The sequence below is a fragment of the Rutidosis leptorrhynchoides genome, chromosome 1, assembly GCF_046630445.1.
Source record: "Rutidosis leptorrhynchoides isolate AG116_Rl617_1_P2 chromosome 1, CSIRO_AGI_Rlap_v1, whole genome shotgun sequence".
Classification (NCBI taxonomy): Eukaryota; Viridiplantae; Streptophyta; class Magnoliopsida; order Asterales; family Asteraceae; genus Rutidosis; species Rutidosis leptorrhynchoides.
In genome coordinates this window covers 562,662,214-562,806,392 of record NC_092333.1, presented here as the reverse complement: position 1 = coordinate 562,806,392, position 144,179 = coordinate 562,662,214, and the positions used below count along the sequence as shown (strand labels likewise).

The 144,179-nt window shown below is 33.4% G+C and overlaps 9 protein-coding genes and 1 pseudogene across 10 annotated transcripts; 3 read left to right on the top strand and 7 right to left on the bottom strand.

Moving 5' to 3' along the window:
* Positions 1–18,969: 18,969 nt before the first annotated feature.
* On the top strand, positions 18,970–20,821 carry LOC139881269 (UPF0664 stress-induced protein C29B12.11c-like). Its single transcript, XM_071865777.1, has 5 exons — positions 18,970–19,162; positions 19,531–19,642; positions 19,956–20,027; positions 20,098–20,321; positions 20,504–20,821. The coding sequence occupies exons 1-5, from the start codon at positions 19,053–19,055 to the stop codon at positions 20,598–20,600; spliced, it is 615 nt and encodes a 204-aa protein (XP_071721878.1). The 5' UTR covers positions 18,970–19,052; the 3' UTR covers positions 20,601–20,821.
* Positions 20,822–21,940: 1,119 nt separating this feature from the next.
* Positions 21,941–22,378, bottom strand: LOC139844332 (uncharacterized). The gene has a single exon (XM_071834555.1). It carries the CDS (start codon positions 22,376–22,378, stop codon positions 21,941–21,943), a length of 438 nt encoding a protein of 145 aa, XP_071690656.1.
* Positions 22,379–81,386: 59,008 nt separating this feature from the next.
* On the bottom strand, positions 81,387–89,596 carry LOC139881260 (sorting nexin 2B-like). The gene is made up of 5 exons (XM_071865768.1): positions 88,461–89,596; positions 88,017–88,226; positions 87,603–87,863; positions 83,186–83,272; positions 81,387–81,805 (listed from the first exon to the last, which is right to left on the bottom strand). The coding sequence occupies exons 1-5, from the start codon at positions 89,532–89,534 to the stop codon at positions 81,725–81,727; spliced, it is 1,713 nt and encodes a 570-aa protein (XP_071721869.1). The 5' UTR covers positions 89,535–89,596; the 3' UTR covers positions 81,387–81,724.
* A 2,847-nt stretch (positions 89,597–92,443) lies between these two features.
* Positions 92,444–94,193, bottom strand: LOC139881247 (SWR1 complex subunit 6). 2 transcript variants are annotated; one of them, XM_071865755.1, is made up of 5 exons: positions 94,068–94,193; positions 93,875–93,983; positions 93,209–93,265; positions 92,908–93,011; positions 92,444–92,793 (listed from the first exon to the last, which is right to left on the bottom strand). In XM_071865755.1, the coding sequence occupies exons 1-5, from the start codon at positions 94,170–94,172 to the stop codon at positions 92,590–92,592; spliced, it is 579 nt and encodes a 192-aa protein (XP_071721856.1). In that variant the 5' UTR covers positions 94,173–94,193; the 3' UTR covers positions 92,444–92,589. The 2 variants fall into 2 exon arrangements, with proteins under 2 accessions (XP_071721856.1, XP_071721859.1); XM_071865758.1 differs by lacking the exon at positions 93,209–93,265.
* Positions 94,194–96,268: 2,075 nt separating this feature from the next.
* On the bottom strand, positions 96,269–99,252 carry LOC139844323 (cation/H(+) antiporter 24). The gene is made up of 3 exons (XM_071834547.1): positions 99,004–99,252; positions 97,917–98,921; positions 96,269–97,462 (listed from the first exon to the last, which is right to left on the bottom strand). The coding sequence occupies exons 1-3, from the start codon at positions 99,250–99,252 to the stop codon at positions 96,269–96,271; spliced, it is 2,448 nt and encodes an 815-aa protein (XP_071690648.1).
* Positions 99,253–102,571: 3,319 nt separating this feature from the next.
* LOC139844316 (uncharacterized) lies at positions 102,572–103,318 on the top strand. Its single transcript, XM_071834543.1, has one exon. It carries the CDS (start codon positions 102,572–102,574, stop codon positions 103,316–103,318), a length of 747 nt encoding a protein of 248 aa, XP_071690644.1.
* A 1,443-nt stretch (positions 103,319–104,761) lies between these two features.
* On the bottom strand, positions 104,762–105,492 carry LOC139881238 (uncharacterized). The gene is made up of 2 exons (XM_071865748.1): positions 105,386–105,492; positions 104,762–105,301 (listed from the first exon to the last, which is right to left on the bottom strand). The coding sequence occupies exons 1-2, from the start codon at positions 105,426–105,428 to the stop codon at positions 104,856–104,858; spliced, it is 489 nt and encodes a 162-aa protein (XP_071721849.1). The 5' UTR covers positions 105,429–105,492; the 3' UTR covers positions 104,762–104,855.
* A 588-nt stretch (positions 105,493–106,080) lies between these two features.
* On the bottom strand, positions 106,081–112,107 carry LOC139881206 (LRR repeats and ubiquitin-like domain-containing protein At2g30105). The gene is made up of 10 exons (XM_071865725.1): positions 111,968–112,107; positions 111,767–111,864; positions 111,227–111,382; positions 110,922–111,032; positions 110,736–110,836; positions 110,287–110,424; positions 110,005–110,053; positions 106,854–106,919; positions 106,607–106,726; positions 106,081–106,537 (listed from the first exon to the last, which is right to left on the bottom strand). The coding sequence occupies exons 1-10, from the start codon at positions 112,101–112,103 to the stop codon at positions 106,427–106,429; spliced, it is 1,086 nt and encodes a 361-aa protein (XP_071721826.1). The 5' UTR covers positions 112,104–112,107; the 3' UTR covers positions 106,081–106,426.
* Positions 112,108–112,563: 456 nt separating this feature from the next.
* On the top strand, positions 112,564–141,553 carry LOC139881216 (tryptophan--tRNA ligase, cytoplasmic-like; annotated as a pseudogene).
* Positions 119,122–120,560, bottom strand: LOC139881227 (LRR repeats and ubiquitin-like domain-containing protein At2g30105). Its single transcript, XM_071865741.1, has 5 exons — positions 120,367–120,560; positions 120,166–120,263; positions 119,626–119,781; positions 119,321–119,431; positions 119,122–119,235 (listed from the first exon to the last, which is right to left on the bottom strand). Exons 1-5 carry the CDS (start codon positions 120,533–120,535, stop codon positions 119,131–119,133), a joined length of 639 nt encoding a protein of 212 aa, XP_071721842.1. The 5' UTR covers positions 120,536–120,560; the 3' UTR covers positions 119,122–119,130.
* Positions 141,554–144,179: the final 2,626 nt, after the last annotated feature.

The window sequence follows — 144,179 nt, the reverse complement described above, 5'->3', positions numbered from 1 at the left end:
ATTAAAACACTACATGTATATACATTTTAACTGAGTCGTTAAGTCATCGTTAGTCGTTACATGTAAGTGTTGTTTTGAAACCTTTAGGTTAACGATCTTGTTTAATGTTGTTAACCCAATGTTTAAAATATCAAATGAGATTTTAAATTATTATATTATCATGTATGAATATCTCTTAATATGATATATATACATTAAATGTCTTTACAACGATAATCATTACATATATGTCTCGTTTAAAAATCATTAAGTTAGTAGTCTTGTTTTTACATATGTAGTTCATTGTTAATATACTTAATGATATGTTTACTTATCATAGTATCATGTTAACTATATATATATCCATATATATGTCATCATATAGTTTTTACAAGTTTTAACGTTCGTGAATCACCGGTCAACTTGGGTGGTCAATTGTCTATATGAAACATATTTCAATTAATAAAGTCTTAACAAGTTTGATTGCTTAACATGTTGGAAACATTTAATCATGTAAATATCAATCTCAATTAATATATATAAACATGGAAAAGTTCGGGTCACTACAGTATCTACCCGTTAAATAAATTTCGTCCCGAAATTTTAAGCTGTTGAAGGTATTGACGAATCTTCTGGAAATAGATGCGGGTATTTCTTCTTCATCTGATCTTCACGCTCCCAGGTGAACTCGGGTCCTCTACGAGCATTCCATCGAACCTTAACAATCGGTATCTTGTTTTGTTTAAGTCTGTTAACCTCACGATCCATTATTTTGACGGGTTCTTCAATGAATTGAAGTTTTTCATTGATTTGGATTTCGTCCAAAGGGATAGTGAGATCTTCTTTAGCAAAATATTTCTTCAAATTTGAGACGTGGAAAGTGTTATGTACAGCCGCGAGTTGTTGAGGTAGCTCCAGTTGGTAAGCTACTAGTCCGACACGATCTATAATCTTGAATGGTCCAATGTACCTTGGATTTAGTTTTCCCCGTTTACCAAATCGAACAACGCCTTTCCAAGGTGAAACCTTAAGCATGACCATTTCTCCAATTTCAAACTCTATATCTTTTATTTTACTGTCCGCGTAGCTCTTTTGTCGACTCTGGGCGGTTTTCAATCTTTGTTGAATTTGGATGATTTTCTCGGTAGTTTCTTGTATTATCTCCAGACCCGTAATCTGTTTATCCCCCACTTCACTCCAAAAAATCGGAGACCTGCACTTTCTACCATAAAGTGCTTCAAACGGCGCCATCTCAATGCTTGAATGGTAGCTGTTGTTGTAGGAAAATTCTGCTAACGGTAGATGTCGATCCCAACTGTTTTCAAAATCAATAACACAAGCTCGTAGCATGTCTTCAAGCGTTTGTATTGTCCTTTCGCTCTGCCCATCAGTTTGTGGATGATAGGCAGTACTCATGTCTAGACGAGTTCCCAATGCTTGCTGTAATGTCTGCCAGAATCTTGAAATAAATCTGCCATCCCTATCAGAGATAATAGAGATTGGTATTCCATGTCTGGAGACGACTTCCTTCAAATACAGTCGTGCTAACTTCTCCATCTTGTCATCTTCTCTTATTGGCAGGAAGTGTGCTGATTTGGTGAGACGATCAACTATTACCCAAATAGTATCAAAACCACTTGCAGTCCTTGGCAATTTAGTGATGAAATCCATGGTAATGTTTTCCCATTTCCATTCCGGGATTTCGGGTTGTTGAAGTAGACCTGATGGTTTCTGATGCTCAGCTTTGACCTTAGAACACGTCAAACATTCTCCTACGTATTTAGCAACATCGGCTTTCATACCCGACCACCAAAAATGTTTCTTGAGATCCTTGTACATCTTCCCCGTTCCAGGATGTATTGAGTATCTGGTTTTATGAGCTTCTCTAAGTACCATTTCTCTCATATCTCCAAATTTTGGTACCCAAATCCTTTCAGCCCTATACCGGGTTCCGTCTTCCCGAATATTAAGATGCTTCTCCGATCCTTTGGGTATTTCATCCTTTAAATTTCCCTTTTTTAAAACTCCTTGTTGCGCCTCCTTTATTTGAGTAGTAAGGTTATTATGAATCATTATATTCATAGATTTTACTCGAATGGGTTCTCTGTCCTTCCTGCTCAAGGCATCGGCTACCACATTTGCCTTCCCCGGGTGGTAACGAATCTCAAAGTCGTAATCATTCAATAATTCAATCCACCTACGCTGCCTCATATTCAGTTGTTTCTGATTAAATATGTGTTGAAGACTTTTGTGGTCGGTATATATAATACTTTTGACCCCATATAAGTAGTGCCTCCAAGTCTTTAATGCAAAAACAACCGCGCCTAATTCTAAATCATGCGTCGTATAATTTTGCTCGTGAATCTTCAATTGTCTAGACGCATAAGCAATCACCTTCGTTCTTTGCATTAATACACAACTGAGACCTTGCTTTGATGCGTCACAATAAATCACAAAATCATCATTCCCTTCAGGCAATGACAATATAGGTGCCGTAGTTAGCTTTTTCTTCAATAACTGAAACGCTTTCTCTTGTTCATCCTTCCATTCAAATTTCTTCCCTTTATGCGTTAATGCAGTCAAGGGTTTTGCTATTCTGGAAAAATCTTGGATGAACCTTCTGTAGTAACCAGCTAGTCCTAAAAACTGGCGTATGTGTTTCAGAGTTTTCGGGGTTTCCCACTTTTCAACAGTTTCTATCTTTGCCGGATCCACCTTAATACCTTCTTTGTTCACTATGTGACCGAGGAATTGAACTTCTTCCAACCAAAATGTACACTTTGAAAACTTAGCGTACAATTCTTCCTTCCTCAATACTTCTAACACCTTTCTCAAATGTTCACCGTGTTCTTGGTCATTCTTTGAGTAAATAAGTATGTCATCAATGAAAACAATGACAAACTTGTCAAGGTATGGTCCACACATTCGGTTCATAAGGTCCATGAACACAGCTGGTGCATTAGTTAAACCAAACGGCATGACCATAAACTCGTAATGACCGTAACGTGTTCTGAAAGCAGTCTTTGGAATATCATCTTCTTTCACCCGCATTTGATGATACCCGGAACGTAAGTCAATCTTTGAATAAACAGACGAGCCTTGTAGTTGATCAAATAAGTCGTCGATTCTCGGTAGTGGGTAGCGGTTCTTGATGGTAAGTTTGTTCAACTCTCGGTAGTCGATACACAACCTGAATGTACCATCTTTCTTCTTGACAAATAAAACAGGAGCTCCCCACGGTGATGTGCTTGGTCGAATGAAACCACGCTCTAAAAGTTCTTGTAATTGGCTTTGCAGTTCTTTCATCTCGCTGGGTGCGAGTCTGTAAGGAGCACGAGCTATTGGTGCAGCTCCTGGTACAAGATCTATTTGAAATTCAACGGATCGATGTGGGGGTAATCCCGGTAATTCTTTCGGAAATACATCGGGAAATTCTTTTGCAATGGGAACATCATTGATGCTCTTTTTTTCAGTTTGTACTTTCTCAACGTGTGCTAGAACAGCATAGCAACCTTTTCTTATTAGTTTTTGTGCCTTCAAACTACTAATAAGATGTAGCTTCGTGTTGCCCTTTTCTCCGTACACCATTAAGGGTTTTCCTTTTTCTCGTATAATGCGAATTGCATTTTTGTAACAAACGATCTCTGCTTTCACTTCTTTCAACCAGTCCATACCGATTATCACATCAAAACTCCCTAACTCTACTGGTATCAAATCAATCTTAAATGTTTCGCTAATCAGTTTAATTTCTCGATTTCGACATATATTATCTGCTGAAATTAATTTACCATTTGCTAATTCGAGTAAAAATTTACTATCCAAAGGCGTCAATGGACAACTTAATTTAGCACAAAAATCTCTACTCATATAGCTTCTATCCGCACCCGAATCAAATAAAACGTAAGCAGATTTATTGTCAATAAGAAACGTACCCGTAATAAGCTCTGGGTCTTCCTGTGCCTCTGCCGCATTAATATTGAAAACTCTTCCGCGGCCTTGTCCATTCGTGTTCTCCTGGTTCGGGCAATTTCTAATAATGTGGCCCGGTTTTCCACATTTATAACAAACTACATTGGCATAACTTGCTCCGACACTACTTGCTCCGCCATTACTCGTTCCGACACCATTTGTTCCTTTCGTTCTATTAACCCCTTGTCCGTAGACCTCACACTTCGCCGCGCTATGACCATTTCTTTTACACTTGTTGCAAAATTTGGTGCAGAACCCCGAGTGATACTTTTCACACCTTTGGCATAGCTGCTTCTGATTGTTGTTGTTGTTGCGGTTATTATTGTTGTTGGGATGATTGTTGTAGTTGCTGTTTTTGTTGTTGTTGTTGTTGTTGGGCCGTTTGTTATAGTTGCGATTGATGTTGCGATTGTTGGGATAATTGTTGCGATTATTGTTGTAATTGCTGTTGTTGTTGTATTGGTGATTCTTATCACCGTTTTCCTCCCACTTTCTTTTGACTTGCTTCACATTGGCCTCTTCAGCAGTCTGTTCTTTAATTCTTTCTTCAATCTGGTTCACTAGTTTATGAGCCATTCTACATGCCTGTTGTATGGAGGCGGGCTCGTGTGAACTTATATCTTCTTGGATTCTTTCCGGTAATCCTTTCACAAACGCGTCGATCTTCTCTTCCTCATCTTCGAATGCTCCCGGACACAATAAGCACAATTCTGTGAATCGTCTTTCGTACGTGGTAATATCAAATCCTTGGGTTCGTAATCCTCTAAGTTCTGTCTTGAGCTTATTGACCTCGATTCTGGGACGGTACTTCTCGTTCATCAAGTGCTTGAATGCTGACCACGGTAGTACGTACGCATCGTCTTGTCCCACTTGCTCTAGATAGGTATTCCACCATGTTAACGCAGAACCTGTGAAGGTATGCGTAGCGTACTTCACTTTGTCCTCTTCAGTACACTTACTTATGGCAAACACCGATTCGACCTTCTCGGTCCACCATTTCAATCCGATCGGTCCTTCGGTTCCATCAAATTCCAAAGGTTTGCAGGCAGTGAATTCTTTGTAGGTGCATCCTACACGATTTCCTGTACTGCTAGATCCAAGGTTATTGTTGGTATGTAGCGCAGCCTGTACTGCGGCTATGTTTGAAGCTAGAAAAGTACGGAATTCCTCTTCATTCATATTCACGGTGTGTCGAGTAGTCGGTGCCATTTCCTTCAAAATAGTCAAATGGAACAAGTTAATCATACAGAATATTAAGAGTAGTTAATAGTATTTCGTAGCATAATATGAACTCATTTATAAAAGCTTTTTCTTCATATTAGCGTTTTATAAGTTTAAATTCGGGTAGTACCTACCCGTTAAGTTCATACTTAGTAGTTAATATACAATTCAACTACTACAATTCTATATGAAAAACTGATTATAATAATATTTCGCGTTCAAACTTTTACACAATATTTTACAAACTTACAATACCGCTTATTTTACATATAGCATGAAATATAGCACACAATAAATTTGATACATGATGGTTGTGAAGATAATTCTAGCTAGTACACAAGTCGTTCAGCAAAGGCAATAAAGACACGTAATTCATACGTCCAGAAACAAGTCATGCATTCTGGTTTTACTAGGATTACTTCCCATCCTTGGTCTCGTGGAACATAACCGTTATGGCCGTTGATAAGACAGCGTGTTGTAACGTCGTCAAAGGGACGAGGGTTACGTAATGTCCAACAGTCCCGTAACAATCTAAAAACCTCATTTCTTACCCCAATTACCGACTCCGTCACTTGTGGGAACATTTTGTTTAATAGTTGTAGCCCGATGTTCTTGTTCTCACTTTGGTGAGAAGCGAACATTACTAATCTGTAAGCATAACATGCTTCTTTATGTTGCATGTTAGCCGCTTTTTCTAAATCACGAAGTCCAATATTCAGATATATTGAGTCAAAATAATTTCTTAACCCATTGCGTAAAAAAGCATTTGGGTTCCCCGCAATATATGCGTCAAAGTAAACACATCGTAACTTATGGATTTCCCAATGTGATATCCCCCATCTTTCGAACGAAAGCCTTTTATAAACCAAGGCATTCTTGGAACGTTCTTCGAATGTCTTACAAACTGATCTCGCCTTAAATAGTTGTGCCGAAGAATTCTGACCGACTCTAGACAAGATTTCATCAATCATGTCTCCGGGTAGGTCTCTTAAAATATTGGGTTGTCTATCCATTTTGTGTTTTTATACTGTAAAATAGACAAGAGTTAGATTCATAAAAAAAATACTTATTAATACAAGCAATTTTTACATATATCATAAAGCATAAGCACACTATATTACATATATTACACCACACAAATACAACTATCTTATTCCGACTCGCTTGTTTCTTCTTCTTCGGTTTTGGTTCGTTTTGCCAAGTTTCTAGGGATATATGATGTTCCCCTAATACGAGCCGTCGTTTTCCACATTGGTTTAGAAAAACCTGGTGGTTTAGAGGTTCCCGGGTCATTGTTACAACTTAAGGACTTCGGGGGTTGACGATACATATAAAGTTCATCGGGGTTGGAATTAGATTTCTCTATTTTTATGCCCTTTCCCTTATTATTTTCTTTTGCCTTTTTAAATTCAGTTGGGGTAATTTCTATAACATCATCGGAATTCTCGTCGGAATCCGATTCATCGGAGAATTGGTAATCCTCCCAATATTTTGCTTCCTTGGCGGAAACACCAATGACCATAATTAACCTTGGTCGGTTGGTTGAGGATTTTCTTTTACTTAACCGTTTTATTATTTCCCCCACCGGTTCAATTTCTTCATCCGGTTCCGATTCTTCTTCCGGTTCCGATTCTTCTTCCGGTTCCGACTCTTCTTCCGGTTCCTCTTCGGGAACTTGTGAATCAGTCCACGAATCATTCCAATTTACATTTGACTCTTCATTATTATTAGATGAGTCAATGGGACTTGTTCTAGAGGTAGACATCTATCACATAATATCAAACGTGTTAAGAGATTAATATATCACATAATATTTACATGTTAAAAATATATAGTTTCCAACAAAATTTGTTAAGCAATCATTTTTCAAGTAAACACGGTCGAAGTCCAGACTCACTAATGCATCCTAACAAACTCGATAAGACACACTAATGCAAAATTCTGGTTCTCTAAGACCAACGCTCTGATACCAACTGAAATGTCCCGTTCTTATTTATTAAAAACGTTCCATATTAATTGATTTCGTTGCGAGGTTTTGACCTCTATATTAGACATTTTTCAAAGACTGCATTCATTTTAAAACAAACCATAACCTTTATTTCATCAATAAAGGTTTAAAAAACTTTACGTAGATTATCAAATAATGATAATCTAAAATATCATGTTTACACACGACCATTACATAATGGTTTACAATACAAATATGTTACAACAAAATAAGTTTCTTGAATGCAGTTTTTACACAATATCATACAAGCATGGACTCCAAATCTCGTCCTTATTTAAGTATGCGACAGCGGAAGCTCTTAATAATCACCTGAGAATAAACATGCTTAAAATGTCAACAAAAATGTTGGTGAGTTATAGGTTTAACCTATATATATCAAATCATAATAATAGACTACAAGATTTCATATTTCAATACACATCCCATACATAGAGATAAAAATCATTAATATGGTGAACACCTGGTAACCGACATTAACAAGATGCATATATAAGAATATCCCCATCATTCCGGGACACCCTTCGGATATGATATAAATTTCGAAGTACTAAAGCATCCGGTACTTTGGATGGGGTTTGTTAGGCCCAATAGATCTATCTTTAGGATTCGCGTCAATTAGGGTGTCTGTTCCCTAATTCTTAGATTACCAGACTTAATAAAAAGGGGCATATTCGATTTCGATAATTCAACCATAGAATGTAGTTTCACGTACTTGTGTCTATTTTGTAAATCATTTATAAAACCTGCATGTATTCTCATCCCAAAAATATTAGATTTTAAAAGTGGGACTATAACTCACTTTCACAGATTTTTACTTCGTCGGGAAGTAAGACTTGGCCACTGGTTGATTCACGAACCTATAACAATATATACATATATATTAAAGTATGTTCAAAATATATTTACAACACTTTTAATATATTTTGATGTTTTAAGTTTATTAAGTCAGCTGTCCTCGTTAGTAACCTACAACTAGTTGTCCACAGTTAGATGTACAGAAATAAATCGATAAATATTATCTTGAATCAATCCACGACCCAGTGTATACGTATCTCAGTATTGATCACAACTCAAACTATATATATTTTGGAATCGACCTCAACCCTGTATAGCTAACTCCAACATTCACATATAGAGTGTCTATGGTTGTTCCGAAATATATATAGATGTGTCGACATGATAGGTCGAAACATTGTATACGTGTCTATGGTATCTCAAGATTACATAATATACAATACAAGTTGATTAAGTTATGGTTGGAATAGATTTGTTACCAATTTTCACGTAGCTAAAATGAGAAAAATTATCCAATCTTGTTTTACCCATAACTTCTTCATTTTAAATCCGTTTTGAGTGAATCAAATTGCTATGGTTTCATATTGAACTCTATTTTATGAATATAAACAGAAAAAGTATAGGTTTATAGTCGGAAAAATAAGTTACAAGTCATTTTTGTAACGGTAGTCATTTCAGTCGAAAGAACGACGTCTAGATGACCATTTTAGAAAACATACTTCCACTTTGAGTTTAACCATAATTTTTGGATATAGTTTCATGTTCATAATAAAAATCATTTTCTCAGAATAACAACTTTTAAATCAAAGTTTATCATAGTTTTTAATTAACTAACCCAAAACAGCCCGCGGTGTTACTACGACGGCGTAAATCCGGTTTTACGGTGTTTTTCGTGTTTCCAGGTTTTAAATCATTAAGTTAGCATATCATATAGATATAGAACATGTGTTTAGTTGATTTTAAAAGTCAAGTTAGAAGGATTAACTTTTGTTTGCGAACAAGTTTAGAATTAACTAAACTATGTTCTAGTGATTACAAGTTTAAACCTTCGAATAAGATAGCTTTATATGTATGAATTGAATGATGTTATGAACATCATTACTACCTTAAGTTCCTTGGATAAACCTACTGGAAAAGAGAAAAATGGATGTAGCTTCAACGGATCCTTGGATGCCTCGAAGTCTTGAAGCAGAATCATGACATGAAAACAAGTTCAAGTAAGATCATCACTTGAAATAAGATTGTTATAGTTATAGAAATTGAACCAAAGTTTGAATATGATTATTACCTTGTATTAGAATGATAACCTACTGTAAGAAACAAAGATTTCTTGAGGTTGGATGATCACCTTACAAGATTGGAAGTGAGCTAGCAAACTTGAAAGTATTCTTGATTTTATGTAACTAGAACTTGTAGAATATATGAAGAACACTTAGAACTTGAAGATAGAACTTGATAGAGATCAATTAGATGAAGAAAATTGAAGAATGAAAGTGTTTGTAGGTGTTTTTGGTCGTTGGTGTATGGATTAGATATAAAAGATATGTAATTTTGTTTTCATGTAAATAAGTCATGAATGATTACTCATATTTTTGTAATTTTATGAGATATTTCATGCTAGTTTCCAAATGATGGTTCCTACATGTGTTAGGTGACTCACATGGGCTGCTAAGAGCTGATCATTGGAGTGTATATACCAATAGTACATACATCTAAAAGCTGTGTATTGTACGAGTACAAATACGGGTGCATACGAGTAGAATTGTTGATGAAACTGAACGAGGATGTAATTGTAAGCATTTTTGTTAAGTAGAAGTATTTTGATAAGTTCATTGAAGTCTTTCAAAAGTGTATAAATACATATTAAAACACTACATGTATATACATTTTAACTGAGTCGTTAAGTCATCGTTAGTCGTTACATGTAAGTGTTGTTTTGAAACCTTTAGGTTAACGATCTTGTTTAATGTTGTTAACCCAATGTTTATAATATCAAATGAGATTTTAAATTATTATATTATCATGATATTATCATGTATGAATATCTCTTAATATGATATATATACATTAAATGTCTTTACAACGATAATCGTTACATATATGTCTCGTTTAAAAATCATTAAGTTAGTAGTCTTGTTTTTACATATGTAGTTCATTGTTAATATACTTAATGATATGTTTACTTATCATAGTATCATGTTAACTATATATATATATATCCATATATATGTCATCATATAGTTTTTACAAGTTTTAACCTTCGTGAATCACCGGTCAACTTGGGTGGTCAATTGTCTATATGAAACATATTTCAATTAATCAAGTCTTAACAAGTTTGATTGCTTAACATGTTGAAAACATTTAATCATGTAAATATCAATCTCAATTAATATATATAAACATGGAAAAGTTCGGGTCACTACAACGTAGGACCCTTTGAAATCACAGAAAGAATTGGAGCAGTTGCTTATCGATTAAAGCTACTGCAAGAACTTAGTAGTGTTCACGACACATTTCACGTGTCAAATTTAAAGAAATATTTAGCTGAAGAGGATGTCGTAATTCCTCTTGACGAAATACGAATCAATGATAAACTCCATTTTATCGAAGAACCTGTTGAAATCATGGACCGTGAAATCAAACAATTAAAACAAAGCAAAATACCGATAGTTAGAGTTCGTTGGAGCGTTGGACGAGGACTCGAGTTTACTTGGGAACGTGAAGATCAAATGAAGCAAAAATATTCACATTTGTTCACTGATATCGCATATAAAACAGGTACTACTCAAAATTTCGGGACGAAATTTTCTTTAACGGGGAGGTACTGTGATGACCCAGAAAATTTCATATTAATAAATTAATTACAGGATAAATATGTCTGACACGATAAGCGAACCTATTATGTTGAGTCTTAAAACTTTTTGAACTAGTTTACACATTCATGTACCTTTCGACTTTTTTTTTACTTGTGATAATTATAAAAACACTATTTGCTACAGTGAAACCGACTTTGCTACAGTAAAACACTATTTACTACAGTGAAACCGACTTTGTTACAGTAAAACACTATTTTCTACAGTGAAACCGACTTGCTACAGTAAACACTATTTGATGTCGACGAACTAGAAAACAAAGCAGAAATGAGATGTTCAGCCTAGCCATGCGATCGCATGGCAAAAGCACTGAAAACCCATGCGATCGCATGGGGACCAAATTCAGGAAATGTGCCTATAAAAGGCCAGTTTGTTCGACGAAGTATTACACACTTTATTTTTCTCTAATCAATATTTATATTTATAATTATAATTATAATTATAATTTAAGTTTAATAATAATAAGGTATATACGAGGGTGTTTTAATTCGGGTTTCAAACCGTTTTAAACTAAGGAAATATTGGGTATTGATCGGGGTATTGTTCTTGAATCCAAGGCCAACCATACAGTCGTCTACCATCATTACATCTACGCAATTTGCCTACAATATTGAGTCTCAATATTGAACCGTGAGTTTATAGTCTCCCTTTTTAAATACTTTAAATATTTTTGGGCTGAGAATACATGCAATTTATTTTAAACGCAATAAGACACAAGTACATACTAAATTCTACACTGAGTTAAACCAAAAATCCCTTAGCTTTGGTAACTAGTAGCTGCCAGTACATAGGATATGGACTGGTGGGCGTGAATAATTGTATATGGATCCATAGGACTTGACATCCCCGTCCGAGCTAGAGCGCTAGCCTTTTAACGGACGTATGTTATTTGAGTTTATGACACGTTGGTTTGCATGTATTAAAACGAATAGGGTAATTATCATTATAGCATTAAGTTTAGTTACCAGGGTGCTCTGTTACGTAGAATCTATTAATAAACTTTTGATAAAATCTTGTGGTCTATCTTTATATATATTTATGACTCGAGCAATTAAACCTATAACTCACCAACATTCGTGTTGACTTTTTAGCATATTTTATTCTCAGGTCCTTAGACTGCTTCCGCTGTGATGTGCTTGTTGCCTGCATGGAGTCTCTCATGCTTTGTATAAAGTTTATTGCATTCGAAATAAAACTGCGTTGTGTAATAAATAATTGGACTGTGATGTCAACCTGTATGATAAAAACTTATGTATTTTGAGGATTTGCTTATACCTAAGCACTCGCCTACATGCTTATAACTTTCTATGTTTAGAAAGTCACTTATTTTAATGAATGCAATATTTTGTCAAAACGTATCATATAGAGGTCAAAACCTCACTGTGGAATCAATGATTAACGTGCCGCGTCAATAGCGATTTTGACGGGTTGTTACACTGCTGCATTTCAAGTTGTTGTTCTTGGATCGTGATCATGCATATTTTAACCGAGGGGTCTTAACATGCTTGCTCAACGTAAAGGAGGGGTTTAAGGATCTTAGAACGTGGCTCTTCGGTCCGGCTACCGTGAATAACCCTGGCCGACATGATGATGTCGGCGGGGTGGCCAAGTGATTAAGTCCACCTTCGATGACGTCCGTCGATCAGAAGGCCCCAAGCAAGGTTGTAGGTACCAGTTAATAAAGAACTAACCTGTTAACCTTTAGAAGATGATAGAGGATGTAAGTTACGTAGGATGTGTGGTAGAAGATGGCTACGTAACGTGGTATGTTGCTAACGACGATTAGGGTTTGTATTTATAGGCAAACTCTAATTCTAGAACCGTCATAGGATAGTGATAATCGTTTCCATAACCATCTCCCCCGAATCACGGATATAATTATGGAAAAGATATTTGCTTGTTAGCTAAGCAACCGCCGTAAAGGGACCAGATACGGATCCGCATGCCGCATGACGCATGAGAGCACCCCGCATACGCACCATAGCGCATGCCCGTGTGTATGTTACATGCGCATGCGGGCTGCGGTATCATTAGATCGGTTCTTCTCGTGGTTCAGGTTGTGGTTCATTGCTCTTTCCCCAGAGAAAACAAAAGAGTCCCATCAAAATTATTACATATCCTAGTACCGTGCCAATATGTAGATTCTGATGCATACAAGTATATTAACTAATTAATGGAGCACACTCTCTTTAATAACATAGAAAAAAAAAGTAATTAAAGGCTTCTTTTTTTCCTCCCCATTTACATTATACTAGAAATAAAATGAGAGGTTCTTTCTTCATTCTTCCCACGTATTTGCATCAAAGTAAAAAAATAGATTGCGTAGTCAAGTCCGCTACCATAAGTGGCCGTTGAGATACATGTACTTGCATCTCTTGACTTAGTTAACTAGTCCAAATATTCATTATCATCTAAAGAAGTGGTAACAGATCAATATCTAATCGAAAATAAGGGAAATTACATATAGAATCGAATAACTCGAATTTCTTCATCGCAACAACAATTATTATTGTATGTTACAGTAGAATAATAAAGTCATTCATTTTAATCCGCTAATTTTTAGATGTAAAGTATATCAAACAATAATATTGTTAATTTCCATTCATTTTCATTTATTTTCCTTTGGTTTTTTATTATTTCCTTTCGACATCATTTGTTTTCCTATCATATCCTTCTTAAAAGGGAATGACAAATGTAATACTTTTTTTCCCCTTTAAATAAAACCTCATAATGAATTATTAGGACTCAAATATATGATGTATGTTGTAGTTAGTGTTAGCGATGGAAGTGGTGATGAGATGAAATATAAATACCATCACCAAACTTATATTTTCTTAACCCTTCTGTCACAAGTCATAGACAAAAAGTCGTTAATTTTAATCTAACCCAATAACACTTTATAAAATGGTAGGTTAGTTTATTTTTTTGTTAGTAGTAGGGACCTTTTAACTTTTATTCTGTATTGAAGAGTGTGCAACTATACTTTTCATTTCCTTTTTCTGATCATCTTTTACGTTTAGACCGAACAACACATCTTCAATAATTTCATCTATTAAAGTCCTTGTTTTGTATTTTTTAGGTGATTACTTTTCCTCCCGCCATTGACATCTTGTCAGTGTGATTCTTTTCTTCGTTATTTCGTGTTTTTCTCCTCCCCTCCTTTCCTCTTCATTTCTTCGGCGAGTTGAGGTGTTCTTTGAACATTTTTGTTTCTCTTCTCGTGTTGCTTTGTGAAACTGGTTTTGTTATTAAGCTTCTCTTCATGTTCTATTTCTTTTGGATTTTTCGACGTCTTTTTCCGCGATTTGTGACGTTCTCCGATTGTAAATGCCTCTTTGCACCACCTTTTCGTGTTTGGGGTCGTTTTTGTAGTTTTTTTCTCAGCTTCTCATCGGATTGGGTGTTTTCAGGCCTTCTAGTTCCACCAGAGTTTCCTTTTGGCGACGGCTTATGGTGGTTATCACGACCCTATTGTAAGTGTTCCTCCATTTATTATGTCGGTAATGGCGACATGTCTTGGTGGTGACCTAGGTGTCGTTTTGCTTTTTAGCTCACCACCTTGTGCTTTCTCGCCAAACTCCTCATTTTCTGCTCTCATCTTCCGGTTGAACCAGTCAACAATCTCCGTGTTAGAGATCTGGTTTTAGTGTTGATGGTTGTAGGCTGGTGTTTTGCGGTTGTGGTTTCGTTTTTATGGTGGCTTTTGAAGGTAAGTGGTAGCTGATGTTCACAATTTTCGGTGGATACAACTGATGTGCTAGATCAGGTTATAAAAATTAACTCAAGATAATATCAAAATTAACTAACACATAACTATAGGCAAGTGTATCTAATCATGCAATAGTATAAAAATAATAAATCCATGTTTCGTTCATATCGACATTAATTAACAATTAATCCTAGTGATCAATTACATGCAGATTCAAATTTAACATAAAATAGTAAATCAAGGGGCTTATCGTTTAGTGACCGAAATGTCATAATAATGATTTAACTAAATATGCTTCAAAATAAAAGCAAACGAATAATTCAGAACAAACAACCAGATTCAACCAAATAAGATTAGTTAGGCACTTTTCACTTCATATGTTGGGATTTTAGGAAAAGATTGACAATTTCATATCATGTGTGTGATCAACGATCTACTCATGTATTCCAGACGCAACTACAATAATAAGCATGAAAAGTGCCACTCAATCTTATGCTAATCAATGTCACAGACCGTCCATACACTTTAAATTGTTTTTAAACTGAATTATTAACCTAGAACATGGTGATGTACGGTTGCAGTCACCAATAATTGCGCAAAATGGTCGTTACAACAATTCACACTTGGTAGTTTCTCTAATTGATCTGTCTCAGCTAATTGTCAGATAGCATGCATAACCCTACTGTCACTTTGTTATGAACTATTAACTATATCCTATGAGTTGTCAATTCAATATGATAAAATCAATAATCAGACATTACAATCAAATAATACTTCACAAAAGTTTATCTTTACTAAGAAATATGTTATCACACAATTATATCAATTATCATAAACATAAAATCATCTCAACATAATCAGTATTTGGTCTAAGTAAACATTACAAACTTAGCCAACAATTATGATAAAATCAATAAAACATATGTCTAAAATAGAATCCATAATAAGAATATAACCTAAAAAGAAAGTGTGTATGAAATCAAACAATGTTACTAGCTTCTCCTTGAAGATTAAACCGCGTTCCTAAGCTCCAAATTGCTTCAAAACCAGCCAAAAATCACTCAGGAACTGGTCTGGTATGTAGTCTCTCTCAAAATATGGATGCAGCTCCAAAACCTCAAGGTTCGTATTTATAGTTTTCCAAAACCGACAAAGGCAAGCGCGGCTTCAGAGGCCCAAACGTCGCTTTCGCGAAGAAACTCCTAACAAACCCTAGCAATAAGCCGCTCTTCACTAGCGCTTTCATCAATCCATGCGGCACATCATTATTCATGCGGCGCCTTGTTCTTCATCTTCATACTTCGAACAACAATCTAGGCGGCGCTTTGTGTCCAAGCGGCGCCTTCATTTGATTCCAGTACCAACTGCCAAGAAATCTAAGAGGCGCTTTCTCTCTAAGCGAAGCCTCTTATCTGATACTCTTCCCCCTGCTCCACAACATAAGCGACACTTCAATAAAGAAGGCAGCGCTTTCTCCCATTTTCCAGCAGCTTAGATTTCTCTTATCTTCTCACCCAACTTCCTCCAGTCCATTTCTTCAAACTTCACCAAAATCCTTGTTTTTACCCGAAATCAACTATAAATCATTAAGTACCAAAAGTTCATATAATTGATTCAAAATATAAACAAAACAACCATGATATTGTATCAAAATGTATATGTAAAACATGTATAAAATATGCAATATCAACGACTGTCCCAGTATTCTCTCTACGACTCGATGTGTTCGTCGGTAATTATTTGGTACCTCCGGCCAAGGTTGGAGAATTCGGATCTCGGGGAGATCTCGTTTGGACTTTTTTAGGGAGATCTCGGCATCTCGAAATAATCCCGGGGAGATCTCGGACGTTGACTTACGTTGACTTTATAGATTTTTTAATAAAAATATACATAAAAGCATAAATATATGTATATTTATATATGCTTTTACGAGATTTTACAAAAATATCATAGAAATGAGCGAGAAAATCTTAGAAATTACGAATTTTACAAGAAAATCTCAAGAAAATCCGAGAAATCGTGGCTTTGACTAAGTTTGACCTCATTGACCGAGAAATCTCGGGAGATGAACATCTCGTCTCGGTTTCCTTCTAAAAACGAGATCTCGGGGGAGATCTCGGGGGAGATCTCGGGAGATTTACAACACTGCCTCCGGCACTTCAGGTTCTTTTACATGTAGTGTTGGTCGATGTTACACTTGCCTTGTTAACTTTATTCCCACCACGTTGGTGTTTTTTGTTTGGTTAGTTTTATTAGGAATTAAGAATACAGAGGTACGATTCTATTAAATAAATCATGTTCATGTAAGGTCATTTGGTTTGGTTAGTTTTATTTGATGCTTTGTTGTATGTTGTGGTTGTTAATTAGATATAGTATGTTTCTGTTGTATCGGGTAGTACGATGTTGATTTTTGGATCCGTTTTATATTATTATTATTATTATTATTATTATTATTATTATTATTATTATTATTATTATTATTATTATTATTATTATTTATTATTATTATCCTCTTATTATTATAAACTTAAAAGTATTAAAACTTACAAAAAATTAGTGGGGAGCCTAGAGACAATATGGGCCCCCACACCTCTAGCAATAGCAAAACCTATTCTAGTAAAAATATGAGCAGCAGCACCGGCACCAATATCTTGCGCCATCGAACTCTTCTGAACCCGCTTTAGCAAAGAAACAGCATCATTTTCTAATTTCCCAACGGAAGAAAATGAGAAAGGAATGAAACCATAACCAATCGTCTGACAGCTAGATTCGTACTTGACCCGCTTCCGACGAGCCGCATCAACCACAGCACGTCCAGGGACAAAGTCAGAAAGCCCAGACTGTGTCAAAGGAGAAGACCCTGTCAAGTCAACACAAACATCGCGACCACAATCCCAGGAATAAAGTAACACATCTGCAGGTCTGAGGGCCCTGTCGTTCCCTCCAGACAACCCACTGTCAACCTCCTTTCTCGCTGAAATCCCAGATCGATAACAAACATCAACAAGGGAATCCCGAACAACATTATGTCGATGCTTAATACCCACCATACCAGCACAAGACACCGCGTGATCCCCGAAAATATCCCCAGTAAAAACCCTTGAACAGGCAGAGCATGCCGTCGAGATAGAGAACAATGGAACACCCAACCGGTAGCACAACACACATCGGTAAGTCTTTGCGTTCATCGTCTGACCCAACCCCAAAATAGGGACTGCCCTTAGCCAAGCAGAGGTGTGATCACCATGCTGCGATTTCCATAAGGCCGATTGTCGGGGAGATAATGAAAAAGTGGATTCTGCAGAAGCGGTAACCTTTGTGAAATAAACATCTGCCAATTTCTTCATGAGTATGGGGGCAGCGACCTCACTCTGATTACCTAAAATATCAAACCCAACCTTTTTATTAAACAGACCCAATGCATCTTCAAAAGCACGACCAAGACCAACAATACCCGCATGACGTAGGAGCTTGGTCTGCAACCCAGCAGACTGTAATCGAAAAGCCAGAAAAGCATAATGACGAACATCTTCCGCAGAATAAACACCAAGCCCTCCAAATGCAAATGGCAAGGTGGCAAGCCGCCACTGCCAATCACCAAACCCAGGCCCTGAAGCAGTAACAATACGCTCCAAGGAAGATCGAAGGGCTCCATCGAAAGCGCGTTGAGCCGCCTCAAATATACTAGGAGGACAAGTACGCAAGGTAAAGTAGAGTTTAGAAACTCCCGTACATGCCCTAAGCAACAACAACTCACACTGAGGATCATCAAGCTTAGCAACCTTATCCATAAGCGCAATGGACTTGGTCACCCTTTGCATCACCAGTTCACTACTAAAACCAAGATCGGAACTTGCGGGGGCCCCAAGCAACTTAACACCATTTAAAGGTCGAGCAATATTAGGAGGAAAGACACCTACTTGCCTGCTGCGAGGGTCCTCCGTAGGCCAGAAAATTTCTGTTTTTTCAACGTTGAGATGTAGCCCAAAACGAGGCCCATCCCCCATAATCAAATGCAAAACCTTCCCCACCACCAAAGTGTCCCCAATAATAGTGCCATCATCCAAATACCACGCCTGAAGACAAACCTCAAAATTATCTGTGATTTTAGAAACCAAGGGTTATAAGACCAAAGCAAAAAGCAGCGGACCAAGGGGATCACCCTGTTGCACACCCTCTGAGAAGACCATAGGGTGTGGTTCCTTATTATTATTATTATTATTATTATTATTATTATTATTATTATTATTGCTTGCTTTTTTTATTATTTATTTATTTATTTATGTATTTTTAGAAAAAGAACTTAAGTTTTCTGTTTGGCAATCTTGTTAACCCCTTTCGTGGTAACGTCTGGAATATTGTAGTTGTAGATATTGTAGATATCAATATCAAAATCAAAGGCCTTATATATCAAAATAATACAGAAAATAAACAACCGACACTAGAAATCTGATCAAACTAAAAATCGAAATAAAAGATCGTGCTGAAATATTCGGTTATGGCGCTTAACCCTAATTTGTACGGAAACGGGATGCCCGTAGCATTCGTCAACGAGATGTTCGTCTTGATCAGAGACGGTGTCGAATTTGAGGTCGACAAAATCCCTGGGTAATTTCATTAATTAATTTATCCATCAAAATTTTTTTTTTTTTTTTTCAATATATCAATCAACCTAGTAGTTTATCCTTCTTTCTGTATATGATTGAATGATTTTGGGAGGATGAACACATGATACAATTGTTTACGTGAAATTAGGGTTTATGATATCAATTTGTGAGACTTAGTTTGTGAAGTAAGCTATCGTATTTGTCAAACTAATTTTGATTATTATGACTGTGATTAGTGCTATATGATCCCCGATCAACTATATAAATTCATTGGTATGTATAAATTGTATGAAGTTGTATGCTTATATGTGTATATAGGATCCTCTGCTTAGTCAGTTTGACCTAACTGTTGTGGTTTGCTCTGTTTAGGGCCAATGGAGGAGTTGCTAAAGCAAAGGGGAAAATATATCTGTCGAATGTTCGCATGGTTTTTGTTGCTGATAAACCTAAAGACAATTTCGTTGCTTTTGATATGCCCCTGGTGAGCAATGTTTAAGTTTTTTGTTGAATGGTAGGAGTTATTAGTATGCCTTTGTAAATTAGTGCAGTTCAAGCGATAAACCTTTGCATAGGCCCCTTTTGATATGCCGTTGTTACTGATAAACTAGTTCCTTACATGTTTCAAGTTACTTAAAATGTTCATTTCATAATATGTTTTATAATCAAAGTAATTGGACTAGTCATCAATCATTATAACAGACTATTAACACTTCTGATTATCCAGCTTCTGTTAGCTACCCTGGGCGTAGTCTTATTTATGCAGAATCAGTTATTTGACTTTGTTTTTCTTGCAGCTTTATGTGCATGGAGAAAAGTTTAACCAGCCAATATTTCACTGCAACAATATATCTGGATTTGTGGAACCTGTAAGTAGATTGTGATATATTTACTTGTGAAATATAGCCAGTTATCTTACATAATGATCTCCAATTGTAGGTAGTCCCAGATGACCAACACAGGGCGTTATACTCTACTCACTCATTCAAGATTTTGTTCAAGGAAGGAGGCTGTGGAACATTCGTGCCCTTATTTTTCAACCTGATCAAATCTGTGAGACAATATAATCAACAATTTAGTGCTGCTGCTGCTGCTGCTGAGCCTCGTCCTGCTGATCCTTTAAGAGCAGCAGAAACACCTGTTGATGAAATGATGAGATGCGCGTAAGTAATCTCTTATCTGCAAGTCAAGTAACTGGTTAATTTAGGTTTTGGGTCAAAATGGTTAGGTATTGACCTAAAAGGCAGGGTTGGGTTCAAATGACCACCTATGGTGTTTCTCAATCAACTTGAATATGTGCAAGCATATACATAACTGCATATAACACTCTTTATTGTGTGTGTAGATATGTTGATCCTAATGATCCAACAAGGATCTTTCTGCAGCAACCCAATTCAGATTCACAGCTCAGACGCCGTACATATCATCCACAACCTGAATAATGCTGATCATCAAGCTTCTTTCATCTGAAAGATCATCAGACATTATCATTATTATCATTATGTTAAAAACACATATATGTCTACCGAAAGACTTTCTTCAGTTATGTATGTGATGATTACATGAAAAGTTCTGTACATGAGAACTAAATATGTTTGTATTGATATGTTTTAAACTGTTGCTACTTTAACTGAAAGCCTTTTGTTGTTATTTGAATCAATTTGGTGACATGTTTGATCAAATTTGAACCAGTTACTGCCAACATTGTAGAACAGTGATCTTTGTTCAAGACACAAATCAGGAATCGAAGTAGCCTTCAAATTTGGAGTACGATCGACTTATAAGCTAGAACAGATGTCACCTAATGTAGGATCGACTTATAAGCTAGAACAGATGTCACTTAATGTGGTTTTTGAAATGTGGAATTTACAACACTATCTCACCAGCTTAAATTAACTTTAAAACAGAGCGGTAGATTTGAGTTAGATCATCATTTGAAAAGTTATCTTTTATTGTTAGGAGAAAACATTTATATAGTTGACGTGAAGACAAGCCAGTTACATTTTGAAAGTAGAAATATTTCAATTTCTTCTAAAAATTGTTAATTTGTTAAAATCAATAAGTAGTAAAAGAATAAGTATGTGTGGAATTGGGTATTGTTGTTGTATATCTCATTGTATTTTGTTGGTAAAAGAAGCATGCCTCGAATATGTAAACTCAATAATGATATATATGAATGCATTCTTAAGCTTTAATTACAAAAATACAATAATAAATATATCTTCTTATTTGTTTAAATTTTAAAATTTCTTATACATTCAGGACCTGGTGGCCTTTTAAATAGCATGCAACTTGAACGATGGTGCATGGTTTCTTCTATATTTTATTCATATATAATAAAATTAGGAAACAGATTTCTTGTTTCAGGAGAAAAAACATAAAACAGATAGGAGTAATATTTACAAACTATGGATCTTACACATAAAAAAATAAAAATAATAATAAAAAAACTGGAACAATACTACAATAGAACTGAAGATATACAGTGCTTATAATAAACCCATAAAGATTTTCTTTATAAAGGAAATATTCATATTTATTTTACACCTTGAGGATTTAAACTATATGTTCTTAGGTACACTTTCCTTCTTTCCTCTTATTTCTCAAAAAAATTGAAATATTTCTATAGGAAAGAAGGATCACATCCCATTGATCATGCAATGCATCCCAATATTGTTATCCAAATCCTAATAATTAGACTTACATCTAACACATACATAAAATAAAATAAATGAAATAAAATAAACTTAATTAGACAATGAGAAGTTGCTCTTATAATTAATTATTCTTCATAGATACTTTCAAGAATAGGCCTCCAATCTCCACCATGTACAGAACGCCGAGCTCTACGATGACCACCTTTCTTCGTCGACAAGACCATAACATCAGATGACACATCAGCACAAGTCATAGGGACGACAACAGGCTTGATTTTTCGACATTGTTTTTGTTTTTTTTCAGGGATAGAGGACGAAGGTATCAAGAAATAAATATTACCCCTTTTTAGTTGAGACGAGTTTGAGATAATGAGTATTCGTCGTACAACTCCTTGCGAAAAAGATTTCGTTAAGACATGATTATGGTGATTCTTGAGGAAATCACCGGCCGTGATTGGTCCAGTGATCTCTTCGACGTGGCCGTTTAAATGAATTACACGGATTAAATCGAGTGCACCACAGGGAAGAACACATGACAAACAACATTGTAGACCGTTTCCCATGTTAAAATGTTGAAATGTTTTGAGGGTGGTAATGAAAATGTTGTGTTGGGAGTATGCATATGTAGAAGGAGACCGAACAGGTTGGTGATCATGGTCTTGCGCGTTTTGGAGGTGAATTATTAATTAATATCCACTTGCCAAGTGACAAATTTGTATTCTTCATGATATTAATTTGTGAAGATAATCCACATATGTAGGAATATATCTTTAAGAAAATTTCTAGAGGTATATATAACATTACTATGTGTTTGGAAAATCATGTGTACTTTTACCAAATCCGATTAACGCAGCGGATAGTTAAAATAATAATCTTTTATTATTTCATAAAACTTTTACAAGATTAAAAGTTCATATATTTAAATTTAATAAAATATGCACATGATTAACGATCCCAAAGATCCAGTTACACTACAAATAATTGTCAAAATATGTAATTCACAAAGTGAGTAAACGATATACCTTTCTTGAAGAAATCGATGGAAGGAGAGAAACCTACGATCAAAAATATGACCGTCTCTTAGGATAGTCCACACTACACTTCAAACCACCGTCAATGGATGTTAGTCCAAACCCAAATAACTTATTATAATAATCAAATTATTATAATAAAACAATATATAATACTCCGTATAACTCTTCGATAAGAAACCAAAAAAACAATGTAAGTTTCTTTGGTCTTATGCATAAACAATAAAGAAAAATTAAGTTTTCTTTTCTTTTGTTACTTTGGAACACGAAATCAGAGAAAGACACTTGTGGGATTTCTTTTATTTTGTTTTGTATATCCTCTTCATCTCATAACCCAACGAATATATCATATATTCATATATATATATATATATATATATATATATATATGAATATATGATATACTCCGTTTGTTTGGCAGCAAAAAGCAAAGCAAAAGAATATTTTGTTTTCGATTTTTTTGTCTGTAACATTTTAAAAAGTCGTATTTCTCAAATACTTTAGGGGTATGTTATGTAACTTATAATTAATTATTTCTATCATGTCGCTTTCATGTGAATAGTAAATTAATTAATTTCGTTTCATTTACTATTCATATGAATAGTAAATGAATTAATTTCAATTCGCTATTTTGTTACTTGAGTAATATATATACATCATATCTCTTTTATCCTTAATTAGAAAACAATTATGATGACATTTTTTTTTTTGCTAAAAGGACACTTGTCAAAATACCACCCATTAGATGAGAACCCAAAATTAAATCTAAACCCTTTAAATTCGTGATGGCGTCATTTAGGTTTGTGAGCGGCAGTTAAGGATTTTAATTACAAAAGTGCCCATGATTATAGGCAGTTACAAGTAACCTTCAAACTTCTCCTTCACGCATACACTTTATTTATACGGAGTATAATTTTAGGGCTGATTTAGAACAAATATCCTCAACATTATCAATTTGCGTAGTGGGATCGATACTCTTAGATGCAATGATGAAGAAAAGGAGAAATACAATTCGATCTATGGCGATGTTGAAGACGTTATGAAACATCGATTGTGAAACATCCATTACGATTCGCTAGGGTTTGCCAAGTGTAACTGCAGATCGATACTCTTGGATGCAGTGATGAAGAAAAGGGGAAATACAATACTTAATAAATCTGCTTCAATTTTCGCTTTAGACTCGCTTGTCGGTTGGTATTGTTCTTTGATTATTTGAACTATAAGTTTATTGGTAACGTAACTTATTGTTGTGTTGATTTAGGGAAAAGTGCTTATCCGATGATTTCTTGCAATGTTGTTGTTTTAATATCTATGCGATTATTCGGGTTTTTTCGATAATGATTTTATGCAATTGTGAACTAACCACTGTGAATGAGAAATTCTGATTAATATTTAGGAGTATGCGAATTAAGGGTTTTTGTTAACTGAATTAGCTTTTTTGGTGTAAAGGGTTTTTGTTACCTGAATTATCTTTTTTTATTTTGGTGTTTTGTTGGTGATACTATAAAGAGTAATCTTTGTTATTGGATGTTTTTGTTAAGATCTTATTCCCTCATAGTTCTTTCCTTGAGCCACATAATATAATGAAACACACTTTATGTTTGTTTTGTAATGTTGTTCTTCTAAATTTGTTTCAGATTCTTGATCATTGTGGATTAAAGATGGGGTTAGTGCATTTTATTAAAAAAATTTCCTATCTCATTATTTTCATATGTTCTGGATATAATTTTTTTTTTCTTTTGATTTGTCTTCACTGGAAGTAGAAAGTTGGAGCAATTTTATAGAAGAGTTAATGACGTGCTACACATGAAAAATCAACTCAGATCATCGGGGATGTTATTTCAACCTAAGGTAGATAGTTCAAGTTGCTACTTAAAATTTTATGCTTTTATGCATTTGACAATAAAAATTTAGTAGTTAATCACTCTTCAAGTGACGGTTATTTTGATGTCAGATTTGATATTGGTTGGTTTAAACACGCCCACTATGTTGTAATAAGTGTGTTGGCAAGTAACACATTTAGAATATGATTTTGACCCGTTTGTGTAATTTTCAACTTCGAAGTAACACATTTAGAATTTGATTTCGAAATGTAGGATGAGTCTGGTCACTCGGGTCAGCTGGATAAGGAAACAAGTCGTCAACCCATTTCATGTCATTTTGGGGGGAAAATGTCAAAATGACTCCCGGACAAAATTTTGCGGGCTCGAAAGTTAAAAAGGGTAAAGTCTATGAAAACTAATTATTGTGTTAGAAAGTAGATCCGATGATTTTCAAATTGATATGTGATATGTTTGAGTTTATAGAGTCTAAACGGGTTTTAAACTTTCGTCCAAATGGGTCATTGCATTTGCTGAAATGCTGATGCTCTAACAACATGTGCAGTGTTTTTTATCGCTGGGATGATCATTAGCATAAATTTATTTATGCTCAAGTGATAGATCATTTTTTCTGATAAATAAATGAACTTGTAACTAAAAATAAAAAATGTCCAGCTGACTATGGAACGGGTGAAGCGACCCGTCCTAATTCATAAGGACGAATACAATAACATATGGTTACATCACGAGGCAATTTGACCTCTACATGATAAATTTTACAAACATTGCATTCGTTTTTAAAAGACAACATTTCATTACATTGAAAGTTGACAGGCATGCATACCATTTCATAATATGTCTCAATCTATAAATGACTTAATCTGTTATCTTCTTAATAATAATCTTTATTGAACTCAATGACTTGAATGCAACGTCTTTTGAAATATGCCATGAATGACTCCAAGTACTATCTCTAAATGAGCAAATGCACAGCAGAAGATTTCCTTAATACCTGAGAATAAACATGCTTTAAAGTGTCAACCAACAGGTTGGTGAGTTCATTAGTTTATCGTAATCAATCATTTCCATAATATTAATAGACCACAAGATTTCCTTTATTCAATAATCATACACTCGCAAGTTTTTAAAAATCATTCATATGGATTGAACACCTGGTAACCGACATTAACATCATGCATATAGAATATCCCCAAAACAGAAATACATCTGTATAATATAAACTCGAAGTACTGAAGCATACCATTTTCCAGTATGGGGGGTGTTAGTGCCCGTAGATCTACCTTTAGGATTCGCGTCAATTAGGGTGTCTGTTCCCTAATTCTTAGGCTACCTGTGATGACCCGGGAATTTCCGACCAAATTTAAACTTTAATCTTTATATGATTCCGACACGATAAGCAAAGTCTGTAATGTTGAGTCTTAAAAATGTTGGAACAGTGTTCATATATTCAATTACCCTTTGACCGTGCTCACCGATTCACGAACATTTAATTGTAAATAGATATGTGTGTATGTGTATATATAATAATTCGAAAAATAATTTGAAGTATTATATGTTGTTAAAAATTAATAAAATAAAAATAAGATATTATAATAATTATTATTTAAAATATATCTCTATATATAAATAAAGTATATTAAAAATAAATATTAGATGATTGTAATACTCGTTTGATGTTCCGATTAATATTAAGCAAATCTAAAATGAACTTATATGATTTTAAAATAAACGGTGATCCGAAAATGAGTTCTATAAATTTTAGGCTTACTAAAAATGTATTTAGGACCTAGCCATTAAATTTTAACACTTTTTATATTTTACCCACAAATGAGAGGGACAGTTGATGTAATTTTATGTAGCAAATTAATGACCGAATTTTATACCATAATGACCAAAATAAATAAATAAAGTTAATTTAAAAATATGGGATTTTTTTTTCTGAAATTTTTTATCCGCCACTGATTAACAACGGAGTACCAAATACTATCCCTAAACTGTCGGTAGAAATTAAATCTTGTTATTGCACGTTGTCAAATGGCATTTGTTATATGTATTATTATTATTATTATATTTATTATATTTAGTAATATATCTAAATTTATTCTATATTTATATATGTTTAGATTGTGGAATCAAACACACACACAAATACAATCACCAACTACCAAATCCATCTATCTAACTTTATTTCATTTCATCCTAACTTTTCACTATAGCTAATTGAAAGACATCTTCACCAAACCACCACTAAACAATTTCCGTTTCTTTTCAAATCAACTCTTCAATTCAACATATGATAATTATTAATTAGATTAATTATATATATATATATATATATATATATATATATATATATATATATATATATATACATATAAGGTGATTTACATATACATCCACATTTTTCTCATCCACACCTATCACCATTCACGACACCTCCCACCACCCAAAACCATCACCGGACTAACACGTTGGATCACCATTGACCACCCATCAACATCCTTCAATCAAGAACCGCCATCTCTCTATTTCTCTCTTTCTCCTCTCTTTTCCTTTTTCCTCTTCGTAAATCATCAACCATAACCGTTACCTACAACCACATCACCACCATGATTATTTCTTCCCTCTCTCTCTATATCTCACTCATCTTCTCTTACCCATTTTCTGTTAGTAAACGAACACCATCACCACCAGCAACCGTTTATTATTTCTGTTACTGGGTCACTATGAATTACTTCTGTTTGAAGAAGGAAACAACCATGGTCACCACTGCAGTTGTAGCTGCTTTGATACTCGTTTCTATTTCGATTTATTCAAACCCACTTCTTGCTACTACACGTTATTTTTCTGTTTCTTTGTTCAATTAAAACCACCGAACAACTACCACCCATTTAACCACCACCTCGGACCACTACAATCACCGTTAAAGATTTAAAGTTTCCGTTTCTAATCAAATGAACCGAATACCATTGTTACCGCTCTTTTTCTTGTTTCATTCGTGAAGTACTCACACAACCAATTCACCTCCATTAAACCATCATCACTACTAAACCGTCACCATGAATGTTCTTCTACTATTCTCAGTCATTCGATCACTGTAAATGCAGCTGCTATTTTATGTATCTGTTACCATCGAAACCCACGTGATGAAGATGATGAACCGTGACGGAGGAAAATGATGACGACCGTATTAGCGTATAACTACGATGATCATGATGTTACGGATGTGATGATGATGCAGTAATAATCGAAAATGATGATGTTTCATGACGATGATGATGATATAATGATCTAATGGTGATGATAATAATAATTGATAAATAAAGAAGAAGCAGAAACAGAAAGGTAATAAAATTTAGATGGGATAGAAATCAGGAAAACATAAATGGATGTATGGTTAAGAGTGTTTGGGTGTAACGAATGGTCAGGGGTTCAATCTCATCTTACTGCAAAAATTTTTGTTATTTAATCTATACATGGGCACGTATTATAATAGCCTTTGGGCCGTAGGAATGTTGGGCCGTTATAACTTGCATTTCATGTTGGGCCGAAATGGAACAGAAACAAGTTAAATATATTTGGCTATGGTATTATTACAGAAAAACTGAATTGGTCAAATGGTTTAAGGTGGTTACGGTTAAACGAGAGGTCATGAGTTCGAGCGTGGTCGTGGGCATTTCTTTTTAGAACGATTCTTTTTAAAAGGGTATACATTCTTTTTCTTTCTAATTATTATTATTATTATTATTATTATTATTATTATTATTATTATTATTATTATTATTATTATTATTATTATTTGTTGTTAATATTAATTATTATTATGCTAATTATTAGTAAAGTTGTTATCATTATCATTATTATTAATATTCTAATTATTGTTATTATTAGTGATTGTTATTAATACAAGTATTATAGTTATTATTATTATTATTATTACTAAAATAAGTATTAGTTACCATTTATTATTTATAAATAGAATTACAAATATGATTATTAGTATTTTTATTACTAATATTATTATCATTTCCAGTATTATTATTAAGTAGTAATGTTATTAATATTATCTTAGTATTATCATAAGTATTACTAAAAACATAATTATTACCATTTTAGTATTATTATCAGAATTATGATTATGATTGTTATTAGTATGAAAATAATACGAATTACTATTATTTTCGTAAATATTAGCATTTGTATCTTTCTATAAATAATAGAATTGTTAATATTAACATAAGTATTATTATTTGTATTATCACGAGTATTATTATTATGTAATTACTAAAATCAGTAACATAGCTATCATTAACAGTAAAATTAATATTTTACAATTATAATTATCAATATCACTATAATTATCATTAATAAGATTATTAATATTATTATCTCATTAGTAATATTAAGTATTATAATTACTATCATTTTTTACCGATATTAATATTATTTTGGATTTATTATAACTACTATTATTAATAAACAAATATATATGTTAAAAATATATTTAATACATATAACATAACAAAAATTACTAACAAAATTATTAAAAGTATATATCTAATAAATTTATATATATTGTTCGGTTACAACTATGTATATTAATAAATATACAAATGTTATAGGTTCGTGAATCCGAGGCCAACCCTGCATCGGTCAATATCGTTATATGTATTTTTACTACAAAATACAGTATTGTGAGTTTCATTTACCTTTTTACCCTTTATATTTTTGGGCTGAGAATACATGCGTAAAATTTTTATAAATATTTTTACGAAATAGACACAAGTAATCAAAACTACATTATATGGATGAATGATCAAAATCGAATATGCCCCTTTTTATTAAGTCTGGTAATCTAAGAATTAGGGAACAGAAACCCTAATTGACGCGAACTCTAAAGATAGATCTATCGGGCCCAACAAGCCCCATCCAAAGTACCGGATGCTTTAGTACTTCGAAATTTATATCATGTCCGATGGAGGATCCCGGAATGATGGGGATATTCTTATATGTATATTGTGAATGTCGGTTACCAGGTGTTCAATCCATATGAATGATTTTTGTCTCTATGCATGGGACGTATGTTTATGGAAAATGGAAATATGAAATCTTGTGGTCTATTAAAATTATGAAATGATTATTTATGTTAAACTAATGAACTCACCAACCTTTTGGTTGACACTTGAAAGCATGTTTATTCTCAGGTATGCAATAAATCTTCCGCTGTGCATTTGCTCATTTTAGAGATATTACTTGGAGTCATTCATGACATATTTCAAAAGACGTTGCATTCGAGTCATTGAGTTCATCAAGATTATTATCAAGTCATTCATAGTTGGATATATTAGGAAATGGTATGCATGCCGTCAACTTTTGATGTAATGAAAGTTTGTCTTTTAAAAACGAATGCAATGTTTGTAAAATGTATCATATAGAGGTCAAGTACCTCGCGATGTAACCAAATGTAATGTATTCGTCCGGATGGATTAGGACGGGTCCTTTCAGTTGGTATCAGAGCGGTGGTCGTAGCGAACCAGGTCTTGCATTAGTGTGTCTAACTAGTAGTCGTTAGGATGCATTAGTGAGTCTGGACTTCGACCTAGTCTGCATGTCAAAAAAAAAAAATTTGCTTATCATTTTGTGTCGAAAATTATCTGCTTATCATTCTTAGTCTAGACACATCTTGCTGCATTGATTGCATGAATAGTGTATAGACAAGATTCATATCTTAGCGTATTTGTTACTGTAAACCTTACCTGGCGTATCCCGTAAATTCTTCCGTAATCTACGAAACCTTTTGATCTATATATATGGATATTCTATGTAATTAAGAATACCATCCGTTAGTCAGAAAATCATTTCATATTTAAAAAAAAAAAAAAAATTCTTTATTCAATCGTACGAAATGGAATTCGTCATTAGTTCAAGTCACTCGGATTCCGAAATGGAATCCCACTCAAGCTCCGAAAGCAGTGTGACCGGAATGGATCAACCAATCAGTCATCATCTATTCTGGATGAATTGGGGATGGGTTCGCAGCCTCCTCAATCATTGGAGACAAGAAGAAGGTGATCCTTTCCATCCACCACATTGCCCTATTGGCGAAGAACCAGAAGCACTTACCGGTGAACCTGTTCGAAACACCATTTTTTCTCTCATTTCCAGAGTATCTCGCCATGATTATATACTATACCAAATTCTAGATTATATTTATCCGCTAGTCCGAACCGAAAATCACCCCGGTGTAATAGAAGAAATCAACGAACTTCGCGCTCGGGTAGTGGCTTTAGAGAATATGGTGCGAAGGTTACAAACACCAGCAGCAGCACCAGCAGCATAACCAGTACCACCACCAATGTCAACAGTACCATCACCACCACCAACATCAACATCCGCATCCCACACCTCAACATCTTAATCTATACCTCGAACATCAACATCATACGCACCATGGATACCAAGGAGTACCAACAACAACAACATCATCACACGTCTCAACCTCGCAATCTATACCTCAAGCATAATCATCGTTCTACAAATCGTTTTACGAATCGACCTACATAAACTATCTTTGTCCTTCAGGGTGATTATGTAATCTCTAATATTTTAGAGAATATGTACTCTAGTTCTAGCCATAAATCTGATGAGTTTAATATCACATTGACTCATTAAATCCATAATTACGTCCGAAGAAAATATATATGTATATATGTTTTCATAAAGATTGTAATTAAAATTTTTACTGTACAAACTGTTAATGGTGAAAATATTTTAACGGGTAGGTAATACCCGAGGAATATTTAGATTTCGCATTAATAAGTTACACTGTACATTCTTCGAATATAATTCAACAGTCCTTTACTATTCTACTTGCAACCACAGCTATACGAATCCGTTCATCACAGAATAACCATTTTCATTCAATTTCATATTTGGATTTTGATTTATCAGAATCCAACAAGTGGCATAACGAAGAAAATAATTGACACAATAAAATTTGTTAGAAACAAATAAATTAACTATGAGGAATTTTGTTAAGAATCCACGCTAACTGTTCCTAGCTAATTTTTCCTAGCTAACTGATTATATTTTATTTTATCGCAATTTAATTATCGCAATTTACATTCTCGCAATTTTATTTATCGTCATTTAATTTCTGTTATTTACTTTACGCACCTTATTTATCGTCATTTAATTTCTGTTATTTATTTTTACGCACTTTAAATATCGGGACACGAATACAAGGTTTTGACATATCATATCGACGCATCTATATATATTATTTGGAATCACCATAGACACTCTATATGCAGTAATGATCGAGTTCTCTATACAGGGTTGAGGTTGATTCTACAATAATATATATAGTTTGAGTTGTGATCGAGTCTGAGACAGGTACACGGGTCACGATACGAATTAATTAATTCGTATATTATATATTAAACTGTATATGAATTATTGGACTATCAACTGTGGACTATCGACTGTGGACTAATATGATTGGACAATTAAAATAAATTAAAATATTGATTATAACATATGAACCTAAACAATTCTTCAAGTTTGTCACTTGATTTCATCTCAAATCTCATTGTATCTTGACGATTACAATCTGCGTTCAAACTTCTCATGATTCTTGAAAACACCTCAATCGAGAGGATGAACCAACCGCCTTCATCTACGGAAGGAAAGATTTATGCATATAGTATGCACCTGAAAAATTCTCAAAAACTGAGTAAACGTTTAACACGTAGCTGTGCTAATTCCTTTAGCGTTATTATTATCGAAAATAACTTTGCAATCTCTTTCCAAATTAGTCAATTTTGTCACAGCTCCAGCAAATCAACTTCGATTTTTGTTCAAAACAATCTTATTATAACCTTGATATATATGCGTACTCTTTTATTGTACCGGGGAACCTTTTATATTCCATCATATTACCGGCAGACGTACCAGTAACCTCGTTGCTCCTTAGTTTAAATCCCTCCTACAAATCACTATATTTATCTATTGAAGTCTCGTCATGTACTCATCCGCATCTTGTAACGAGAACTGCCATAACAATTACAGTAATTAGCAATCAGTACTTTGAAAACTCACAGCATATCTACATCAACAGTTATATGTATGACATTTATCTCTTAGAATTATGATCTCTCATTCTGAAATTTCTGAAAAGCACTCAGTCACAAATCAATACTCTGAATGTTGAAAAATCTGAATGAAGCAACCGAAACCATAGACAACCGTAAACGACCTTAATCATCGAAAGTTTGATGATAAAGAATAGTATGTTGGAAAAACTCAGAAAAGTTAGAACTGAAAAACGGATTGAGCTAACCACGAAGGAGACCAAGGACAAATACAAGTACCATACCATATATTCAAAGAATCCAGGTAATTCTGGATCCGATGAAACCTTCAACGAATATCTTGCTCCGTACTCCTGTTAAAATCTTGCGGAAAATCTTCCTCATCAACCATCGAACTTAGAAATTCCAAAAAAATATCATCATCAATATCTTTGATATTTCTGAGGATATTTTCATAAATATTCTCGTTCAAAATTATATACCTCTTCGTGTTTCCTGTGTATCATTATATTGGAAACATTCAATAGAAAATTTAGTACCGAAAAGCAGATTATACGAAACTATGAAGAAAGCAGTGGACAAATCACAAAGAATAAGTTTGACTTCAAAGAATCCAAATAATTCAATACCTGCTAAAGTCTTTAGTGAATATCTTGCTTCTGACTCCAAACTCTTGTGGACAAATTTTCTTCACCATCCTTCGACATTAGAAATTCCAAGATATCATCGTATCTTTCATTATAAATATCCTCCATATTTCTGAAGATATTTTTATAACTATTCTTATCTGAAATCATTAATCTCTTCGTGTCATCAGTGTTACATCATATAGAAACTGTTAGTTTCTATATTATGTAAAACTTTCGAGTTTAAAATATGAATGTTATTGAAGTAATGTTGGAAACTGATGCATGAGTTAGTATAATATAATGACACTTGATCAACGTGATTATATTACAGTAAGTCATGCTGAGTTTCTAATGGGACATGATGATTCACAGATTATAACATAATCATGTACCATGTTACACGACTCTTATATTTTATCTGATATATAGACATATCAAGAACATATTTTTTTGATAGTTCTATCTTTCCCGGATATTCTGGTAATTTGACAAATCAAATCGTGCTAATACCTTCTTTCTTATTTAGAACATGATGTTTATCCGAAATTCCATACTTACGAATTCTGGACCATTACTCGCTTTACTAGAGGTCGGGATAATATATATATAAAAAAAAAGAGAAAATATAAAGCCCAACAACCACACCGAAATTACAAACCGTGGATATCAGCGCGTATAGAAATATAAAGACACGGGAGGATTATAAATACAATAATCCCTAAAGCATAGTAGAAATAAATGGATTCCTCCAGTGGAAGTTGAAAAAGGAGAATGATTGTTGCGATAATCAGGATAAGGACAAGGATCAGAACTGGATTAAGCATTTCACGATCTTTTGAATTTGGGAATTGAGTATTGTAGTGGTGAAGATTAATGGAACGGAAAAGGTAATATTTATAATGAAAATATCAGACAGAGGAATCGAGGCAGATCACCGCATTTAATTATAGAAATCTAAATTTTCTTATTCGCAGAAGAATCAAATCTTTTAGATTTCGAAGATTTTCTTCAAATCCCTTAAATTCCGGAATTCAACTAAAACAACGTCAAAAGTTAAGACGCATCCTGTTTTCTAAATTCAATCGTGACTACGTCAAAAGTTAAGATGCATCTTACTTTCAAAATTCAACCCTGACTCTGTCAAAAGTTACAACGAATCTTTACTTATCCTATTTCAATCTTTTGTGATAATTTCACTCGTACGCTTCGAATAATTGAGTTGTTTTTATTCAAATCACCTGATGGTGATAAAACTTTAATTATTGACTCATATTCGTCATGAAAACATTTTTATTGTTAGCCATGACAACCACACTCAAAGTTCGGGACGAAATTTCTTTAACGGGTAGGTACGGTGATAACTCGGGAATTTCCGACCAAATTTAAACTTTAATCTTTATATGATTCCGACACGATAAGCAAAGTCTGTAATGTTGAGTCTTAAAAATGTTGGAACAGTGTTCATATATTCAATTACCCTTTGACCGTGCTCACCGATTCACGAACATTAATTGTAAATAGATATGTGTGTATGTGTATATATATAATAATTCGAAAAATAAATTGAAGTATTATATGTTGTTAAAAATTAATAAAATAAAAATAAGATATTATAATAATTATTATTTAAAATATATCTCTATATATAAATAAAGTATATTAAAAATAAATATTAGATGATTGTAATACTCGTTTGATGTTCCGATTAATATTAAGTAAATCTAAAATGAACTTATATGATTTTAAAATAAACGGTGATCCGAAAATGAGTTCTATAAATTTTAGGCTTACTAAAAATGTATTTAGGACCTAGCCATTAAATTTTAACACTTTTTATATTTTACCCACAAATGAGAGGGACAGTTGATGTAATTTTATGTAGCAAATTAATGACCGAATTTTATACCATAATGACCAAAATAAATAAATAAAGTTAATTTAAAAATATGGGATTTTTTTTCTGAGAATTTTTATCTGCCACTGATTAACAACGGAGTACCAAATATTATCCCTAAACTGTCGGTAGAAATTAAATCTTGTTATTGCACGTTGTCAAATGGCATTTGTTATATGTATTATTATTATATTTATATTTATTATATTTAGTAATATATCTAAATTTATTCTATATTTATATATGTTTAGATTGTGGAATCAAACACACACACAAATACAATCACCAACTACCAAATCCATCTATCTAACTTTATTTCATTTCATCCTAACTTTTCACTATAGCTAATTGAAAGACATCTTCACCAAACCACCACTAAACAATTTCCGTTTCTTTTCAAATCAACTCTTCAATTCAACATATGATAATTATTAATTAGATTAATTTTAATTATATTTATATATATATATATACACACACACACACACACACACACACACATACACACATACATACATACATATAAGGTGATTTACATATACATCCACATTTTTCTCATCCACACCTATCACCATTCACGACACCTCCCACCACCCAAAACCATCGCCGGACCAACACGTTGGATCACCATTGACCATCCATCAACACCCTTCAATCAAGAACCGCCATCTCTCTATTTCTCTCTTTCTCCTCTCTTTTCCTTTTTCCTCTTCGTAAATCATCAACCATAACCGTTACCTACAACCACATCACCACCATGATTATTTCTTCCCCCTCTCTCTATATCTCACTCGTCTTCTCTTACCCATTTTCTGTTAGTAAACGAACACCATCACCACCAGCAACCGTTTATTATTTCTGTTACTGGGTCACTATGAATTACTTCTGTTTGAAGAAGGAAACAACCATGGTCACCACTGCAGTTGCAGCTTATTTGATACTCGTTTCTGTTTCGATTTATTCAAACCCACTTCTTGCTACTACATGTTATTTTTTTGTTTCTTTGTTCAATTAAAACCACCGAACAACTACCACCCATTTAACCACCACCTCGGACCACTACAATCACCGTTAAAGATTTAATGTTTCCGTTTCTAATCAAATGAACCGAATACCATTGTTACCGCTCTTTTTCTTGTTTCATTCGTGAAGTACTCACACAACCAATTCACCTCCATTAAACCATCATCACTACTAAACCGTCACCATGAATGTTCTTCTACTATTCTCAGTCATTCGATCACTATAAATGCTGCTGCTATTTTATGTATCGGTTACCATCGAAACCCACGTGATGAAGATGATGAACCGTGACGGAGGAAAATGATGACCACCGTATTAGCGTATAACTACGATGATCATGATGTTACGGATGTGATGATGATGCAGTAATAATCGAAAATGATGATGTTTCATGACGATGATGATGATATAATGATCTAATGGTGATAATAATAATAATTGATAAATAAAGAAGAAGCAGAAACAGAAAGGGATTTAATAAAATTTAGATGGGATAGAAATCAGGAAAACATAAATGGATGTATGGTTAAGAGTGTTTGGGTGTAATGAAAGGTCAGGGGTTCATTCCCATCTTACTGCAAAATTTTTTGTTATTTAATCTATACATGGGCACGTATTATAATAGCCTTTGGGCCGTAGGAATGTTGGGCCGTTATAACTTGCATTTCATGTTGGGCCGAAATGGAACAGAAACAAGTTAAATATATTTGGCTATGGTATTATTACAGAAAAACTGAATTGGTCAAATGGTTTAAGGTGGTTACGGTTAAACGAGAGGTCATGAGTTCGAGCGTGGTCGTGGGCATTTCTTTTTAGAACGATTCTTTTTAAAAGGGTATACATTCTTTTTCTTTCTAATTATTATTATTATTATTATTATTATTATTATTATTATTATTATTATTATTATTATTATTATTATTATTATTATTATTATTATTATTATTATTATTATTATTATTATGCTAATTATTAGTAAAGTTGTTATCATTATCATTATTTTTAATATTCTAATTATTGTTATTATTAGTGATTGTTATTAATACAAGTATTATAGTTATTATTATTATTATTATTACTAAAATAAGTATTAGTTACCATTTATTATTTATAAATAGAATTACAAATATGATTATTAGTATTTTTATTACTAATATTATTATCATTTCCAGTATTATTATTAAGTAGTAATGTTATTAATATTATCATAGTATTATTATAAGTATTACTAAAAACATAATTATTACCATTTTAGTATTATTATCAGAATTATGATTATGATTGTTATTAGTATGAAAATAATACGAATTACTATTATTTTCGTAAATATTAGCATTTGTATCTTTCTATAAATAATAGAATTGTTAATATTAACATAAGTATTATTATTTGTATTATCACGAGTATTATTATTATGTAATTACTAAAATCAGTAACATAGCTATCATTAACAGTAAAATTAATATTTTACAATTATAATTATCAATATCACTATAATTATCATTAATAAGATTATTAATATTATTATCTCATTAGTAATATTAAGTATTATAATTACTATCATTTTTTACCGATATTAATATTATTTTGGATTTATTATAACTACTATTATTAATAAACAAATATATATGTTAAAAATATATTTAATACATATAACATAACAAAAATTACTAACAAAATGAATATATGAAACATATATATATATATATATATATATATATATATATATATATATATATATATATATATATATATATATATATATATATATATTATTAAAAGTATATATCTAATAAATTTATATATATTGTTCGGTTACAACTATGTATATTAATAAATATACAAATGTTATAGGTTCGTGAATCCGAGGCCAACCCTGCATCGTTCAATATCGTCATATGTATTTTTACTACAAAATACAGTATTGTGAGTTTCATTTACCTTTTTACCCTTTATATTTTTGGGCTGAGAATACATGCGCAAAATTTTTATAAATGTTTTTACGAAATAGACACAAGTAATCAAAACTACATTATATGAATGAATGATCAAAATCGAATATGCCCCTTTTTATTAAGTCTGGTAATCTAAGAATTAGGGAACAGAAACCCTAATTGACGCGAACTCTAAAGATAGATCTATCGGGCCCAACAAGCCCCATCCAAAGTACCGGATGCTTTAGTACTTCGAAATTTATATCATGTCCGATGGAGGATCCCGGAATGATGGGGATATTCTTATATGTATATTGTGAATGTCGGTTACCAGGTGTTCAATCCATATGAATGATTTTTGTCTCTATGCATGGGACGTATGTTTATGGAAAATGGAAATATGAAATCTTGTGGTCTATTAAAATTATGAAATGATTATTTATGTTAAACTAATGAACTCACCAACCTTTTGGTTGACACTTGAAAGCATGTTTATTCTCAGGTATGCAATAAATCTTTCGATGTGCATTTGCTCATTTTAGAGATATTACTTGGAGTCATTCATGACATATTTCAAAAGACGTTGCATTCGAGTCATTGAGTTCATCAAGATTATTATCAAGTCATTCATAGTTGGATATATTAGGAAATGGTATGCATGCCGTCAACTTTTGATGTAATGAAAGTTTGTCTTTTAAAAACGAATGCAATGTTTGTAAAATGTATCATATAGAGGTCAAGTACCTCGCGATGTGACCAAATGTAATGTATTCGTCCGGATGGATTAGGACGGGTCCTTTCACTACCAAGCTAAAAGGGGTGATATTCGATTCGATAATCCAACCATAGAATGTAGTTTCGATTACTTGTGTCTATTCCGTAAAACATTTATAAAAGCAGTGCATGTATTCTCAGTCCCAAAAATATATATTGCAAAAACATTTAAAAAATGAGCAAATAAAACTCACAATACTGTATTTCGTAGTAAAAATACATATGACGGCATTGAACAAGTGCAAGGTTGGCCTCGGATTCACGGACCTATATTAAGTATATATATATATATATATATATATATATATATATATATATATATATTAATAGATTGATCAATATCTGTCTAACAATTTAGGTCAGGTCATAGTGTATCACAATCCTAATGCTCGAGACTAATATGCAAAAGTCAACAAAAGTCAACTTGACTCAAAATGACTTTCAAAATCTATGCAGGATTATTATATAACTTAAATATAGTCATTTTATATATTTAAATATATTTAACAGATTTTTATTAAAGTAAATAATATAAATCATTTATTAATAAATAAAACTTTATATTAAAGTTTATATATAATAAAAATATAGTTTTATATATCTTAAGTAATAAAGAAAGAAAAAGAGCGCGTCGAAAAACGTCGAAAAATAAAAGGTCGAAAAATAAAAATAAGAAAGAAAAATGTCGAAACTTAAAAGTCTAAAAACTAAATCTAAAAAGTTGCGCCTAAAGATATTAAAGCTTAAAAGGAAATCTATATCCAAAACGGCAATAACTTAAAAGGCACTAAAATATATAAACGGCGTCGTAAAATTCTAAAGTGCCTAAATCTTAATCTAAAGAAAAAGCACTTAAGGGATTTTACGGCAAAATCTTAAAATCTAGAAATAAAAATTAACTACGGCAAAATACTAAGTTTAAAACTAGTTACGAACGATAAATATACAAATTACGAAATAAACGATTAAAATATACAATTTATAAAAAGATATAAAAATAATAAAATTACATATTTTTATAAAAATATTATTTTTATATTATTATTTTATAAAAGTATTAATTTATATATTAATAAAACTAATTATAACTTAAAAATACAAAATAAATAAAACTAAAACTAATTAATATAAGAATTAACCCTAATTAGGGTTTAATAATAATAATAATTAAAATTATTAACCCTAATCCGTACCAGCAGAGGGATCAGACCTGTCAGATAGGCTCATGCGATCGCATGAGTTCTACGTTTATGGGCCATGCGATCGCATGGATTCGGATACCAGGCCAAATTTGGGCTGCTACAGTACGCCCCGAATTCTATTATATATTTATTTTTATTTTTTCTGTTTTTAATTTATTTATATAAAATAAATAAAAACTTAATTTTTAAAAACTAAAATAGAAATAGAAAAACTTTATATTTTAAACAAACTCTTAAAAATATATATATTTCGTTTTTCTTTTTATATTTTTGTATTTTTAATATTTAAAACATATTTTTACAAAAAAGAAATTAAAACTTTAATAAAAATCTTTTTTTTATAGCGTTTCGCTTCGGCGTCCCCGGCAGCGGCGCCAAAAACTTGATGTGTGCGAGGTGTAGTACGAAATAGTATTATTTTTATTACGAAATACAATACAATTTACACAAGTTTTATTTATTTATATAGATGAGATATACTTAAACCTTGCTACAACACTTATAGGCAGTGTACCTAATCGTAGAGTAGTGTAGTTTTTAGTAAGTCCGGTTAATTCCACAAGGAGCTAGCTGAGTTTAACGCTATATTTTTAAACAATTATATTTGTATATATATATATATATATATATATATATATATATATATATATATATATATATATATATAAATATATATATATATATATATATATATATAAGTCGTATTATTATTATTATTATTATAAAAAGGGGGTTTTTTACCGTTTAATGACCGGTTTGTCGATTTTAAATAAAGCGTAAAGATAAATGACGATGACAGAATTTAAATTGCGATAAAGTAAATTGCAGTAATTAAAATGACAGTAAATAAAGGTACGATAAAATATAAAATAAAAATATTATGCTTATTTAAACTTCCGTAATCATGATGTTTGACGTTTTAATTTTAATTAATTGTTACCCGGGTTAATTGTCCTTTGTCCTGGATTATTTGATACCTATTTGGTTTTTGTCTATAATAGTCCATCGGTCATAATTATAAAATGCTCGTCAAATTAACCTTATTCCCGAAGTCAAATATTCTAACTAATTAGGGATTCGAACTGTAACAAGGTCTTAATACATTGTTTAATAATTACACCAGGATATCGACTGCGTGTAACCCAAGGTTTTAATACTTTGTTAACAATTACGCCAAGTGTCCTTGTACATATTTCACCCCTGTTTTAATGAGTCCATTGACTATTAATCCATTCCCGTGTCCGGTCAAATGAACGATTATTAGTACTTATAAATATCTCGCCCATCGTGTCCGATCGAGTGTATGTGGTTATTTATAATTACGTCAAATTGTAAATCTTTATATTAAATTAATGAACTATCATTCAGTTAAACAAATATAAAGCCCATTAATAGCCCATAGTCCAATTTCCACAAGTGTCGGTCTTTTGTCCAAACCCCAATTATGGTACAAAATCCAATACCCTCGTCTTAATATTTAGTCTAACATCACAATTACTTCGGCTCAAATAAGTGATAATGCTAAAAACGAACATATATTTCATAGCATTATTCCTCAAGAAAGACAAGCTTTTAGTTGCAATTGTTCTATTTACAAGTGATATTCGTTTAAATAATAAAAGGTGAAGACAAAAGACAGATTCGACGAATTGAAGACGCAAACGACCAAAAAGCTCAAAAGTACAAAAGACAATAAAAAAGGTTCCAATTATTGATAAGAAACGTCTCGAAAACACAAGAGTACAAGATTCAAAACGCAAAGTACAAAATATAAAATTGTACGCAAGGACGTTCGAAAATCCAGAACCGAGACCAGAGTCAACTCTTAACGCTCGACGCAACGGATTAAAAATTACAAGTTAACTATGTATATAAATATAATATAATATATAATTAATTATATTAATTATATATATATTATATATATATATTAAAAACCGTCGGCAGAGAAAACTCCAAGGACTGAGCTGTAAATACATCCTCCGCGACTCGCGGAGTTTAAAGGGGTTTTTGCCGCGAGTCGCGGAGCCCCAAAATTCAACTCTGGCTATAAAGCAAACCGAATTCTGATCAAATTTCATATCTTATTTCTCTCATCTCTCAATATATACGATATATATATATAATTTATATTTTAATTTTAATTTTAATTATAATTCTAATAATAAGGGTATGTTAGCGAATGTTGTAAGGGTGTAAGTCGAAATTCTGTCCGTGTAACGCTACGCTATTTTTAATCATTGTAAGTTATGTTCAACTTTTTTATATTAATGTCTCGTAGCTAAGTTATTATTATGCTTATTTAAAACGAAGTAATCATGATGTTGGGCTAATTACTAAAATTGGGTAATTGGGCTTTGTACCATAATTGGGGTTTGGACAAAAGAACGACACTTGTGGAAAGTAGACTATGGGCTATTAATGGGCTTTATATTTGTTTAACTAAATGAAAGTTTGTTAATGTTAATATAAAGATTTACAATTGGGCGTCCCTATAAATTACCATATACACTCGATCGGACACGATGGGCGGGATATTTATATGTACGAATAATCGTTCATTTAACCGGACACGGGAATGGATTAATAGCCACTAGAATAATTAAAACAGGGGTGAAATTACATTTAAGGGTAATTGGTGTAATTGTTAACAAAGTAGTAAAACCTTGGTTTACACGCAGTCGATAACCTGGTGTATTCATTAAACAAAGTATTAAAACCTTGTTACAATTCGAATCCCCAATTAGTTGGAATATTTAACTTCGGGAATAAGAATAATTTGATGAGGACACTTGCAATTTATATTTATGACTGATGGACTGTTATGGACAAAAACCAGATGGACAGATTAAATAATCCAGGACAAAGGACAATTAACCCATGGGCATAAAACTAAAATCAACACGTCAAACATCATGATTACGGAAGTTTAAATAAGCATAATTCTTTTATTTCATATTTAATTTCCTTTATTTTGTTAAATATTTAAGTTTTATAAGTTTCTTTATTTCTATTTTAGTTTATAAAAATATAAGTTTTATTTTAAAATCTTTTATTTATTTAAAAAACAGAAAACATAAAATAAATAAAAAAAAATAAAGAAAAACGCGTAAAAATTGAAAGCTGTCAACAGAATTTCTGAACCCCGCGACTCGCGGGGTTTTCTTCAATAAATGCCGTGACTCGCGGAGCCTTTCTGACACGCTCACAGAAACCCTAATCCTGCATTAATTACGATTTTTAATTAATAATTATTATTAAAACCTAATTATTATTATTATTATTATTATTAGTTTTAGTTTTATTTTTACTTTTTATTTAATTTATGTATTTTGTTTAATTAGTTTTATTAAAATTGTAAAATTAATAGTTTAATAAAATAAATAATATAAAAATAATATTTTTATAAAAATTGTACTTTTTACAACTTTTTGTATATTTTTATATTTTGTACCTTTTTAATCGTTGTAGCGTAATATTTGTATTTTTAGCTCATATTTAATTTTAAACTTAGTTTTTGCTATAGTTATTTTTACTCCTAGATTTTTAGGCTTTGCCGTAGAATTCCTTAAGTGCTTTTTCTTTATACTAAGATTTAGGTGCTTTAGAAGTTTGCGACGCCTTTTTAAGTTTTAGTTTCTTTTTAAGTTATTTCTATTTGGGATTTAGTTTTTCTTGTAAGCTTTAATATTTTTAGACCTTTTACTATGTACCAATTATCATTCCAATTAGTAATTTCAATTTGCGATTATAATTTTAAGTTAGTTGTAGTAATAAGGTTAGGTTAGTTAAGTATTTTTAAGTTTTTATAAGTTTCTTTTATTTTTCCGTCACCTTTTATTTTTCAACCATTTTTTCTTTTTCGACCTTTTTCGACGAACTCTTTTTCTCTCTTATTTCTCGCCATTCTAGTTTTTAGGACTTAGAATTTTTTCTACTTCTTATCTAAATTTCTTAAAATTACGAAAATTTATTTTAAGTGGTTAAATTAATAGACATCAAAATTTTCTGGTTCGTAGTAATAGTTGGATTTGTACGTGGACCGGGTTATTGGAGCCAAACAGTCCTCAATTATATTGAGACCAAACGAATCCTGCCCCTCTGCTGCATCTTTTGGCTATTCGAAACGTGGGCAAAATCAGAAAAGTCTATTGATTGGATAACTTATTATAATTTTTCTTTCCTTTTTAAAAACTAATAGGATATTCAGTGAATGCACCGAGCAAGACGTTCATCACCTTTTGTACGTTCACCACCTGTAACTAGATCAAGACATTTAGCAAATATAACCGCCGTTGATTTTTCTTTAGAATCGTCATCCAGTCGACCAAGTACTTCAGTTCAAATTTCCGATAATCCATTTTTTGAACCCGACCTCACAATTGAGAATTCAGAGAATATTCAGGAACGGTTCGTAGATCCTGAACCACTAAACTTTCCTCCGGAACCACCAATCATTCAAACAGAGATTGTTGAGGAACGAACCATTAAATCAGAATCATTTAGTGATACCGATTCAACAAATTCAATTATGGAGAATCTGGAACCTTTAAGTATGGAAGACCGAATGAGAGCTAAACGCACAGGCCAAGGTCACGCAATTACTCATCCAGACATTAATGCGCCTGATTATGAAATCAAAGGACAAATTCTACACATGGTGACTAATCAATGCCAATTTAGTGGTGCGCCGAAGGAAGATCCAAATGAACATCTACGTACCTTTAATAGAATCTGCACACTATTTAAAATACGAGAAGTGGAGGATGAACAGATATATCTCATGTTATTTCCCTGGACTTTAAAGGGAGAAGCCAAAGATTGGTTGGAATCGTTACCTGAAGGGGCGATCGATACATGGGACGTTTTAATTGACAAATTTCTTAAACAATTCTTTCCTGCATCTAAAGCCGTAAGACTTCAAGCAGAAATTGTTACGTTCACACAGAAGCCAAATGAAACTCTATATGAGGCGTGGACAAGATATGGAAAGTTATTAAGAGGATGTCCGCAACATGGTTTAGACACCTGTCAAATAGTACAAATATTCTACCGAGGATGCGACATCACTACAAGAAAAGACATAGATATAGCAGCTGGTGGTTCTATTATGAAGAAAACCGAAACTGATGCTTACAAAATTATTGATAATACTGCTTCCCACTCACATGAGTGGCACCAAGAAAAAGATATCATTAGATCATCTAAAGCAGCTAGAGCCGATTCTAGCCATGACTTAGATTCCATTTCGGCAAAGATAGATGCTTTCGAGAGACGAATGGAAAAGATGACTAAGGATATTCATGCTATACGAATTAGTTGTGAGCAGTGTGGAGGACCACATTTGACAAAAGATTGTCTCAGTATTGAATTAACAATGGAACAAAGAGAGAATATTTCATACATAAACCAAAGGCCTGGAAATAATTATCAGAATAATTATCAACCGCCAAGACCGATTTACAATCAAAACCAGAATTATAACCGAAATATTCCATACAACAACCAACAAGGTCCTAGCAATCAACAAGTATCCAATAATACTTATAATCAGCAAAGACCGAATTTTCAAAACAAACCACCACAACAAACCGATGATAAAAAGCCGAATTTAGAAGATATGATAACGAAGCTAGTTGAAACTCAAACGCAGTTTTTCAAATCTCAAAAACAAACCAATGAACAAAATGCTCAAGCATTTAGAAATCAACAAGCTTCTATTCAAAATCTGGAACAAGAAGTAAGTAACCTAGCAAGGTTAATAGGTGAAAGAAAACCGGGAAGTCTACCTAGTGATACAAATGCTAACCCCCGGAATGAAACAGCTAAAGCTATTACCACAAGAAGTGGTACAACACTTAAACCACCTGAAATACCTGTAACTTCTGATGAAACTATTCCTACTCCACAAGAACCACAACCTGATCAAGATAAGGAAAAAGAACCGGTAGTTGAAAAGGTTAATGAAAATAACACAGTTAAGGATAAACCTTATGTTAAACCATACCAACCACCACTTCCTTACCCGAGTAAAATGAAGAAAGAAAAACTTGAAGCCGAGCAATCCAAATTCTTGGATATGTTTAAACAGATAAATGTAAATCTTCCTTTCATTGATGTGATTTCAGGAATGCCAAGATATGCTAAATTCTTGAAAGATCTAATCACAAATAGAAAGAAAATGGAAGAACTCTCGGCTGTTACTATGAATGCTAATTGTTCAGCAGTGCTGTTGAATAAGATACCAGAAAAATTATCTGATCCAGGAAGTTTCACAATTCCATGTTTTCTGGGTAGTCTTAGTTCAATAGAAGCATTGGCAGACTTAGGTGCTAGTATAAATCTAATGCCGTATTCACTATACGCTAAACTAGACCTTGGAGAATTGAAACCAACCAGAATAAGTATACAACTAGCCGACCGATTAGTAAAATATCCTAGAGGGATAATGGAGAACATGCTAGTTAAAGTTGGTACTTTAGTATTTCCAGTAGATTTTGTTGTTTTGGACATGGAAGAAGATTCTCAAGTTCCTCTCATATTAGGAAGACCATTCTTAAACACGGCTAAAGCAATGATAGACGTGTTCGGTAAGAAACTGACCCTAAGTATAGAGGATGAGAGTGTTACCTTTTCAGTTGATAGAGCAATGCAACAACCACAATCTGCAGATGATACATGTTATTATATTCAAACTATAGATGCACATGCGGAATTATTAGAAGAATTTCCAGAATTACAAGGAACAGGAGAATGTTCTTTAGGAGACGGTAATGAACCAATTGATGAAGCTGAAATGTTAGCTACACTTATAGCTAATGGATATGAACCAACAACAGAAGAAATTCAAATGCTAAAAGAAGAAGACAGATATCGATATAAATCATCGATAGAAGAACCTCTGAAATTAGAGTTAAAGCCACTTCCAAACCATTTGGAATACGCTTATTTACATGGTGAATCTGAATTACCTGTAATAATATCGTCTTCTCTTACTGAAAATGAGAAATCACAACTCATTTCTGTGTTGAAAGCTCATAAACCAGCCATTGCATGGAAGATTCATGATATAAAAGGAATAAGTCCTTCGTATTGCACACATAAAATCCTTATGGAAGAAGGTCATAAAACGTATGTGCAACGCCAACGAAGACTAAATCCTAATATGCAAGGTGTAGTTAAGAAAGAGATTATTAAACTGCTAGATGCAGGTTTAATTTATCCAATCTCTGATAGTCCATGGGTAAGCCCAGTTCAATGCGTGCCTAAGAAGGGTGGCATGACTGTCATTACAAATGAGAAAAATGAGCTTATTCCTACTAGGACTGTAACAGGATGGCGTGTATGTATTGATTATAGAAAATTAAATGACGCCACCAGAAAAGATCACTTTCCCTTACCTTTCATAGATCAAATGTTGGAAAGATTAGCCGGAAATAGTTACTATTGTTTTCTAGATGGATTTTCCGGATATTTTCAAATTCCAATAGCACCCGAAGATCAAGAGAAAACCACATTCACGTGCCCTTATGGTACTTTTGCTTACAAACGCATGCCATTTGGACTTTGTAACGCCCCTGCAACCTTTCAAAGGTGTATGATGGCGATTTTTCACGACATGATAGAAGAATGCATGGAAGTATTCATGGATGACTTTTCAGTCTTCGGTGATACATTTAAATCATGTCTAGTTAATCTGGAACGAATACTAATTAGATGCGAAAAATCAAATCTAGTACTTAATTGGGAGAAATGCCATTTCATGGTTAAAGAAGGCATCGTTCTTGGACATAAAATTTCAAAAGAAGGAATTGAAGTGGATAGAGCTAAAGTAGATGTAATTGCTAAACTTCCACATCCCACCAATGTCAAAGGAGTTAGGAGTTTTCTAGGGCATGCCGGTTTTTACCGACGTTTTATAAAAGATTTTTCTAAAATTGCCACTCCTATGAATAAACTCCTAGAAAAGGATGCGCCATTCATCTTTTCAGATGAATGTATCAAATCTTTTAATATTCTTAAAGAAAAACTCACTAATGCACCGATCATGATAACACCAAATTGGAATCTACCATTTGAACTAATGTGCGATGCAAGTGATTTTGCAATGGGAGCCGTTTTAGGACAAAGGATTGAAAAACGATTTCAACCTATATATTATGCTAGTAAGACATTACAAGGAGCACAAACGAACTATACAACTACTGAAAAAGAACTCCTTGCTATTGTCTTTGCTTTTGACAAATTTCGATCATATCTCGTTCTAGCAAAAACGGTGGTCTATACCGACCATTCTGCTCTTAGATACTTATTTTCAAAACAAGATGCTAAACCAAGATTAATCCGTTGGATCTTACTCTTACAAGAGTTTGATATTGAAATCCGAGATAAAAGAGGAGCAGAAAATCTCGCCGCTGATCATCTTTCTCGTCTTGAAAATCCCGAATTAGAAGTTCTGAATGAATCGGCCATACAAGACAACTTTCCTGATGAATATCTATTGAAGATAGATTATAAAGAAATCCCATGGTTTGCAGACTATGCAAACTACTTAGTTTGTGGATTCCTTGAAAAAGGATTATCGTACCAAAGACGAAAGAAATTCTTCAGTGATATAAAACACTATTTCTGGGAAGATCCACATCTGTTTAAAAGTTGTCCCGATGGAATAATACGCCGATGTGTATTTGGAGATGAAGCTAGTAAAATATTAAACCATTGTCACACAGGACCAACAGGAGGGCATTATGGGCCTCAACTAACAGCAAGAAAAGTTTATGAAGCTGGATTTTATTGGCCTACAATTTACAAAGACGCACACCTTCTTTGCAAATCCTGTGATGCATGTCAAAGGGCCAGAAAAATAAGTCAACGTGATGAAATGCCACAAAATGTCATCCAAGTATGTGAAGTATTTGACATTTGGGGTATTGACTTTATGGGTCCATTTCCAAAATCTCATAATAATCTATATATACTCGTAGCCATTGACTATGTATCTAAATGGGCGGAAGCACAAGCTCTCCCAACTAATGATGCACGAGTTGTAGTCAACTTTTTAAAACGTCTTTTTGCAAGGTTTGGAACACCGAAAGCTTTAATAAGTGATCGGGGTACTCATTTCTGTAATAATCAACTTGAGAAAGTTCTTAAAAGATATGGAGTAACTCATAAAATCTCCACCGCATATCATCCACAAACAAGTGGACAAGTTGAAAATACCAACCGACCTTTAAAACGAATTCTAGAGAAAACCGTAGGATCAAATCCGAAGGAATGGTCCATTAAATTGGAGGATGCACTCTGGGCTTTTAGAACAGCCTACAAAACTCCAATTGGAACCACACCTTTTAGACTTGTTTATGGAAAAGCATGTCATCTTCCAGTAGAAATTGAACACAAAGCATTTTGGGCTTTGAAGACATGTAATCTTGATTTACATGAAGCTGGACGTCTACGATTAAGTCAACTAAACGAATTAGAAGAATTAAGACATGAAGCATACGAAAATTCGTTAATCTATAAAGAAAGAACGAAGAAATGGCATGATAAAAGAATCAGAAGTTCAAAAGAATTTAAAGAAGGAGACAGAGTTCTTCTTTTCAATTCACGATTCAAGCTATTTCCTGAAAAATTGAAATCAAGATGGTCTGGACCATTCATAGTCAAAAGAGTTTTCCCATACGGAACAATAGAATTAATAAATTTAAATGGGATTGAATTTAAAGTTAATGGTCACAGAGTTAAACATTACATACATGGTCCGATAGAAGTCGACAACGAAGTTAATCACAATTTCGACAACACAGCTAACTAAGTGTGGGGAGAATCAAGTCTTTAAAGAATAATATGTATTTCTGTTAGAGTTAGATTGTCTGTTTTCGTGTAGTTCTCGAAAATGGAACACGTATGGTCTTTCCCTAGCAGACCCTAAAGAACTAGTCTTCTCCCCCCATTCTGAATTTTTATTTTTTTTAGGTTTTTACGAAATGAAGACTGCCTGTGAACTAAACCATGGTCTAATGCTACACGCTTTGATCACTAAAAGAAATAATGACATACTACCGAGCGAATTAGTATCAGTAATCAGAGAAAGAATGGACGGAGTTAGAAAAGAATCCAGATGCGAAGATAATAAGTTACAATTTGGTAAAGGAAAATCAAAATCCGCAGCGAAAAGAAGAGCACGACACCTAGAACGATGTCACAAATGCGGAAAATGGTCACATGGAGGTAAATGTTCAAATAATCAAACCTATTCAAATACCGAATTTGTTACTTTATGCAGAGACGGACCGTTCATATGTTTAGAAGAAAAGACACTGAATGCTCGAGGTTACGCCTATGTAGCCATGGAAAATCAATTAAACCGACTATCTTATGAATGGAATAGATCATATAACTAAGAAATCTATTTCACAGGTATGTCTGTACAGTTTTTAGTTTTTATTTTTATTTTTAACCTTTTGATAATAAACGCTAATTTGTTCGCTAAAAAGTATTAAATTGGTATTAAATAAAATTAGGTTTGGCGACCGAAATTATTGATATCATTCAAAAATTTATTACATCACTGCGAAATTTAACGTTTATTCTTAAGGTATAAATATCTTTAAACAATCAACCCAAAATATTTCAAAAATTCGTCATGAGTTAAATTAGGTCTTGGAACCGAAATTACTTTACCGAAAAGAGGGGCGCATATTTTTGATAATATTTGATTGATTAAAGTGGGATAAAAAGCCAAAAAGATTTTTTTTATTTTTACCATGTTTTTAAAATTAATATTTAAATCTTAAATTAATATTGTAAACTTTGTAAAAACAATATATTTAAAATTGTAAATATTTAAAAAATTAATATAAGTTTGATATGAATTTATAAATTTTTAAATTAAGTTTGGTGTGAATTTTTAATTTTTAAAATATGAAATTTTAATTTTATGCATTTCAAATTTTAAGTTTGGTGTGAATTTTTAATATTAATTTTGAATTTTATATTTAAGTTGTGTGAATTTAAAAACAAAAATTTACTTTATCTCATTAAGTTAAGAATATGATTTTTAAAATTCGTCGTAAGTTGAAGACTAGGTCTTTGAACCGAAATTGCTTTACCCGAGGGAGGGACGAGAACTTTTATTATCATTATTTTTAATCTTATTGAATTAGAGTATACCAAAAACAAAAAAAAAAAAAAAAAACCCAAAAATCTTAGCTTTTAAAACAATCGCTACAAAAAGACAAATTTTAAAATTTTGTCGAGAGACGGACTAGGACATCGATCCGAAACGACCTCGTCCTAAATAACAAGGGAAACAAAATTTTAAAATTAATTACTTAATTGTTTTAATAAGTTAAAGATTATAAAAAAAAAAAAAAAAAAAAAAGAGCAAACTCCGCGACTCGCGGAGTTTGAAGTACAAAACCTCCTCGACTCGCGGAGGGACCAAAACCCAGAAAAAAAATAAAACGCAAAAACAGATCAGTTTACTCCCCCACACAAAAACACTGCGAAATACAGCTCGAAACAGACCCGAAAAACACGAAAAACACCCCCAAAAATCCCAATTTTTAACCGTTAATCACCAAATTTTTTGCTAAAATCATGTTGAGAAGGATGCTATCTAAGAATTACTCAAGAAAAACGGTAAATTTCTACACCTAAACACCATTAATTCGAAGTTAGGTGTTCTTGAGCTATTTTTTTCCCCAATTTGATTTTGATGCTTTTTAGTGTAATTAGACTTAAATTGTTTATGTATTATGCTTGTATAACCTAGATTGATGCTGTTTAACATGATTAGAAGCCTTAAACTTCAAATTTTGAGTAATCTAGGGTTTGTGTTCTTGAGCAAATTTGGGGCTTTTTGATATAAACAGGTTATGGCCGATTTTTGTCATGAATTGTTGCTAAATTGAGTAGTGTAACATGTATAGGTAGTTAAATGATCCAAACTTTGAGCCTAAACATGATTTTGAGAATTAAAGTGGACTTTTTCAAGTCCAAAATTCATGAACTTGATTTTTGAAAGATAATGCCATTTGAGACTTGTTTGATGGCTAGTAATGATTATTTTGACATGTTATTTGAGTTGAATGCTTATGAACTTGGCGAAAATAAGCTTAAGTTTGATATAAATTGATAATGTCATTGTAATTATTTTGATTGATGATTTTGCTGACACTAATGCATATTTGGATGCACAAAATTTGTGTTTGATGTGTTTTGCAGAATGAAAGGGGTGAATCTTCATCCCAAGCCCGCAATGCTCCTGCTGAGAATTTGGAACAACAGGAGGTAGATAACTGCTACAAGCAGGATGTACCTCATCCAGTCATGACCTTTTCTGATATGCATTTGGAAGAGTTGCACCCGAACCTGAGATTTGACAGACTTTGGATAGATTATCCAAAATATCAACGGGGTTTGCATACTCTTCATTCCAAGGTTGTTGAGGTACCAAGGGTCATAGAATGGGGACCCTTAGAAGCTGTAGAATTGGCCGGGCCAATTAGGGAATTACTTGTACAGAGGTATGGTAATTCTTCTTTTAATGACTGGATATGTTTATTCACCATACGCAGACCTGTATATAAAGTATGGTGTGAAGAGTTGTTATGTAGTATAGAGTTGAATGATCGGGTAGCTAGTTTAACCGATCGTTCTTTTATTAGATTTTTGTTAGGCGGTTCGATGCGCCACATGTCTTTACTGGACATGGCTCAGGCTTTACGTATATATACGCCTGAGGAGTTAGCATCTGCCGATTGTAGAGGATTGATACTAAACGGTAGAAAGATAGATGAGAATTTTGATACACACGGTGTGTGGAGTCAAATGACAAGCCATCACCGTTTCAAAGGGGGAAATTACTCTTATTTGGATATAGATAGAGCCGAATTAAGAGTAATACATAGGTTTTTAGCTAATTCGATTACACAAAGGGGTAAAAACAAAGAAAAGGTAAATGAACAAGATTTGTTTTACCATATGTGTATTCGAGACCCACAGAGCGCTGTAAGTATACCATATTGTGTGGGTTATTATTTATCAGCTATGGTTCGGGGGATGCGTCCACATAGCATAATAGGAGGTGGTATTTTTATTACTTTGATTGGTGAATATCTCGGTGTGGATATAAGTCGGGGGGGATTATTAGTAGAAGAGCCGGAACCCCGCGACACTATAGGTTTAAATGTATACCATGGTGCGAAAGTTTTGAAGCGGCGAAATAACGCCGCAGTACGATACCATGGTAGACATCCACAGGTGGAGAGAAACCAGGAACAAGGTAATGTAGGAGGGGGGAATGAGATGCAAGAAATGCATAGGTTTATAGCTTCTCAGGAATACGAAAATGCTAGACAGAGAGCATTTGAAGATTGGCAAGTTCATCAGAACCAGATCATAGCGCATTGCCAACATATAGGTAGAAACTATATTCCTACACCGAAACCCGTCTTCCCTCCTTGGTCGATAGAGATGCAGCCACCATATCCTACGTATGACCCTGCCGAAGCATTCTATAGCACTTATGGTTATGCCTGGAACCCCTATTGGTACCAATATCATCCTTAGTTTACTTATTATTTTTTTATTATTTTGTAATTTGTAATTATTGATACATTTAATATTTTTGTTAATATTGTAATCATTTTTATAATTTCTAACTTTTATTCTTAGATTTTAATAATTTTTGAATGTGGGGTAATATACCAAACTTCAAAAATATGTATATATGTTTGCAGTTTATATTATGTACACAACAGGGTAAAACAACGCATTTTCAAAGACTGGCATTAAGTTCAGCAAAAGCAACTAATTTTGACGACAAGATGCAAAATATATGTGAAATAACAACAAGACGGAATGAACAAATGATGTGCACCATTTATCATTCAGCAAACAAACGCCAATATATTTGGAAACTTTGGTAAAAATTTAATCATTTTCACACTAATCACCCTCAATAATTTAAATTGTTACTAATTTCTTGCAAATGAGGGCATTGCAAGATCTTAAGTGTGGGAAGGGGTTAAATTCTTTCGGATTTTAAAAATTTTTATATTAAACACTTGGTTACCATTAAAAATACTAGTAAAGCAGTAGTTGTATTAGAATCTAGTGCTCTCTGATAAAAAAGAACAGCCCTAGTCTTATATACTGACTACCCAATTCTAGTAAAATTTTTCAAAATTTTCAATTAAATGAATTCAAAATCATGTTTATACATATTTATGAACGATAAAACTAGGTTTTAACACCGAAATTATTGTTACCTCGGAAAGGACATAAATTGAGAAACAAACTAAAATGTTAAAATTCATTTAAAATGGAATAGAGGACGATAAAAAGGAAAATAAAAGCCAAGTGTGGGAAAATTTACCAAGTTATCTTAAACATATGTCACATATATCTGTAACAAATAACTGAAAATACTTTTGCTTTGGACTAAACTAAACTGTTTTACCCAATGAAAGAAAAGAAAAGATGGATCTACACGATGAATCAATTCCATCATTAAAAGGAAGTAAAGTCTTCCGAAAAAGACACGCGCTTCTTGATTTAGGTCATGAAGTTGTCGTCCAGACCAGCTGTAGGTTGACGAAAAATCTAGAAAAGTCATCACTAAAATCAGCAGGAAATCCACGGACCTCAGCATTAAACAGGGTCGCCAAGTGGTCAGATTTATCCTAACCATGAGAAGGATTTATCTCGTACAATGGGGGGGCACCATGCAAATTAGCTGGATAAGACTAATGAATCAGATCCCCAGAAAGGATAATCTCCTTAAAGATTAAAAATCAGCTTTTAAGACTGATATTATTCAATCCTAGAGATTGACCTTAAAGATTGAGAATTCAAACTCATGGAATTCAATGATATCTAAACTCGAGCTTAAAACGAGAAAATATTTTGATCAAAATTACAAACCGATTTGTTTTCTGAAAACCCTATTTTCAATGCGTTCATTACCATTGAACGTAAAATCCTAGGAATTCACCTGGAATTCATTAGGTCACCTGAACTAAATCGGGTGTCAACCGTAAGAACGGTGGTTGCATAGCATGGTCAAAGACAGGACCTTGTGCCATACCGAAAAATTATAAGGGTGAGCTTTACTATTGCTCCTACCAAGGATAGTAATTGCGTCCGACACGTTATAGACCATAATCAAAAGCATGTCACGGGACATTGCCTTAACAGTTGCTTGTTCAACGCCTTCCTTTACAACCGGACGGTAGTTTGCCGAAAGGTAATATACGTAACAAGTAAACTGGACGTGTTGCTTTCCAAATACAAGGTTAGCAAGTGGGTGACACAAAACCGCAAGTTTTGAGCTAAAATTTTCAAATCTGAAACCCACCAAACCCAAAAAAAAAATATTTTGCAAACACCGGTAAAGGGTTATTCCGGAAAACTTATCTAGGGTAAAAACTAGATTTCAAAAGATCAAATGTTTTCATAAAGATCCAATTTCCTTAATGGATCTAAATTTTTATAGTCATGTGGGACTGTAAACCATATCGTTACTACCATTGTTTATACCGCCGTATAGAAATCACTGATGTACAAAGTGTGAAGAATAAAGAAGTGATTCTAGTATTTCAAGACGATATTGCTTGAGGACAAGCAACGCTCAAGTGTGGGAATATTTGATAATGCTAAAAACGAACATATATTTCATAGCATTATTCCTCAAGAAAGACAAGCTTTTAGTTGCAATTGTTCTATTTACAAGTGATATTCGTTTAAATAATAAAAGGTGAAGACAAAAGACAGATTCGACGAATTGAAGACGCAAACGACCAAAAAGCTCAAAAGTACAAAAGACAATCAAAAAGGTTCCAATTATTGATAAGAAACGTCTCGAAAACACAAGAGTACAAGATTCAAAACGCAAAGTACAAAATATAAAATTGTACGCAAGGACGTTCGAAAATCCGGAACCGGGACCAGAGTCAACTCTTAACGCTCGACGCAACGGATTAAAAATTACAAGTTAACTATGTATATAAATATAATATAATATATAATTAATTATATTAATTATATATATATTATATATATATATTAAAAACCGTCGGCAGAGAAAACTCCAAGGACTGAGCTGTAAATACATCCTCCGCGACTCGCGGAGTTTAAAGGGGTTTTTGCCGCGAGTCGCGGAGCCCCAAAATTCAACTCTGGCTATAAAGCAAACCGAATTCTGATCAAATTTCATATCTTATTTCTCTCATCTCTCAATATATACGATATATATATATAATTTATATTTTAATTTTAATTTTAATTATAATTCTAATAATAAGGGTATGTTAGCGAATGTTGTAAGGGTGTAAGTCGAAATTCTGTCCGTGTAACGCTACGCTATTTTTAATCATTGTAAGTTATGTTCAACTTTTTTATATTAATGTCTCGTAGCTAAGTTATTATTATGCTTATTTAAAACGAAGTAATCATGATGTTGGGCTAATTACTAAAATTGGGTAATTGGGCTTTGTACCATAATTGGGGTTTGGACAAAAGAACGACACTTGTGGAAAGTAGACTATGGGCTATTAATGGGCTTTATATTTGTTTAACTAAATGAAAGTTTGTTAATGTTAATATAAAGATTTACAATTGGGCGTCCCTATAAATTACCATATACACTCGATCGGACACGATGGGCGGGGTATTTATATGTACGAATAATCGTTCATTTAACCGGACACGGGAATGGATTAATAGCCACTAGAATAATTAAAACAGGGGTGAAATTACATTTAAGGGTAATTGGTGTAATTGTTAACAAAGTAGTAAAACCTTGGTTTACACGCAGTCGATAACCTGGTGTATTCATTAAACAAAGTATTAAAACCTTGTTACAATTCGAATCCCCAATTAGTTGGAATATTTAACTTCGGGAATAAGAATAATTTGATGAGGACACTTGCAATTTATATTTATGACTGATGGACTGTTATGGACAAAAACCAGATGGACAGATTAAATAATCCAGGACAAAGGACAATTAACCCATGGGCATAAAACTAAAATCAACACGTCAAACATCATGATTACTGAAGTTTAAATAAGCATAATTCTTTTATTTCATATTTAATTTCCTTTATTTTATATTTAATTGCACTTCTAATTATCGCACTTTTATTTATTGTTATTTAATCGCACTTTTAATTATCGTACTTTTTAATTATCGCAATTTTATTTTATCGCACTTTTATTATTCGCAATTTCATTATCGTTATTTACTTTACGCTTTAATTTAAGTCTTGTATTTATTTTATATTTTACATTAGGTTTTAACTGCGACTAAAGTCTTAAAATCGACAAACCGGTCATTAAACGGTAAAAACCCCCCTTTATAATAATAATATTACTTATATATATGTTTGTATTTTTATAAAAGAAAACTAATATAGCGTTGAGCTTTGTTTAAAGATTTCCCTGTGGAACGAACCGGACTTACTAAAAACTACACTACTGTACGATTAGGTACACTGCCTATAAGTGTTGTAGCAAGGTTTAAGTATATCCATTCTATAAATAAATAAATATCTTGTGTAAAATTGTATCGTATTTAATAGTGTTTCCTGCAAAAATTTAATAGTATTTTATACCCCTCTGCTTTGACATCAATAAGCATAATAATAACTTAGTTACGAGACATTAATTGAAAAAGGAAGAGCATAGCTTATAGTGATTATTTATCGCGTAGCGTTACACGGACAGAGTTTCGACTTTAAAACCCGTAAAACATTTCTTATAATAACCCAATTATTATTAAACTTAAATTAAAATTAAAATTATAATTATAAATATAAATATATCTTACAGAGAGAAGGAAAGAAAAATTAAGGTGTATATTACTCGTCAATTCGCTGGCCTTTTATAGATGTGAGCTGATTTTGGGATCCATGCGATCGCATGGATTCCCTTTGTTATTTCCATTCGATCGCATGGACAGGCTAGCCAGCATACATCACTTTGTTTTCTAGTTTTGCCGAAGTTTTATTATATAATATAATATATATATATAATTTTAAGAATTATTTATATATTATATTATATTTATGTGCATAGTTGACTTGTCATTTTTGCTCTGTTGCGTCGCGCGTTGATAGTTGGTTTATGTTCCGGTTTCGGATTTTTGAACGTCCTTTCGTACGCTGAGATATTTTGTATTTTGCGTTCCACGGCTTGTACTCTTATCATTTTTGGACGTTTCTCATCAATAAATTGAACCACTTGAATTATATCTTGTACATTTGAGCTTTTTGGTCATTTGCGTCTTCAAATTGTTGTTTTCTTCTTTTGTCTTCGCACTTATTTATTTAAACTAATATTACATAAAAATAGAACAATTGCAACTAAAAGCTTTACATATTGGAAGGATATTGATACTAAATATATGTTCATTTAGAGCACTATCAAATATCCCCACACTTGAGCGTTGCTTGTCCTCAAGCAATACAGAACTTAAAATAAAATCACACTTCACTCGAATCACTTTTTTTATTCTCACACTTTATACATCAGTGATTTTGATACAGCGATATAAACAATGATAGTAACGATGTAGTTTACAGTCCCACATGACTATTAAAAATTTAGATCCTTTAAGGAAATTGGATCTTTATGAAAACATTTGATCTTTTGAAAATTCAATCTAGCTTTTACCCTAGATAAGTTTTCCGAAATAACCCTTCACTGGTGTTTGCAAATTATTTTTGTGAGTTTTGAGGGTTTCAGATTTTAAAATTTTAGCTCAAAACTTGCGATTTTGTGTCACCCACTTGCTAACCTTGTATTAGGAAAGCACACGTCCAGTTTACTTGTCCCGTATATTACCTTTCGGTAAACTACCGTCCGGTTGTAAAGGAAAGCGTTGAACAAGCAACTGTTAAGGCAATGTCTAATAACATGCAGATGTTCATGGTCTAAAACGTGTTGGATGCAATTACTATCCTTTGTAGGAGCAATAGTAAAGATCACCCTATAATTTTTTGGTTTGGCACAAGGTCCTGTCTTCGACCATGCTATGCAACCACCGTTCTTACGGTTGACACCCGATTTAGTTCAGGTGACCTAATGAATTCCGGTGAATTCTTAGGATTTTACGTTCAATGGTAATGAACGTATTGAAAATAGGTTTTCAGAAAACAAATCGACTTTAATTTGATCAAAATATTTTCTCGTTCAAGCTCGAGTTTAGATATCATTGAATTCCATGAGTTTGTAGTTTTCAATCTTTAAGGTCAATCTCAAGGATTGAGTAATATCAGGATTAAAAGCTGATTTTTGATCTTTAAGGAGATTATCCTTTCTGGGGGTCTGATTTATTAGTCTTATCAAGCTAATTTGCACGGCGCCCTCCCCATTTTACGAGACAGATCCTCTCATGGTTAGGATAAGTCTGACCACTTGGCGACCCTGTTTTATGCTGAGGTCCGTGGATTTCCTGCTGTTTTTAGAGATGACTTTTCTAGATTTTTCGTCAACCTACAGCTGGTCTGGACGACAACTTCCTGACCTAAATCAAGAAGCGCGTGTCTTTTTCGGAAGACTTTACTTCCTTTTAATGATGGAATTGATTCATCGTGTAGATCCATCTATTCTTTCAAAGGTATTACAATAAATCGGGTAAAACTGATTAGTTTAGTCCAAAGCAAAAGTACCTGCAATAATCTGTACCAAATATGTGATATGTGTTTTAAAGAAATTGGTAAATTATTCCCACACTTAGCTTTTATTAATTTTTTTCTTTGCCTTTTTATTCTCCTCTATTCCATTTTAAATGAATTCTAACATTTTGGTTGTTTCTCTATTTATGTTCTCTCCGAGGTAACAATAATTTCGGCATTAACACCTAGTTTTATCGTTCATAAATATGTGTAAACATGATTTTGAATTCATTTAGTTGAAATTTTTACAAATTTTCACAAAATTTGGCAATTAAACTAAGTGTAAACCCGAGAGAATTTATAAGCCTTCCCCACACTTGAGATCATGCAATGCCCACATTTGCATGAAATCAGACTATAATTATAAATTCATGAGGGTGATTAGTGTAAAAAAGTGATTAAAAATACCGAGTTTGCAAACATATTATTTTATATCACATTTGATATTTTGCGTCTTGTCGTCAAAATTAGTAGCTTTTGCTGAACTTAATGCCAGTCTTTAAAAATGCGCTGTTTTAACCTATTTTGTACATAAGATAAACTGCAAACATATATATACATATATATATATATATATATATATATATATATATATATATATATATATATATATATATATATATTTTATATAAAAACCTTTATTTATTAAAACAATTTTAATGAATAATTTTTTTAAAATTTTGTTTCCTTTTACTTTAGGTAGTTTCGGTATGTTTACCTAGTCCGTCCCTCGACAAAATTTAAAATTTGTCATTTTTAAAGCGATTGTTTTAAGAGCAAAGATTTTTGGGTTTTTTAATTTTTTTGGTATACTTTAGATCAATAATATTAAAAATAATTATAACAAAATTTTTCTCCCCGCCCTCGGGTAAAGCAATTTCGGTTCCATGACCTAGTCTTCAACTTACGATGAATTTTAGAAATCATTTTTTTTTAAACTTAATAAAATAAAGTAAATTTTTGTTTTTAAATTCACACAAAACTTAAATTTAAAAAACATATTAATTTCATACAAAACCTATAAAACAAAAATTCAGAATGGAGGGAAAAAACTAGTTCTTTAGTGTCTGCTAGTGGAAAAGACCAATCGGATTCCATTCTCAGAACTACACGAGAATAGAACAACTAACTCTAGACAACGTTTTCTTTTTAGAACATTTGAATCTCCCCACACTTAGGTAGCTGTGGTTTTGAAATTGTGATTTACTTCATCGTCAATTTTTCTTGGACCATAATCAACTTGCATATCTGTGACTTTTGCTTTAAGCCATTGGTCGGATTCCTGTGTAACATCCACAAATTCAACTAGTTTCGCCTTTTCTTTAGGCGATAGATTGGATACTAACCGGTTACATAACTTAAAGTTCCCTTTGGTTCTAGCATCACGAATCCATTTAATAAGTTTCTTCATTGAACTGTTAATAACGGGGTCATTTAATTTAGTATCAACAACGGGGTTCTTTGTTTTCAGGTCATCATTAGGTTTTACTTCATCTTCTCCACACTTAGGCGTTTTATTATTGTTAAGCACTACCGTTGGAGTTTGTAAAACAATGTGGTTTTTACCAATCATCTTTGTTGGTTCAACGGTTTTAGTTGGTGGAGATTTAGTCTTTCAAATCACAAAGGTGGTCGTTTTTTCATCATTACTAAGTGTCATTCTACCCTCTCTTACATCAAATAACGCCCCGGTGGACGCTAAGAATGGTCGACCTAAAATTAGAGGAATGTTTGAGTCCTCTTCTATGTCAATGACAATAAATTCGACTAGAAAGGTTAAATTACCTACTTGAACGGGTAGGTTTTCAGCAATTCTAACTGGGTGCCTAATGGTTTGATCAAAGAGTCGGACACTCATCTCTGTTGGACTTAACTCACCTACTCCTAATCTCTTATATAATGAAAGAGGCATAACACTCACACTCGCACCTAAATCTGCTAGTGCATCATACATGACACAATCACTAAGTAGACAAGGAACAATAAATTCACCCGGATCACCCAACCTGGGTGGAGGTTTTGGTGGAACTGTCTTCACTGGGTTTATCTTTACGATTTTTGTTTCTTGTACTTTCTTATTCTTCTTCTTCTTTCTAGAGGTATCACAAACTTTATTATCTATTACTTGCTCATACTCAACTCCTTTTCTTGGAAACGGGATGGGTGGTCTGTATGGTGCCACCACTGGCTTTACATACTCGGGTGGTGGTGGTGGTGTTGTAACTTCTTCATTGTTACTCACATCTAAAACCTTCCCATCTTCTGATGCTGGTTTTTCAAAATTCATTGACACCATATTAACATTCTCATTTCGAGGATTTACTTCAGTATTACTAGGTAGCTTTTCTTGTTCCCTCTCACTCATCATGCTAGCAAGAGTACCTACGTGTTTTTCTAGATTCAAAATGGAAGCTTGTTGAGTTCTTAATGACTGATCAAACCTCTCATTCGTTTGAGTTTGAGATGTAATAAATTGTGTTTGAGATTCCATTAACTTTGCCATCATTTCTTCCAGATTTGGCTTTTTCTCTTCGGTTTGTTGTGGTGGTTTATATAAGTCAGGTCTTTGTTTATTGAAAGTGTTGTTTTGAGTTGATTGGTTATTCAGACCTTGTTAGTTGTACGAGTTGTTGTTGGGTCCATATGGATTGTAAAGAATGTTTTGATTTCGATTGAAGTTTGGCCTTGGAGGTTGATAATTATTTTGATAATTATTTCCCGGCTTTTGGTTCATGCAGGAAACATTCTCACGTTGTTCCATCGTTTGTTCAATGTTACAATCTTTCATTAAGTGTGGTCCACCGCATTGCTCACAACTGATTTGTATTGCGTGAATATCTTTATTTATCTTTTCCATTCGTCTCTCGAAAGCATCTATTTTTGCGGAAACAGAATCAAAGTCATGGCTAGAATCGGCTCTAGCCACTTTAGATGAATGAAAGATATCTTTTTCTTGGTGCCACTCATGTGAGTGGGAGGCAGTGTTATCAATAATTTTGTAAGCTTCAGTTGCGGTTTTCTTCATAATGGAACCACCAGCTATTATGTCGATGTCTTTTCTTGTAGCAACGTCGACACCTTGGTAGAATATTTGTACTATTTGATAAGTGTCTAAACCATGTTGCGGACATTCTCTCAACAACTTTCCAAATCTTGTCCACGCCTCATATAATGTTTCATTTGGCTTTTGCGCGAACGTAACAATTTCTCCTTGAAGTCTCAAGGCTTTAGATGCCGGAAAGAATTGTTTAAGAAATTTTTCAACTAAAACAACCCATGTATCAATCGCCCCTTCAGGTAACGATTCTAACCAATCTTTGGCTTATCCCTTTAAAGTCCATGGAAATAACATGAGATAGATCTATTCATCCTCAACTTCTCTGATTTTGAATAGAGTACAGATCCTATTAAAGGTTCGAAGACGTTCGTTTGGATCTTATTTTGGCGTACCACTATATTGGCATTGATTAGTTACCATGTGTAGGATTTGTCCTTTGATTTCATAATCTGGCGAATTAATGTCTTGCTTAATAATGGCGTGTCCTTGGCCAGTGCGTGTGACTCTCATTCGGTCTTCCATACTTAGAGGTTCAGTTACTTCCATAATTGAATTGTTGAATACGAATCACTAGAGGATTCTGATTTAACGGTTTGTGGTTCAGGAGGAATAATTAGTGGTTCTGGATCTTGGAATTGTCCTTGAATATCCTCCGGGTTCTCGATAGTGAAATCGGTTCAAAAAATGAATTATCGGAAATTTGAATTGGAGTACTTGGTCGACTAGATGACGATTCTAAAGAAAAATCAACGGTGACAATATTGGCTAGATGTCTTGATCGAGTTACAGGTGGTGAACGTATGAAAGGTGGTGAACGTTTTGCTCGGTGCATTCACTGAATATCCTATTAGCTATAAAAGATAAAAATTATATAAGTTATCAAATTAATAGACTTTTCTGATTTTGCCCACGTTTCGAATAGCCAATAGATGCAGCAGGTAGCCAGGACCCTTTAAATCGGAAGCCCACAACTCGCCACTAACAAATCCAACTATTACTACGAACCAGAAAATTTTGGATGTCTATCAATTTAACCGCTTAAAATAATTTTTTGTTTTGAAATTTTAGAGAAGAAATAGAAAATTCTATGTCCTAAAAACTAGAGCGTCGAGAAATAAGAAAGAAAAAGAGCGCGTCGAAAAACGTCGAAAAATAAAAGGTCGAAAAATAAAAATAAGAAAGAAAAACGTCGAAATTTAAAAGTCTAAAAACTAAATCTAAAAAGTTGCGCCTAAAGGTATTAAAGCTTAAAAGGAAATCTATATCCAAAACGGCAATAACTTAAAAGGCACTAAAATATATAAACGGCGTCGCAAAATTCTAAAGCGCCTAAATCTCAATCTAAAGAAAAAGCACTTAAGGGATTTTACGGCAAAGTCTTAAAATCTAGAAATAAAAATTAACTACGGCAAAATACTATGTTTAAAACTAGTTACGAACGATAAATATACAAATTACGAAATAAATGATTAAAATATACAATTTATAAAAAGATATAAAAAATAATAAAATTACATATTTTTATAAAAATATTATTTTTATATTATTATTTTAAGTATTAATTTATATATTAATAAAACTAATTATAACTTAAAAATACAAAATAAATAAAACTAAATCTAATTAATATAATAATTAACCCTAATTAGGGTTTAATAATAATAATAATTAAAATTATTAACCCTAATCCGTACCAGCAGAGGGATCAGACCTGTCAGACAGGCTCATGCAATCGCATGAGTTCTACGTTTATGGGCCATGCGATCGCATGGATTCGGATACCAGGCCAAATTTGGGCTGCTACAGTACGGCTCGAATTCTATTATATATTTATTTTTATTTTTTCTGTTTTTAATTTATTTATATAAAATAAATAAAAACTTAATTTTTAAAAACTAAAATAGAAATAGAAAACTTTATATTTTAAACAAACTCTTAAAAATATATATATTTCATTTTTCTTTTTATATTTTTGTATTTTTAATATTTAAAACATATTTTTACAAAAAGAAATTAAAACTTTAATAAAAATCTTTTTTTATAGCGTTTTGCTTCGGCGTCCCCGGCAGCGACGCCAAAAACTTGATGTGTGCGAGGTGTAGTACGAAATAGTATTATTTTTATTACGAAATACGATACAATTTACACAAGTTTTATTTATTTATATAGATGGGATATACTTAAACCTTGCTACAACACTTATAGGCAGTGTACCTAATCGTAGAGTAGTGTAGTTTTTAGTAAGTCCGGTTCGTTCCACAGGGAGCTAGCTGAGTTTAACGCTATATTTTTAAACAATTATATGTGTATATATATATATATATATATATATATATATATATATATATATATATATATATATATATATATAAGTCGTATTATTATTATTATTATTATTATAAAAAGGGGTTTTTTACCGTTTAATGACCGGTTTGTCGATTTTAAATAAAGCGTAAAGATAAATGACGATGACAGAATTTAAATTGCGATAAAGTAAATTGCAGTAATTAAAATGACAGTAAATAAAGGTACGATGAAATATGAAATAAAAATATTATGCTTATTTAAAATTCCGTAATCATGATGTTTGACGTTTTGATTTTAATTAATTGTTACCCGGGTTAATTGTCCTTTGTCCTGGATTATTTGATACCTATTTGGTTTTTGTCCATAATAGTCCATCGGTCATAATTATAAAATGCTCGTCAAATTAACCTTATTCCCGAAGTCAAATATTCCAACTAATTAGGGATTCAAACTGTAACAAGGTCTTAATACATTGTTTAATAATTACACCAGGATATCGGCTGCGTGTAACCCAAGGTTTTAATACTTTGTTAACAATTACGCCAAGTGTCCTTGTACATAATTCACCCCTGTTTTAATGAGTCCATTGACTATTAATCCATTCCCGTGTCCGGTCAAATGAACGATTATTAGTACTTATAAATATCCCGCCCATCGTGTCCGATCGAGTGTATGTGGTTATTTATAATTACGTCCAATTGTAAATCTTTATATTAAATTAACAAACTATCATTCAGTTAAACAAATATAAAGCCCATTAATAGCCCATAGTCCAATTTCCACAAGTGTCGGTCTTTTGTCCAAACCCCAATTATGGTACAAAATCCAATAACCTCGTCTTAATATTTAGTCTAACATCACGATTACTTCGGCTCAAATAAGCATAATAATAACTTAGTTACGAGACATTAATTGAAAAAGGAAGAACATAGCTTATAGTGATTATTTATCGCGTAGCGTTACACGGACAGAGTTTCGACTTTAAAACCCGTAAAACATTTCTTATAATAACCCAATTATTATTAAACTTAAATTAAAATTAAAATTATAATTATAAATATAAATATATCTTACAGAGAGAAGGAAAGAAAAATTAAGGTGTATATTACTCGTCAATTCGCTGGCCTTTTATAGATGTGAGCTGATTTTGGGATCCATGCGATCGCATGGATTCCCTTCGTTATTTCCATGCGATCGCATGGACAGGCTGGCCAGCATACATCACTTTGTTTTCAAGTTTTGCCGACGTTTTATTATATAATAAAATATATATATAATTTTAAGAATTATTTATATATTATATTATATTCATGTGCATAGTTGACTTGTCATTTTGCTACGTTGCGTCGCGCGTTGATAGTTGGTTTATGTCCCGGTTCCGGATTTTCGAACGTCCTTTCGTACGCTGAGATATTTTGTATTTTGCGTTCCGCGGCTTGTACTCTTATCATTTTTGGACGTTTCTCATCAATAAATTGAACCACTTGAATTATATCTTGTACATTTGAGCTTTTTGGTCATTTGCGTCTTCAAATCGTCGTTTTCTTCTTTTGTCTTCGCACTTATTTATTTAAACGAATATTACATAAAAATAGAACAATTGCAACTAATAACTTTACATATTGGAAGGATATTGATTCTAAATATATGTTCATTTAGAGCACTATCAATAATGGTAATCATAATTATTAGATGATACTAATATTAGTTTTAATGATAATGATACTAATAATAATAATAATAATACTAATAATTATTATATGATAATACTAATAATAATAATAACAATATTAATAATAATAATAATAATTTAGTTATAATTACGATAGTATTAATAATAACAATAACGATTTTTAATGATAATATTTATATTGATAATGATAATAATAATAATTTTTAGATAATAATACGATAATAACGACGATAACGATAACGATAATGATAACGATAACGATAACGATAATCATTTTAACAATAATACTTTAAAATTATAGATAATTCAATTGACGATATCTTTTAATCCGTTCATCAAAACTATACGATATCTAAATGAAAAGTTTATAGTTTTTCGCTAGCTTTCCAACGACATGCATATCATATACCTTATCTCAATCGCATATGTATCAAATTCATAATTTATCATAAGTTATCTAACGACAAAATTAAACATACAAGCATGCATAAACATATATACTCGAGCACTAGTCAGGGATACACTATTAATATATAAAAGTTAAGTTATGAGTGCTCACATATCAATATTGTGATTCAATATTGCAGGAAAGTACGTAGACGCAGCGGAGACGATAAACACTAGTTTGACCTCACGAGCTATACCCCCGAATCATACCCATAAACTCCATAGTTATAACCCATAGTTTCCTTAGCTCTATCCCGCTCGAAAAACCATTTTTGAAAATATGCGAGCAGAACCTCGTCGTAGTATTTTATGTATAATACTAATAATAATAATAATAATACTAATAATACTAATAATACTAATTTTAATAAGATTAATAATGTTATTAATCTTAATAATAATAATAATAATAATAATAATAATAATAATAATAATAATAATAATAATAATAATAATAATAATAATAATAATATAAATAACAGAGAGAGTAAAATATCGGTGTATATGTGTGTGTGTTGAAGTCCAAAATTGATCGAGCTTTATAACCTGACCTCCCCTCTCCTGCCATGCGATCGCATGGGTTAGAGGGGCAATGGCCATGCGATCGCATGGCCTAGCTGTCCAGCACCCATTGTTTTGTTTGCACTCTGCCGACAGTTTATATAATAATATATATATATTAATAAATAATAATTTATATAATCATATATATATTATATTATATTTATGTGTCTAATTAACGTGTAAAATTAGTTCCATTGACTTGGACGTTGTCACCCGACTAATGTCCCAAATCCGGTTTCTAGAACGCACTTTTGTACGCTAAATAAATTAGCATTTTACGTTTTGTGATGTGTACCATTATTAAAAATATAGACTTAATTCACCAAAATTTGTATTATAATAAATGTAACTTATAAATTTGAGTATTATGGTCATTTGCTTCTATAAATCATCACCTCGTTATATATACATATATATATAATAGTATCCTTTTAACTCAAAACGTTTTATAATTAAATTAATCTCAAATTTATTATATCATATGACGTTTTCATTTTAAAACTTAGCTAAGTAATTCATTTGTGTACTAGCGTTTATTTTAACTTCTTTATGTACTATTTGATATAACTAAATATCAATCGAATCCATAAGCGAGCGTAACAATCGTTTACTTAATTAATTTGAAATCAAATATATCTAATACATATAAACACGTTTTAAATACACTTTGCAAGTTATCTATATATTTAACAACCAATATTCCAACTTACGTTAATTAATCAAAGATATTTTAATTAATCAAGTTCTATTATATCGAAAAATGTTTTTATACGTTTGAAATTAAATTAAATAAATATAATAATTTGTTTTCCCAAAACTAAATATATTTAGGACTCATTTCGAAAGGTTAAAATAATGGAAGTCATTATATCATAAAATTTTTTAGAAAAATAAAATCATATATGACACATAATAAATTTCAAGTTTCTAAATCGTCGTTTGTTGGTGAAGCATAACATAAGGTTCAATGATTAAAAATCATTTAATGTAAAATGTTGATTTACTTATCTTGTCAATATCCAACATCTAAATTACTTACCCTACACTTTCTTACTTTTACATTTAAATAAAATGAAAATTAAAATAGTTATCTTATCAAAGTCATGAGAAAAATGTTGTAAAGCATGAATTGGAAATCAAACAGGAATGTCCACTAATATTTGTCTAGTACTCGATAATCGGCATTTTGTTCTCACTTATAAATCACTTTACCATTTATTTCGAATATCATTAAAAAGGAAAAGTTTCCTAAATCAAAGTGGACCTCTCAACAGAGACTCGTAATCATACAATGTATCTGATAAATCAATTATTTGATCTTATCTTCTAATTCCATCGATAAACATATTGAAACAAATACGTTTATGTAAAGTATTATATGTTTAGTACTTTGTTAATGTTTCAAGTTATAATATATACACATATTCATATAATCATATCCGTTCATTTAATGGTTCGTGAATCGTCGGAATTTGGTCGAGGTTTAAATGAATGTATGAACACAGTTTAAAATTCTTGAGATTTATCTTAATTAACTTTGCTTATCGTGTCGGAAACATATAAAGATTAAAGTTTAAATTTGGTTGAAAATTTTCGGGTTGTCACAACGGGTCCTATGAAATAGAAGTGTCCTTAGGCCTGATTCTGATTGGATAATCATATTAACTTCCTTTTCAATTTACTATTATGTTCTTGTTAGTTTGTTCTTTTTATATGTATATTATTATTAGTGCGATTCTTTATGACTCGAATGTTCTTGGTGAGGGTCAGGTAATATCTTTTTTTGAAAAGCAACATTTTATTATTATAATTAACATATGGTACAGGAAGGGTGTTGCTGTAGCAACACCAATGTTTATATTAACGGGTTTGACCAATGACCCTTTCATTTGTTTTCCTTTGTCAAGTGATAATGTGATAATATATAAGCATAAAACTTAACCTGATAGTGTTTCTATTCCAGTTAAATGCGAACGAATATCCTAATGCTGCTTATACAGTTGATGAGTTGATCGCTTGATCGACGACCCACAAACTCTTGCCTATGTAGATGAGCAGCTGGCAATTAGGATGACATGTTGAAAACAATGAGAAAGAAGTGGCTGTAAATGAACTGGATGATAATGAAGATGGTGTGAATGAAGATGATTGTGAATGAAGTAGATGTGATGTGATTGAACTGGCTGTCAATGAAGTAGCTGTCAATGAAGTAGCTGTGAATGAAGTTCCTGTTAATGAAGTGGCTGTGAATGAAGTATCTGATATTGTACTTGATGTCAAAGAAAATGTAGATGAGGAAACAACACCAACATCCAAGGTACATGAATTTACTTAAAAATATTTTTAAAGCTTGACCATGGTATTGACAAACTTACTTAACAACGGTTTTATTACATTCTGATAGTGTAATTCTGTTCAGGTTCCAGCGGTAATTGTTGATCTATCTGCTCCAGGTAATGATACTCAGATTTTACCGATGAATGGCAACGCCAAACGCAAGTTTGAAAGCCTACCGGATTCCATGAGTTCAAGCGCATCTTCTAAGGCGGCCAAAAGTCTTGCATCTTTGAACATACCGAAGATGGAAGACATTTGAGAAGTTAAGGTCGTGGATCAACCTCTTGATTGTGTTTTAGGATTTCCGTTTATTACAAAGTTGTTGTGGTTATTTAGGTAGTTCGTTTCATATCCGTAGTATCTATGAATTTGTTTGTTAATTTCTGTATGAATACTTGTATATTTGTCTAGGTGTTATTGTTTGTACCAGTATGAATGTCAATAGTGTTTATGTTTACCAAAAACTGCTTTCTTTAAATTATAATGTTCACTTATTTATTATACTTCACGTTTCTTTACTATACAATTTTCCATAAGCCTTTTACACTTATTATAATTCAACCTTCACATACATCGGGCTCAAATTTGGGCTTATGTTCCAAATCCAAAAATGTCAACTTTTAATAACGGAATATGGACTAATGAAATTTTATATTTGAATTTCAACTTAATGGGCTTTAAGATAGAAATATATTTACTTTGACCTTTCACTTTACCCTACGAAATGGAAACAACAACTAATTATGGCTCTTCGAGACAGTGAGGAGATGATAAATATTTTTAGAATCTTCTATGAAAAAATACCCGTGAATGCGCGGGTTATAAACTAGTATATATTTTATTTGACGTCTCGGTGTATATGTGTATGACCCCGAAGGCTCAAATGAAGTTGGCCATATAGTTATATGTTGTACCTTGCACATTAATCATATACTATGAACACATGAAATATGATGAATTATAATCAGAGCTAGGTGTAGGTGGTAATTCAGGTGGTTCGGATTTTGGGGGGGGGGGGGGGGGGGGGTCAGAAATTGCCATCAAGAACTCAACTCGATCTAATTAATAAGTTAGGGCATTTCAACAAACACATGTACCTAAGGTGATGATTAAGCACTAAACTATTAAGCATCCAATACGTTTGTTTGTAACCCGGATCTATTGAACGACAAAAAAATATATGTAGTTAAACATTCAGATCTAGTTAAAATACTTTATTGTTCTTTATTCCGTTTCGTTTTTCTAGTTTCTTGCTAGAGGCTTGATAAAATTGATTGCCGTTTAAAAAAAAACAAACAAATGATATTTTTAATTAAGAGAGCATTGCCAACGAAGCATTGCTTCAACGTCATTCCCTTCACCTTGTGTGTTGGGGCTGACGGTTAGGTCATGGGTTCGAGCTTCGCTCTACTCATCCTATTAATTAATCTGCCTGAAATATGGATATCCAGATTGACCCCAGGGGTTTTCTCCCGGATCCTTTCAGGATTCAAACCCGAACCACCTGCCCCTCGGGATGGTTTGAAGGATCGAGTTCCTGTAATGCGATTCGGGTTTCCTACCGAACGTGTGTGTGTGCAAATGATGAGTGTCGTTGAAATAAATGATACACTGATTCAAAGCTTGCCGTTAAAATAAAAAAATAAAAAATTAAGAGAGCATTTTGAAATATGAGTCTTTAAGTTGCGTTGGATAAATCAGAATGACTAATCTTTGAATTGTTCAAAACTTGAATGTTCTAAATGTTGTAATTGAACTTAGTTCTAAAGGATAATAAGATGTTTGATACTAATTTAAATAAACACGTTGAATAATGTTAATTCAATATATTTAGCTTTTATATCCAGATAATAAATATTACTGAAATTTATAGTTGTTTGATACGGTTATGCAGGGTATTATTGGAAATTGAATGTGCTCAATTGTTAAAAGATTATTTTAGTTCTAAATGGTTTAACATATGGTTCTTTTTTTTTTTTTTTTTTATCATTTAACATTATTTGTTATTTGCCTATTACCAATAAACATACTGAATACTAAATGATTTAATATTCAATAATAAATTATCACATTCAGTTATTCAAATTTTATCAGGACAAATCTAAAACTCTAATATACTCTGTTTCTAAGTGTAGTTATTTCTCACATGAAACTGTGTAAAAGAGCAAAAATATCAACAATAAGATCAAGTAACAAACGTGTTTTTAAACAAAAACTATTGAGTAACGTACTCATGAGTGATTATTTTTAAATTAATGTTTGTATTCTGGAGGCTTGGATAATTTATTAAAAATATATACTACCTGTATTAACATAATATAGATTCTAGATACATATTCATACGGAGTATATAAAGTTTAGTTACGTAAGAAATAGGGTGTCATAAGAAATAGGGTGTCATGTTCGCGAGCGAATAAAGAATTGGAACCGTACGTTTTATAGCTATCACCGTACTACAGAGTTATCACAAGCCCAAATAATGTTATTAATTAATTATTATACTCCGTAGTTTATTTCATTTTATCGCCAAAAGAAAAATTAATTAATTAATATTTATATATTTTTCACTCAATTTATATATTACTCGGTATAGTTTAATTATAATCCTCTCATTCCTCTTATTATATATAAGTAACTTAGCTGATTAATTAATTAAGTAATAACTAACAACAGAAAGCGTATTATAGGTTAATTTGACTAATTACATGATACAGTTTTGATGCTCACATAGTTACAAATTAAGTGGTCTATACTGAAATTCTTTTAGACCATGAGTTATGATTTGATTTTCGAGGGCATGGGATCTGTTAGATGTTAGGTTGGGCCCAAGTTTAATCTGTAGACTTGAGTTCTTTAAGTTTTCTAGAGTTATATACTTTATTCAAAGGAGAAAATCGAGTGGCTAGATTGGCTTACTAACCCTATCAAGTTTTGTGTTGGTTGATTTGTTGTATGTTGCTTTCTTAGCAACCTCATATTGTTTTCTATAGCGTAGAGTCGAGTATGTAATTTGCTATAGCCTCGTGTATTTGTTGTCCGGGCTCTCTGCTTGGTCATTCTTCGTGAGTAATAAAAAATTCTTTTGCTTTTTGAAAAAAAATAAATAAATAGTGACTGTGATCAATGGTATTCACACGGTTCAATTCTCTTACAATGAGTTACAAGGTGTGGGTTAGAGCGTGATCATGGACGTGGGTTGCATTATAACGGTAACACTCACGAACGTGGGGATACATGGCAGAGGCTGATTGGTTCCAGAAACTATTTGTTAACATACATTTAAATAAAAAAATAATTTATAAACCAATATTTTTTTCCTATATACTTACATATATTCATCCATTTTCACCATACCAAATATATTATCTTCTACTTACGTACCATTAATGAGTAACATATGTATTACTTAGGAATTTAAATTATGTACTTTTTATTTTTTTAGAAATCTAATTTATGTACTTTTTTATTTTCTTAGGAATATAAATTATGTACTTTTTTAAGTTAATATTATATTTTGTTATGTTTTAATATTTATATTTGATTATCAAAATTAATATTAATTATATTATTTATAGCAAAAAAAAAATATAAATTAAATATCACATCAGCATTCCACCTTCAACTCACGTCACCATAACCCTGACAATAAAAATTCACATTGACTAGTCAGCAAAAAAATGAAAAAAAAAAAACCACATCACAAACTCAACGATATAACCGTAACAAATGGTCTTGTATACGTAGTATAATATTTAATTCCTTATTTCAAGCTTTTATTTTTTATTTTCAAACACTTGCATTTGAATTTTAACCATTTAAGTAACATGAGATCTAACGTGAATTTTGAATCTACCGTAATAATAACTGTGAAACCAGTAAATGGTAGTAGTACGTAATGGAAAAACGTGTACGACCCTGTCTTAACTCTCAATCCAAAGTGTAAAATAGAATTATGTAATGATTGATTAATTAGTTCAATAACTATTACTGTATTTTTTGTTTTGTTTTAAATATATATAAAATATAAAATTAATAAATTAAAGTAGAAGCATTTTGCATGACCGTACCCGATCGATCTTCCTGTACTTGCTCTCGTCCTGTGTTGTCATGTGGTGATGAGATTTGGGACCACCGTACAGTTGTACATATAACATGCTGCATTCAATTACATCATAAGCCACCGTACTAGTCAATACTAGGAGTAATATTTTCTACCGTATATGCATTGGAGTGCAACTAACGAAGAGAAGAGAAGAGAAGTGAAGGTGAGGGAAATCGAATTTTTTAAGTAGAGTTAGGAGGGAGGATTAGATCAAATTTTGTCATCATGCTTCTTTCTTTTTTTTTTCAAAATAAAAACTTGGAAACACCATTTCATTTAAGTTTCTCTTCATTCACTTTCTTTTCATCTCAAAATATAATCGAAGAACAAAGCCTTATTGTATTAGTAAAGTACAATAAGATATCGTCGTTGCTACCGCGGGCTTTATGCAATCGAACGAACGGATCATATAGAAATCCCTGTAACACAACATAGGTCATCGAAAGGATCTCGGAGAACCGCAAAAGCCAGATGTTCCAGAAATCATTTCATATTGGATAAGCTCACACTACCCGGTAACTTAATTTGAAATTCAAGATTTTCCTTGAGAGGTATTCAGAAGGAACTGGACTGGAATAATATCGATTCGGACATAAGAAAAGGTTCTTGATTGCTTCAAATATTGTATCCATGGGATATAGGAAGAGAAAAATTTGAATATTTCATTGAGTGCTTTTAATTAATCATATTTATTTCGTACTTCTACTCATTGAGAAACTCTCTCCGCATCAAAATAACAGTCACAATTTTACTATAAAAGTCATTTTTTTAACTTTGACATTTAAAATTTTTGTTCATGTTATTTGCGAAAGATGCTGGATGAACTAAATAAATACAAAAAACCCAACATATCAACTGATTCATGGCGATGGCTGCTGACCACGAATGGCAGTCTCACGCTGCAGGTTCTTTCAGCTTTAATCGATGAGCAACTATTAGCAAGTAACCAGATTCGCAATGAAACACTTAAAAATAATTTAGTCCCTGGAAAAATTGAAGTATTCACATGGAGAGCTTTCAAAAAAAGATTACCTACACGAGTTGAATTAGATAAAAGAGGGATTGATTTGGATTCGGTTCGTTGTCCGCTTTGTGATGACGGATTGGAAACAATTGATCACTCACTTATACTTTGTAAGCAATCTTTCGATGTTTGATAAAGAGTTTTCAAATGGTGGGGATTCAGTACGGTTTTGAACCTAAGCATGAATGGAATTCTTCGGGGCCGATGTAATCGTCCACTTACATGTGCGGGGTTGAAAATTTGGCAAGCTACGGAATGGGTTTGTGCGTATTTGATTTGGCGAAACCGGAATCTTAAAGCATTTTCGGGAAAGTGTTGGACCGGTCCGACGGCCTTAATGGAAATCCAACTCAAATCGTTCGAATGGATCTCAAATCGTTCGAAAGTTATTAAGATAGATTGGTTACAATGGATCTCAAATCCATACTCTTATGTTTGTTAGGTTAGCTCTTCTATTGATTGTATAGTGAGTTTTGGTTGTGGTTGTGTTCTTAACAATCACCCAGGGGCGAGTGTAGGCCTTATGGTGTAGGGTTCTATGACCCCACTAATGTGAAAAATTTTTATACAATATATACATCAAATTGTATAGGACACCACTAAATTTAAGTATATGACCCCATATATTTTTGAAATTTATGGTTTTTTTTAGAGTTAAACAACCACTAAAATATCCTTCAAATATAATTAGCTTTTAAAAAAAAATTAGGACCCTATTGGATATTCATCCTAGATTCGCCACTGCAATCACCCCTTGTTTCGTGTATTGTTTTGCTTCTTTCGTGCATTGGGTTTGGACCCCCCCCCAAAAAAAGGTCCTCGAGTTTTAATGGAAATTGTTGTCTTTCGAAAAAAAATAAAAAAATTTGTTCGTGTTATATAATAGTTGAGAAAATTATAACGATGAAAATATAATTTATGTCGAAATTGAGAAAGAACATAAAATTCAAAATTTACAATAGAACATTTTTTTTGGAACAAAGAGGGTATTTTTGAACTAACATATTTTTAGACAGAATAACCCAATGGATAAATTTTGTAGATCGGAGATCTACTTTTCATTTTTCAGATTATCTTTTTGTGGATTTTGCGTAAGCCATGCGGCAAAATACAACTATCTGAAAGTGTTATATGCACTCGCACGCATATAAGTGGTTAACCAGATTAACGATGGATTATTCACACCTATAAAAGTAAACATGATAAACAAACCCCTTTTCTCATGGTTCATCATTTATAGGTTGATGGTTGGCTATGATGTTTTACTTGGCCCATTTACTCTCATTTCCAAAGTTCAATACGGGGTAAATTCTAGTTTTTGCCACCATTTTTTGTACTTTAAATAATAGAGTACTAGTGAAATAACCCGTGAAATCATGGGTTTGTTTAACCGAAACAGTTTCATAATATGTTAGGTATTAAGTAAGAAATATAATAATAATAATTGTTAAGTTTGAAAGTAGAAAAGCAAGTATTCCAAAATATATAAATTATCCAATGTCTATTTTATATTTATCTTGTTATTCTCATCTCATACTTATTAGAATCTAAACTGAATACACATTTAATGATATGAACATGATTATACACGAAGTAGAGTTGGGGAGAGTAGTATATCAATGCTTATGTCAAACTTCATAGGTTTAACATCATAGCTTTAATTTATGGAAATATTGAATCCTTATTTAACATCATAGCTATTAAATTCCTAATGATGTTTGGGCAAAAAACTACCTCCCTCCGATACAAATTAAAATAGGATACATAATACCGTCTTAGTGTTCCAAAATTCGTGGCAATAAACTTGTACATTATACCGACTTAATGTTCCGCTTCCTAAATCCTTGTAGCAAACTGAAAGTTGTATATGCCTGATAAACTGGAAATCCTGAACTGGAGCTTCTATTAAAATGCCATCACCATGTCCATAAACTAAAAAAGCACCGACATTCACAGTCACACTAATAACCAAATCATCCCTATCAAACATGTAAGATTATTAAATAATTCTAGAATGTATAAGGTAGTTGAATAATTCTGGAACATAGTAGACTAAATAATGTTGATGTGCTTGATATTTACAATTGATCAGAAATAGCTACATACATATGCAGACTAAATAATGTTAAAGATAAAATACACTAATGAGAAAAAAATACACTGTAAAATCTAGAAAAGGGAATACAATTGTTACTTCAAAAATAGTGCTAAGACTATTAAACTTACCTCAAAGTCCAGTTCACTCATTAGACCATATTTATGAAAACAAGCAACAAAAAAGATCCAACTAAATTTAATTGCCAACTACATGACCATTGTTGAACTCACAAATAAGAGCCATTAACTTTTTAAATCTATTGAGTAAAATAATATGTCTGTCAACAATGTAGAAAATTATCTCTTTATGTACATAAAATGTTATTACATTAGACCACTATGCTTTATGAAAGGAAGTAAATTTCAACACTAAAACTCTGTTTACATAATTCACTTTGTTAAATACATAAATATACTTGTTTAATTAAAATCAACAATTTTACTCAGATAAAAGGAATCGCTTAGTACATAAAACATATGAAAATGTTAAAAAGAATAACTGATGTTAAATTACATTTAAAAAAAAACAACCATATGATCCATCAAAGATGCTAACAATGTCAAAAAAGGGGTTGAAAAAACAAAGAATAACCACAAAAGTCTACTATAGACATTTTAACAAATAGTTGAAGTGCATTCAATCATAAGTTGTACATAAGTCTTACTCTATTTTTTTCACATAATTACCCCCAATCTAATAAGCAAGGTTGATAAATGCTGAAAATTTACTGAGTAAAATAATCACACTAAGACAAAAGTTTAGAATTTTAACCTCGAATTTTTGATGATCTGTAGCAGAATAATTATTGCTAGCTTTAACAGCCATAAAGGTAACCAAATTTTTACCTAAAAACAAAAACCCATCAAAATTTCAACAAATTGAGTAATATTGTATTACAGAGTTTGATACTTTAACATAAATAATGATAATGATGATCTTCTTTGAAATATAAAGATTGAGTACTTACCTTTGTGAAATATTTATAATTTTAAACAAATTTCTTTCGTCTGTGTGAGGTTAAGTTCTTAAATTTGGTTCGTTTTTGTGAGAAATTATGAATAATGAAAAAGTGAAAGATAGAATTTTTAAATGAAGGAGAATGAGATATCAAAATGAAGGCGGTGGCGTGAAGAATTCGTGAATCTAAAAGTCATACGAAAAAAACATAAAAAAATATACCTGATATTAATTGCTAGGGCTAGAAGAGTGCAGATGCTTGTATGGGAAAGAAGAATAATACGATGATGAATTTCTGTAACAGGTGCGCTTTAAGGTGATTAAAGCAGTTACTCTATTTACAGTTTATATTCCGTAATTATGTATCTGAAATCAAGAATTACCTGATGAATATACTTGAGATCAAAATCGAGATGAAAGCTTGAAGATGATATGAGCGTAGAATTGCCTAGGGTTTTTTTATTTGAAAAAGGAGTCAGATAAAGGAACAGAGCGAGGTTATTAATATATATATTTTTAATTAAGAATAATGACATCATTATGGGCTCTAAGAATTTTTCAATTTCTTTTTTAATTTTTTATAAGCTTGAAAAATATTTATTTATTACATCATCATTTTAGAATTTTAATAGAAACTATAGAAGATAAATAAAAGCCAGTGTTCTGGCAACAAGTGGACTGTACAATTAACATGTGAACGGTTATATAACAATCAATCCATGACGTGAACACGGTTTGACCGTCTACAATCACATTGTACGGTGAATAGAATATAGAATACAGGTTTAATTAATGCTTAATAATACTCAATAATATAAATTAACAAATTAAGATTAGCGCAAAGTTTAGCGTCCGCACCACTAATGAGCAATAACATCCACAAGCCTTAAATTAATTAGATGGAAACGTACTATGTTTAGTACTCCGTACTTACTTTATTATTTAAAAACCAGTGAAATGACCCGTGAAATCACGGGTTTGTTTAAGCGAAACAGTTTAATGATATGTTTTAAGTATTAAGTGAACGTAAATGCTAAAGTCATTAAGTTTAACGACCCGTGAAACCACAGAGTCCGACTAAGAAACTCGACAACTGAACATTTCATCAAACACCTAAAATGCATATTAAACAATCCATATTCAATCATAAGAGATAATATTGGTTGTCATTTTATTTTAAAAGTGTAAATGAAAATATAAATTTAGAATTTGTTTCCTTCTGTCCAGCTTTTATACCTTCTCGTACTTAATTTAAAATAATTAATTAAAATAACTCAAAATTATTTAATTTTAATAATTAAAATAATTATTAATAAGATTTAATAATAATAATTAATTAATAATTAATTTTAATTAAAAAAATATTTAGATTAATGACATCACCCACAATACTTAGATTTTTTTCTTTTGTTTTTAAAATTTTTTTAACAAAGAAATTAGTCTAATAATGACATCATCATTATAGAATTTTAATAGAAACTATAGATGAGAGTTCATATCCATCATTGTCTTTGATAGATTTGTAATCCATTAAACCTTTACTGACTCTGTTAGTTACCTGTGTAGGATCATCAATATAATACACTCATCCATAAGAGACTGTATAATAGTGATGAACTGATTATCACAAGGATAAATATGTGAGATGTTGGTACTATTTTCCGTCTAGCGGCTAAAAAGTACCAATACAATACTAGAACTGCTTAGCGTGGAGAGATGTGTTGCCGACTGATGTTTGCCCTTGGGAAAGAATCCTTGCAGACCCGGAACACAAATGAAATATCTGTGTGGTGGCCTTATCAGTCTTAGGACCAAGCTGAGAGTGGTTCGTTTAGCGTTCTATTGCTAAGCGGTGAAGTTCTAGAGTGAAAAAGTACTGTGTGTGAGAGAAAGTGTATTCTCTGACTGAACTTAATTGTGAAATGTGGTGACCTAGGGGGTATATTTATAGGCGTAAAATGTCTTAAATTCTCGGAAACACATGTCAGATGCTGATTAATTTGGTTATGCGAAATATCCGGAACCGACTTTGACGTGGGCTGGCGTGGATGCGTGCCGCTCAGGCGCCTATTCAAGGGCTTAAGCATAGAAGATGCCTTCAGGGCTTGCGCATGACGCTAGGCGGCCTGGCTGAGCGCTAAATGGCTATTAACAAAAACTGCTTATTTATGCTATCTTTTATGCGTTTCAAGCCTTTATTCTGTGTAATCATGATGTTTTTATGCGTGTATCTCCTAGAATACACCATTAAGTTCCCCCAGTTTAATGTCTTTATTTTTATAAAAAAAAATAAAGTCATTAAACTATAAAATAAAAAGTGTCTTTTCTTCGAAAACATGAACCTGCTGTAGTCGTCTGCTATTCTGACCAGATGTAACCCCCAAATGATGATTTTGCCACCAAAACTACCACTTTTGGTTAATAAGTTTAATTTAATTAATTTTTGAATTTTGAAAATCAATCCCCAATTCTTCTGATCCCTGGTTAATAAGTTTAATTTAATTAATTTTTGAATTTTGAAAATCAATCCCCAATTCTTCTGATCCCTACACATGTCTCGATCGAGCACATCTACCCTCCTTCCAATTTGGCTATAAATACTCCGTCTACACTTCTATTTTCTTTTTTTCCAAAACTTTCAAACTTCAAAGGATCTTCTTGTCAAAGCAAATCTAGGGTTTATCAGTGACATATGCAACGTTAGTATTCAACTTTCTTGTTTCTGTTGTTTTGATTTGCTAATGCCAGTTGTCAATATATATTAAGTCAACAAAAGTACACGAATTTAAGAGAATTCGTAGAATTAGCAACTACTAGTAATACTTTGGATCCATCGATACTGCCTTTTAATCATGGAAAGAGATTAATGTGACTGCATATAACAAAAGTAAAGATATCATTCCTCCATATATGATTGACAAACATTGTCTCGCGTGAAAAATGTTCACTATGTAGGCAGCTTTCATCCTCTCTCATTTAATATAACAAAAGTTGTATCTCCAGCTTATAAACGAAACTAATAATACAAATGCCTTCCCAAACAGCCTACAATCATGTGTAAGTCTGTAACACAACCTGTGAAATTTTAAAGGCTTCCACTTATTCTCGACTATATTGCATCTATATTCTGTTAGCTAACACAAGATGAATAATAATAATTTGTAACCTAAAAAAGAAAAAGAAATTGAATTATAAGGACTGTACAATCCTCCCTCAAGCATCAGGCTTAGCATACCCACTCGTCTCTGCAGCAACAATTGCCCACTCCTTTCCTATTTTCTCTGAGAATGCTACCTATTGATAACACAGCACCCAAATAATCAAAGGTGAAAATTTATTTTTGCAGTTGATGACATTGTTCCAAAATGCATCATCAAAGTCATATCAGAGATTAGTGTAAGATACATAGCAGGATGATCAATGCACTATTAACATAACCAACTGAAACAATTATACAAGTTTGTAAAAGGTATACCTTGAGGGGCAAACAATTTTTTTCACCTTTTATTAATTTCTTATAATGGATGCAAGGTTCTGATCCAAATCAACACAATCCAGACATATACAGAACATCAGCAAATATTCAATGACTTCGGGTGTACCAATTTAATTATTTTCCAGAAACAGAATTCATGAGAAATAAGTTACCAAGAGTATACGGCAAACAGTGTATTAATTAATTAATTAATTACTATATGAGTCAAAATCCAGCTCACCACTTGAGCAAAAAAGACAAATATATCATTACGAAACCCTGATTTAAAAAATAAAAGAACTTGTCCATATACCATAAATAACTGGAAGTTATTTATTAGTACTCCGTATGTAACAAAGTAGACCAATTCTTTAAAAGAAGGAAAAAAAAAAAAAAAAAAAGATATTAAGAACTCAAATTGAACCCCACATTTTAAAAGACAAAACTGATAAACAATTTTCTTGAAACTACAGAACCTGTAACCAGGAGGAGGAATGATTGTGAAGCTATGACTTTATACATGAGGTATAAACATTATATTATATATCATGATGTGATAAGTTGGTCATCTTTGTTTAAAATGCTAAACATAAGTGGCCAGAAAAGGAGAAGGCAAGATCCGTGCTTCCAGCAGCATAACTCATTTCCCCTCATATATATATATATATATATATATATATATATATATATATATATATATATATATATATATATATATATATATATATATATACTTGAGGCAAGTCTTAACTCCTTCCTTTTAGGCTATGTCCTTATTTTACCCATTTGGGAAGTAAAAAAATAAAATAAAAAACAGAACCCAAATCACCCAACTCATAAGTAAATGGGTTAAAATTTGGATTTCAATCATGCCAGTTTCTATTTTTGCTTAATTTGGTATGCCTTTTGAGATGTGATATGCTTCCTTCACTTTACAACTAGAGATATTACAAATAAAAATGGAGCAATGTAACCTTAATTAGCTTATTATTATTGAAGCAATATGCACATGTCTAACCTCTATGACGTGAGTAGATCTTAATTATTTTATTTATTGTGCAAGTCAAAATCATCTGAACCCGCTTTGACTCTCCTTTGTATAGCCCACAAAACAGAAAGCTTACCACTCTCTCTAGCCATATTTCACGTATAATGATTTATGAATCTTCATAAAGAAGAGGGCAAAAAAGGGAATTTACCTGACTAAGCACAAATCCCTTCAGCATATTTTTAAAGTCTGCCTTCCTTTCTCTATCTAGTCTCTCTATTTCAGTCCTATTGTTTTCCTGCATCCAAAAAATTGACATACTATTAGAGCTGAAATATATGACTTGGTGCCAGTCATAAAATCATGAAAGCCATCAAACAAGTCAACTACTATGAGGGCAAAAGACTACACAAGTGAGCACATTAGATAGATGCAGAAAATTTGATCCTATTAAGCTAAGAATGGGTATATTTGGGTAGTGACTAATCTCATATGGATCAAATCATAACTCTATTTTGAGAGCGATGGGTTGAAATCTTCCCCAAGTTTTTATTTAAAAAAAAAAATTCATACAACCTACGAAATCAGTTTTATTCAAACATTGAGATGGTTATTGTAAAGTTACTGTTTTCTGCACATAATTAATAAATAAATTATTCATTGAACATTAAACAGAATTGAACTTATTGAAATGTTATTCGAACACAGACTCGCTCATCTTGCCATCTCTACACCTTCAGGTATATGGAAATACTAAAGCAGCGTGAAACTAATTCTTTAAATTACACATCTATTAGCGTTATAGATTGAATGAAACTGAAGGATTAATAGCATAATCCGTCCCACGACAAAATGAGGTAATAAGCTTTACTATAATAACTAACGATATGTAATGATGCGCATAGCTGCACATAGCTGCACATCCATTGCGCAACATCAGAATGTCGCGCATCGTCCCATAATAATCGCGCAAGACCGTGTTAATGCGCTTGCTCACGCGCCAACTGATTATGCCTTAATGACATGCCCTCAATGTTGGTCGCGCAGTCTAAACATGGTGCCACCTAAATTGCATGAACAAGGCTGGAAGTGTACTATGGCGACACTAAAGCAGAAAGGACCCCTGTGGCAGTACGGTACGATCCCGACATTGCATAACGGCCAGGAAAGGACAACAGGGTATAAAGGGGGCAACACTAAAATAATGACAACACTTTTTGCAGCTTTATAGAACGAAAGGACAAAGACAAGACAACGTGGCACTAACATGTCCTTTTGTCCCCTTACGTAACACTAAGGGACAAAAACTCACATGTATAAATAGATGTAACTTGAGCTGAAAACATCATCACAATTCAGAATCATCTCCACATCACCAAAAATTACTCTTAATTAACCCGCCGCAACCGGAATAGCTCTTTAACACTCTTAGCGGTTTCAGGTAACGTTGCTATAACATAAATCCTAACACCACCCTCGAGCCATCAGTTCAGGCTAACCCGAATGATGGTGGGTCATGTTTAACCACCCTTTCCGAGATCATCATCTCGCATGAGGGTTATTCACGGTACTCCGGACCGGAGAGTTAAACTCAAGGAACCCTTAAATCCCCCTTTATTGTTGATCTTGCATGAACCGAACCGCATGGACCATTTTATGCTTGATTAATATGCAACAAATCTATCATGTAACAAAGTTATATATATGTTGTTGCCTATACCCATATTTTTTAGAGGAATTAACAGGTAAAGGATGACGTAACAAGCATATATGTCTCACTAAAGTTGGTTGATGCTTTTCAAATGTTTTCTAAGGATAAAAGCTTGGAGAAAAAAATATGATTTCCTACACTAGAAAAGCCAATACACATCTGTGTAATTTTGTTAATATTAGTATCCTAGGGCATAAATACAGTTAGAAATGTTCCATGAGTATAAATTTAAATAACAGACTATCTGATAATTTATGGTGCACTTCAGTATTGTTGCAGTAGCTTATATAGTGAACATACAAGGATAACACATATATACTCACCTGTGAGCAACTTAAAATAAAATTTGAATTTTTTAAGAAAGAGATCTAAAATATTTAATAACATGATGAAGCTGGTTGTGCTTCTCCCACATTGATTCTGGCCATATCATATCAAGAGTTCAATTTTATATTTCAAATCTACGTTTTATGTAATGATTTTGATATATATAAAAAATAAAAAAATAATAAAAAAAAAAAGAAGATATAAAGCATATTGAACTTAAACTTATTTATTGTTAAAGGAGGTCATCTTTTTAATAGTAGCAAAACAAGCAGTTCTCTTTCATCATCAAAAGTGAAAAATCTCTTTCAAGAATCTCCTACATTAATTTTTTTCTTCCTAAAAGTTAAAAAGATGATAACATGACGATTAAAATTACAAGATAGCCCGAACCAACATATTTAAGAGAAGCCTAATATATAAGTCAAGCTAATCTAGGATAGCAATTGCAAGAACATACATGCTATAACTAACTTGATAAGAGATTAAGAGCCCATGCGACTTCTTAGATATAATCTATGACCACTATAGCTTAATGCCTTAATGGATATAGGCATGAGAGTTCAGATACTGTCAGGTGAATCAACAAAGTATTTGAAAAAAGAAATGTCAGAGAATAGCAAAGAGTGCTATTGAGTCCCACAATCCCCAAAGAAATAAAATTTTATCATGGAGATATAACATCTATATCGGTAACTGATAGAGAACAACTCATGGGATATTTCAGCCCACTTGGCTCGGGCCCATGAACTGGGATGGCTTTGTTATAAAAAATAGAGTGGTAGGTTGTATTAGGAGGGCAGGCATTATTTTGTGTGTTTTAGTATCGGTTTTTGAGAGAGCTTTGCGCAGGAGGCTTGCTTAATGCTTCTTCTCTGATTAGGCAGAGTATTCTAATTCATTGGATCTCTGATTTCTGTTTATCTATCTGTCAATTAATCACATCTGTTGTTCTTCATTATTATTAGTATTATTATTCATATCTACTATTTTTCATAATTTAGTGTTGTAATTTAATTCCTATATTTGACGATTCTTATCATTCAGTTCCATTGCCGCTTACCTTATTCATCTCTATAAATGGATAAAAATGGTGAATCCAGATCAACCTTCGATTATTCGACACCATTCACGACTGAATGCACAAGATGAGAAGATTGATCTTCTTTCTTCTTAGATGCAAAAACCTGAGATCTACAGTTTCATCCATTAAAAAAACTCCTAGATGAACTGCCATCCTCAATCGAAAAGATTATAGCTCGGAGTATTCAAATTCAAAGCACACAATCACCACCTGGTTTCACTTCACCCCCAACGCCGCCACCACCACAACCACACCCCGCCGTCGAACACCTGTATGGCTCAACCTCAGACGATAACAACGCTGCAAGCATCAACAATCTCATCCCAGAACAAACAATCGGGCTGTTTTTATGCGACCTTAAGAAGAAAATAAAAAAAATGGTCGAGAGATTCAAATCAGACATCTTCAGATAAAAAAAAAAAATTTAAATTTTCTCTACACTAACTATTCTAGTGATCTGTTGGACCATCTTACAAGCACACTTCCACCTATTATGTTGAAAACAATAAGCCCAAAACCTCAAGCCTGACTCTAGCAAACGACACTTCTGATAACCCTAATTTCCCTTTCTCCTCTAACAATCTAATAGTACAAATTTATAGGACAACTTACACCAATTACCCAAGAAGTGAACGGCCCAACTACTCTGGCCCAATATTGAAACCTATCACCACTACTGTTCAAGCCCAAGTCTCACCAAATACTATGGGCAGCATTCCGTCTCACGTTACCCCTACCACCATGCACCTTCTATTACGGATTTCGCTCTTGGGGGACGATGATGATATCGTATTTGATAGAAAAAATTTCACATTCAACCTCACTAAACCGGCTCAAATTATCCGTTTCCGGGATCATGGACATCTAGTGAAATTGCACGGGACTATTATTTCACCATCTCTGGATCGTATTTCCCGCAATAGAACATCCCTAACCACCTGATATTTTTCAACTAGTCAAATGCTTAGATACTCGTACTATTACTATTAGTATTATTCATATCTGCTATTCTTCATTATTTAGTGCTGTTGTAATTTGACTCCTATATTTTAATTCTTATTCTTATCAGTAAGTCAGTAACATTTGGGACTATCAAAATTTAATAATTGTGATTCATTTTCTAAACTATACATGCGAGGCTATGAACTTCGAATAAGAAGTTTACCACAAAACATTAAAATAACAAACCATAATTCTAGTGACACAAAGACAATTGTATAAGGAGCAGAAAAATCCAGGGTACAGGCAGATGGTAAAAAGGACCAGGTCAATAAAAAGTACTAATGCAGAGGTCAGAAGAGATACGAGCATGTTCAACTATCTAGGTTCCACCAAAAGCTTTGGAACATTAACCATCACCACATTATGGTGAGTACACCTTAAAACGACCAAATACGTTTTTAAATAATAGGCAACAATCCTGATGTTGTTCACCATTAGGTTCACAAGCCCAAAAAGAGAGTTATCGCAAGTTTGTGTGAACAGACAAATAAAATGGAAAATAAATACCTTAATTTGCTCATACTGTCTAGTCGCAGAGTTTTTTGCATCTTCAGTAACTCTAATGGCTTCCCTTGCCTCTCCTAGTTTAAGTGTCTTTGGCTTATCACTACCAAAATTTTTGGAGGATGATGTTTCCAGTTTCTCCACTCGTGCATACAACGAATCGAGTTCAGATGTAAGAGTTTGAACAGTTAACAACCCACTAGTGCGGTCTGAAAAGGCAGTGTGGACTCCTAAAATTAACCCCATGTAATCATGTAATGTGTCCTGCATAACATATGCATATCACAATTATAAACACAGAATTATGCTATAATATCATACATATACCACCTACACTGTAAACTAGCATTATATGTTTCATTGTCATAAGCTAGAAATAGAAGTGCATATAGAATTTAGTCTAGAATAGTGTTTTACCAAATGCTTAACAGTACGTGAATTTAATTCTCGATAAAATCTGCTAGCTTTAATAGCAGCAGTTGCCACAATCTTCATGTCAGCAGCCCTTTGTCTCTGTGTGTCAAGAACCGCCTGCTGGTTTTCGAACTTTGTCAATTTAATAAATGAAAGCCCAAATGCTCCCATTGTCTCTGACATATCTTGCTGAGCTTTTACAAACAATTCGGCCTGAAATCCACATGAAAAAAACCATATATTAGAAACATACGTCACAGGATATATGGGATTGTATTATCTACTGATTATTCAAAATGATTTTTCACTATAAAATACTTGGATAACCACTTTCATCCAAGCAATTAAATTTATTACATGCTATTTGAAAACACAATAATCAGATAATTTATTTGCAGACACAATCCCAAAGAGCCACTAATTATAAAAGAACACAAAAACACACACCTGCTTCGAAGCATTGGTAAGTTGCTTCTCAAGATCAAGCAATCTCTCCTTATTTTGAAGAAACTCGCCATCTTCCTCATACACAGGTTGTCTCGATCCTCCCCAATCATTACTCACCGCTTGATTCATCTCTTTCACAATCCTAATAAAATCCCATCTACTTTTCGCAGGCTGCACAACATCCTGAAGATTAAACCTACCACCAGAATTATCCCCAAGCAACTGTTTTGAGAACTTTGTAGCTCCATCAATCATCCTCGATGTTACAGCCGCAGTTGGCAGCAATGGAAGCTTCCCTTGAACCTGTAAAAACACTCTCAACTCATCACTCAGTTTAATCACCGGATGCTCGCTCAATCTCTGCAAGTATTTCTCCAATGCATTTCGTCTTTGTTCAACAAATTCTTGTTTTTGCATTACTTGACTCTCAACTACACTCTTATCAGGCCTTGGAGGTATAAAAAACCCTCTGTACGCCTCCGCTAACCGGTCCGATAACGTCACTACATCCTTAAACCGCCTGCGAACCGCAAACTGCGGTCCACCAAATTCCGGAATGTTCGTTTTGGTCGTAATCAAATAAGTAACATAAGTATTACCTCCGGGAACTATCGAACTCGTCGACTCCACTTCTTTTTGTGGATTCGAAACTTCGATTTTCAAATACAAGCTTTCGCTCGTTTCGGATTCATCATTATGGTTTTCGGACAACTGCGATTCTTGGCCGTTTGAATTCGGAGACGTAAAGTCCAAATCAGAGTACGTGAGAGGATCAATATGTGAATCAATGTTAGTATTAGGGTTTTCAATGAATCTAGATTCTTCCCCGTTTGAATTCGGGGGATAAACGTGTGAATCAGTGTTAAAATTAGGGTTTTTGAGTTGTGACGGTGGTGGAGGTGGAGATAGTAAGGGATCGGTGGCGGCCGGGGTGGCGAGAGGGTGGTGATTGTCATCGGAAGAGAGTAGAGTCATGGCACTTTTGTAATTTGAGAAGGAATCAGAGGTCAAAGAAGAATGATCGATGAGGATTTCTTCATCTGATTCTTCGGTGTGATTTTGTGATCCGTTCATTTGATTGATTAATGATGATGATGATGATGATAGTTAAATCATTGAATTGATTACAGGTGCTGGTGGTGTGTTACGGTGGTGGGGAAACGGTAATGACGGTGGATTGAGATTTACGGTGAGTTTGTACAACTATGATAGCTATGGGTGAAGATAGTTAAGGTTAGTTAGATTAGCAAATCCAACAGACTTTATGTACAAAAGGGTCAATCTTTTGCAACACTTTTTTTTTTTATGAAACAAAATAAACTAGACGCATATTATTTAATTACTTTACTTTATTAGATAAAAAAACATGTGGTAGAATGAACATCAATCAAACAAACAAATAATCAAAACATCCTTGAATGATATATATATATATATATATATATATATATATATATATATATATATATATAAACGTTTTTTTACGTGAACAATCCTTGTGATTTGTACATATTACACAGGTAAAATCTCTCTTGACGCTAGTTGCTTAAAGTTCCATCAACTTCCATTGAATTATATTCACGATGAAAAATAAAAGAAGATTTATACATACAAAAGAAACGAAATCCATCTCTCTACTTGTTAAAATCAGCAAAATAATAACACAAAATTTGTTTATTCAAATAGATTGAACACCGAATGTTAGAAAACCTAAATTAAAGAAGAAAAGCGATGAAATGATATCGTGCAATGGTCTCTGTTTATAATATTATATGTTGTATACCCATTGCCTAAATGAGACATTATTTCAACAACTTACCCTTAGCCTGTTCATTAGCAGTTTATGAGTTAGTAATCATCATTACGATTTCTTGATATCGAAAGGTTGATCAATCTATCAACTACACTAAAAATAAAATGATCAAGGTACCTGACCCAAGTATAAACAATACAAACACATTGACATAGCCATATATGGTTGGGCCGAGTATCAAGAGGATAGGTCATCTGTCAACAGTTTATTTGAAGAGGTACATGAGAGACGATATTGCTAATATAAATACGAATAATCTAAAGTCTTGCTTAAAAACTATTCGGATATTATATTAAATTTTACATTAAATTAAATTAAATTAAATTAAATTAAATTAAAATTATTTAATTTAATTTATTTATTTAATTTAATTTTTTTACAACTAAAATGTGTGACGAATTTCGCGTTTCAGTTATTTCGAATTGTAGTTTTGAGTTTGTGCTCACACTACAAACGGCCCCTCAAATTCGGCTCAATTTACACAACGGCCCCTCAAGTTTACACTTTTTCAGGGGTAGAAAGCGTAAATATATAATTTTATTAAAATAAAAGAAACTAATTCCACCCAAATTTTTAACGGCCACTATCTTCTCGCTCGGTGCGAGTTAAATTTTTTCCGAAATCACCGTTCAACTCGAAAAAATCTAACGAACACAACGGGACTAACTACGCGCGAAACGGACATCGTTAAAAAACACTAAATATTTCGGGCTATATTCCATACATATACATACACGTACAACAAACAACTCAACGTATTAGATATATTAGGTACCAAACAACATATATCCAAATTCGACCGCGCGTTGAATACAACCGCAGCAACGCGCGGTCGAATTTTTTTCTAGTTTTGTAAACAACTGGAAACATTTGAGAATCTGAGGGAATTTAGAACGCTTAGAGCCATTTCTTTAATCCAAATTCTAGACAAAAGTTTACTTATTTCTCCATAATAATACAACCAAAGTCAGCCCAGTGCTAGCACAATGGTCACTGATGTACAGAAAACTTAGCAGCATTTAAATGACAAACACTTCGGCATCTGCTTAAGTGCAAGAAAGTATAGATCAGTGCATATTCATTAGTAATTCAGGTATGGAGGAAAAGCCAGGACAAATCAAATACATCAGTAATATAACAGAAACACAAACAAAATGGTTAAGAACACAATCTAGTACATATTCATGTGTTGCCCAGTGTTACCGGATAACTACACATCTCTAAGAAGCCTCACCTACAATGAAGGGTGTTGCAATGTGATGTCACGGTTAAAAATTACGTTTATCTCTTGTTCATGTACTTACATGAAGCCACTAACCCATCAATACACAAAATATTAAGAGATTGGACAATAAAACTGTAATGGATTTGATGTACAAGTTAAAGCAAGAGAATAATTCTGTTTTCCAAACATCAGTTCTAAAATATCAAAGGAAAACATGAAGCCTGAGAAGAACCCATAGAATAGACGTTTGTATCATAAAGAATATGGTATGAAATATGATGTCTGCTAAGCATATGACACGAACAGAAAAGCAAAGCAAACATCCGACAAGACTAAGAAAAGCATTAATGTCATTTGGAAAACGAAACAAATTAAATCTCAATTACAGTGGAAGAAACAAAAGGCAATGCTTGGTCTATTTCAGTTCATTTTGGTTCTGAACTTCTGATATCCAATCCCTATTGTACCGTGTGACAACAAATGATGATTGAACAAATATGTTGAAGATGAAAAAAGTGCAGAAATAAGTTGAGCAAATGAATACAGGATACTAACAAATTTAACTAACACCGGCCCAAGTTATGTTTAGGGTAACTAACATTCTTTTAACCCATGACTACCCTCAAACTAAATAAATAAAGAAAAATATAAGTAAATATTATTCTTGATTTATTAACTATATTGAGTATTGACGTATCATCCGGCAAGCTGTGATGACAGCTAGAGATTATAGTGGGTGCAAACAAACATGTTACTTGTTACCTCCTGAAGACATTTACCAGAGTCGGTTACCTTTATATGATCATGCATAGTCTAACGAAAATGTGCCATTTCAGTTAGTCAAAAGACTTACCTATGATGACTTACCACAAGGTTAAAGATTAATGGAACCCATGAATAAATGACCTTACAACTGTCCTATCAGTCTCATGATAATGTGCTCCCTACAATATTAACTTCGATAGTTCACAAACAAAGGATATTAAGATGAAAGTAGAGTACACTCTAAACATATCATTTACTGGAGTTACTCTAAACATATCATATATTGGAGTTAACCTATAAAGGGTTCCTCAACATTTCAAATGGATCTAAGCTACAAATTTCAGACAACGTGTATCGTTGTGAATAGTCTGACAACGGATTGCACAGAAACGCATCCCACATCTTACACATGTATAGTTTGCTGAAAATCCACAAACCGTGCAAAAATGGCGGCGGCATGTAGAGCTTGGAGGTCCAACTGCAGCTCTCAGATAAGATGGCACGTGAGGAGGCAAAGATTCCAAGTTTGCCTGTTTCTTAATATTAACATCATCAGTTATATGATATTACACTAGCAATAATATCCTGGTTGCCGGAGCTTAGACCATAAAAAGAAGTAAAATATAAAATAATAATCCGCTTACGTCATTCAAGAGCTCAAGGAAGGATCGCGGGGCTTTCTTTGTCTCCAGTGCTTTGGCCTGGCGAGTTTTACGTTTGGTACCTTTGGATTGCTTCTTATGAAACACTGCAATAAATAAGATTAATAAGGCCACCGGGAGCACTTGGCAAAAATTTTTGGGTGAGTCTAAAAGGCATTATAAAAAGTTAAAAACTTACACCAAAAATGATGGTTTTAGAAGATAGATAAAAGAAGGATCCACAATATTTGCACAACAAAATAAAGGAATTATACATAAGAATATATTTTAGAAATCAATGTACTTCTCATTTCGTCCCAAATGAGTACACACGCTTTAGTCTCAGTAGGCCATTGTACATCTAAATCATGTAATATCCGACTCATTATGTAACCATTTTTCCATTTGGGGAAAATACAGTTAATATTTGAGATTCCTTGCCTTACAAGTTCCGTAAACTTGAGCGGGTTACGCAATGGTTCGAATGGAACAAAATTAGATAAGTAAAAAGACCTACTGCAACTGAAAATAAAAATATAGAAATGTAAACATGCTCTTGACATGTGTTGCCATTTTTGTATAAATGGGTCATATTTACCACTTTGATTTTGGGTCTAAATTGTTGAAGGAAAACTTGAATTTGATGTATGCAAGTTGTTGTTATGTTAAATGATAAATCTGAAGTGTTTAACGTCTTGCTAGTAACAGGTGTCGAAATGGGTAGCCCGAAATGGGTCAAAATGAGTTTTAAAATGTAAAAAAAGTAAGCTGCGGGTAAGATGCGCCGCATCTGTTTGTCTCATAAAAAAAGTTTGTTGTTTTTCTGCTGTCGGTCTGTGGTCGTTTCAATTGGTAATAGAGTAGCAAGTTGTCCAATTTGAGACACAAAGAAACATACATCTACATCTACATTTCAGATTAAACCCTAGAAATAATTAAGAATTATATTATATAGTATTGAGACTCTGACCATGATCATCCTCATCATCAAGGGAAGCTTCATCATCATCATCATTAGGTTCTACGATCTCGGCACCAGGGTTATCATTCTCCAGAGCTTCAAGACGAGCAAGAATTGCCTACAATTGTTCAATAAGGACCTAATTTCAATTTCAACTACATATAATAACAAAAATAAAAAAGTAAAAAGAAAAGAACATTACTTGAGTACGATTATCAGAGCTGGCGAGTGCAGCTGCCATTTTAGGCGCAACTTTACGAGCTCTAGTTGACATTCTACGGAGTGAATTTGAAATATCTTCATCCATTGCTTTTTCTGTTCAATTCAGCTAAAAATTGTTGATATATTTGAAAAAATAAAATCATCACAAGCAATAAATCAAACATAAACAAAGTGAGTCAAAAAAAAAAAACCCTACAAAATTATATACACATCAAGGAGGTGTAAATTGGATTACCGATAAAATACTGTGACTGTCGCCGGTGATATTTAAACGCGATGAAAGAAACTAAAATATACCAGTATCTGTTTTTGAGGCGATTCGAAAGTAACCCAAAGGTAGAAGGGGGAGGATGCCAGGATGGTGCCAATTTAGAGACATTTGCACTGTACGTCCCCAGTCTTAGTTGTAATTAAAAATATCATGACATAATATAATCAAATTACCAAAATAGTCCCCATTCTTGGTTGTAAACTAGTTTTCGAACCCTCGCTTTGCATTGGGGGTTCGGTTTTCAATGTATTTTATTGCGTTTAGTTTGTAAAATTATTTCGTGGCTAACGATGATGTCGTTGAAGCGCAACTCGAGTTGAATTAAAAGGTATAACCCACGAAAGATTTAAATATTTTTTAAATTAACAATATATGTGCATCTCCGCGTTGCGCTATGTAATTTTCGACTTTTAAAAATTTAACGCAAAATCAACATGTATGAAAAGTACCTCAAATATTTAGTGTTTTTCAAAAAACATCCGTTTTGCGTATAGTTAGTGACATTGTGTTCCTAAAATTATTTCGAGTTTAACGATGGTGTCGAAAAAATTTAACTCGTTGCGAGCGAGAAGATATGACCCGTTGAATATTTGGGTAGAGTTTATTTATGATTTTTTATGAAAATGGTTATTTGACAGTTTACCCCCCTATTTGGGGGGTCGTTTGAATTTATGAAAAAAGTGTAAGGAGCTTTATTGGTGTAATGAAAGTTAGTTAAAATTAAACAAGAAAAAGGTGAAATGACGAAAATACCCCTGATCACTATTCACCTTTTTTTTTTTTTTTTTTTTGTCTATTTGATTATATAGTAATAGTAATGTGTAATTACAATTGTAAGTGTATAATAGTGGTGGTTTTTTTATTGAGAGATTTTCTTTAAAAATGACAGGCTCTTGTTGATTCATCTGACATGATGATGGGCCAAATGAACCTCTTAAAGGCTAACACTAACAGAATTCAAATCAAATCAAATTAAAATCAAAATTGACATCAAAAGAGAATCCCAAATAAGAAGACATATATTGCTGCTTTGGAAGCTGCTAGCATGTATTTGGTTTAGTTCTACATTTGCTCTCTGTGTTTGACCATTTGTACTTGCATAATACTGGTATCTTATACAAAACTATTACTTACTCTGTCTTAATAGTCCACTATTTTTGCTTTTCAAAAAAAAAAAAAAATAGTCCACTATTTTTTTTATTTGACTCTCCCAAATTAATAATTCACTTCCTAAATAGATAAGAATAATAATGTAGATTTCATTTATGCCCTTAACGTTTACAAATAAGACAAAAAGATAGGTCAAAAGTAACGGATAAAACTGTAAAGTAAAGAAAAAATACGTGACAGTCACTTTTTTTGAACTGTATGTTTTTTGTCCGTGGACTATTTACAGGGCGTCTTTGGACATGTGCAAGTGCGCGGTCGCACAGGGCTTAAAAATTTTAAAGGGCTAATTTTTTGTAAATCCTTCGTAATTATATACATTTAACCCAAAAAGTAGTATTAGGCCGAATTAGTGTTGGTTCACTAAGCGGATCTGATCAGTTTAACCCAGAAAATAGTTAACGTTAAAGGATCCCTTTTAATGCCTGCATAGGACTCTCATATACAACAAGACTGCCATGACTATTGATATGAGACGGAAGGAGTATTATCCATCTATATAATGATATTAAATAAGTTACTGTTGAAAATCAAATTTCACTTATAAATCTAATAAATAATCACAATATTGGCAGTTTGGCACATGACAATACAACCATAAGTACTATTATTACATGGAAACATTCACATTCACAATCTTTTCTATAAGCCATTGATCATATACAAATCCACAGCTTACATTAGTACTTTAAAAACACTAATATGACAACAAATTGTATAACCATCAACAACATATCTATTTCCTAACACAAACTATTAAAATATCTCGAAATTCTCCCTTGCAACCCACCCGAATTCATCTCTTTATCTCGTAAAACTTGTTGTTGCACTACCAAAACAGAAGCTTTACTCCCTAAATCAACTGATGCAACATAATCACCAATCACTCCAAGCTCCAAACTTTCACTCCAACTATCCAAACCTTCAATCAAAACCGGATTAATCCCGAGTTTTCTTCCTACAATCCAAAGATCATAAGACTCGCTATTCATCGCTCGAATAGCCGCAACTGTTTCCTCTCCATTTCTCACAACCACCTCTCGATACGCCACCCGTTCATTCCCTTCATATTTCACCCAAAACGCAGTCACAAGCCCATCGTCGAGCTTTTTTTCCAAATCCTTTTCTCCTTCACCATTATGTGCAAGAAAACGTATCACCGTAAGTGAAACATTTGGATTAGTAGCCATCCTATCCGCACAAGCTAATGCTTCACGTGCATCGGCCCCACCTAAAAACAGCATCGCGAAATGATACTTCAAATCAACTACAGACATTCTTACGTTATTAATAGGACCCCTAAAGTCGCCTTTGTCAACAAGTATTGCAACCGAACATGGTGCATGATCGAGCACCGTGTTGTTTAATGATTTATTATTGTTTTGAACCATATCACTTCCCGCCAAACTTCCAATCGAAGATAAACTATAAGGTAATATTATCAAAGACGTTTTTTTGTTCAACGCGAGCTCACAAACATCTTGATACATACTTCTTTTCGGTGCAACCGAAGTAAACGAGTGGATCTTAACGATATCTCTTCGCATTTCTTGAATACCATGAAACGCTTTATGTGTTGCCTCGTTTTCATCTATATCGTCTTTATCATTATTCTTTTGTTCCTCCAAATGGTCGATGAACATAGGAGCGGCTCGTCCCACAAGCTCGACTAGATGAAGAGCGTAAACCAAGAAAGGACTATGTACAGTCGGGTTAGAAACTTCTAGAAGATGAATCAGACCAGGGCAGCTGTCTTCCTCCATGAAGCAAACTAGTATTTGGAGTTCTGTATTTGGAGGAGTGTGTTGAATGTTTCTTCGTTTGTTGATCATGTACGGCCGGTTAGGATTGTAGAACATGTTGATCATTGGTGTTAATATACTTGTTAGCAACGTCGTAAAAAGTACAAACATTGTAAACTGCGGAAGCCCTATCATCTGCAAAAACAATTCCAAGTTATACAACAAGACAATCGTTATCGTTCTAGGATGCGTATGATAAAACATAATGATTAAGCATTGAATGGTTCATAATCTGAATGATTCAAAGGTTTTGGATTAACTTTGTTCTGCTGTTTGATAGTTATTCAGAATGAACATTATGAATCAGGTAAAATTACGTTATGAATCTTTAAATGAATAAATAAAAATTCAATATAGTTATTTAATAAGTCTTCTTGATATAATTTAAAAATAATATTACAAAAACTTTACGTGCTTAACGGTTAAGAGAGTATTTCAACTTTAAATGGTTCGAAGCGATCATATGTTATTCAAAAGTAAGAAAGAAACGCGTTGAATGCAGAATGACAGCATTCATTGAACCATTAAATTAAATTAGGAAGTAAACAAACACATCCTTAGTGATTATAAGGAGGGTGAAAGAGCAAACCTTGAAGTCCAACCAGTGAATGAACAACAAGAACTCAACTTGACCTCTTAAGCTCATGATCAAACTTAAAGTGACTCCTTCTCTAATCGGCATCTCAAAGAATCGAGTCATAAATAGTGTTGACAAAAACTTACTCAAATATCCAGTCATGATTATATAGAGAAGTGGCTTTAACTTAGCCCACTCGGTCCACATGCCGAAAATATCAGTCATCAAACCCATGTTGATATATGCAAATGGCATCAAGATGTCATTAATAAACGACTCGCTTTTCTGGACCAAAGTGGCTCCTAAAGGCGGACCATCAGGGATAGCTAAACCGAACCACATAGGACCATTAGCTAATGCAATTCCAAAGAAATCACTCATAAATCCCCACACTAAAACTGCTCCCAATATTGCAATTATGTAAAATTGCTCAACTGGTTTACCTTCCGGTGTGTTTTTAATAATCCAAAACATCATCGATCGATTTCCATAAAAGATCGTTACCATAAAAGCTATCAAAGAGAGTATGTATCCTAAAGCCGCCATAGGCCGACCTTCACCTTGTTTCGCGGCCTCAAACGATGTGATCCCGTAGAGTCCTACCACGTCACCAATAACAGCCGTGGCTAACGCCATTCGTCCAATATCTGAACTCAAAAGGTTAAATTCACGAATGATTGGATGAAGAACAGGAAATGATGTTATAGCTAACGCTGCACTAACTCCCCAAATCGAAGACCCTTTTTTCATTTCAGGCTCTAACGAATTTCGGACTAGTAATGCAACCCCTGCAGTTGCAGCTAGTGGTACGAACATGCCAAATAACGCGATATACCAATGTTTTTTTGTTGCTTTTTTTATCATCAAAAGATCCATTTTCACCCCGGAAACAAATAAGAAATACATGAAAGCAAATGAACCGATATTCCTGTGAATAAACGCTGCTTGACCTGGAAATATCCATGCTGCAAACTTTGGATTTCGCATTAAACATGATGGTCCAACAATTAACCCTGCCTTAAAACATAGAAAGATATAACTTAAAAGTAATGAATAATAATAATTAGAAAAATTATATTAAACGCATTCATGGACTTACAAGGATCTCAGATATAACTTTAGGTTGTCTGAAAGGTTTAAGAAGATGATGAAGAATGTGCGTGATCACAAGGATCAAGGAAAGCTCTAATAAAATAAGCGCGAATGTTATTTCGTCAGGGGTGTCTCGAGAGAGAAAAACACCGAAAGGATGTTTTTCGTGTACGGGAGTACAAACAAAAGCTTCTTTTGGAACAGGCTTAATTGGAGGTATGAAACTTAAATCATCCTGGGCGTATGGTGTCGGCATCTTTGGATACAAAACTAATTGTCATGCATGCATCAGAAACAAAACAGGCTGAAAACACTAAGTTTGAACAATATTGTTTGAAATGAAACCTTAGCCGTACAATGATGTTATGAGATGTACCAAGAAATTAGGTGTTCTGTTAACTATTGTTGTCCAATGAATATTTTGTTAGTTTGACATTTGTTGAATAAGGGTTGCAGAGTTGACCAATTGGTATGTTTTAATATATAAAATTAGAAATATCTCCACAGAAATAGATTGGGATACATAAATTAGTGATGCATATTTAAAAACATGTGTCATATCACATATACCATTTGTTATTGCACCTTTGTAGCTTTATATTTACTTTAAATAAACTGCAACCATAATTTATGTCACTTATTAAACCATCACAAGATGTCCAATAGTTAGTATCCTTTACATAGGACGTTTTAGGTTGAAGCTTTACTAGCAACATACTTTGGAGTGGTTAGATTAAGAGTCGAAAACGGTCATTGGATAATTCAATTAAGTCGTGTACATTTGAGTATAGATAATTCGTCCTCCCCAATGACCTGAATAAAAAAAACATTCTCCATTTATCTGTTTATCAAGTTTAATCATCATTAACTTATGTGGTTCATTTTATCTTTTCAAAACTATTGAAAGAACCAATTTATAATCTTATATGTGAATGTGATGATCAATATCAATATATGTATAACTTGGTAAATTTATTTCATCTATTAGTTCATAAAGGTGTTAACTGAGTTCTGGCTATAACTTGCTTTGGCTCAGTTTAGATAGGTTAACCCTTCCTCCTTGTATGACTTGATTTATAAGCTGTTGCAAATCATTATATTATATTATATTATATTATACTACACACTAAATATGGACAAAACACACCAACCATACCACGCCACCTATCCCGAAAATACTGTAGCTACTGTAGCAGCTACTGTAGCACTGTAGCGAAATCACTGTAACATTTTTTTTTTTTTTTTTTTGGATTTTCCCTTACCACAATGAAGTATAAAAATATTAATTCATAGATAAACAAAGTTGTTCTGAATTTTTTTTTTTTTTCGCTTACCACAATGGAGTATAAAATATAAATCTTTTGGATTTTCCCTTACCACAATGGAGTATAAAATATAAATCCATAGATAAACGCAGTTGCTCTGAATTTTTTTTTTCTTACCACAATGGAGTATAAAATATAAATCCATAGATAAACACAGTTGCTCTATATTTTGCAACTATAAATATACATATTATGTATATCGATATACAAACAAAAATTTGAGTGGAAAAACTATATATATATATAGTGGTAGGATCAAGAGGTAAGTAACCATTCGGGGGGAAGCAAAAACTTTTTTTTTCCGTTTTTTGAAAAAACTTTGTTCACGAACATTATAGATGAGATGAAAATATGAACATTTAGTAGAGACACTTTGTGATAAATGTTTTTATTTTGGCGGGAAAACGCTCGAAGAAGTAATATATAACAATTATCGTATTTTTCGAACGTATTTTGAGGTTTTAGCTATTGGGGTTTAGATATTAGGGTTTAGATATTAGGGTTTAGAAATTTAGGGTTTAGGGTCTAGATTTAGGATTTAGATTGAGTTTTTAACACGAACGGTTTAGAGTTTAGGGTTTAGGGTTTAGGGTTTGGTGTTTTGGGTTTATGGAAAAAACACCAAACCCTAAACCCTAAACTCTAAATCGGGCTAAATTTTACTTCACAAAACATGGAAAAAAAAAAAGGTTCATATTCTTCACGAACAATATTATCTTGAATGTTATTTTTGTCGATCGTTTTCCCGCCTAAATAATAACATTCATCACGAGGTGTCTCTTCTAAATGTTCATATTTTCGTGTGATCTTGATGCCGGAAAAAAAAATTAAAAAAAAAACGATTTTTTTTTTGCTTCCCCCCGATTGGTTACTTCCCCATTGATCCTGCCCCTATATATATATATATATATATATATATATGTATATGTATATATATATATATATATATATAGACACACACACACACCATAGCATAATTTTTAAACGAACTAGATTAACTAAAATGAAGTCGTGTGGCTAAAAGGATTATACAACAGATCTAGAAAACTTCAATATTTCAAGTATTCATAACGAACTAATTTTAATTACCTAATTAGATATTAGATATTAGACATTTAGTAGATGATAAGTAAAAGAATAACAAGAAAAGAATGAGAAGAAGAATGTGGTATATGAGATGAAAGAATGGGGAAAGAACACTGGAGAAATAAGTTAATTAATGGAAAAGTGATTTTGTTTGTATAATATATAAGACGGGTCAGACCAGAGGCCCATTGGTGAGTTTTGGAGGTTAAAACGTTGGTTGAGTAATTGAACAAATGATTTCTTTGATTTTTCTTTAAAATATAAAATTTGGTGTACACAACAACACAACAACAAAACTCAATCTCACATGTATGGGTTATAGGAGAGGTGAGACGTTGATAATCCTTCATTTATCCTTCAATAAAGAAAAGTCGTTTCTCAACCCCAAGTGAAGACCACCGGCCAATATGAAACCGAACATATACAAATATTACATACAAAATAGAAAAATTGTTTACTTTTTTAAGTATTATAAAATATTGTTATATGTTACTCCTCGGTCCAATATTAATAGTCTTTAGGTAAAAGTACACAGTTTAAAACATTACATTCATTATATTATGCTTTTTAATTACTTTACCATTTAACCACTTACTTTTTACCTATATTTTTATCTTATATACAAAAGGTAATGATTATTTTTATCTATTTTTGGAAGTCGACTTATAATTTACCTTATTTTATAACCCGTTTATTTATTATTGATTAAGAAAAGTATTGAAATTATATGTGTATGTGGATTTGGTCTCCGTAGCGAAGCACGGACCTCCAAACTAGTTTAAACTATGTGTTGGTGACAAAATATTGCTTAACGATACGGTTAATGATGATTCCACGATTTGCCTTAATCGACCATTATTAAACAACACATACATGTTGTATCATTAGTAGGATTTTAAGCGTTTTGCTAAATTTATTCACAATTGCATGCAACAAACTATCAACTAAAAGTTAAAGGAACAGTATGAAAATATTAACTATGAGGGCCAATCTGATGTGGTGCAAGATAAAAATAAAATAAAATAACAGGTACACATAGATAATTGCGGAGCTAACTTCACCAACTCAATTTCTAAAGTCATTGGAGACGGATCCAACACCAAATTTTGGCATGATAACTGGTGCGGAACAGATAAATTTTGTAATCAATTTCGAAGGTTATATATGCTCGAATCCAACAAAAGTGTCTCGGTAGCGGATCGACTCAAGCCAAACAACCCGGCATCAATCACTTCATGGAATTGGACTAGACCACCTAATGGACGTAATCTCACCGAATTAGAAGAACTACAGAATCTTGTTGCAACCATCACCCTCTCCGATAAGCCCGATACTTGGAAATGGAAATTAGATCAAACCGGAATTTTTACAACAAAAGCATTAGCCTCAATTCTCGATAACCTAAGACTCAACACACCGGCAACCATCATTAAAACACCTAGAAACAAACTCATACCCCAAAAAATTAACATCTTCATTTGGAGAGTTCTGCACGGAAGAATCCCGACCCGTGTAGAGCTTGACAAAAGAGGCGTCGATCTTGACTCAATCCTATGTCCACTATGCAACTTACACAGAGAATCTATCGAACACATACTATTCCATTGTTCGAAATCATCCAACGTTTGGAAAGCAATTCTACAATGGTGGAACCTCCCGAACAACACCTTCTCCAATCTTACAGACGTAACCTCAAACAATCAACCACTCAACACATCGAAAAATGGTTCTTACACTTGGCAAGCCATTAAATGGGCCTCCACTTACATCATCTGGAAATTCCGAAATCTCAAGGTCTTTAGTAAAAAAGAATGGTGTGTTGCCACAATACTATCCGAAATCCAGACTCATCATTCGCATGGATATCCAAAAGATTCAAAAAGTCAATACTCATGTGGCAACAATGGCTAGTCAATCCTCTCTTTTACATCTCTCCAAACCACCAGAGATCTGGCATCGGTTAATCGATATCATAAGTCCTATTCGATAAAGCACTCATGGCTTGGTTCCCCCATTCACACTTGGTTAAATGGGTAGGGTCAGCCAACTTTGTCATCGCAATTGCGGTACTGTATGGCTGCCTCTTCTCAGCTTGTCGTTTCAAGTTCCGTGGTGTTAATGGCCTCCTTGCCCATGAAATTGTATATATCTATTCGGTGCATTATAATATTTTGTATAGATTATAGGGCTTTTGTAAACTCTCCGTTATATTAATAAAATTTTTGCTTGCTTTTCAAAAAAAAAACAGGTACACATAGAACACTTAATTTTTTTTTTTTTTTTTTTACATCAAATCACACAGCAAAACTTGATTACTAAATAACAGTGTCACAAACTCACAGTTACCCACCTTAGTACCGAGAACAAACAAGTATACAGATTCATTACTACGTAACAGTAGCAGGCATAGTAGCTTAATCTGTGTCAGGTAAGTGTGTAGCGTTATGATCTGTCATCATCGTATTGATTGTTAAACCTTTATATTTCAATGTCACAATACTGCTAGACCTGGAGACTAAACAAAGAGAGCTCATGTAAATATAAATGCTACGTATGGAGCTTCACTATTTATTTGATTTTCTATGTGATAATATGTTTAGAGAATGAGAATTGCTCCGACATTTTGGTATTAGGATGATTGCACTGCAGTTAGATCGACGAAGCTATTAACAGAGAAATTGCCCTGTTGCGGAGGTGGTTTTCCCCACTTAGATAATCATACACGTCTCGGCGTACATAATTGTAGGCATTTAGCGAAACATCATTGCAGCGAAGGAAAGCTTTTGGTGTGGGCACTTAAGTGATATTCTCATCATTCATTTAGTGCACTTTTATTACATGTAATATATAAATATATATTGATATATTGATATATGGATAACATAAATTTGAAGCCCTAGGAATTTTATCATGGTTTTAGGAGTACAACTAGGTTACTAACCTAGTGTATTTTACTAAGGTTTTACTATCCTGCTTAGCAGCTACATCACTTATTTGCCTAAGCTCCACCAATATTGGTCTGCTGTTTCCTTTTACTATTGTATCTAAATCTAAATGTGAGCAAATACTATTTCCAAGATCCAGTTTTGTAATGCTAGTAATAATAACTAAGAACATTCGCTGATTCATACTTGAAACAGGCTATACGCTTATTCTCCTAGCTTACAAACTTATCAGAAATTCGAAAAGTAGATAAACTCACTTTTATCGGTTGCTAACAACTTAAAGGTAAATAGCATAAATAAACGATATAAGTCTCATAAGCCATAAACACTACCCGAATTATTACGGTAAGTCAATAAAATGTGAAGCTAAATCAATTGCATTTTAACTATTTAAATCGGAAGTTTCAGATATCAAACAAACATCATCAAAAAGTATCAGCAATTGCACAATCAGTATGATCAAAATAACATAACATAATCCAATAACAAAAATAATGTTATACTTATGATGATGATGAAGAAGTAGTTGACGCAGCTGAATTAGAAGGCCGTCTAACACCAATCATAAGGTGATCCATCCACCGATCTTCCGGAACCCGACCCGCCCAATCCGGAGCCAATCCACCAAACGAGATCCCACGCATAGCTTCCCTCACTCTAACCGCATTTTCCGGCGTCAACGGAGCTCTTCGACGGTTTTCGTCTTCTCGAAACGCTCTCTGCATTTCATCTTCTCGCATTCTCTCTTCTTCTTCTCCGTCATCATCGTCGCTGCTTAGATCTAGCGAATTCATTCCGTTCTGTATATAACCGTTTGATAATCGGTGGAAATTAGGTTCGTGATCGTTATCGGAGTTCTGATCGGAGGAATCGTCATCGTCAATTATTGGCTCGTAATACTCCGGCGAATCGTCGGGTATCGTGTCTGTATCGCTTCCACCGGCGTTTTCTGTGACAAATCAAATTAGTTAATATTACGATTATAGATATTGTAGAGAGTATATAGATTTATAAAGAAAGATCTGAATGATACCTTGGGAAGTAATATTGATTTCGGTATTAGAGGATGCGTTCATTTTCTTCGTTTCTGAAGTACAGAGAAGATGAAAAGGGGGGTAGTGCTACTTTGGGCTTTCATTTGATTACGATAAAAAAAAAATAATAATAAATATAAAAATATAAATAATACGGAGTAATAAATATAAATAATAAATAATACAGTAATAAGAAGAAGATATATTCACACACTCAATATTGATCTATACACAACTAATTGCTATTATGTCCTTACTTACAATAATACATTTTCAAGTCCTAGATAAATTTAAGGATATAATTGTAAGTTTTATGGTAAAAGGTGTGTATGGATCAAAAACTGGTGTGTGAGTATCACCTCTCAATAATAATCTTCTCTCTTATATATTATAATAATAAAGTCAATATTAGCAAAACATTTAGACTAATGAATTACATGGCAAAATGACAACCATTGGATAAAAATATACATATTAATCAATCTGCCTGAAATATGAAACTCCAGATTGACCTCAGGGGTTTTCTTCCAGATTCATTCAGGATTCAAATCTGGTCCGCCTGTCCCTCATGATGATTTCAGGATCGGGCTCCTGCAATGCGATTCGAGTTTCCTCCCGAAGATACAAATTTGGCTCATAAAATGGTTTATTTCGCTTACGTTTCAATTAACAATGATAGGTGTACAGATGAAGAGCAATAATATCATGTTCTCTCCTCATGGTCAGTACATATGAAGTGCTCAGGTGTACAAACAAACAAAAAAAAGACCAGAAACAAAAAGCAATCAATCACCCTTCCACTCTATAGCTTGAGCATCAAATAAGATTACAATTTAACAATTTTTTCCTGGATTTGTTACAACTGTAACATTCTAATAGAATACATCAACTGAAATTGCTGAAGAAACAACCTGTTTCAGCATGATACATTTCTAGTCTTGCAACACATCATAGTCTTAGGTATCACTATTGTGAATAACTTACAACCGTATACGAAGAACCATAACTTGAAGTATTTGCAATTGGTAGATCCATCAAGGTTAGCTTTTATCAGCACCCTCATCAAAATAAGAAGAGCCTCTCACCCGAAACGCCAGTTGTTTCGAATGCTTAAGCACACGTCTTTCGTCAAAGCTTTCCCATCCTTCAAACTAGAATCACATTTTTTTATTTAAATACTCGATTTACAAAAACATCTACGAAAGAACAGTGGTGTATACCTCTCGAAGCATGTCCATTGTTATTTCCGTGCCGTGCAGGTCCAGGGTCGATAGCTGGGTGCAGTTTTTTAACAATGCTGATGGAAGAGATTTAAGTCCATTGTTGTGCAAATGCAAAGCCTGCAATAAATAGTTGGGTAGGTCCTGGTTTAAAAACGTTGCCATACACTAATTATACGCAAAGAAACTATTTTTCTTCTTATGAAACTAAATCCAGGTGTTGGAATTGATTAAAAGAGAGAAATACCTTGAGATTTCTCAGATTACTGAGAGTTTCCGGCAGCTCTATAAGAAGATTCGATGAAAAGTCAACCTGCATAACAACATAATAGACTTAATCAAGATATCAAAGAAACCCAAATTTTAATGAAATGAGTATAGATGGCAATATTGGTGATCTGATGCGGTCAATACTCACCACCGAGAATTATGGAACGGTTAAGGAGTCAATAAAAGAAGAATAAAAAGTTTGTTGATTCCCTCAACCGAATTAAATCATGGGGTGTATACCCATGATTCCCATACACACGTATGGGATATTGGGCCTTTACTTTACATTCTATGTACTTGTAAGGTAGAGAGAAAAATATGAAATGCCTCTAACATTGTATTACGTTTCATGTAAATAGTTAGAGAGAAAACGAAAAACAAGAGAGCCTCTATTTTATAGTAGTCATACGAGTACTATGTAATTTAGAGAGAAAAGAGACTAGCCTTTAATTTACTATATCAAGTTAGATGTAAATTAGAGAGAGTGGCTCCTATTTACTTTCATAGATAGATTGTAAGTAGGAAGAGGGGATAGCCTATGTACTTGTAATTCACATATGCATGTACCAGAGAGAAAATAATAATAACATTATTATTTATCCCAAACTCCATTCTTCTTGTCTTATATTCTTTTATTTCCATTCGATACCCAATAAAAAAAATGATTCATTTTAATATCCTTACGATTCATTTTGGGTGCTGGGTTATTGCAAGATGGCAGGCCTGTTGCTTACCACTCAGAATTGTTCCAAGGGGCACAAAGGAACTATCCAACTTATGATAAAGAGTTGCTTGCTTTACACCAAGCCGTCAAGCATTGGCGTTGCTATTTGTTGGGCAAGGAAACAGTGATACGAACCGATCACAACCTTTGCAATACCTACAAAGTCAAGATAAGTTACAACAAGCTCGGCACATGAAATGGATGACTTATTTGCAACAATTCAATCTAGTCATCAAATATAAGAAGGGCACCCAAAACAAGCTGGCCGACATGTTATCGAGACCACAGATGACATTGTTTTGCTTATCTGTTCTTATGCAGGTGCCTACTGCATGCCATGATGATTACACAGCTGAGTACCAAAATGACCCATATTACCAGCGCATATTGAGTGATTTGCAACACAATAAGATGTCTTCTTTTTCAATGAAAGGAAATCTATTGTACAAGGGCACGTTACTGTGTGTGCCCAACACTAGTGCTTGGTTAAAATGGATTCTTGAAGCACATACATCCAAAGTAGCGGGGCATTTTGGGGTGACGAAGACACTCGGACAACTTCAACGATATGTATTCTGGCCGCATATGCAACAGGATGTGGCTAGGTTCGTGCGAGGTTGCATAATGTGCAGTACCACCAAGCCATCTAATCGGAAGGTCGGGCTATATACCCCATTACCCGTTCCCTTGCGTCCATGGGAAAGCATATCTATGGATTTTGTTGGCGGGTTACCAACGACACGTAAGGGGCATGACTACCTTTTTGTTATTGTTGACCGATTTTCCAAAATGGTGGTGCCCGTTCCTTGCAAGAAGACCATAAATGGAGAAGAAGCTGCAAAATTATTTTTCGACAATGTTTGGAAAAATATTCGGGTTACCCACTTCTATCATATCTGATCGTGATTCACGATTTTTGAGTAGGTTTTGGTGCGTGTTATGGTCTAAAATGGACACGAAGTTGAAACGAAGTACCGCGTTTCATTCACAAACCGACGGTCAGACCGAGGTGGTAAATCGGTACGTTGCTCATTTACTCAGGGGTTATAATTCAAAGCATCCTAAAACATGGGACGAGAGCATTCCCTTCATCCAGTTTGCAATAAACCACACGACCCACTGTTCTACTCACAAGGCTCCGGTTGAGGTTTTTTTCGGTTTCTTACCTCAAAGTCCATTCGATATTGAGCTTTCTGTGGGTTCAACAGGGACGGATGGTAAGGATCTCAAAGATGGAGAGCGAGCACAACGCTTCCTAGATAAAATTCAGAAAGTACACAAAGAAGTGGAACACCAACTGATCCGGTCACAACAAAAGTATAAAGCACGCCATGACCGACATCGAGTACAAGGGAATTTTCAAGAAGGTGATTTCGTATGGCTTCACCTCGGAAAAGATAGAATGAAGGGAGAAGGCAGAAAGTTGAAGCCGATTCGCTATGGTCCATTTCGCATCATTAAAAAGATCGGTGGTAATGCTTGCCAATTAGAGCTACCAGCCTATATGGAGTTGTACTCGGTGGTTAATGTTGATAAGTTGAAGCTATTCGAGCCATCCATGCTCTATGAAGAGGTCGACGAGGCTCTACCAGCTGTAGAAGATCTAGTAACCGATCAAGACAAAGTGTTAGTTGAAGACACAATAGTAGAACGCAAGTCCAGTTCTACAAGAAGAGGTGAACGACGAGCTTTCTGAATCGGTCTCAAGGGACATTACCAAGTGCAGCAAAATGGTTATCTGAGGACGTTTCTAAGGCACGTTTTCCTCATTTACCATTCTAAGCTCAACATGAGTTGACCTTGCCGGAGAAGGGGAGGAATGATCCAGTCATACTTCATTCTCCGAGATTTTTGGGTTCAGTTGGAGTCAGCCCATAAGTTTTCTTCACTTTTCCCATGTGGTCCATGATCCGACTTTGTGGCATCATGGAGATTTGCCTCGTTTACGTTTTCTATTATATATTGTAATTGTAAACGAAAGAGGGGAATAAGCCTCTATTTTACGTTTTCTATAACTAGAGAGAGATATCCATAAAAAGCAGATCATTCCCTAAATTGTTTGTGTGTTTATTTTCTTTATCAATTTACACATATACAATCAGGAACGATTATACAAGAACAATCCTTACGAATCTCGTTGTGACCTCAGATTCCTGACGGATCAATTGGCCCGTAGGGTGAAGGGTCAAACTACGTTCAGGTTGAAACAGAAATCTGATACGGGCCAGGTTGGGTAATAATTACAAGCTACAAACAGTTTTTTTTTCCTATTTTTAATTTCTTTTTAAAAATTGATATATATACATAATGCTTAGGAATAGGAAAGCCACATTATTACAATAGTGATCAGATGTGAATTAAACGCTTAGAAGACAGTACGCAGTAAAAAAGACTGAGATCTTACTTCAACAAGGGCGGAACAGCTTCCTATGCATGACGGAATGGTGCTAAGCCTTCACATAAAAGTAACATTATATTATAAAAATGTACAAGCTAAATTGGCAACATTTCTTCCTTTTTGGTGGACTTTTATTAAAAGTAATACTCGTATATGTAGTTAAGATTCACAATCACAGACAAATGTAGATAATCTGAAGTAAATAAATATAATAGTAATTCAGTAAGAAAATTTCACGAAAGAAATTAACTACAGTTAGATGAAAACAAATAAACATTAGCATCTCACCTGTTGTCATTAGCTTCTAAAACCTCGAGGTTAACTAGTAGTCCTATTTCATCCGGAAAACATGATAACTTGTTGTGTGCAACATGAAGCTCCTTCAAGGCAGTTAATGCAGCCAAATCAGATGGTAAGATTGTCAAACTGCAAGTATTTTTGTTGCCAATTTAGCTTCTTTTTTTTAAATCAACGGACAAAAAAAAAATGCTTTTGTTTAATGGTTATGGTTATAACAAGGTTGTAAAAATTGCTAATTTGGGATTAATTGGCTGAGACCTTGTAAGGATTAGTCAGCCAAATCTGACTTTGACCGACTAAATCCGACTTCTAACCGATTTTGACCCGTTAACCAATGTTGACTGATTTATTTGACCGATTTGGTAAAATTAACCAGCAGCTTCTAACATTAATCCCGAATTTTACAACCATGTAGTGAGAGACTGAGAGATGCTTACAGATTTTGGTTCAAAGACAATAAAGATAGAGATTTGAGTAATGACAATCCTTTCCAACTGAATGACTCATCTTTTAGGCAATTTGCATTCAACAGAAGTTTCTACATAAGATCAATTTAATTTAATACTACATTATACAAGTTAAATATTTTTATATAAAAGGAATGAAACAAATGATCATCCTACCTGCAAAGAAGTCAAACCACCAACAGCTTCCGGTACTTCTTCTATACAGTTTCCATTAAGATCTAGAAATCTTACTGAAGATCCACAATCCCATACTTGTTGAGGTATGACCTTTTTTGGTTTAACTAGATCATATTAGTACCAAAACGTTCATGTTAACAGAATCTAAATATACTATACAATTATAAGTAACATTGCTTACATACAAACATACATACATCCATCCATCACAGACCTATTACATAATTATCTACCTCAAATCAAATCAACTATCTTATGGAAATTGAACAAATAATAAGATATACCTTAATATTACTATTAGAGAGAGCTATAACTCCAGTAAGCTTCCATCTTTCAGATTGACTTTTTACGACAGTCACTGGTTTCTTCTCCTTTGTATTGCTCTCAGAAATCCTCTTTGAATTCGACACCACCGGAGCTTCCTTCTTGATAGGACCACTCTAATTAAATAATAAAAAATAACGTTCTTTTAACATATCACTTTGAGCAAATTCAAAATCATATTTCTATTTCTATCAATATTAACATAATGACCATATACACATTTTATGTTTCAGGTACACAACTTTTTGATTGTTAATATGAGGTATCAAACTTTTTTATTACTACATAAAAGAAGACTATTTAACTTGTTAGGCAGGTATTGTCTTTCGATAAAATTATCTCCTATAAATATAACATCAACCCTTGGATCAATTGTATTCCACAAACAACTTCAAACAGTTCATATTCACATTTCATATCTTAATAAATAAAATTAAACATAAAAAAGTATTTACTAGTTTAATCAAATATTTACACAGGTAACAAAATAATCAAATTACCCCTTGATGTAGACCTTGTGATGCAATGAGCTGTATCTTATAGACTCCACTGAATGTCCCCAATGAACTGAACTTCATTTCATCTTCAAGTATTTTCCCTGTTTAATATCATTAAAACATCTTCATCAATTAGGTTTTTTCAGATTTTTTTTCTTATTGTTCCGAGTAATTGATGTAATTAAATTAAATACATGTGTTTACCTTTAGCAATGAGTTTTTGTCCACGTGGAAGAACATCGGTGAGTGGTTGAAGAAGAGATTTAAGGTCTTTAACGGTGGAATCAACAGAAACATTCAACGGTATCGATCTTCCGTTAAATTTCACGCTTAATTTCATTATATTTTCGACGGAATCGCTGTTAGTCGCCATTTGGATGCTCCGATGTAGGCCTCTGCAACTGATGTTGGTAAACTAAAAAGGGACTGTCTACAGGCCTTGGGCCAACCTTACTTAACTTGGGCTCATCCAAGCCCGTAATTTAGTTTTTGGGCTTCAACTTCATCCTATGAGCCTACAACGCAAAATGTATTCGTTGAAAGTGATTTTCTATAAAACTTAAATAATTTATAATAAATATTCAGCAGATTTCGTAACTTGCTCTACAAGTAAACCTTGCTCTTCAAGTAAATCTATTGCTCTCAAGTTTTTTAATCCACATCTGGACTACTCGTGAAATTTACGTAAATATATACCCCGGATTATTGTTCATAATTTTCCTAGTTCATTCCTAATAATATTTCACACAAAAATCTTCTCTCTCATTTTTTTTTTCTTTTCTGAAAGACATTTGAATATTATGGAGAAAGTAAAAGAAACAAAGAAAACAGTGCAAGAAGAGAAAGAAGAACAAGTTGTAAATCCATATGAAGTATCAGCAAAGGAGAAGATTGATTATGACAAGTTGATTGACAAGTTCGGTTGTAAAAGAATCGATCAATCTCTTGTTGAACGTGTGTCGAAACTCACCAATCGTCCCCCTCATATCTTTCTTCGCAGAAATAAGTTTTTTGCTCACAGGTACTAATTAAACACAACCCACTATCTAATTTAATTACTTCAATTTTCTTGCTTTTTAGGGTTTAAATTTAACGTTTTTGAAGATACAAGATTCGTTGAGTTTGCCCGCCCTAGGGTTTATACTTACATAATTCGATCATTCAGTTACTAAAAGTCATATCCCTAGTGATTAGTGAATGACTGATAAGGTTGCAGTGTACTAAAATACTTTTCATGTTTCTTGTTATTACAACCAGTGTTGTAAATCTCCCGAGATCTCCCCGATATCTCCCAGAGATCTCGTTTTTAGAAGGCAACCGAGACGAGATGTTCATCTCCCGAGATTTCTCGGTCAACGGGTTCAAACTTGGTCAAAGCCACGATTTCTCGGATTTTCTTGCTAATTTGTATGATTTTCTTGTAAAATTCGTAATTTCTAAGATTTTCTCGCTCATTTCTCGGATATTTTTTGTAAAATCTCGAAAAAATGTATATAAATATACATATATTTATGTTTTTATGTATATTTTTATTAAAAAAAACTATAAAGTCAACGTAAGTCAACGTCCGAGATCTCCCCGAGATTATTCCGAGACACCGAGATCTCCTTAAAAAAGTCCAAACGAGATCTCCCCGAGATCCGAGTTCTCCAACCTTGATTACAACTGATAACTGATAATGATAAATGATAATAATGGTAATATTGAATTGATGTGAATGTTTAAGCTATATGTAGTCCTGATATATGCTTATGAATAGTTGTCATCTTTAGATTTATTTGGTCAAAAGGATGTATGTATATACGTTATACTACAACATTCGTAAGTACATTGCATATGTTAGTTAAGATTTATTACTAGTATAATGTATGTATTTGGAAACAGGGATTTGGATGTGACATTGGATGCTTATGGACGTGGTGAAATTTTTTTTTCTATACACAGGCAGAGGTCCATCTTCTGAAGCATTGCATTTAGGGCATCTTGTTCCTTTCATGTTCACCAAGTAAGCTTTTTCTTAAGTTTTCTATATATACCTTGTATTGTATATATATTTATCTATCTATGCAATTGTATATATTAGTACAAAGATAATGAAAATTTTTAAAGAGTAAATATATACCGTATATTTTATGGAATTATAGCAAGGCTAGCTAGTGTCTCACCAACTAACGATCAAAGTTCCAAAAATTGTGGCATGGTGATGGACTACACTTTTGTCAAAACGACATACTTTGAGTAATTGTTAAAACTCTTTGATAAATATTGTTTACTTTTTAGATTGTCTGTATGCAAGTTGGCCTTTGGACAGATTTTAATCTGTTTCACCTGTTTCCTGACAAAATAATATGTAAATGGGTAGAAATTGTAACCTCTATTCCAAACATGGTCTAAGACATGGTTGTTACAGATATTTGCAGGAGGCTTTCAAGGTTCCCGTAGTCATACAACTAACAGATGATGAAAAATTCTTGTGGAAAAAGGACCTTACGGTAGAGGAAAGCGTCAGACTTGCTCGTGAGAATGCGAAAGACATAATTGCTTGTGGTTTTGACATCTCAAGAACCTTCATATTTTCCAACTTTAATTATATATGTCCGTAAGTACTGTCCGCCTCATGCTCTGCTTATGCAATAAATGTTACTGCTTTGTAAATATTCATGTATGATGAATTTTATCATTATGCAAACAGAGTCTGTGTCAATATATAACGCTTACTATATTAGATGGTGAATTATATACAATCCTTTTAGTTATCTTCTTATATGTATCAATCTGGTCGGGATAAGTGACCTATTCATAATCAGGACTACTTGAAAAAACGGTCGAAACTCGGCTAATGCACGGTGGATACTAGTTATATGAAGAGATATTAGTTCGAGAAGTGGCAATTTTGAATTTTGACCCATTCTATCATAACTGGTCGAAAATCAGAATAAACTAATATTTCTTTTTTATAACTAGTGCCCACCTGAATAAGGTTTTTGGGGATTAAGACTTGGTGCTAACTGTATGTGTATGAACTGCTTTGAAGAAGGATAGTGATTAAAGTTCAATCTTTGTTTTGTTGAATGCTTATTATAACTCTTCTATTGCTTTGTTGTACTGGCTTATCGGTCTGATGTGAAGTATTTGTGCAGTGCGTTTTATATAAACATAATGAAGATTGCAGATTGTGTCACGGACAACAAGGTGATTATTATTATTAAGAATAATTTTAATGTTATATAGTTGATAGAATCATTGGTCATTCTTTCACATTATTATTCTAAAGTGTGCTATGTGTCCGTACCTTGTATGAGGATTCACTAAGGATTTTTAAATATAATGCAGTTAAAAAAGTATATATGGTTTCACTGGTGAAGATTCTATGGGAAAGAGGTTTTTCCCAGCTATCCAGGTTATTAGGATTTTTCCATTTTCCTCCTAAGTCTCAACTTTTTAATGTTCAATTCAATTCAATTATACTTATGGTTCGATGAGTTGAGGACTTGAGATATTAAAGGCGTATAAGATGGTTTTATATTATAACTTACATAGTAAAATAATAATAATCGTGTCCTGGAAAAGGTGAAACACAAAAATTCAAGAAAATAAAATCACATGAGATGGTCATACTGAATTTCCGGTTTCCAAAGTCTACCTCATTTGATATGTTGTTTATCTTTAGATTAATTCGGTTTCCTCTGGAAGATGTATGTATGATGCATATTTTTGAATTTTTCATGAGTTATGACTTTACAAAATTTCGTTTCTTTTCATCTTGTAACTAGTGACCGACCGACTGACAACCATTCGTTTTTTCAAGGTTTTAGGAATATAAGTATAACTAGCCTTTAAAAGCCCGTGCGTCGTTTTAACAAGCTCAACAAATTTACAAAACCACCCCACCAACTTATGATAAGTGTACACAGTTTTCGGCAGTAACAAATGTAAAACGTATCAGCACGGCTACTCTTAATCAAACAAACTTGAAACTTATATGTTATATTAATTAAATGTATGATAAAAAAGTACAAAATTACGCTTACATGACAACTACAAAATGTCCAAAAACAACCTAGGAAAGTGATTATTAATGTACATCCCAGTTCCACTTTTCAAAAAAGTACAAAATTACGCTTACATGACAACTACAAAATGTCAAGTAAGTTATACCAAAACCCATAAACATAAAGCTTTGCATATGGATAGTAGATCAATCAAAAAGTAGCATCTTTAATAATTATATGTCTTGAACCACCATCAAAATCTTTAATAGTTACACATCGTGTATCATCAACCAAGTTCATTACCCACATTACCAAAAGGAAAACAGAATAAGAAGTCCCAAAAAAATTGACCGGTTGACCAAAAAATCACCAGATAGTGTCTCTTGGGTGAAATAAGCAGCATAAACCAAACCTTTAATCCTATTCCAACCCTGCAATTCCGAATAACATTCCAAAGAATCACAACCGTTGGTCTTTGACTTCTCCGTCTGTCACATAAAAGTCCACCAATTACCACATATTAAAATTTTCATTATGCCAAAATGCCACCACTTTCAATGATATTTGTCATCCTCTTATCTTGACATAAGCATTAGTAAAAGATTAAAATTTGGATATCTAAAATGCTTATGCCAGAATAATAATTATCAAAAATGCACAAATAAGAGATGAAGATACTGCACAATTGAGCACTTTTATGGTTAACTAATCCGAAAAATACTACTTTTTAAACGGGACATTAACTATTATATACTACATGTTTGGAATATAATAAATTACTTGCGATCCATTCATAACACCTAAAGAAGCACTTTTTGTACAAAGGAAGTTAAATTACCTGCACTCCATTTATAACACAGTGACTGAAAAATCCAAGCACTAACTGGTATGTAGTAACTTCAGTTCTAGCCTTCTAGGTGATTCAAAGATCTCTAGATATTCGTTTTGTTTTGCTTCCGCATTGATGGAATTGCTTCAAGTCCACTTTCTATTGTAATTGTACATGGCCTATTAGTAGTAAGGAATAATCATATTATGTTGACTACCAAAAATATCAAACGAACTAACATTATGTTTAGTTACGCATGTAACATCAATATTCTTAGTGATAAAAATTAACAATCTATTTCATGTAAACGTTTGCAAATGAAAAAGTAAAGGTACATTCAAAATTACTCTTGGAGTATCTAAGTATCTAATAAGTTGTTTTCAATAAAGTCTCTTCCGTATTCAATATCACATTGTCATTTATGAAGCTGTTGTGCATTATGAATGTGAAAATGCTGAATATTGCTGATATATGCTTAGAAAGTTGAAAGCTTAAACTCTTATTTAGAGCATATTATAGCATAGTGGTTTCTGTAAAGGCAAAATTATATGCTCTTTTTGAATAGTCAAGTACATATCATAAAAATGCTAATTACATTGACAAACTGAAGTTGTTCTAGTGCTGTTTTAGTTATTTTTTTTCCCCTTCAGCTCTTTGGCAGGGGTGTATGTCCTTAAAAAGAAACAATTAGTATTGTAGTATGTTCGTGTATTTACCTCGTTGAAACGATAGTTTCCGTTTTGCACGGACAATTTCTTCCTGTGAGCATCTTGCATTTGCCGATGAACTTGTTCCTTCTAGTGTCGTATCGGAAAAAAATATTTGTATTATCCTGCTTATTTAATTTTTTGTAACAATTTTTTGTTGGGTATTATGTTGGAAGGTTGCCATGTTTTTTGTTGTCCATTTGCCATTATACTTGTGCCACGATTACTTTCCTTACGTCATATGGTCTTAAATCGGCTAGTGGTGTTACTTGGCTCATCCTGCAGCATATAATAGTAGCATTCATTATTATGAATGTAATCAACATAATGGCTCTATACAATTTGCAACACATATAAAAGATATATATATGACAACCACAAATAATTGTGTAGTTTCATAATGTATACGAATCTGTAGGAAGAATTAGTATGAAATGGAATGTTGTTGTGAAGACCTGAAACACTTCGACACTTTCTAGAAAATATTTAAAAGCAGTTAGCCCAGGAGTTGAACTTGAACACACATTTATGTCAATCAATGGTGGATTAGTAGTGGCATCATCATGAGGAAAACACAAAGGTAGCTAAGATAATTATAAGGATCAACAAAAACATTAACAAACTGCCTGAACTGTCAATAATTTAATCACCGAGTTCTGTATGTAAATGTGATTAGAATTTCATATATAGGTTGTGGTTTTCGGGTTCCAAGGTAGCTAGAAACGGGGTAGGAGTCATTTTAGGACATCCGTATAAGGATAATATTGTGGGCGTAGGTAGGGTTAGTGATAGGATTATGTCAATAAGATTAGTTATCCAGGAAGGGACTTACATGGTCATTAGCGCTTATGCACCTCACGCTGGTTTGGGTGAAGATGAAAAAAGAAGCTTTTGGGATTCGTTAGATGAAGTCGTGAGGAGTTGCCCCGCTGACCATCGCTTACTTATTGGGGGTGACCTTAATGGTCATATAGGCACGGATTCAGAAGGATATACGGGTGTCCATGGGGGCTTTGGGTACGGAGTTCGAAATGAAGAAGGACGCTCCATTCTCGATTTCGCTGTTGCCCATGATTTGGTTGTTGCAAACTCTTTCTTCAGGAAGACGGAAGCTCAACTAGCTACTTTCCACAGTGGGGGCCATAGTACCCAGATTGACTATTTGCTGCTTCGCAAAGGGGAGCTTAGGGCTTGCAGAGACTGTAGAGTTCTGACCACCTGGACCTGTTCCACCCAACATAGATTATTGGTCATGGACCTGGCCCTGCAGAGACGGGCTACCAGGAGCGCGAGACCCGTCCAACCTAGGATCCTATGGAAGAATCTAAATGGAGTGAAAGCCGAAACTTTTAAAGCTTTGGTTTTGGAAAGAGTAGAGGCAGGAGTGGAAATTGCTACTCATGGTGACGCGGATCAGATGTGGAATAGTCTGGCTTCCACTATTAGAGATGTAGCCAAGGAAGCCTTAGGTGTGGTAGTAGGGACATCGCGAGGACACAAACCTGGTAGAGAATCATGGTGGATTAGCGATGAGGTCCAAACCAAAATCGCGCTTAAGCAACTAAGGTTTAGGGAGCTCATTACTTGCAGGGAGGGAACACTTGAGGATAGAACTAGGGCTGAAGAGAGATATAAAGAAGCCAAAAGGGAAGCTAAGAAGGCTGTTGCACGTGCAAAAGATAAAGCGTATGAAGATTTGTATAAGAAACTAGACTCTAAAGAAGGAGCTAATGATATCTACAGGATTGCAAAAGCTAGAGAGCTAAGATTATTATTAATCAGCAGCTTCTAACATTAATCCCGAATTTTACAACCATGTAGTGAGAGACTGAGAGATGCTTACAGATTTTGGTTCAAAGACAATAAAGATAGAGATTTGAGTAATGACAATCCTTTCCAACTGAATGACTCATCTTTTATGCAATTTGCATTCAACAGAAGTTTCTACATAAGATCAATTTAATTTAATACTACATTATACAAGTTAAATATTTTTATATAAAAGGAATGAAACAAATGATCATCCTACCTGCAAAGAAGTCAAACCACCAACAGCTTCCGGTACTTCTTCTATACAGTTTCCATTAAGATCTAGAAATCTTACTGAAGATCCACAATCCCATACTTGTTGAGGTATGACCTTTTTTGGTTTAACTAGATCATATTAGTACCAAAACGTTCATGTTAACAGAATCTAAATATACTATACAATTATAAGTAACATTGCTTACATGCAAACATACATACATCCATCCATCACAGACCTATTACATAATTATCTACCTCAAATCAAATCAACTATCTTATGGAAATTGAACAAATAATAAGATATACCTTAATATTACTATTAGAGAGAGCTATAACTCCAGTAAGCTTCCATCTTTCAGATTGACTTTTTACAACAGTCACTGGTTTCTTCTCCTTTGTATTGCTCTCAGAAATCCTCTTTGAATTCGACACCACCGGAGCTTCCTTCTTGATAGGACCACTCTAATTAAATAATAAAAAATAACGTTCTTTTAACATATCACTTTGAGCAAATTCAAAATCATATTTCTATTTCTATCAATATTAACATAATGACCATATACACATTTTATGTTTCAGGTACACAACTTTTTGATTGTTAATATGAGGTATCAAACTTTTTTATTACTACATAAAAAAAGACTATTTAACTTGTTAGGCAGGTATTGTCTTTCGATAAAATTATCTCCTACAATTATAACATCAACCCTTGGATCAATTGTATTCCACAAACAACTTCAAACAGTTCATATTCACATTTCATATCTTAATAAATAAAATTAAACATAAAAAAGTATTTACTAGTTTAATCAAATATTTACACAGGTAACAAAATCATCAAATTACCCCTTGATGTAGACCTTGTGATGCAATGAGCTGTATCTTATAGACTCCACTGAATGTCCCCAATGAACTGAACTTCATTTCATCTTCAAGTATTTTCCCTGTTTAATATCATTAAAACATCTTCATCAATTAGGTTTTTTCAGATTTTTTTTCTTATTGTTCCGAGTAATTGATGTAATTAAATTAAATACATGTGTTTACCTTTAGCAATGAGTTTTTGTCCACGTGGAAGAACATCGGTGAGTGGTTGAAGAAGAGATTTAAGGTCTTTAACGGTGGAATCAACAGAAACATTCAACGGTATCGATCTTCCGTTAAATTTCACGCTTAATTTCATTATATTTTCGCCGGAATCGCTGTTCGTCGCCATTTGGATGCTCCGATGTAGGCCTCTGCAACTGATGTTGGGGACTGTCTACAGGCCTTGGGCCAACCTTACTTAACTTGGGCTCCTCCAAGCCCGTAATTTATTTTTGGGCTTAAACTTCATCCTATGAGCCTACGACGCAAAATGTATTCGTTCAAATTGATTTTCTATAAAACTTAAATAATTTATAAATTATAAATATTCAGCAGATTTCGTAACTTGCTCTACAAGTAAACCTTGCTCTTCAAGTAAATCTATTGCTCTTAAGTTTTTTAATCCACATCTGGACTACTCGTGAAATTTACGTAAATATATACCCCGGATTATTGTTCATAATTTTCCTAGTTCATTCCTAATAATATTTTACACAAAAATCTTCTCTCTCATTTTTTTTTTTCTTTTCTTTTCTGAAAGACATTTGAATATTATGGAGAAAGTAAAAGAAACAAAGAAAACAGTGCAAGAAGAGAAAGAAGAACAAGTTGTAAATCCATATGAAGTATCAGCAAAGGAGAAGATTGATTATGACAAGTTGATTGACAAGTTCGGTTGTAAAAGAATCGATCAATCTCTTGTTGAACGTGTGTCGAAACTCACCAATCGTCCCCCTCATATCTTTCTTCGCAGAAATAAGTTCTTTGCTCACAGGTACTAATTAAACACAACCCATTATCTAATTTAATTACTTCATTTTTGTTGCTTTTTAGGGTTTAAATTTGACGTTTTTGAAGATAGAAGATTCGTTGAGTTTGCCTGCCCTAGGGTTTATACTTACTTAATTCGATCATTCAGTTACTGAAAGTCATATCCCTAGTGATTAGTGAATGACTGATACGGTTGCAGTGTACTAAAATACTTTTCATGTTTCTTGTTATTACAACTGATAACTGATAATGATAATTGATAATAATGGTAATATTGAATTGATGTGAATGTTTAATAAAGCTATATGCAGTGGCGGAACCAGCATGGGGCAGGGGGGGGCAGATGCCCCCAGTCGATTTGCAATTTTTAGTGTAAAAATTTTGGGTTTTTCGATTTTGGCCCCAGTGAAAAAAAAAATTTGCCCCAAAAACTACCATATTTTGCCTAAAAACCTTCACATTTTGCTCAAAAATCACCATATTTTTCCCCAAAACCTCTATATTTTACCAAAAAAAAATTGATACGCTTTAAAAAAATTTTCGCCCCGGGTGAAAAAAATTCCTGTTTTCGCCACTGGCTATATGTAGTCCTGATATATGCTTATGAAAAGTTGTCATCTTTAGATTTATTTGGTCAAAAGGATGTATGTATATACGTTATACTATGACATACGTAAGTAACAGATACGCTAAGATATGAATTAGCAGATATGCTAAGATATGAATTTTTGTCTATACACTATTCATGCAATCAATGCAGTAAGAGGTGTCTAGAGTAAGAATGATAAGCAGGTAATTTTCGACAAGAAATGATAAGCAAAACTTTTTGACATGCAGACCAGGTCGAAGTCCAGACTTACTAATGCATCCTAACGACTACTAGTTAGACACACTAATGCAAGACCTGGTTCGCTACGACCACCGCTCTGATACCAACTGAAATGCCCCGTCCTAATCCATCTGGACGAAGTCCATATCGACTACAAACGATTCACAATAGTTGATTACATCGCGAGGTACTTGACCTCTATATGATATATTTTACAAACATTGCATTCGTTTTTGAAAAGACAATCTTTCATTACATCGAAAGTTGACGGCATGCATACCATTTCATAATATATCCAACTTTACTTGACTTAATAATAATCTTGATGAACTCAACGACTCGAATGCAACGTCTTTTGAAATATGTCATGAATGACTCCAAGTAATATCTCTAATATGAGCAAATGCACAGCGGAAGATTTCTTTCATACCTGAGAATAAACATGCTATAAAGTGTCAACCAAAAGGTTGGTGAGTTCATAAGTTTAACATAAATAATCTTTTCCATCATTTTAATAGACCACAAGATTTCCATTTCTCATAAATATACGTCTCATGCATAGAGACAAAAATAATCATTCATATGGTGAACACCTGGTAACCGACATTAACAAGATGCATATAAGAATATCCCCTATCATTCCGGGATCCTCCTTCGGACATGATATAAATTTCGAAGTACTAAAGCATCCGGTACTTTGGATGGGGCTTATTGGGCCCGATAGATCTATCTTTAGGATTCGCGTCAATTAGGGTGTCTGTTCCCTAATTCTTAGATTACCAGACTATATAGGGGCATATTCGGTTTAATAATCCAACCATAGAATGTAGTTTCATTTACTTGTGTCTATTTCGTAAAACAATTATAAAAGCAGCGCATGTATTCTCAGTCCCAAAAATATATATTGCAAAAGCATTTAAAAGGGGAATAATGAAACTCACTCTACAATATTTTGTAGTAAAAATATTCATACGACGGAACTGAACAATGCAAGGTTGGCCTAGGATTCACGAACCTATATCATTTTTATATATGTTAACACATTGTAATCGAACAAATTTATATATTATTATTTAGTAATATAATTGTTATATTAATAAATTATATGTTTCATTAATTAATTTAACTAAATATAATTATGTATTAATTGATACATTTTATATATATAGTATAGTAAATATTATTTTAATAATAACAATATAGTGATTTGTAATATTAATATTATTATAATGTATTTTTTATATATATAAAAATATCTATCAGTAATATTACTGAAAATGTTAAGAATGATAATGATAATGATAGTAATAATAGTGATAATAAAGATAATAGTAATTTCTAATAATGATAAATTAGATAAGTATAATAACTTCCATCAAAATGTCAATTAAAAAGATAGTTTTAATAGAATGATAATTTTGACAATTCTAATTAAAATGATACTTGTAGTAATAATAATAGTACTAGTATTAATACTGATAATAATAATAACTACATTAATACTTTTACTACTAATGATAATAAGTCCAGTAATAACAACACTAATAATTATATTAATAATAATAATGATAATATTAATAAAAATTGTATTAATGATACTAGTAGTCATACTAATAATATTAACATAATGATAATAATAATACTTTTATTAATATTGGTAATAATAATAATACTAAGTGATAATAATAACTAGTTATGATAGTAATATTATTAATAACAATGTTAATAATAATTATAATTTCTATAATAATAATAATAATAATAATAATAATAATAATAATAATAATAATAATAATAAGTGATAAATAATAATAATAATAATTTTTGGTAATCAATTATACCTTCCAAAGCTTTCTTAAAAAAAATGCCCCATACCGGGCTCGAACCCGCGATCTCTCGCTCCATTACAACCCCTAACCATTGAACCATTGCTTACTTTGTTGATTTAATACTCAATTAATTTATTTAACCAGTTTATTTTCATTCTGGCCCAACAAAGGATAACATTTTCCGGCCCAACAGCCATTAAAAACTCTCGGCCCAAGTAAACTAGTCCATTGTGTGTTTTAATTAGATCCTCAAATCAGTCCAGTAGCATCAAAAGAAAGCTCGGTTATTTTTAATGATTAAAGGTTACTTTGGTTCGATTGTAAATAAACGGGAGCAGTTGACCATATCTTAAAACCATGGATTTTGTTTTCCCCCTTTTCACAATCGATCATCATCCATCATCATACCATCGTTCATCCTTATTAATCATCATCAATTCTTTATCATCATTCATCTCACTGGTACACAATCGTAGTTGTTATACTCGACATAAACAGGTACATTAGCTACTGCATATGCATAAAAGTAAATGGGTTTCGAAACAAGAATTAGGATTGGTGGTAATCTGCGATGGTTATAACCGAAACAGAAAATACAACCACGTCAGAGAATGATGGTGTGCGGTGGTTCGTTGGTTAAAACAGAAACAGGAACAAAGATTTTCGAAGGGTTGCATGTGGTTATCGACTCTTGATGTTTTTGGGTTGTCGATGGTAGTTTGTAGGGTACTAGCAAATAGCAATAACACGAAAACAAGCAAGTGAAAATTGGGTTTCAATAGTTACATGTTTATTGAAAGTGGGTTTCGATAAAATAAAAGAAAACACATAATGAAAAGAAAACGCAGCTGCAGTAATTTGTATGGGTGGTAATTGCAGTCGGTATAGAAGCCGAAAGACAGGAACCATATAATAACGAATACCGTAGTAGTTAACGATAGTCATGGCAGTCTTAGTGAAATGTTTGCAGTGGTGGTTTACTTTGGTTACAATAACATCGAAAAGAAAAGAAGAATGATGAGCTGTTGGTGTTTCATCAAAGAAAATATAGCTGTAGCATTAATAGTGATAAGTTTGTGGTGGTTTTGATAATGATGATGATCGTTTGGTCCCATTGAAGGAGATGGTGGTCGAAGAAAAAGGAAAGAGAATGGTGCTTATTGATGAGACTCAATGGTTGCAGGTTGTTAGTTGAACACGAAGTTCCCACAGAAGCAGGCGAGCATTTTAAACAGAAATGAGATATTAATGATTATTATTATGATTATCCCATAATTAAACCATCATCATCACATCATCATTGTTAATCTTGTGTATTCCACCTTGTCTAGTTATTCGACAAAAAGCAAAAGGAATCCAAGAAAAAAATGATTAAGTAATTGTGAGAGTTAGAGTTGGTCACATGGGCAAGGAAAAGATGAACGTTTTTGGTACACAAGTGGGTCTTTAAAGTTTGACCCTACAAATAATAAAAGAATTTAAAGTATTCGCCACTTACATCCAATGGGTCTTGGGTTTATTAACTGTCGGCTATCAAGAAAAAGAATAACGTATAGTATTAATTAGAATCGTTAATACCAAAGGTATGGTAGTCTGTAGATTCAAATTGGTTGATCGTGGTGATGAGATGTTTCAAAGATGGTGGCGTTTGAAGAAAAAAAAATATAGATATACAACTGGAGTGATATTTGGTATTCGATGGTATAATGAATTATAATGATGATGATTTAATGAAGGTGCAAAGTAGTTCCTAGTGGTGATTGGTGGTGGTCTCAGCTAAAAGAAGGAAACCACAAGATGGGTTTGGTTTGGATGGGTTTCGATAATAAAATAAATATATGAAATCAGTAAAGGGTGGCGGATAGACGGTGGATGAATGGTTTGTAGTCTTGGTGGCATGTGGTATTGGAGATGTGGTGTTTTCAGTCGTCAATAGTAGTTGTAGGATGGCGTAGATGGGTGATTGAGCCGAAGGTGTTCTTGAGGAATGAAGTGAAAATTGGTGAAGGATGGTTGTAATGGAAGTAGGTGGAGATATTAAAGGTGATGACTTATGTAGTGTGTGAATATGTATATCGATATGCCTTTGTATATATCATGTATATGTAAGAAAAAGATAATGATTGATTATAACATGTGTATATATTATCTATATTATATAATGATAGTGGGTAAGAAAATCAAACTAACAACAGTAATCTTAATACTTTTCGAATTCATTTAGCGGCCTTCAATTATTTCATTACGGGCTGGATTTCGTGCTCCGTTTGTTAACTCAGTGGTGAATAAAAGTGTTCGGAAAAATTCTAAATTTTTAGATTAAATAGCTTTATTTATTTTGGTCACTATGGCATAAAATTCAGTCATTAATTTGTTAACTAAAAATTACATCAACTGTCCCTCTCATTTATGGGTGAAATATAAAAAGTGTTAAAACTTAACAAATAGTTCCTAAATACATTTTTAATAAGCCTAAAATTTATAGAACTCATTTTCGTATCACCGTTTATTTTAAAATTACATAAGTTTGAATTTAACTTGCTTAATATCAATCGAAACATCAAACGAGTATTACAATTATTTAATATTTATTTTTAATATACTTTATTTATATATAGAGATATATTTTAAATAATAATTATTATAATATCCTATTTTCATTTTATTAATTTTTTAATAACAACAACATATAATACTTCAAATTATATTTCGAATTATTATTTATATATACATACACACATATCTATTTACAATTAAATATTCGTGAATCGTCGAGAGCAGTCAAAGGTCAATGGTTACATGAAAATAATTTACAAGTTTTAATATTCAACATTACAGACTTTGCTTATCATGTCGAAATCATATAAGATTAAGTTTAAATTTGGTCAAAAATTTCCGGGTCGTCACACTTTCAAGGTTCCCGTAGTCATACAACTAACAGATGATGAAAAATTCTTGTGGAAAAAGGACCTTACGGTAGAGGAAAGCGTCAGACTTGCTCGTGAGAATGCGAAAGACATAATTGCTTGTGGTTTTGACATCTCAAGAACCTTCATATTTTCCAACTTTAATTATATATGTCCGTAAGTACTGTCCGCCTCATGCTCTGCTTATGCAATAAATGTTACTGCTTTGTAAATATTCATGTATGATGAATTTTATCATTATGCAAACAGAGTCTGTGTCAATATATAACGCTTACTATATTAGATGGTGAATTATATACAATCCTTTTAGTTATCTTCTTATATGTATCAATCTGGTCGGGATAAGTGACCTATTCATAATCAGGACTACTTGAAAAAACGGTCGAAACTCGGCTAATGCACGGTGGATACTAGTTATATGAAGAGATATTAGTTCGAGAAGTGGCAATTTTGAATTTTGACCCATTCTATCATAACTGGTCGAAAATCAGAATAAACTAATATTTCTTTTTTATAACTAGTGCCCACCTGAATAAGGTTTTTGGGGATTAAGACTTGGTGCTAACTGTATGTGTATGAACTGCTTTGAAGAAGGATAGTGATTAAAGTTCAATCTTTGTTTTGTTGAATGCTTATTATAACTCTTCTATTGCTTTGTTGTACTGGCTTATCGGTCTGATGTGAAGTATTTGTGCAGTGTGTTTTATATAAACATAATGAAGATTGCAGATTGTGTCACGGACAACAAGGTGATCATTATTATTAAGAATAATTTTAATGTTATATAGTTGATAGAATCATTGGTCATTCTTTCACATTATTATTCTAAAGTGTGCTATGTGTCCGTACCTTGTATGAGGATTCACTAAGGATTTTTAAATATAATGCAGTTAAAAAGTATATATGGTTTCACTGGTGAAGATTCTATGGGAAAGAGGTTTTTCCCAGCTATCCAGGTTATTAGGATTTTTCCATTTTCCTCCTAAGTCTCAACTTTTTAATGTTCAATTCAATTCAATTATACTTATGGTTCGATGAGTTGAGGACTTGAGATCTTAAAGGCGTATAAGATGGTTTTATATTATAACTTACATAGTAAAGTAATAATAATCGAGTCCTGGAAAAGGTGAAACACAAAAATTCCAGAAAATAAAATCACATGAGATGGTCATACTGAATTTCCGGTTTCCAAAGTCTACCTCATTTGATATGTTGTTTATCTTTAGATTAATTCGGTTTCCTCTGGAAGATGTATGTTTGATGCATTTTTGAATTTTTCATGAGTTATGACTTTACAAAATTTCGTTTCTTTTCATCTTGTAACTAGTGACCGACCGACTGACAACCATTCGTTTTTTCAAGGTTTTAGGAATATAAGTGTTAGAATTGTAGTGTATTTAGATTAAGTTATTAGTTTTAATTTAGATGTTTATAGTGATAGATGTTTATGTTATGAGGGGATTTTTATAAATGTTGAAGACTTGTTGTTTTGAAAGAAGTGATTCTTTATTGCTATTGAATTATGTTGTGTTTTTGTGTACATCTAATTTGAAAGACATCAAGCCTATTTATAGGCTTCAATGGAGGCTTCTAGCATTTTCTTGATATTTTTGACTAGCTAAACATCTACAAACTTCTAGCTATTATCTTCTTAAATATCTACTAATAAATATCTTACTCACTAATTAATTCTAGAATTATCTAGAAATACATTAACTTTTAACACTCCTCCTTAATGTATTTCGATGTTACTCCGAGCATGTTGCGTAGGAACTCGAACTTTGGTCTTGGAAGTGCTTTGATGAATATGTCTGCAATTTGCTCTTCAGTTTTGCAGTATTTTAATTCAATCTCTTTCTTAGCGGTGACTTCTCGTAAGAAGTGATATTTGATATCAATGTGTTTTGTTCTACCATGAAACACATGATTCTTTGCTATTGCAATTGCAGACTTGTTGTCGCAGAATATTTGAGTAGCTTCGTCTTGTTTTTCGCCCATGTCTTCAAGTATTCTTCTTAGCCATTTAGATTGATTAGCTGAGTTTGCGGCTGCGACGTACTCGGCTTCAGCTGATGATTGTGCCACCGTTTCTTGTTTCTTTGATGCCCAAGAGAATACACCAGATCCGAGTGTGAACGTGTATCCAGAAGTACTTCTCATGTCATCCACCGATCCGGCCCAATTACTATCAGTGTATCCATGAAGCTTCGAGTCTATAGTGGGCTTGTACCATATTCCGTAGTCCATGGTACCTTGCAAGTATATTAAAATTCTTTTAGAAGCTCCGTGATGTATTTGAGTAGGGTTTTTCATGTACCTGGATAATAGACTCGTTGCGTACATAATATCTGGCCTTGTTGCTGTCAGATAAAGTAGACTTCCGATGAGACTTCTGAATCTTGAAGCGTCTGCTTTCTCGGATCCATCTTCTTGTCTCATCTTCTCATTGGCAACTAGTGGCGTCGCGACGGTTTTACAACCGTATAGTTTAAACTTTTTCAGGAGATTTTCTGTGTATTTCCTTTGGCATATGAAGATGCCTTCCTTTTCTTGACTGATTTCGATGCCAAGAAAATAGCGCATCAAACCAAGGTCGCTCATCTCGAACGTTTTCATCATGTCTTCCTTAAACTCTTGTATCATTCTCTCATTGTTTCCCGTATATATAAGATCATCAACATACAAGGAAATAATGAGAGTGTCAGAGTTACCTTGGGTTTTGATATAGAGTGTGGGCTCACTTTGACTCCTCCTGAATCCTGAACTTGTGAAGTAGCTGTCAATGCGGCTATACCATGCGCGTGGCGCTTGTTTAAGTCCATATAAGGCTTTCTTTAGTTTTAGGACTTGATTTTCTTTTCCTTTCTGAATGAACCCTTGTGGTTGCTCTACGTATATTTCTTCTTCGAGATACCCATTTAGAAAGGCTGATTTCACATCTAATTAGTGAATCTTCCACCTTCGTTGAGCTGCTAGCGCCACAAGTGCTCGTATAGTATCCAGTCGTGCTACAGGTGCGTAGGTTTCAGTGTAGTCGACTCCTGGTTGTTGCGAGTAGCCTTTAGCTACTAGCCTTGCTTTATGTTTTTGTATAGATCCATCAGGGTTGATCTTTGTTTTGTAAACCCACTTAACTCCAACGATTTCTTTATCTGTGGGATGATCAACTAACTCCCATGTGTTGTTTTTCTCGATCATTCTGATTTCTTCGTTCATAGCAGTCACCCATTTTTCATCTTTGACTGCAACTTCATAGCTTTCAGGTTCTATGGTTGTAAAGTTACATGCCTCGTATACCTCTGCTAACGCTTTGACTCTTCCAGGTGTGGACTCTGGGTCTGACTTGTCTTGCGCCAAAGGTAATCTTGTCGACGGAGAAGTTGGTGTAGTAGGACTTGTTTCTCCTGTGCTTTCCTGTTGTTGAGAATGCTCCATTTGTAGTGGTTGTTGAGCTGGAGTTTCCATAGATATCTGCGGCAGATATGTTTGTCTTTCAACTTTATCTTTCTCCCAATTCCAAGAAGCGTCTTCATCAAACTCCACGTCTCGACTGATCACGATCTTATTTGTATTCAGATTATAGACTCGGTAGCCTTTTGACTGTGTGCTATAACCCAAGAATATTCCCTTCTCTGATTTTTCTTGGAGCTTGTGACGTTTCTCCTTTGGAATATGGATGTAGCAGATAGATCCAAATACTCGTAGATGTTTCGCCGACGGTTTCTTTCCACTCCATGCCTCAATAGGAGTCTTGTTTTCGACGACTTTCGTGGGACATCGATTTAGTATATATACAGCTGTGTATACAGCTTCAGCCCAGAAACTGTTTGGAAGGCCTTTTTCGTGTATCATTGTTTTGGCCATTTCCATTACAGTTCTATTTTTGCGTTCAGAGACGCCATTTTGCTCAGGGGCGTAACCAACAGTGAGTTGGCGTTTAACACCTTCATCTTCACAGAATTTATTAAATTGTGTAGAGGTGTATTCTTTTCCTCTATCACTTCTTAGTGTTTTTATATAATGGCCACTGCTTTTTTCTACAAAGTTCTTAAACTTCTTGAATATCGTAAATACTTCCGATTTTTCACGCATGAAATACACCCACGTCATTCTAGAATAGTCATCGATGAAGAGAATAAAGTACCTGTTTTGGTTAAGAGACGGGGTCCTCATTGGTCCACAAACGTCGGTGTGCACCAGCTCTAGTATACCTTTCGCTCTCCAAGCTTTGTCACGAGGGAAAGGTTTTCGATGTTGCTTGCCCATCATACAGCTTTCACACGTGTCAGTGATCTCTTCTATGTTTGGCAAGTCCCTCATCATATTTTTTTGCTGAAGGATTTTTAGTGCGTGAAAGTTAAAGTGGCCAAATCTTCGATGCCATAGCCATGATTCTTCAACTTGAACTTTCATGGCTGTGTCTATGATATAATGCCAACGAAGCGGAAAGTTGCGGTTCTCCATTGGTACTTCGGCTATTAATTGATAGTTATTTTTCTTGTCACGAATAACGCATGATTTGTCTTCGAAGAGTAAAGAGTATCCGTGCTCCATCATTTGTCCAACACTTAGCAAGTTACTTGCAAGGCTTGGTACTAAAAGAACGTCATTAACAGATCGAGTGACGTTATTAGTTTGAACAGTTATCGTACCTTTGCCTTTAGTGTCAACAAGCGCTCCATTCCCTAGTTTGACGCGGGACTTTACGGACGTATTGATACTATCAAATAACTTTTCATCTCCTGTCATGTGGTTGCTGCACCCACTGTCGATCAACCAAGTATCGTCCCTCTGTTTATTTGCGACATGGCAGGCATAGAATAGTTGATTTTTGTTCTCCGGTATATCTTCACTTTCTTCTGTGAAGTTAGCTCGATGATTTTGTTTTAAACGACAATCTTTTTCTATATGCCCAAATCTTTTGCAATTATTGCATTGTGGCTTCCCTTTGTGGAAACAATCTTTCTCCAAGTGGTTTGTCTTTTTGCAGATACCACATGAAGGATAGTTTTTTCTTCTCGGATCAAACCCGGTTCTGGGTTTTTCTCTTCCTCTCGACTTTTCTTCGAGATTTCTTTTCCCCTCATTATTAGATTTCTGAGACCTTATTTTGAGTTTAGACTGAAAGGCACTTTCTAGTGAGTTTTCACTATGCCAACTCAGTCTAGCCTCATATGCTTCAAGAGAGCCAATTAATTCTGGTACCGATAGAGTCTCGATGTCTTTCGACTCTTCGATAGCAGTAATGACATGATCGTATTTTTTAGTCATACTGATAAGTATTTTTTCTACGATCCTTTTATCAGTTATAGAATCTCCAGAGGCTCTCATTTGATTTACTATTTCTTTTATTCTAGAATAGTAATCTTTTACGGTCTCGGTCTCTTTCATATTTAAAGTTTCAAAATCTCGTGGTAGAGTTAGTAATTTGACAGATCTCACCTTGGCATTTCCTTGAAATTCTTCTTGAAGGATTTTCCACGCCTCTTTGGCTGTCGTAGCTCCCATGATTCGTGGAAAGATAGAAGGTGTCAAGGCTTGTTGAATATAGCCTAGAGCAGCAGCATTTCTTACAACATTTTTGTTGTATTTTTCTTGTTCTTCTGCGGACAGAGTTTCGATGTCTTTTGGAGTTGTAAACCCGACTTCGACAATATCCCACAAGCTTTGTGCTTGAAAATATGTCTTCATTTGGATACTCCAAAAATCATAGTTATCACCATCAAAGATGGAGACGGGAATATTGTATGCACCAACGGTAGTCATGATGTACTCGAACGAACGCCCAAACGGCTCTTGATACCACTTGTTAGAATTGTAGTGTATTTAGATTAAGTTATTAGTTTTAATTTAGATGTTTATAGTGATGGATGTTTATGTTATGAGGGGATTTTTATAAATGTTGATGACTTGTTGTTTTGAAAGAAGTGATTCTTTATTGCTATTGAATTATGTTGTGTTTTTGTGTACATCTAATTTGAAAGACATCAAGCCTATTTATAGGCTTCAATGGAGGCTTCTAGCATTTTCTTGATATTTTTGACTAGCTAAACATCTACAAACTTCTAGCTATTATCTTCTTAAATATCTACTAATAAATATCTTACTCACTAATTAATTCTAGAATTATCTAGAAATACATTAACTTTTAACAATAAGTATAATAATAAGTAATTCCTCATCACAAGTACGTACGTGTCTGTGTATTTTATTAGTAATATTATATTATTCTATAACAATAATAATGTGTGCAGGCTGCTCCATCATTTCCGAGTTCCTTCCCGCATATGTATTCTGGGATGGATAATCTCCGCTGCTTGATCTCATGTGCTATTGACCAGGTTGTTTTTTTTTACCTCTATGTATGCTAATTGACCTTTTTTTTTTCTTTTTTCTTTTTTCTTTTTCTTGTCTTCTTGTATTAAGTTCAAAACTTTGAAATGTTGTTCTTGGACCTCAATCCATGTTGTTTAATGTATGTAAGACCATTCCTAGTGGTGACGCTGACGTCACAGGCAGTTTTTGCGCTTTTTGCCTAAAAAGCGCAAACTGGCCGTGAGTCAGCAGGGTCAGTTTCTGACCTTTTCTAACAGTCAGGGTCAGTTTTTTGTGTCAATTTTCTGTAGGGTCCACCAGGTTATTATTTTTTACATTTTCTTTATTTCTAGCATATTATTTAATAAAAATTAAAATAGAAAGTTCATTAAAATAAAAAGGATGCCATAATATTTAGATTATATTGTATAAAAGTTGAGAGAAAATGTTGATTTGGTGTGTATAAAATGGGTGGGAGTTGGGGTATTTATATATATAAATTATATATTAAAAAACAAAAATAAAATAAAATAAAGGTTAACGGCATTATAGCCGTTGGAATCCGGCTAGAAACGTGGCCCAATCAAAATCAGACACGCGTAACTAACGAAAACTCAACCTTCCGTCAAGTTTTCAACTAACGACCGGTTTTAACGGAAACTGACGCCCCGTTAACGGCCGTCAGTTTCCGTTAGAAATGCCAACTGAACTAACGATGGGGATCTGACGGAACGTTAGGCATGGTCTAATGAGAGAAGTTATGATAAAGTAATCACAAGTGCTGGAAATCTGGTTATGTAATAGTATGTTTTAAGACACAATTTTTTTTTCTTTAAAAGAAAAGTAATCAGAAGGTGTATGAATTTTTTTTTAACTATAATGGTTAATTAATTATGAAGAAAGATGTGGTGAACAAGGAGGTTTGAAGAAGTCCGTTATCATTGATAATGTGTCGAATATGTACTTGTTTGACTTAGTTCACCCGTAACACATGATGTTCAAAACTTTTGAACTTCTTGTTGTTAAATGTTAGTGAGTTAAATATGATTACAATCATTATCATTATATATATTATAACACTTTTGTATAATATCATTTTTTCGGTGTTATGCAAGAAATAAAATACACCTTAAACGGTATTTTACTCATCAGGTTTGTTAGATAATAAGTAACTTAAATTAATCTGAGTTGAGTTTTGTGATTGGTTCATTTAGGATCCTTATTTCAGAATGACAAGGGATGTTGCTCCTCGTTTAGGTTATTACAAGCCTGCACTAATTGAATCAGTATTCTTTCCAGCACTTCAGGTTCCTTTCCTTCAAATTATTATATAGATAATAATAATAATAATAATAATTATGTAATTTGTTGTATTCATCTATAGATAGATATATGTTTCAAACTGCTATGTTTATCTTTGCTTGGTTGCTTGCTAAACTTTTCAGGGAGAGAAAGGCAAAATTGTTGGAGTGTGGAGACATTTAAACAAAACTGGAAAAAGTGTCACTAAAAACTGTTTCAACACTAAAAACTGTTTCAACAAAACTGGCAAAATTGTTGGAGTGTGCACGGCGCGCACGATGTCTGGCAGCAAGTGGGCAACTTGCACACATGGGATCCAATCTTGATTGATTCTCCTTTCACTTTAGGTGCTTAGTGGGTTGCTTTACACCACTAATTGTGGCTGTGATCATGTCATTAGTGGGTGTAAAGCATGGCTAGTTGGTTTATCTTTCATGATTACTAGCACACTTGAAGATCAAGTTGTAGTTTGGTTGGTTTCTTGTTTGCTCTATATATAGAGCTCATTCATAGTCATTGTAACACACCACTCTCAAATATTCAGTAAATAAACGATCTCTAGTTGGACCGTGGACTAAAGCAATCACAACGATTGCATATAACCACGTTATATCTTGTGTCGATTTACTTTTTCGCATTTATATTCTTTCGTTCATTAAGTGGGTGAGTGATCTTGAAGAATCACTTGCGTTGTTTGGGTCCTAATATCCTAACAACTGGTATCTAGAGCACAAGGTTTCGTTAAGGGAACGATGACGGAAGATGGGAAGTTTAGAATCGACCGATTCGATGGGAGAGACTTTGGCTTTTGGAAGATGCAAATTGAAGATTACTTGTATCAAAAGAAGCTACACCAACCCTTGTTAGAGACCAAGCCCAAAAGCATGAACGATGCCGATTGGACGCTTTTGGATCGTCAAGCTTTGGGTGCTATTCGTCTTTCACTTGCTAAGAACGTTGCATACAACGTTGTGAATGAGAAGATGACGTTTGCTTGCTTGAAAGCACTCTCTAACATGTATGAGAAACCTACAGCTGCAAATAAGGTATTTCTCATGCGTCAATTGTTTAATACTAAAATGAAGGAAGGTACGAGTGCAACGGATCATATCAATGAATTTAATAATATCGTTTCAAGACTTGAATCGGTAGAGATTAAGTTTGATGATGAACTAAAAGCACTTATCTTGCTTTCATCATTACCGGAAATTTGGTCGGGTACGGTTACCGCGGTTAGTAGCTCTACGGGAACTACTAAGCTAGTGTTTGAAGGAATAAGGGACTTGATTCTTGGTGAAGATACTCGTAGGAGAAATTCGGGGGAATCGACATCCGGTTCTTTGTTAAGTACCGACAACCGGGGTAGAAAATTTGAACGCGGTGAGAAGAAGGGTAGGAAGAAGTCTAAGAAGAGGTATCCATCGAAGGATAGAAGTGAAGTTACTTTTTGGGGTTGCAATCAAAAGGGGCACTTTCAAAGGAATTGCAAAAATGGTTCCACGAAAGGTGTAAACTTGGCCGAAGGGGAAAGTGATGATGCACTTTTGTGTAGTGTTGAAAATTCTATGGAGTCTTGGATTTTGGATTCGGGAGCTTCGTTTCATGCTACTCATATCAAAATCATGATGAAGAATTTTCGTTCATACCAAGGCAAGGTGAGATTGGCGGACAACAAGCAACTCAATATAGAGGGCATTGGAGATGTTGTTTTGAAGACTACTCTTGGTTCTAATTGGACTTTGAAGAACGTAAGGTACATTCCTAAATTGAAAAGGAAACTTATTTCGGTTGGTCAATTAGATGATGAAGGTAACGCGGTTACTTTTGAAAACCGCCAATGGAAGGTGGTTAAGGGTAGTAGTATTGTGGCTCGTGGGCATAAAAGGGGAACACTTTATATGGTTGAAGTGTTTGATGAAGACACGGTGGTTGCTACAGTTAATGTTGAGTCTGAATCAACTCTATGGCACCGAAGACTCGGGCATATGAGTGAGAAGGGTATGAAGATGCTTGTTTCGAGTGGGAGGATTCCGGATTTGAAGAAAGTAGAACTTGGGTTTTGCGAACCATGTGTTTATGGGAAGCAAAAGAAGGTGACTTTTGGGAAATCGGGGAATGCACCTAAGTTGGAGAAATTGGAGCTCGTTCATACGGATGTGTTTGGTCCAACCAATGTAGAATCACATGGAGGTTCTCGCTATTATGTCACCTTCATTGACGACTCCACTCGAAAGGTATGGGTTTATTTTCTTAAAGCTAAATCCGATGTATTTAATACTTTTGTGAAGTGGAAAGCTATGGTAGAAAATGAGACTAACTTGAAGGTTAAGTGCTTGAAGTCGGATAATGGAGGAGAATATGGTAGTCTTGAGTTTAAGGACCATTGTGCAAAGCTCGGTATTAGAATGTTGAAAACGGTACCGGAGACATCGCAACACAATGGGGTCGCCGAACGTATGAATCGTACGTTAAATGAAAGGGCTAAGAGTATGAGACTACATGCCGGTTTGCCTAAAATGTTTTGGGCGGATGCGGTCAATACGGCGGCTTATTTGATAAATAGGGGACCCTCAACACCGTTAGGTTTCCGAATTCCCGAGGAAGAATGGCAAGGCAAGAAGGTGAGTTATGGTCACCTTAGGATCTTTGGGTGTAATGCATATGTGAAGACCAAAGATGCGGATAAAGACAAGCTTGAAGCTAAGTCAAAGAAGTGTATTTTCGTAGGCTACGGGTCGGATGAAATGGGCTATCGTTGTTGGGACAACGAAACTAGAAAAGTAATTCGTTCGCGAGATGTTACTTTTGATGAAGATTCGGTCTATGGTAAACCGGAAACGGGGAGTCCTAAACCGAGTTAAGTTACTTTTGACGATGTTTCTATTGATGATCTTGCAGGTTCTAGTGGGAGTTTGGGAAACAATGAATTGCCAAATAACGGTGAGGCGTCGGAAAATGCTAATGATGGGGATGATTCGGAAAGCGGTGATAATTCCGAACATAGTGCGAGCTCTAGTAATGAGGAGGACACAAATGAAACCGGTCCAACCATTCCGGTTACTCCTACACCAAGACGCTCGACTAGAGTGCCCAAACCTAATCTTAGGTATTCTCCATCAGCAAACTACTTGCTCTATACCGATAATGGTGAACCCGAAAGTTACTTTGAGGTAAGGAAAACAAAAGAATTCATACAATGGGAGCTTGCCATGAAAGAAGAGATGGGGTCACTTGAGAAGAATAAAACTTGGTCACTAGTGAAGTTACCTCATGATAAAAGGGCGTTGCAAAACAAATGGGTGTATCGAATCAAGAATGAGTCGGATGGCAAGAAAAGGTACAAGGCTCGTTTGGTAGTCAAAGGCTTTCAACAAAAGGAAGGGGTTGACTACAAAGAGATATTTTCACCGGTAGTTAAAATGACTACTATCCGTTTGGTACTTTCTATAGTCGCATCCGAAGACTTACATCTTGAGCAACTAGATGTAAAAACTGCATTCTTACATGGTGATCTTGTTGAAGAGATCTACATGAGGCAACCCGAGGGCTTTGAGGTAAACGGTAAAGAGAAGTGGGTTTGTAAGATAAATAAAAGTTTGTATGGATTGAAGCAAGCACCTCGGCAATGGTACTTGAATTTTGACGAGTTTATGAAGAAGATTGGTTTCTTAAGATGTGAAGCGGATCATTGTTGCTACTTGAAGAAATTCAAGTCTTCTTACATAATCTTATTGTTGTATGTTGATGACATGTTGCTTGCAGGTTCAAACATGTCCGAAATTAACAAGTTTAAAGGATTACTTTCCCGAGAATTCGAGATGAAAGATCTTGGCGGTGCTAGGCAAATACTTGGTATGAGTATTGTGCGCGATCGTGTAAAGGGTACTCTATACTTGTCTCAATCCAAATATATTGAGAAAGTAGTAGAGAGGTTCAACATGGAAGATTCAAAGGCTCGTTCTATGCCTTTGGGAAGCACCTTAAAGTTATCGAAAAGTCAATCACCAAAAACGGAAAGAGACAAGAAGGATATGGAAAAGGTTCCATATGCATCGGCCGTGGGTAGTATTATGTATGCCATGGTTTGTACAAGACCCGATATTGCTCAAGCAGTGGGAGTTGTAAGTCGTTATATGTCTAATCCGGGGAAAGAGCATTGGGAAGCGGTCAAATGGTTGCTTCGTTATTTGAAAGGTACTTCTAATATGGGATTGTGTTTCTCCAAAAACAATCTCATACTTAGAGGTTATGCGGATGCTAATTTGGGTGGATGTGATGATTCGGGGAAAAGCACTACGGGTTATGTTTTCACAATGGGGAAGACGGCGATTAGTTGGTTATCTCGATTGCAAAAGAGTGTTGCTTTGTCAACCACCGAAGCCGAATACATGGCTATTACGGAAGCTTCTAAAGAGCTAGTGTGGTTGAAGAACTTCTTAGGCGAGTTGGGTAAAAGACAAGACTATTGCGTCTTGTATTGTGATAATCAAAGTGCGGTTCATCTTGGGAAGAATCCGGTGTTTCATAGTCGAACGAAACACATCAAGATAAGGTATCATTTTATTCGACAACATATAAATGATGGCACTTTATTCTTGGAGAAAATCCTTGGTACGAAGAATCCTGCCGATATGTTTACTAAGGTGGTTACGACGGAAAAATTGAGGTTTTGCATTACCTCAATTGGTCTTCTCATGAATTGATGAGAGAAGACCCCAGCTAGAGATGTGAATGGTGTTACAAGTTTAACAAGTAGTATTGAAGACCTTTTATCGAAAGTCTACTCATCCGAAGAATGTGTTGAGCGTGCGTGTCCCAAATGATATTTGGCGGTAATCGAAGGTGGTTTAATGTTCTTGGTAAATTCATTGATATGAATGGAGCTTGTTCAAAGTCTCCAAGTGGGAGATTGTTGGAGTGTGGAGACATTTAAACAAAACTGGAAAAAGTGTCACTAAAAATTGTTTCAACACTTGCACGGATTTTGCAGATTTCGGTAAGCGTGAAACAGAGAAAAACAGATCAAAAACAGAGCAAATTGATTGTGCACGGTGATGGTGCGCGGCGCGCTCCCTGCGCGCACTAGAGAAGTTTTGATCAGAAGGCTTGCTCGAAGTTTGGGAGTGTGCACGGCGCGCACGTTTAAGTGTGCACGGCGCGCACGATGTCTGGCAGCAAGTGGGAAACTTGCACACATGGGATCCGATCTTGATTGATTCTCCTTTCACTTTAGGTGCTTAGTGGGTTGCTTTACACCACTAATTGTGGCTGTGATCATGTCATTAGTGGGTGTAAAGCATGACTAGTTGGTTTATCTTTCATGATTACTAGCACACTTGAAGATCAAGTTGTAGTTTGGTTGGTTTCTTGTTTGCTCTATATATAGAGCTCATTCATAGTCATTGTAACACACCACTCTCAAGTATTCAGTAAATAAACGATCTCTAGTTGGTCCGTGGACTAAAGCAATCACAACGATTGCATATAACCACGTTATATCTTGTGTCGATTTACTTTTTCGCATTTATATTCTTTCGTTCATTAAGTGGGTGAGTGATCTTGAAGAATCACTTGCGTTGTTTGGGTCCTAATATCCTAACAAAAATGTCTGCCAGTGATCCTAATTCGGCAATATATCTCACCGACTCTCCAAAAGATATTAAGAACAAGGTATTTTTAAAAAGTTTCTCTGTTCTTAATTTACTACATTTTGTTATAGTTTTGTGTGAAGTATATACTCTGTAACAATATTATATATGGTGAAATGTGGATTAATGATGTACAGAATGATTGGCTCTAATCTTCCTTCATGTTTTGTATCATATATTACACATTTTGTTTTATAGGTGAACAAATTTGCTTTCTCAGGAGGGAAAAGTGATGTTGATGAGCATAGGAAGTATGGAGCGAATCTTGAGGTATGTGAATGAATTACTTTTGTTTTTCTCTAATTAACATATTCTTTTCTTACTTTTGAAAAAAAAAAAAAAAAAAAAAAAAAAAACAGTCAATGAATGAATAAATTGTCTGCTAACAATAACTAACTACAAATGAAAAGCGTTGGTGATATAAATATCAACATCATCCTTGTTGTTCACATTGCATAATATGTGGTAGGTATTCTATGCATCATCTCAGTTTAATTTGTTTGTGGATGATATTTGTGTAGGTAGATATACCTTTCAAATACCTAACATTCTTCTTGGAGGATGATGAGGAACTTGAGCATATTAAAGAGGTAATATTATAACTATTATTCATTATTGATATTGATACCTTTATTAAATTGTTTAAAAAATGCAACTTTGTCAAGTCCCACCGTTATATAATGTTTATTTTATTTACTCTAATTCTTAGGAGTATGGTTCGGGACGCATGCTAACAGGTCAAGTGAAGCAGAGATTAGTTGAAGTATTAACTCAAGTGGTGGAAAGACACCGTGCTGCTAGGGCAGCCGTTACTGAAGAGGTATAGTTGTAATATCACTTGTTTTACATTCTAATTTATTTAGTCTTGCAGCTACTTTTACTGTCATTCATTTATACTAATATATATTCATTCATTTATATCATAATATCATCGTGTTATTCTAAGCACAGAGAGAGACAATTTAACTTTTAACTGTTAAAAATTTGAGGAAATTTTATGTCCTAACTTCCAGGAACATTTAGGGGTGTTTGGATGACCATTTTGAAAATAGAAGTGTTTCAGGAGAGAAATTATTATATTTCCTATTATGGTTATGATTATGTTGATTAAAGAAGTTAACTGGTTGAGCGAGGGTGGTTTTTTTAGTTATAGTAGTTCAAGTTAAGACAATGGTAATCATCATCATAATAATAATAATTCAAAACTTTGTGATGTAGATGGTCGATGCTTTCATGGCAGAAAGACCACTTCCCAATATGTTCAACTGAAGAAAGTGCTGCTGCTGCTGCTGGTAGTTGGTTTAAAAGGTGGTGATTCATCTACTCATTTTCTGCCTCGATAGAAGATTATGGAAGAAAATTTGTAGTCACCAATGCTTGCAAGTGATGTGTCAATCTTTGCACAAAAAAATATGATCTTGCAAACAAGGGCAAAGTTATTTTAAACTTGAGAATTGCTTGTCAATCTTACTTGCACAAAACTAATTTTATGGGTATTTTTGCTTTCTGAGATGCTACTACTATTTTTACTTGGTTTATGTTTCAATTAACTATAAATAATAGGTGTAATTAGTCAGCATAATCCTTTTACGTTTTGATATTTTTAATATCTTCGCTAGAGGTTTTATGTTCAAACACTTCTATCATCAAAAGTAAGTTTAAGATAAAAAGGTGCATGTTTGCAGGTGATTATTTTGATCAACACCAAGCGATTATCCATATTGACTTGGTACCTAGCACTTTGTTTACAACACAAAACAATGATTCTGATGGAGATTATGATTCTGATGAATATCTTGCTCTTGGTTGTTTCCCTAAACGGAAAAAAGGTGGTGGATTAGCAGTAGCTAGCCGGGGTGCGTCCACCATAAGCTAATGTCTGAGCCATGTTTGAGAAAGGACCAAGCTAACAAAACACAAGCCCAACAAGGTCCGAGGGTCAAATTCATGTTACCTGATAAAGATGACTGATGATGAGAAATGCGAAACTGATTGATTGTACTCAAGTGTAAGGAGTTGATCATTTCATCATTTGTTTCTTTTGGATTGACTCTCCCTTGATCTAACCCTATAATCCTAATGATCTGGTTTTGTTAATTACTCTGGAAGGGTTAAAATAACGGATATAATGGATATATATGGGCAAATCCATGGGTATATCTTTTTTTAGAACATGTTAAATGTTAGTAGTCACTGATAGGATCCACACGATCTCACGTGATGGAGGAACCCACCATCCGTTCATATTCACAATAGCTGATCAGGAAAACTGTTAACTCGAACCCGGAACACGGGATTCTTTTTCGGGGGAATTACAATCCCCGGGTGAGAATCGAACCCGAGTCACGTTCTTCGATTCTCAACACGTATTTCAAGACCGAATACCACTCTGCTAACTGCTTGGTGGTAATCCATAGATCTATCGATCTATCTATATATAGAATATCTATCTATATAGAGAATGTATAACGTATACGCAAGTCTGGTTTGCAAATTTTCCAATAAATAAGAATGCATGGAGGTTTTACAAAATTGTCAAGTTTTTGAAGGTCCGGATGTTTTTCGTATGCATGGAAAAGGGGTCGCGTTAGGTTGGGTTGGGTCGAGACCCAAACGAGTTTGGGTTAATACGGATCATGGATTGAACGGGTCTACATATTCAAAAGTGTCAAATTGCTCGGGTTCAAATGGGTTGAGTCGGATTGGGTTGGGTCCGGTCGAACCCATTTTTTCTTATAAAATTTTAGAATGATATATTTTTAGTTTTTTTTTTTTTTTTTTTTTCATTTTTTAGTTTTCTATTTTATGTTTTTTTAATTTCTTTTTTAAAGTTTTTTATTTTATTATTTTTTTAAGATTTTTTTTATTACTTATAAAAAAATTATACGTGAAACTAAAAACTGAAACTAGGACGGGAAACTGAAACGCAACACAGAAAACTGAAAGTTGAATCATGAAATGCAAAACTGAAACGCAAACTTGAAACGCAAAACTAAAACTGAAATGTGAAACTAGAAGTTGAAACGCAAAACTGAAAATGAAATGCGAAATTGAAATGCAATACTGAAACGGGAAACTGAAGATTGAAATGGAAACGCAAAACTCAAACAAAAAACCGAAACTAAAAACTGAAACTGAAACTCAAACGCGAAACTAAAAACTGAAACTGAAACGTGAAGCTGAAATCTCAAACGAAAAACTGATAACGCCGTAATAATCTTGTTACCAATTAAGCTTCGACTTTTAATCCAATTAGAATTATAAACAATACGAGTGTCTTTATCCCACGCAGGAAACTTCTATATATGTTTAAATGAATTTTTGCTGATTTTTTTTATAAACAAACAATGTATGCATTTATTTAGATAAGAAGTATGGTAATGTGGCTACATATAGTGATGTTTGTAAGTATTGCTATTCTTTTCTAGTTTTTTTAATCTTGATTTGCATTTTGCTAGATACACTATGTCAACCTCCATATTTCGAAGTCTTTTTACAGGAACAAACCAAATATTCACCGTTTTCAAACTTTACAACAACTAATATATATATATATATATATATATATATATATATATATATATATATATATATATATATATATATATATATATATATATATATCATGTAATCTAATATGCATGAATCAATCTCTCGATCCCCATCGAATAAATCTAGTAATTTACATTGTTTGGTACCAAACGCGTAAATACCAAACTTTCAGACTTATGATCGTCATCAAATTTTCAAAAGAATTACACTAATGTAATTGATATAAGTACATTGATAGTTATATTTTCATCATTTTTACCAGATAGGTAAATATCAAACTTTCAAATGAATCATACCACGTCACTCGTATTATCTATACTATTAAAAAAAATTATGGTACCAAGTGGGGGAAAAAACAGAAAAATACCAGTCCCGTACCGGTACCGAAACCGATACCGTACTGAAGTTTTGATACGGTTTCAGTTCTCCATTTTACCCAATTTCGATACCGGTACTAACCGGTTCCGGTAGGATTCGGTACAGTTCAGAACCGATCTCATCCCTAGACCAAGATCGATAAATCCATTGGATCTATCTTAAAGAGTTTGGATTTACTTTGTTAGCTAGGTATTGTTTTTTTGGGGTGATCCTAATTCCAAGT

Coding starts and splice junctions, on each gene's coding strand:
- LOC139881269 (XM_071865777.1), top strand. CDS start 19,053: ATGGCGCTTAACCCTAATTTGTACGGAAACGGGATGCCCGTAGCATTC. Junction 19,163..19,530: donor GAGGTCGACAAAATCCCTGG/GTAATTTCATTA, acceptor TGCTCTGTTTAG/GGCCAATGGAGGAGTTGCTA. Junction 19,643..19,955: donor TTGCTTTTGATATGCCCCTG/GTGAGCAATGTT, acceptor TTTTTCTTGCAG/CTTTATGTGCATGGAGAAAA.
- LOC139844332 (XM_071834555.1), bottom strand. CDS start 22,378: ATGGGAAACGGTCTACAATGTTGTTTGTCATGTGTTCTTCCCTGTGGT.
- LOC139881260 (XM_071865768.1), bottom strand. CDS start 89,534: ATGAACGGATCACAAAATCACACCGAAGAATCAGATGAAGAAATCCTC. Junction 87,864..88,016: donor CACGTACTGTTAAGCATTTG/GTAAAACACTAT, acceptor TATGTTATGCAG/GACACATTACATGATTACAT. Junction 81,806..83,185: donor AGGGATTTGTGCTTAGTCAG/GTAAATTCCCTT, acceptor TGTTATCAATAG/GTAGCATTCTCAGAGAAAAT.
- LOC139881247 (XM_071865755.1), bottom strand. CDS start 94,172: ATGGATGAAGATATTTCAAATTCACTCCGTAGAATGTCAACTAGAGCT. Junction 93,012..93,208: donor CATTTGGGACGAAATGAGAA/GTACATTGATTT, acceptor TATTTATTGCAG/TGTTTCATAAGAAGCAATCC. Junction 92,794..92,907: donor TCCTTGAGCTCTTGAATGAC/GTAAGCGGATTA, acceptor ATTAAGAAACAG/GCAAACTTGGAATCTTTGCC.
- LOC139844323 (XM_071834547.1), bottom strand. CDS start 99,252: ATGCCGACACCATACGCCCAGGATGATTTAAGTTTCATACCTCCAATT. Junction 98,922..99,003: donor AAGTTATATCTGAGATCCTT/GTAAGTCCATGA, acceptor CTATGTTTTAAG/GCAGGGTTAATTGTTGGACC. Junction 97,463..97,916: donor TTCACTGGTTGGACTTCAAG/GTTTGCTCTTTC, acceptor TTGTTTTTGCAG/ATGATAGGGCTTCCGCAGTT.
- LOC139844316 (XM_071834543.1), top strand. CDS start 102,572: ATGCTCGAATCCAACAAAAGTGTCTCGGTAGCGGATCGACTCAAGCCA.
- LOC139881238 (XM_071865748.1), bottom strand. CDS start 105,428: ATGAACGCATCCTCTAATACCGAAATCAATATTACTTCCCAAG. Junction 105,302..105,385: donor AATCAATATTACTTCCCAAG/GTATCATTCAGA, acceptor GATTTGTCACAG/AAAACGCCGGTGGAAGCGAT.
- LOC139881206 (XM_071865725.1), bottom strand. CDS start 112,103: ATGAAATTAAGCGTGAAATTTAACGGAAGATCGATACCGTTGAATGTT. Junction 111,865..111,967: donor ACAAAAACTCATTGCTAAAG/GTAAACACATGT, acceptor GATATTAAACAG/GGAAAATACTTGAAGATGAA. Junction 111,033..111,226: donor TCTCTAATAGTAATATTAAG/GTATATCTTATT, acceptor AAACCAAAAAAG/GTCATACCTCAACAAGTATG.
- LOC139881227 (XM_071865741.1), bottom strand. CDS start 120,535: ATGGCGACGAACAGCGATTCCGGCGAAAATATAATGAAATTAAGCGTG. Junction 119,432..119,625: donor TCTCTAATAGTAATATTAAG/GTATATCTTATT, acceptor AAACCAAAAAAG/GTCATACCTCAACAAGTATG. Junction 119,236..119,320: donor GTGGTTTGACTTCTTTGCAG/GTAGGATGATCA, acceptor GATCTTATGTAG/AAACTTCTGTTGAATGCAAA.